General features: G+C 45.5%; 2 long non-coding RNA genes across 4 annotated transcripts; both read left to right on the forward strand.

Moving 5' to 3' along the window:
- The first annotated feature begins 1,059 nt into the window (after positions 1 to 1,059).
- LOC122457229 lies at positions 1,060 to 72,341 on the forward strand. Its single transcript, XR_006276689.1, has 5 exons — positions 1,060 to 1,519; positions 60,814 to 60,900; positions 66,031 to 66,101; positions 70,592 to 70,731; positions 71,927 to 72,341. It is a non-coding gene; the product is annotated as an uncharacterized LOC122457229 (long non-coding RNA).
- Positions 72,342 to 89,737: 17,396 nt separating this feature from the next.
- LOC122457228 lies at positions 89,738 to 116,716 on the forward strand. Of its 3 annotated transcripts, XR_006276686.1 has the most exons (4): positions 89,738 to 90,247; positions 101,558 to 101,741; positions 102,874 to 103,002; positions 115,634 to 116,716. It is a non-coding gene; the product is annotated as an uncharacterized LOC122457228 (long non-coding RNA). The 3 variants fall into 3 exon arrangements; XR_006276688.1 differs by lacking the exon at positions 101,558 to 101,741; XR_006276687.1 differs by lacking the exon at positions 101,558 to 101,741 and having other exon boundaries at positions 89,744 to 90,247; positions 102,871 to 103,002.
- Positions 116,717 to 144,179: the final 27,463 nt, after the last annotated feature.

The following is a 144,179-nucleotide window of genomic DNA, read 5'->3' on the forward strand; positions in this document are numbered from 1 at the left end:
CGGTTAATAGTTAGAGAACTGCTGCTGGAAAATTCAGTTTGCCCTTGGAACATTAGCCATAAGGTTTGAAAGCTTCTTGTCTTGGCTGTGGGTGATGCCTGCAACAGGGAGACTCTCAGAAAAGATTCATTTTCTGACCGTGAGAAGGTCACTCTGACTGTGTGCTATGACTACATTGAAATTTTAGTGTCCTCCATCAGTTCAGCCTTGTATTAGGTATAGGAAGGCTGGCCCAGAAAATGTTTTTCAGATCCACCTATGGGGCAAGGTGATGCTTTGGGGGCTCACAGAAGGAGCAGTCCCTGCACTCTCTCTAGAGACCCAGGAGGAACTGGGGGGAAAAGCATTGTCGAAGGCTTTTAGTACTGCATATCCCATGGCTTTATTACATTCCAGCACTTCAAAGGTGGCATCCAATTAAGGCTGACTTCTGTTGAATTTAATTTCATGGGAACAGACAGACAGGACTAGGCAATTGGTCCATCTACTCCAGCATCTCACCTCACAAGGCATGGTGCTTCAAAGGAAGGTGGAAATGTAACCACTCATAAGTGTACCTGGCCAAGGAAAAATTCCTGCCAGACCTGTTCAGACATTATCTTCAGCACGAGCTTGGATTAGCCCTCTCTTTTCCTTGCATCACTAAAAATGTTACTATTGATTGTAAAATTATGCAGCTTCTTTTTAAATCCAGCTACATTTAACTTTATGACCTCCAATGGATGCTAATTCCACAGGCTGCCAACATACTGGGTGAGGAAACATTGACTTCTATTTATTCTAGATTTACCTTTTATTAACTGCAATGAACGGGTCCTTGTTCTCTTACTTCAGTATAGCAAACTAGGGTCTGATCAGTTTTCATTCTACTCTTCATAATCTTAATTCTTCATATTGAATGCTTTCTAGCCCTTCTCCTTGCCAGGATAAATAATCCCAGTTTGTATATAGGTCCTATCATACTGTGTATTATGCAGGCTTAATTTTGTGCCAACAATTTTTGCACCTACAATGAATAATAGATGAAACTGGGAGTCCTTAGACATCCTACTACTGCATTGCACCAACAAATCAGGAGGTTAGTTGTCTAAGTGCTACGAGCCATGCCCTCGATTCATTGCAGCTGCTTTTATTTGTCAGTGGAAAATCATGCCCCTAAGTCTGAAGGCCTGTCTGAAAATCACCCCATTGTCTGCTTCTGCAGGTAAGCAAAGAAAGAGGGAGAGAGGGATGCACACGCAGATATCAACACACAGATTTCCAGCCTGAATTTGTATCACTTTTGGTTCTTCAAAGGTAAACAAATAGATTGGTGGTGTTTTTTTCCCCTCCTGCAGCTGCTGAGCTGGTGTGCGGTGTCTTTTGTAGAGAGAGTCCTTTTTAAAAGCTCTGGGAAGCAGTTCCAGCATTTTCTATAGGTGCAGACAGATAATTGAATGCTTTCAAAGAACACTGTGAGGCAGGAAAACTTCAATTTTGCAGCATCGCGTTCCCTGCATGGACTGAGCTTTGTGCCTTGGTGAGTTTTTTGTTTGTTGTTTTTTGTTTTTGTGTTTTGCCCTCCTTCGTTCCTCTAGACATTGAATTGCTCTCTGTGTTTTTGTGGTTTGTCTCTAACAAAGCAGGTTGGGTGGGAAAAGAGAAATTATTATTTAAAATCTGACCAAAGATTCTTATAATCTATCAATCAGTAGAGCAGGGACTATTTTTTATCTCATCTGAAATGAAGAAGAAGGAGCCTGTTCCGGGAAGTGATGATGGTCAGAAAGCCTTAACCCACACAGCAGCACAAAAGACAGCTCCAGGCAATTTGCTGGGTTTTGGTGGTTTTCTTTTGAATTTGTTGATTCACAGGCAGAACTAGAGTGATATTTTGGAAGCAGAGAGGGGATTTTCTTATCTCTTCAGTGCTTGCTGGCACAGCTATTAGATTTGTTTGGGTGTGAAGGGAAGAGCTTACTGCTGGCTGGAAATGAGCATCATGCAGGCCTGAAGTAGCCAGATATTCTCACATCGCTCTTTCAACGCGCTCCCAGCCTGGAGTTCCAGGAGATGGGGTAGGAGCAAGAGAAGGAGAGTGGATGTCTTTACTCTGACCATCCAAGGATCCAGATCCAGGATCTTCGCAGACACCTCTCACTCTGGCTCTGCCTCTTTAAATGTGGATGCTGCACATGCCCCAGTCAGTAGCAAGTGGTCCAGAAACCCAAGCTCCCCCAATGTCTGTGGGGTTCATGTTGGGACTGGCACAGGCTGAGGTACATGAATTATTCTGGGCATCTGTCAGGGTCGATGTGGCTCAGCTGACATATTTGACCAGACACCGTGTTGCTTTCGAGAACTCAGCCCACTCCTGTTGCTGCTGACGCCTCCAGCACTGTAGAAAATACAGATGGAAACAAATCTGTTAAATCCCATTTCACCAATCCCACTGCCAAATGTTTATTCCGCTGATTACAGACCGCATCCTCTAACCTACTCATGAAGGGCCTATGCCACGTGCCTTCCACTGCTTCAGTAGCGTGGTGTCCTGCAAAAGTCCAACAGGCTTCACCGTGGTAACAAAGGAACAATGATCTTGGGGTTAAAGCATCAGACTGGGATTCAGGAGGTCTAGGCTCAGTTCCCAGAACCACCCCCAATCCCCTGTGTGACTCAAAGTCATTTAAACCCTCTGTGCCTCAGCGCCCCCTCAGTAGAATGGGGATCAGAATTCTTTTCTGCCACTCTTCAACTCTGTCTGTTTGGATTGTAATCTCTTTGGGGCAGGCACGGTTATTTATCGTGTGAATACAGCACCAAACACAACGGGAACTGATCTCAGTGGGAGCCTCTAGGTGCTACCGTAATGCAAATCAATAATAATAAAATAACATTTCTTGCTCTGCAGCTCCGAACCTCACTCAGTGTCATTTCAGTATTCCTACTTACACCCCTTTGGTGCACCTCTAAATCTCCTCTCCTTGCTTGGCCTTTATTGCACCAGAGCACACCGAGACTAGGCCTCTGACAGAGCCTGGAACAAGGTCTGCCTGAGAATTCTGAGCTTTGTGTGCTGTCTCTAAGGCCCATCCTGCATATTGTTACTAGAGCTGCTCCGCAAAGTGGGCGTTTATCCTCTCACTGTATCACAGCATCACAAGAAGATGAGATATGTTCCTGTTTTTAGAACACAGCAGTGCAGGTAGGTATTTTTAGCATGCTAACATAATTTCCGTTTTAATACCTACTACGGCAGAAGAAGCAGCGGTGTGTCTGTTGGTGGGATGAAGAGCTATAGAAATGTTCAGGTGAGGGCTACCAGCAGACAGCCACACACAGGATATTTTAAGGATACAGTGATTGGATTTTAAAGTTAACCCACCTGGAAGTAGGCTAATTCCCTATTTTAGTTCCCCACCGTGTGTGTGGGGGGGAGGGGGGAGTGTGGAAAGGGGGAGCTCAGAAGTTTTAGTGGGTTCTTCACATTTTGCATTTCAGGGCGGGTGGTTATTCCGTACAGGCGCAATCCACGTAATTTATTTCTGGACCAAAGAAGAGACCAATTTAAGTCTTGTTTCTGTTGGAAGTGACATTGCTTATGCACAGCCACACGAGCTTCACAGGCTCTGTACCAACCCCTGGAACATCAGTGGGAGTTTTGCATTGAATGACATGATACAAAAATAAATTGTATTGTATTTAAATATTCCTAAAGTCATTTTAGTGCATTTAAGTCTTAATTCATCTTCTCTAAATCCCTTTTCACTACATTAATGTGATGTATTGATAGAAAAATGAATGATGTTACTAAAGAATCTTGCTGGCAATTTTAGTCATAAAATCTTTCCTCCCCCATTCCCTTTCTCCTTTCCTGTTCCGTCCCATCTGCTTTCTTAATCTTCTAAGACTATTCTTGGGTTCCTTGAAGAGGCTTCAAGATGTCTCCTAAATCTTTTCACTGCAGCTAATTTAATATACACCAATTTAAAGATGTAATGATGAAGAATCAGGTTTGGATTGGGGGAGTGAGGCCTGTTCAAGGAACGATCTTCTATTTAGACAGAAGGGTTGTACATCTATTAAGGGCTTCCAGGCACACACACACAGGTCCAAATGGAGCATGTTCCTCCCCCAGTCCCCCACCCTATCCTCTCTATTAAGAAATCTCAATCAGTTGATATCTGAATGCTGGATGCCACCCAACTTAAGAGTTTCATTGGCAGCAGGCCTCAAGTTTCTACCATTCAAGTCCTGAGCATCCCGGCTCTGAATTTATGCACAGCTTGATTTATCATTTCCAGTGTGCCAGCTAAGTCATATACATTAATCATCTCAACTTTTAAACCTTCTCCCTTAAATCATTTTTCACATTGGGAGCCATTTATTTTGCACACTGGAGGGCCCTTCTCTGTTTCACTGGAGATGCCATTGCAATCAGAGAAAGTATGATAAGCTGGGACAATTAGCGTTTTCCTCAAAAGGCTATGCCTCTTTTTGTTAAAGTAGATAAATAGGTAGCTGCAGAACTGTCCCTCCTGGATTGTTCAATTCCCCTCCAGTAATGGGGAACTTGGCAACAAGGTAAGATGGAAAAGCACAGAGAGAAGCTGCTTTTAACAAGAGCTGGGAGTCTGAACCAGAAAGCTCAGATCCAAAGACCTTCAAGCTAAGGGCAATTTAGAATTATGTCTAGACTGGCACAAATGCAGTGGGACTGCTCTGGATTTACATAGGCACATGACAGCACAAAATTAGACACCACTTGTATAAGTATTCTGATGGGTGCGTGTGCGTGCAAGGGAGAGAGGACTGGGAACAAGGATGTTAACAGCCAAAGCTGCCTAGTAGTTCCACTAAGCTGCTTTACGGCTGTGTTAACAATGGCTCTTCTCCCCCACCCAACCTCTTCATATCACGCTGCACATTTGGTTAGATTTGGATGGGAGCACTAGGCTGTTACTTCCCATATTCCGTAGGGCTCTGGTGGTGATGCCAGCCAGGTGGTGCCAACAGACAGATGCCTGTCCAGCTCTTTCGGAGGCTTATTTCCCACAGCAGGGCCAGTAGTCTATTACCAGCTGTGGAACGCATTGCAGAGATCTCTGTATTGCTGAGGTTCCATTCCATGCATTTTCACCACCACCACCACCCACATGTGAATTCCCTTTGAGGGGTGGATTGTTCTTTTCATAAGGGATATGTAAGGAAAACAAAAAGCAGGTGCCTGAAGAGGCTCCAACAGTGGCTAGTGCAAGATGTTTCAGAGGAAGATGTAAGAACTCTGCAGTAACAGATGTGGGATAATCCACCGCCATTAGGTCTCATCCTGGTCTCCTAATAGCTAGAGACTGGCTTAACCCCAGAAGCCAGTGTTTGTTATTACACTCTGCTGAGTAAGAGAATGAGCGACACATTCTCCTCTGCCTGACATGTTGTATTTCCCCAGTCAGGGGAGGTATGCATTTTGCTGTTGTGCCAAATTAGCTTTTCTATATTGCAGATTAGATCTGGCTAATTAGGTGAAGAAGAAGAATCAATTTTAAGGTCTGAAGCCTCCTGGTGTCTCTTTGTAACTAACTAGACCACTGCCTTTACCGAAATGTTCGCAAACCAAGAGCCCACAAGCAGGGAGGAGGGTGTGATTCAAAGCACACTTGATTTTGTGGTTCTAATCAGGTGTATTCTCTTGATCCTATCCGCTCAGGGCATTGTGTATTATCCATGCATCCTGGTGTGAAAGGAGCCGTTGACAGTAGAAACAGAAAAGGTCTGTCTGGTCCCATTAGCCTTGCCCCTGGGGACCAGAGTATGATTGTGCCTACAGTCCATTTTATGCTGCTTGGTCCTCTCTTGTTTTAAATGCTCCAAGCAATGGAAGTTCCTGTGAGCCTCGGTCATTGGCTCACTTTTGATGTGTGGAAGGCATGGACAGATGCTTCTGAAAGGTTGCTAAATGGACGAAGCCATGTGTCCCAGCAGACCACTCTCAGCCAGAGGGTCTTGTGGCGCTCAGGGGACAGAGCTCAGCAGCTAAATACCAGAGTATTGGGCTCAGTTGGGCCTGAACCCAGGAATTTGGTGCCCTTTCACTGCAAGGGATCAGTTTGTTCTGTCCATGGTAAACTTACCACATGTAGAAAGGGATATATGTCAGCTCAGGTGGCAATCTACCCAATGCCCAGGCACCCAGTGGAATTCAGAAGCAACACATGGAGCAGGGTGGTGGAATTACTGCCGTATATTGCTTTTGTACTATTATTCCCACATGTCCTATCTCCTGAAGGTGGTAATTCCTACCACGGGGCCAGGGTGGAGGCAACCCCCCCACCATCTTTTTGCCCTGAAAAGCTAGAGAAATTGCTGAAAATGGCAAAAAATCCACCCCACAAACAAAATGTTCATGAACACTCACAAGGCCAAACTGATGGCGCAAACAATGATCGTTAGTGCCAACCAAAATTCAGGCAGAGGATTGAACCCTGCTTCTGGGTTAAGCCAGTCTCTAGCTATTAGGAGACCAGGATGAGACCTAATGGCGGTGGATTATCCCACATCTGTTACTGCAGAGTTCTTACATCTTCCTCTGAAACATCTGGCATTGGCCACTGTCAGAGACTGGGCTAGATGGACCTTGGTTCTGATCCTGGCTGGCCATTTCTATGTTCCTATGATACTGGGTCACAGGACAGAACTCCAAGTGTAACTGAATTTCTTGGGGCAGGGCCCATGCCTGGAACAGGGACAAGCCCACTTCCAGGGTTTAGCAAGTAACAATAATTATTCTCATGGAATACAGGCCCAGCTGAGAAGACACTGTGTGCTGTATGTCTCTAAAGCCCTGTCGCCAACACAGCACCAAACGGCAGTCCGAGCACAATGGGATCAGTCTGTGTGGGCTGTCCACCTCTCCTGCAGTCACTCCGTTCCCCAGTCAGGTGACATGGAGGGATGGAGGTGCGCACACATTGTATGAGTAGAGGGGAGTGACCTAAGGAGAACCTCATGGTAACCTAAGGAGAAGCCAAAAGAATGGGAAGATTTCCTTGCTAAGGCATAATCCATTTCAGTTCATCACCTGCCAAAGTAACTGCATCTAAATGGAGACCTGGAGCATGCAGCTGCCTTTTCCACATCTTAAAGCATCTGAGGCCAAACTCACTGTCTCATTCCCTCTTCTGATCAAATCCCTCTTCAACTCCTGACCCCCACTTTCCCTCGCTATGGTTTCAACAGCCATCTCAGGAGTCTAGATCGATGAGAAATCCCAGCCTGGAAGGCTCAGTGGGTGCTACCTAGGGCTAGTCACACCCCTGACACAGGTTTCCCATATGCTGCTCTATAATAGAGTCTGAATCATCGCACTGCTGTGGTGAAAGCTTCCCATCCAATGCACACAAGTGCTCCTTAATGCTCCAAGGTATCTATGCACCCCATGTAAATGCAAGAGACATGGTTGTGCACAAATGTAAGCAATGTACAGATTCGTTTTGACAGCCTCTGAATTATGTTGTAGGAGGGCAAGAAAAGGGAACAAATCAACCTGGGTCTGGGTATCTTGCAATGTGTTGATTACTGTTTTAAAGGGCCAGCAGCTCCAAGACTTCCAGATTAAAAGGTGCATGTTAGCTGGAAAAGTGTGTATTGGTATGTTTGTAACAGGCTCTGCTCACTGTGCTGTGCTCTCACATACTGTGTTGGAACTGCAGGCTCAGAAACTGTGTGCACTGATCCTTGGCTGACATAAATGTAGCTTAAAAATAGAAAGTCAGATGAAAAGTACAAAGAGAAACTGTAGGCTGTGTGTGTGTGTGTGTGTGTTTAATATGAAATATTGAAGAGACAGCTCAGAATGGAGTTGCCAGTGCTTTGGGGGTTTGAGGAAGAACTAGAAGGGTGGATGTGCCACATTTTTATATTTATTTGGATAAGAGGGAGCTAATATAGCAGGGAGTTCTTGTGTTTCCAGTGTTGTGACAGGTGGGGAAGAGGGGGATTCTCTTTGCTGATGCATACTATAAAGCCAAAGTGGGATCCCCATAATCCCATCAACTCGAAATGACAGAAGGATTTCCCTATAACCTGTGACTTAAAATCTCCTGAATCCCCTCAAACATTATAGTCATTTTCTGGGATATTTAGCATCTATGTGCTAACCTCATGTTCGGTGTGTGTGTGTGTGCGCGTGCATGTGTGCATACATACATGAATCTGTGGGTGTGCATGTGTGTGTGAGTCATGTGTGATTGCTCCACATGAACAGTGCTGCCACAAGCAGTATTGTCCAGACCCATCTGGCCTGACAGGTCATGTAATTTATCTGTCAGGCCATGTGACTGCCGTTCCCCAGTGACCTGGATTTTCTAGAGACACCGTGGAGCAAAACCTCACACCCGCCAGGCATACATGATCACATTATCTTGCATGGCTTGGCCATCAGCAAACCTTGTAAGATTCAAAATGAGTCTCTGGAGCTCCAGGCCTTACCAGACCTCTTTGGCCTGGACACCTTGTACGAACAAGTCCCCTTGTGAGATTCCCAGGACCTCTTCCTCCCATACCAGCTACCTACCCTGCAAGAACAGCCTCCCTCCCAGCTGTGTCCCTCAAGGGCATGGGCCTCCAGCATCTTCACTGTACTCTCAGCCCATGGAAATAACATATCTTGCTGGTAGGACTGAGTCCACCGCTTGACCGGTTCCAGGAGCATCTGTGGCACACCCAGGGGCAGAGGCTTTGGCTCAGCAGTGCAGACCATTCTCCAGTGGGCCAGCCCTCGCTACATTGCACTGTGTCACACAGGCGTGTGAGATCCGATTCCATAGCCAGCATGCACCTGCCCCACTCCAGGTATCTCTTATGCAGTACGACAGAGCCAGGCTTTGTCAGAAGCCAGCTGCTGATGCACTGGTGGCTCATCTCTGAGAATCACTCTGTGCCTCAGACCTGCACAGCCCATTCAGTTCCAAGCAGTGAGCAGAATGAATTTTTCATTCCTTCATGTTCCACTTTTAATTCCTTAGGCGTTGGGGATGGCTAGCGTGAAAGGATTTACACGACCCACCACCTACACGACTTAGGCAAGTAAAATAAACATGGGCCTTGAATAATTGACAGGGGGTTTCAACAGAGGATGGGAAGCAGCCTGTGTGTAAAGACTCCAAGCTGCACAGAGGTCTCACCTGACTCCTTCCAGGGAAATACATGAGGATCCCGGGGGCTGGTGTTCTAGGAATTCTACAGAGTTTATCTGTCAGACTCTAACCTTTGCAAGCGCTGCAGTTTGGCCCAAACAGGAGGAATTTTAAAGGTTTATTTCATGGATCCCAGCACTGCAGAAGAAAGCACTTAAAATGGCTTCATCTCTCTGACATAAATCAGCGAGGGACACTTTAGCCTCCGAATTAATCTTTTATTTTTCCTGTTGTATGTTGCACTGTCCCCTCAGATGCTGGAGGGGCTGTTCCAGTACACTCAGCTTTCATGTTGATGGAGCCCCAGGAAGAATCCAGACCTTGTGTTATACAGTGCACACAGCAGGGCCCCAGAAGGATAGTGCTGCAGTCACTCATCTCACATGTGTTTGTGCACTCTCTCTCCCCCACTTATCCTGTATCTAGAAGGGTTGGGGATGAACTGGACCTTTAGTTGTGGATGGTAAGAAGGAGACCCACAAGCAAAGGATCCGCAGTGTACACCTGCTTGGATTTTGCTTGGTCCTGTTGCTGGAAGTGGGTCCTGGACCTTGAATTGCTATGCTCAATAATTCCTCCCCTTCCTTGATATTTGCAACCCCCAAATACTTGTAGATGGTTATCAGAGCTTCACTTAGTCAGCATTTATCCCATATCCCTAGATCTAATTCTAAAAATGTCCCTTTGTAAGCTAGCCCTTTAATACACCGCCCAGTTTCTGCCAGGCTATAGTACTGAAATGCCCCAAGGATTCTTGAGTGCCGACATGCCCAGGCACTGCAAGGTCAGGTTTAAGAAGCTGCTGCAGCTGAAAGTCAGCATCTGAGACTCAGTGTTATAGAATCCACACCACGTGGGAAGGTTTACATTTGTGCCTTATACCTGAAAGTACTTTGGCTACTTGGGAAGAGACAAATGTGGAAGGTCTACAACACCCTACCCACACCCCGGGCAGGTTGTTGCTTGAAAGAGAAGAAAGATCTTCCGCTTACTCACTGTTTAGGCTTTCTAATGCTTCAGCTGTCTACCTAGATTAGGGCTCAACAAGCTGAATTTCTGCTCCAGGTAATGCAGCTGCTCCTCGATGAATAAAATATGCCTTTTATTCTGCTGCACCCAGAACAGGAGCTCCAAAAATTATCTTGTTTCTTTTTCTTATTACCCACGTGCTTGTTTTTGACAAATTCTTACAAAGAGGAATAGTTCCTGTATCTCTTCTTGTAATAGTTCAACTGGTCTATATTGCTTTATTATTATTTATAATACAGTAGCACACAGAGCGTCTGATCAGGGCATGATACAAACAAATGTGAAGACGTAATCCCTTCCCTGCAGAGTTTACAATGGAGAAACAGGATTTTTCTAGCAGATTTCTGTTAATTTCTGTGTGTAGCAGGGTGGAAGGGTTGGGGGAAGCACCAGGAACTTTGTGAATCAGATCATGATATCTGCTAGAGATGCGATCATTTCTGTACCCTACCCCTAGCTGATTGACTAGAACCATTCGCAAGCTGATGAAAATGTGGTTACGGAGTTTCTGAAAGTTTGTAGGAACATTGGCCAGATTTGAGTTTGGGTCTGGATTACTTTATTTGGTCAGAAACTAAATGATGATTAGTATTTGTAAGGACAAATTTTTGGTGAGTTTTGGAAAAGTTTTTCCACCAAATGCATCCGATGAAGTGAGCTGTAGCTCACGAAAGCGTATGCTCAAATAAATTTGTTAGTCTCTAAGATGCCACAAGTTCTCCTATTCTTTTTGTGAATACAGACTAACACGGCTGCTACTCTGAAATCTGTCACAGGTGTGTGTGAGACTGTGCATATAAGCATGTGTGTCAGTGCACATGTGAGAATGTGTATCTCTGCGTGTGTTTGTTTTCCACTGGACATGGATACAGAATTGCAGGACATGATGCTCACATTGTAGTCTTAAAAACCTACTGATGACTCTTGGGAGAACTATGAAAAACATTTTACTAAGAGACAAATCTGCTGCTCAATTTCCTGTGTTTTTCTTCTCCCCTGTCTCTGTTTCTACAGAGATATTTGCATGAAAACAATCCTGTTTTCACCTGCTGTGGCTCCTTCCCCACCTGAACCCTTAATCCCCCTGCCTTTGAGCTCCAAGTGACCTGCTGCAATGTTCGAGAGGGTTCAGGCCTCAGGTTGGGGAAATAACCTGCAGTGGGAGCAAACACTTAAAAAAAAACCCACTCCCAAAGATGATGGCAAAATTGTTCCTAAATTGAATGTTTTTCCTATTTTTCCATGTGGTGTCTGCAGCACTTTAAGATTATCCTCTCCCGGGGGCTTCATAAGAGCTGTAAATACTCTGAATTGTTTTCAAGGCTAGCGCTATGAAAGTTCAGTTCTCAAGGAAATGTATATACTAATATGCATTGCCATCATTATTTGGGAGACCTAGGTGCAGATGCTTTTGTGTCTATGAAGAAAAGATTGCTGATTGCTAGTGTTTTGCTAAGTGTTAAATACATCCAGTCTTTGTAGTTCACAAGAAGTTTTTTTAAAGATGAACTCCAGTGGTGACTCCAATCCACTGAGTCCCAGCTCCAGGCTTTATTTAGAGACTGTGAATCAAATTTTCGCAAGTGCCTAAGTGACTTGAGAGCATCCGTCCCATTTTCAAAACTGACCTAAGAGCCTAAGTCTCACTGGAAGTTAATGGGAGCTAGGTGCCTGACCTGCTTAGGCACTTCTGATCCAATGGAGCAGATTCACAGCTGTTCACTGCCTGCCTATGCCATAGCTGGATTTGACCCTGTGGATAGGCTATTTAGGGGCAATACTCTGTACGCTGGAAAGGGAGAGTAGATACTCCTAAGAACAGCTATCCATGTGACTTCTCTTAATGAAGCAGAAGTTTTTTATTGTTGTTATATCTATTTATGAATTCGTATAGTGATAGAACGTAGGCAACTCAGCCCCATTGTGCTAGGCCCTGTACAGATTTGTAACAAAAAAGGCCGTCCTTGCCCTGATTTAATTCATTTGTTTATTTCTATGTCCATAGCAGCGTAACACCTCACAAATGCTAACGCATTAGGCCACACAACCCCATTGAAATGTAAAGTGATTATCCCCATCCTACAGATGAGGAACCAAAGCCACTAAAGGACTTGCTAAGGTTTCCCAGGGAGTGTGTGGCACAGCTGGGACAGAACCCAGGTCTCCTGACTCGGGCTTTTCCCTTATCCACAAGCCCACCTTCCCCTGAGTGTTCAGCAATGTATCATTTGAGCTACCTCCATTTCCTGGCATTGGAGCTCAGAAATGTTTCAGAAATCGGGGAAAGGTAATGGGAGCATTTACTGCCAGGCTGCATTTGCAATAGAGTTACTGAAGACTGGTTACTCAACCATGTGGAGTGAACAGCCGCACATGCACCCTCACCACCAGGTGTCAACACAGCTACCCAGTCGGCTGTCTCTGGGTGAATGTCGACACTTCAGTCAGAGGAGTAATTGCAGCATGTGTGAGTGTACCTGAGCTAGCTTGGATTGAGCTAGCTTGCTAAAAATAGCCATGAAGCTGTGATAGCAGGACAGGTGCTTGGAGCTGAGGCAAAATACTTGCAAATAAAGGTGAGACTAGGTGAAATCTGCATTTTTCTTTAGTTTTTGCACTGGTGACAGAGGAAAATTCCTTTAGTTTGCACACCCTGCTCTCCCCCTTGCCAAACCCCCCCACACACACTTTCCCCCCACCCACCCCCAGTGATGACATTTTCACTTTAAAAAGAGCCCATTTCTGCATGGGCATCAATCTGTTCTATGCACAAGGCTGCTGGACACTCCTTTTTCGATTCAGAGCAGCTGTTTTGTAGAAAATCAGTTGTCTGAGGGGAGGTGAACTTCCCCCAAATGAATCCAGCAAAAAGCTTTGAGAACAATATCCCACTAATTTTTCACAGCTCTAGAGGCAGAATGGCTGCATGCTGCACATTGCAGCCAACTGCCTTTTAAGTGCCCTGGCCATTAGGCAATAGCAGAGATGCACATTGTCTGCCGAGAACTGCCCTGGCTGTTTAGCTGCATATTTAGGAGTTTTAATCAATTTTAATGTGTTTTTTCTTTCTTCAGCCATATTTGGAAATTGGGTGAAACATCCCAGTGCTTTGCAATGAACACAGGTGACAAATGTGATCTCAAAAGCAGCTTTCTGTGTAGGAGGGCAGGCTCTGAAACACACACACACACACACACACAGGCTCAGCAGCACAGATTAAGTGCTAGCATGATTTTTGTGGGAGTAATATCAGGAGGCATCAGCCCCATACTGACTTGGAAATGGAAGTAGCTGAGCACTAGCAAACTCAGTACATGCGTTATAGCACATGGAATTTTTGTCTGTCTGCCATGCAGGCTGGGAAGAAATAGCAAATGCTCCCAAGCATCATCTTTGAACCTAATGCTTTTTTGTGGAGGAATAGAAGACACTAAATCCAAGCCACTAGCCGTGCTGCTGAAATCCAATGCTGGCCATCAGCAAGGAGTAGCCAAGACTTGAAGCATGGTGCTGAAGAAAATTCTGATTCTACTTAGACCTAGATATCTAAGTACTTATCTGGTGCCCATCACCATGGTACCTAAGCACCTCACCATCTTTACTGTATCTATTGTCAGAACACCCCGGTTTGGTCAGGCAGTGCTATTATCCCCACCTTATGCAAGGGGCACTGAGACACAGAGACTTGCCAAAGGTCACACCAGGATTACCTAGCATAGCAGGGATTGACTTCATGTCTCTTGAGGCCTACACTAGCACCCCATGTTTGCACTGATTTTCCTCTTAAGGTGCATTAGCATCTCTGAAGGGGGTGAGGGAAGTGAGCAGGACTAGAATCAGGAAACACCAGGAGATTTATGAGGCGGAGAGGGGAACCCTGGTTTCATAAACTTCCCAGTACTGGTTTTACAGATCCAGAAGCTGGGAGAGTTTGGGAAAGCTGAGCCGACCCTGAGCTCTGAAGTTTGTGGAGTTCATCCACCCCTGGTCTCTAGGTTTCTCAATCTGGCATCTTTTACTGGCACCAAATTCTTTTACACAAAGTAATAATGGCTAAAAACAGCCCTCCCACAAATCCCCTGTGGGTGGCTTCCTGACTTGGATTTTCCAGGGTTACCCAGCTTTTCTGGGGAGGAACTCCTGTTGCCCCACCAGAGGTTGCGGGATCTGAACAAGCCCTGAAATCCCTTTCTCTCTCTTGTCTGCTTTAATACCACATGCATCACCCCATGACTGTCAGTGACATTCTGGAACAGGCACAACATCATCCCATCTTGATGCAACGTTTATTCCTACAAACTCATCTGTTGGGTTGTGCTGCTGTGGCAACAGCTTGATGGAGAAATCCAGACTCCAGCGCCACTCTCAAACACAGTGCATGGCTGTGGATTTAAGACACACAGGGAGACATGGCAAGCTAAACGCAATTCATGTTAGAAATATACCCCGTGTAAAGCCCTTCATAGAATGTCATGGCTTGTGGTATCATTGTGGTCAGAAAGACATGCTGAGGGGAAATGTTTGTAATCTACCACCCTTTACGCTTGAGTGTCCTGGAAAGACAACTGAGAAATCCTAAAAGAAAGCAAGAGGAAAACCAGAGCTTTGGCGCGCTCGGCTTTCATTCTGGTGAACAACGAGGGGGAGAGGAGAAATGAGAAGCGGCGCTTTCCATTGGGAACACAATGCTGACAGACCCCACATAAACCTTTATCAGACTAAAATAACCGGATGTAAAGATCCGAGCTTTGCTATGCTGTCATATATGAGATGATTGCTTGTGAGAATTCTCCTATCTGGTGTGTGTGCATGTGCATGAGAGAGAGCTGGTGTGTGCGATTTCTTAACAGTTCTGGACCAAACCAAGTACGATGATCCCCACTGAATGCTGTGGAAGTTTGAGAGCCTGAGTCTCATTTATAACAAAGACCCCCAGGCTCTAGCCATGTAAATGAGTGTGAATAAGAATCAGGGCCTGAGACATGGGACCAGTGTGACTCCCACTGTCTTGGGAGAAGATCCAGAAGAGGCTTTCCGTACCGAGCTGGAACAGACTTCTGGTCCAGTCTGACACTTTACGAGGAACCCAGGGCTAGCAGGGCCTCCCTGGATTGAGATTAACCTGCTTTGCTTGGTATTTATTATTGTTTCACCTGCCTTCAGATGGGACCTGAAAGCACTTTGATAAATGAGCCCAGGGATTTGTCTGGCTTTGCTGTAACTCTTGCGAGTGCTTCTGCATCCTGGCAGAGGTCTAGCCTGGTCCTCCAGTGCAGGCAGGTTCATGGAGGGTGAAGTGCTCCCCAGCGCACAGAGACAGCACAGGGCCCAAGCACTCAAGTGGTGCATGAGTCAGTGCTAGCTGTCTGCAGAAAGATCCTGCTGACAGTGACGAGTTCCAAGGAAATTGCACCTTCAGGTTTAGGATGGATTTAGATGATGCATAGAGCTAGAGCTGCCCCTTGGCACTGGGATGAGGTTCCTCCATGACGGGACTAGTAAGGAGCAGCCATTTGCTAGCTTGACTGGAGCAAGAAAATCCCTGGAGATGTCTTGCAGTAACACTCATCAGTGAGTTGCATCAGATAGCTCAACACATCCTACGGCAACACGACACCAGGGAACTCGTCTCTTTCCACATCAGAGTCACAAAGGGCTGTGCCACACCTGCAGCTTTTCACCCTTGCATGTCAAGGGCTCCCAAGCAAGGCTGGGATGCATTCCAGAACTCGGACTGTCCCATCCCAGAGGGTTCCCTGGGACCAAGAGACAAGAGTAAGAAAGTCAAACAAAGCCAGCTTTTCTTCTGTCAGTTTGCGCTCCCAAGGCAAAGCATTAATATGCATTTCTCTGACGTGCTGTAAGTCACTTGTGTGAAGTGCTGCATCTAATTGATTTGAGATGCACCAGCCAAGCCTTGTGACTGTCTCTGCCATGCCTGTGTGTAATAAGTGCAACACGCTGGAAAGAGGGGAATTACTCTTGACACTGGGATTATTTCTCTGCCAAAGGCATCAATATTCTATTAAAGATGTGTGATAATATAACACTAATTATCAATTGAGGGCCCATTAAAGGGAGAATACAAACAGCAATTCGATCTCACCTTTCAAATTAAAAACCCACAACGATTTTCTGTTCCCTGTGCTTTATTTTTTTAATTTTTTGTCTCCTGCATAGTTCAGTAATCCAAATTGCAGGCAAACACCTCAGCAACATCATCTGTCTTCCCCCAGCATACTGGGGAAAAGGCTCCTCAGGACTGACCCATGCTAGGGGAAGCTTTCTCATCTCCACAAGCTGAGAACAGTGCAGGGAACATCATAGTCTGTTCTTATTTGCCTACTTGCCTCAGGGCAACATAATAAATTGCCTTGATTAAATTATTGAGACAAGCACAGGGTATGTGAGATGAATTGGTACTAAACCAGCCTCTCAAAGCCCTCAGTAACTATAAATCCAGCCAGCAGAAGGAGTGCAACTTATCTTTCCAGGGTGAAGCTGTGGTGTATTGAAAACTGGGTTAAAATGATAAGCTATCACTTTAAGAGTAAAAGGCTTCCTGGTCCTACTTGCAGGCTACGAGTCTCTGTAGGGAAGTATATGATATGGGTGCTCTGTGGTCAGTCTGTGAAAAGCCAGCCTAGAGCAAAGCAGCGTGAGTTGTGCCTTATTGCCTCGGGGAGCAGCCTGATTTGTCACTCTCTGGCTTTTGCTTCTTGTGTGTTAGGGTTTTGGATTTTAAGAAATAAGGTAATGTTACGTTCCAGCCTTCCAGCAAAAGTATTTGATGTTTTTATTGAAATTCCTCTGTTTGTTGTGAACATAAGAGAGGATAGGGCAGTTTTTGGCTACGAGTGAGCTGTAGGAAAGATCCATGTGAATTGGACAAAGGTATGAAAGGAAATGGGAAGCAGGGTAAGTCAAGAGAGTAGTTTGTCTAGCCACCAGCTGCCAGAGATTGTCATAATTGTCATAATCCCAAGGGCACCCTTTGGGATCAGGCCCCCATTGTGTTAAGCGCTGTACATCTACATAGGAAGAGGTAGTTACTGCACTGAAGAGCTTAGGTCCAAATGTGAGAAGTGAAGTAGGGTGAGGGTACCAATGATGGAAGCACATGGCTGCATAGGTGAACTGTATGTATGGGTTGCAAGTAAATTCTTTCCCCTGCCCTCAGTATAAATAACACTGCAATATCCAGAATCCCTGCTTGCCCCTTGCCTAGCCATTATTTGCAACGGATTGAAGCTTCCAGGCTCCGAGTCGGTAGCATGCCACCAGTGTCCCTCCAGCACTTCCAGACTCTCTAGCAGATGCCAATTTCTCCACAGAAAGGTCCAGCACAAGGCCAGGGCACCACTTACATCCTCAAAAAGGGCTTAGTTGGGAGCAAAATGGTGCGAGGCTTTGTGCCGGGCTGACCGTCACTCTGGAGAGCAGTTCTGCTGTCCATTCTCTCCACTTCTTATTTAAGCCTCTGTTTCTATTTATCTTAATTACTTCTAAGAGGCCTATCACTTGAGATCTAAGGTCCAGCATCGGAGTCCTGGTCTGTGTACATGCATGGGTTTAACTAAAGGTGTGTTTTATTTCAATCTGGCCAAACCAGTGTAAATCTTAAAGATTTAAGACTGTCCACACAGGGTCTGCACTGGTTTAGCTAATCCAAATAAAAAATTAAACTGGTGCAACTAGCTAGTTAAACGGGCACAACTTGCAATATAGACAAGGCCAAGGTGCTATTATCTAAGTGGTGGTGTCTAAGGTTATATCTACACCGCGCACTACACCTGGGCTTTGTCGCAGGTTTAACCCCAACCTCTCCTTCCTTCCACACACAAATCAGTTTGACTTCGGTCAGCAAACACTCAGGACGTGCGTCCTAGGAGTCTTCTGAGAGTTGGGCCCAAGCCCTGTCATTTTACAGTGTGGATGCAGGTCAGGCAGCAATCCCAAATCAGAAGCCCTGTGTAGTCCAGTACGGATGTGTGAGCATGGCTTTGAGACCCAGGGCCAGCCACTGTAAACCCAAGCTCACAATGCAGTGTGGCTGCTCAAGTAGAAACCAAGTCCACAAGCCTGGGTCCTACAGACCTGGGCTTAGTGAGCAATGTAGACATACCTAAGGATGCTTCCACTCCTTGCTTTTAAAAGGGCCTCTCTCTCTAGTGACTGGAAACATGCACAAAAGCTTTAAAGCCCCAGTAATTTTGCTGGCTTTTGCAGAGTCTCCTTTCCCACAGTTGTAGGGCTGCCGCAGCTTTGAGCACTGATTGTTCCCATGTCGAAGTCCCAACAGGGAGAGGTTCCTATCTACACTTGATGAGGAGAATGTTGTCTTGACCTCTCCAGAGGCGGTTTCCCTTTCTCCTTGGACAAAACCAGCTGCCTGGGTAGGAGAATGGGCCTCTGTCAAGTACTTTGCAGCTCTGAAGAAGAGCTGTTTTTTTTTTCTCTTTGAAGAAGACTTCATTTTTTGAGGGCAGGGACTAAGTAATATTAACATCACTAGAGGGACACCCCCCTTTCTCCCTGGAAGACCTTTCCAAAAATTTGGGGACAGCAGCTGATCTCCTGTCTACAAAAGGAGGATAATGAAACTAAATCCCCTTTAAACATCACAGGAGGCATCTCAAGGCAATGGGCTTTTTTCCAAGTGGAATGTTTTTCCCCTTGCCCTTGTAAAGCTGGTGGTTGTAGTTCTGCCAGCTAGTGTATTAAGCATCTCAGAGCAAGAGTCATTGACTTCCACAATTTCCTCCCTCCTTTCACCTCCAACAGCTCTGATCTCTCTGATCAACTTAGTGATGGTCTGTAGTGCTGAGCTAGCCTGCAAAGGTCAGGCTGAGATGAAATTCATTTTTACATCCCCTGTTTTGGAAGGGAAAAAAATGACCTGTGCCAGGGGAGAGCTGTTGCTTGGATTCAAACCATGCATTCCAAGAGCCCCCGTCTAAACAACCAGCATGTAATACAGAGTAGTTCATACCAGCTGTTTAACCTCTTCCTTGTCAAGGGGATTTACAACTCACTGTGCTCCAGGAACTGGATGGCGAAAATATTGTTAAGGCAGGAATAGGTGCACATCAACTTTTAGATTCTTTCAATGCTTCTGGATTCCAAGATGCATGCTGTATGCACACTCACCACAGCCCTGAAAACAAAATCTGGCCTCATGATCACACAACAAGTTCAGTAGAGAGTGTAAACACCTATTGCTATTGTGCTGGTCTAATTACCGGAGTGAGTGCTCCAAGGCCCCAGCCATGCTAGCTCCTCTGTGTGGGTGTAGCGCCTGGCACCTGAAGGCAGTCCCCATGTCCTCCCATGCAGAACATTTTGCAGGATCAGGGCCTAAAAGTAGAATCAAAATTGCTCCGCCCCTAATGCCAATACAAGGGCACACCTTACCACCTGTGACTGGGTGACATGCAAGCACACTGAATTTCCAGTACATATCTGCAAACATTCCTGGGATGGGGATGAATTCCAGAGACCTGGACTAGCCCAGGTACAGCACTGGCAGAGAGATGCTATTCTGGGAATTCCTCCTGAGCATTTGTTTTCTTGCATGCAGCAGCAATAGCCAGCTCTGCATTATTTTAAAGAGACAGAATATTCTTCTATCAGCTCTAGGAGCTATAGGTTGAAACCACAGAGAGAATCAGTCTCAACCTCCATATGATCAATTCTGTCAAAACATGATAATTTAATTCCTTATAAAAGCAAGGAAGGCACGTTTAAAATGCAGGATTCCTATAAATCAATCATCTCAGGTAAACTGTATTATTTAGGAGCTTTCTGACAGCAGACAAGCTGAAAACATTTTTAAACAATGCACACAAGATTCACAGTATCTCAGACTTTTTAAAATGGTGCTGAGGTTGTGTTTCAGGTTTATCCTACAGATTAATCACAATGGAGTGATTGTACCTAGAGACACACAAAAGAGGAAGAAGAATGCATCCGATGAAGTGAGCTGTAGCTCACGAAAGCTTATGCTCTAATAAATTTGTTAGTCTCTAAGGTGCCACAAGTACTCCTTTTCTTTTTGCGAATACAGACTAACACGGCTGCTACTATGAAACCTGTCATAAAAGAGGAAGGTGGCTCTGCAGAGGTTAACAAGTGCACACATGACTCATGCCTGAGATAATGCACCGCTGAAACTCCACACTAATAATCTGTGAAATTGACAAGGAAATCTGAGTGGGTAAAAAATTGAAGTAAATGATTCAATGGAACTCTGTCTCCTAAAGACTTAGGTGCTTTGAAAATAGGACTTAGGCTCCAAAGTCACTTAGGGTATATCTACATCGCAATGAAACACTTTTGGCTGGCCTGTGTCAGTTGACTTGGGTTTGCAGGGCTTGGGCTGCAAGGCTATCCAATTGCAATGTAGACACTTGGGCTGGAGCCCAGGTTCTGGGACCCTCCTGCCTCTTGAATGCAGAAAAGATTATCTTGCAAACTGATACATAAGAGACACACAGGTGCACTCATTTAGTGTCAGAGATGAATGATAGGGATATATATATAGATATAGATATTAAATGAAAATATAAACCATGGCATGTGGGTTCACTCACTCTGATACCTGGCTATAAAGGAGGAGTCATGGAGCAGGTGACTAGTCCGGACTTCTTGGTTCTGTTCATGAATCTGCCATTGATTTTCCGTGAGACCTTGGGTGAACTAGCTCAACTCTCTGAGACTTGGTTAACACACTGATCTAGTCATATTTACCTACATCGCAGGGATGCTGGGAGGCTTAGAACGATTTGAGATGTTTGCCTTAAACAAGTACAAGGTATATGGTAAAAGCACCAGCATGGAACAAGGTAGCAGCCTTAACTCTGACTTTCCCATCTTGATAATGCTGTGTGCTAAGCTTAATGCTAGCTCAAGTAGAAACCAAGTCCACAAGCCTGGGTCCTACAGACCTGGGCTTAGTGAGCAATGTAGACATACCTAAGGATGCTTCCACTCCTTGCTTTTAAAAGGGCCTCTCTCTCTAGTGACTGGAAACATGCACAAAAGCTTTAAAGCCCCAGTAATTTTGCTGGCTTTTGCAGAGTCTCCTTTCCCACAGTTGTAGGGCTGCCGCAGCTTTGAGCACTGATTGTTCCCATGTCGAAGTCCCAACAGGGAGAGGTTCCTATCTACACTTGATGAGGAGAATGTTGTCTTGACCTCTCCAGAGGCGGTTTCCCTTTCTCCTTGGACAAAACCAGCTGCCTGGGTAGGAGAATGGGCCTCTGTCAAGTACTTTGCAGCTCTGAAGAAGAGCTGTTTTTTTTTTCTCTTTGAAGAAGACTTCATTTTTTGAGGGCAGGGACTAAGTAATATTAACATCACTAGAGGGACACCCCCCTTTCTCCCTGGAAGACCTTTCCAAAAATTTGGGGACAGCAGCTGATCTCCTGTCTACAAAAGGAGGATAATGAAACTAAATCCCCTTTAAACATCACAGGAGGCATCTCAAGGCAATGGGCTTTTTTCCAAGTGGAATGTTTTTCCCCTTGCCCTTGTAAAGCTGGTGGTTGTAGTTCTGCCAGCTAGTGTATTAAGCATCTCAGAGCAAGAGTCATTGACTTCCACAATTTCCTCCCTCCTTTCACCTCCAACAGCTCTGATCTCTCTGATCAACTTAGTGATGGTCTGTAGTGCTGAGCTAGCCTGCAAAGGTCAGGCTGAGATGAAATTCATTTTTACATCCCCTGTTTTGGAAGGGAAAAAAATGACCTGTGCCAGGGGAGAGCTGTTGCTTGGATTCAAACCATGCATTCCAAGAGCCCCCGTCTAAACAACCAGCATGTAATACAGAGTAGTTCATACCAGCTGTTTAACCTCTTCCTTGTCAAGGGGATTTACAACTCACTGTGCTCCAGGAACTGGATGGCGAAAATATTGTTAAGGCAGGAATAGGTGCACATCAACTTTTAGATTCTTTCAATGCTTCTGGATTCCAAGATGCATGCTGTATGCACACTCACCACAGCCCTGAAAACAAAATCTGGCCTCATGATCACACAACAAGTTCAGTAGAGAGTGTAAACACCTATTGCTATTGTGCTGGTCTAATTACCGGAGTGAGTGCTCCAAGGCCCCAGCCATGCTAGCTCCTCTGTGTGGGTGTAGCGCCTGGCACCTGAAGGCAGTCCCCATGTCCTCCCATGCAGAACATTTTGCAGGATCAGGGCCTAAAAGTAGAATCAAAATTGCTCCGCCCCTAATGCCAATACAAGGGCACACCTTACCACCTGTGACTGGGTGACATGCAAGCACACTGAATTTCCAGTACATATCTGCAAACATTCCTGGGATGGGGATGAATTCCAGAGACCTGGACTAGCCCAGGTACAGCACTGGCAGAGAGATGCTATTCTGGGAATTCCTCCTGAGCATTTGTTTTCTTGCATGCAGCAGCAATAGCCAGCTCTGCATTATTTTAAAGAGACAGAATATTCTTCTATCAGCTCTAGGAGCTATAGGTTGAAACCACAGAGAGAATCAGTCTCAACCTCCATATGATCAATTCTGTCAAAACATGATAATTTAATTCCTTATAAAAGCAAGGAAGGCACGTTTAAAATGCAGGATTCCTATAAATCAATCATCTCAGGTAAACTGTATTATTTAGGAGCTTTCTGACAGCAGACAAGCTGAAAACATTTTTAAACAATGCACACAAGATTCACAGTATCTCAGACTTTTTAAAATGGTGCTGAGGTTGTGTTTCAGGTTTATCCTACAGATTAATCACAATGGAGTGATTGTACCTAGAGACACACAAAAGAGGAAGAAGAATGCATCCGATGAAGTGAGCTGTAGCTCACGAAAGCTTATGCTCTAATAAATTTGTTAGTCTCTAAGGTGCCACAAGTACTCCTTTTCTTTTTGCGAATACAGACTAACACGGCTGCTACTATGAAACCTGTCATAAAAGAGGAAGGTGGCTCTGCAGAGGTTAACAAGTGCACACATGACTCATGCCTGAGATAATGCACCGCTGAAACTCCACACTAATAATCTGTGAAATTGACAAGGAAATCTGAGTGGGTAAAAAATTGAAGTAAATGATTCAATGGAACTCTGTCTCCTAAAGACTTAGGTGCTTTGAAAATAGGACTTAGGCTCCAAAGTCACTTAGGGTATATCTACATCGCAATGAAACACTTTTGGCTGGCCTGTGTCAGTTGACTTGGGTTTGCAGGGCTTGGGCTGCAAGGCTATCCAATTGCAATGTAGACACTTGGGCTGGAGCCCAGGTTCTGGGACCCTCCTGCCTCTTGAATGCAGAAAAGATTATCTTGCAAACTGATACATAAGAGACACACAGGTGCACTCATTTAGTGTCAGAGATGAATGATAGGGATATATATATATAGATATAGATATTAAATGAAAATATAAACCATGGCATGTGGGTTCACTCACTCTGATACCTGGCTATAAAGGAGGAGTCATGGAGCAGGTGACTAGTCCGGACTTCTTGGTTCTGTTCATGAATCTGCCATTGATTTTCCGTGAGACCTTGGGTGAACTAGCTCAACTCTCTGAGACTTGGTTAACACACTGATCTAGTCATATTTACCTACATCGCAGGGATGCTGGGAGGCTTAGAACGATTTGAGATGTTTGCCTTAAACAAGTACAAGGTATATGGTAAAAGCACCAGCATGGAACAAGGTAGCAGCCTTAACTCTGACTTTCCCATCTTGATAATGCTGTGTGCTAAGCTTAATGCTAGCTGACGCCCAGGGCATGGGCTAAAGCCAATTGAAGACCATTGTGATATCCTCATTGAGTTTAATGGGCTTTGATTCAGAGTCTCAGACAACAAAATCAGATACCCAGAGACACTCATGAAATCACCAGCAACAAAGATTCTCAGGATAGATGTCTTGAGAATGTCAGACCTCACTCAGAAGGATGTCCTTCTAGGAGAAAAGCATGGTGCAGAGAGGGGATTTTTTTTAAATACCCCCCCCCGTTTAAAAGAAAAGACATATGACAATAGGCATGGATCAGTTGGGTTCTTTATTGGTTCTGAAGGTGCTTATATTTAAAACAATTTGTTACGGTCTCTGTGATTTACTGCTGCACTGGAAAATGGGGCTGAGTATTGATTCTTTGCCTTTTCTATTGCAAATGGGTGTCATGTTTTATGGTATGTCAGAATAATAGCAGCGGGCATTTTATCAATGTCAAATGTTAAAAATGATCAGCTATTGTGATGTAGGAGATTAAATATGAAAGCTTGATGGGTATATAAAAGCGAAATGGCAATAATAAAGGGATTTTTATGTGCAACTCGTTGCTCTCTTGAATCTACCTGGGGAGCTATTAGAACCAATTGTGCTGATCAGTGACATATCGCCATGGGTTAAAGGACTGGAAAGTGCTGGGTTTTATTCCCCAGGTGGTTGTATTTGTTGCTGAGCTGATGTGGGGGCTGAAAGTTCTAACTTGCCCTTCTCAGGGAGGACTGAATGATGATGCTTTTGATGGCTGAGCATGAGCCACACAGTGCTGACGTCTGGTGTTTCTGCAAAATCCAAACCCACCAGGGCACTGAGCGCACAAGATGCAAGGCTTGTGAATCTGCCAACAGGTGGGCCAGGCGCTGGAATGGACTTTCCCAATGGGAATATTCACCCATTCAGCAGCTAGTTTCACTGTGTGCACTTGTACATTACTACAGCCAAGAAGTTTCCTGGTGCACTGCCCTCACTGCTGAGTGGAGAAGGCCAGTAGGAGACATGCTGAGCTCATTTCATGTGTAACTCACTTATTTCATACTAGGGCGTCTGGCTGTGTGGAAACCGACCCAGACAATCCCAAGGGGAGAGGTGTTTGAAATCCAAACCAGCTTCTGACTTTTGCAGATGGATGCTATTTTCATAACAGGTTGAACCAGAACCCCAGATCCAAACCATGCCTAAAACTGGAGTGTTTGAAATGTGGATCTGCATGTTACAGCATGAGCACCTCTCTCTAAGATAAACAAACATGTTCTTGAAGCATTTAATAAATTGATTAGAAAATTTGTGTTTTAATAGTCAGTTAGGAGCCCAGCATATCAGGGGAAAAATGGAAAACAGCAGTAGCAGCACCAAAGATGCTGTCTGGCCAGCCGTTTGGAAATGAAGCTGAGATTTCACGTTTCAGCTGCTGAACTGGTTGAATTTTTTTCATTGAAAAACTTTTTGAGAAAATGTGGCTTTGTGATAAGACAAACATTTTTATAGAAAATATTGATTTTTAGTCAATTTTCTTGTTTCTCGGCAAAAAATCTGAAAACAAGTATTTTTGTTTTTGTTTTCCCCAATTAAAAACAATTAGTTTTTAGTTTTAATTTTGGAATTCAGGTTTTTTGTTAAAAGAGGGGTGTGTGTGTTTTTGTTTTTTTGTTTGTTTGTTACTAAAATGGTTATTGTGGAAAAGCTGAACACATTTCATGGGAAATTTTTAAAAAGTACAAACCAAATTATTTTTTCAAATTTCCTCTGAGACGTAATTAACTTTTTTCAGACACATCTGATCATCAGCCCCTAAGGAACCTCTTACAAACTGAACTGCTTCTGACAAGCTGCTTGGAGCTGGAAAAGAAGCTAACCTCCACATAAGGGAGTAAAGATAAAGCTTTCCCATAAAAGTATTTAAGTGTAAAGAATGTGCTGCTGCCCCTTTAAAGACAAAATACAAATACAGCAGCGCTTCCTGCAATCAAAATACAAAGCAGAGGGCTGGAGCATGGCTCATTGCAGCCAAGCTCCCAAGAAGAACATTCACAACCATGTTGTCAACACTGTTCACGGTGCCTGTGTGTTCTATTCCTTTCCCCTAGCTTGTGTCTGTCTTGGCTATTTAGATGGTCCACTCTTCAGGGCAAGGACAACCTGAGACTCCCTGTTGGTACAGCATCTAGCTTAATGGGGCCCCACTCTTCGTTCTTAAGTATTACCATAATACACCTCTTTAATAATAGTGTTTTCCTCTCAATTCCATCCCTCTTCCTAAAGAACCTCTCACTGCTCAGTTCATCCCCCAGTCCTACCCAGCACCATGCCTACTACAATGAGATGGAGGACTTAATTCACAAGAGGCGGTCCTGCAAATCCTTGCGTTCAGGGCAATCAGATGTGCAAAGGCATGGCTAACCCCTTTCCAGCCAACCATTGGACAGGATCTGTCTCTATAACCCCTCCCAATACTAGTGGTCCTCTGACCCCATCCCTCCCTTTAGAACGTCTTCAAGTTCAGCTGCAAAAAGAAAAGGAGTACTTGTGGCACCTTAGAGACTAAGAAATTTATTAGAGCATAAGCTTTCGTGAGCTAAGTGAGCTGTAGCTCCCGAAAGCTTATGCTCTAATAAATTTGTTAGTCTCTAAGGTGCCACAAGTACTCCTTTTCTTTTTGCGAATACAGACTAACACGGCTGCTACTCTGAAAAAAGTTCAGCTGCGTAACTTGGATACAAAAAGCAAAATTAAAGAGCAGCTGAATTAGAAGAGGTGGGGAATTGGGTGTTTGGGGAGTTATTACTTCCTGGACTGGGGAAAGTGCAGAATTTCGCCCAATGGAGAAATCAGACACTGAAACTGATTGGTTTGGGGTCTGGCACTGGTTTATGGACATAGGCATCCATCTAAACCTAACCTAAGAACAAGTGTCATGTGGATACTGCAGTATATACCACAGACCAGCAGCCACGCACAGCAGCTGTCAAGGGCAATGTTGGGGGAGGGGTGTAGATTTTTTAAATGCTGATTTCTGGCTGAGTGACAGGTCTCTGAGCTGGAAGTGAAGTGTGACTCCTGCCTTCTCAGCCCTGGAGTAGGATAAGAAAGGAACGTCACTGACACCAACATGTCTGCTGTAGACAGGAGATACTCCCAAAGGGCATCACTCTCAGCACCCAAGAGGGAATAGACTGCTTCTGCTGCTATTTGATCTACCCCTGGAGATTGAGGAACTCAACCTCCCACCAGTTCTCCCTGTGCTGAAAAGAAAAAAGAAACTTTTTAACTTGATCAGTAAAATGTTATTTCAGTTAGTAATTATTAATAATTACACAAATACTTTATTATGGAGTAACTAAAAAAAGAATATAGTTCTTGAAGTCTAGACTCTAAGTATTTTTTTAAAATTGTTGTAAACAAGAAAAAAATATGCAGGCGGGACAAATGTTCTCTTAATTACCCAAGGACTTCATTAGCTGGCACTAATTAAAGCATTTTTTGGAGTCTGACGAATGTCTAGAATTACTCTGTTCAGAAGTTAGCTTTGACTCTGGTAATTTATTTAAAACTAGAATGTACTGGAAAAAAACAAACCCTCAACTAATTTTATTTATGAAAGTTGATTACAATAATTAGTTATGTTACTAAGAGGAAGGCTCTGTTGAGGGTAATTTGTAAGAGAGGGATGGATTGGCTTAGGTCCAATACTAACTGGTTTGAACTTTGCTAACCCATTCCAGAACGATTGCCCCAAACTCAGGTCCACCCAATGTGAATCTTTTGTTGACCTTCAGAAAAGTTTATCAGATCCTTCTGTTCATTATTAATTCAGTTGCATCCTAACTCTTCTCTTCCATACTCCAGCCAGGAACAGAAGTATATGCACTATGAGAGGCTGTTCCGTACCATTACAGCTGGGAGCGAAATCTTCCTTTTTTCTCATGGAATTTTGCAGCCACTAGACATGTTTCTTTTTTTAAAAGAAACAAACTACCATCTTTTGGATGCTGCTGGGACTTAAACGTCTGAAACCCTCAAGATTTGTCCATCACCAAAAGAGGAAACTTAGTAAAAATACTACAGTATTATCCACTAATGGTTCAAAATGCAACAGGCCAGTCACAGCCCTGTGCCATCACCTAAACAGGGATAGAGGGGAGAATTTGCATCTCTCCTAATCGGGGACTGTGAGGGTCTTCCCAGCCAGGGCCCTTCCTAGCCCATCCACCTCTACTGCAGTGCAGACCACTGACTTGTTCCCTTTGCACAGGGATAGTGCAGAACTGGCAGAACCAGTCCTGTGCCTGAATGGAACCGTCTCCTTCTCTGGGTGTATTACACTTGCCCCATGTCTTGTGTAAAGGGCAATGAAGGATAGGGTCCAATAGCATCACTGCAGTTTTGGATCCATGCTTCTGGCATTGCAGGATTTATTTTTTTTTTTATAAGTGAACAGGTGTATTTGACTTCAGTAAAATAAACATCTCACTTTAAAAAAAATCTAATTCTTGGAGCAAACAGTACAGTCATAACAGGAGTGACTCAGTTTCTTAGTAAATGAAATTCAGTAATTACGGATGTGGATGTCCTTATAGCTCTTACATTGCTAAAAGTAGGTCTAAGTGTTTTGTTCAGCACAGTCCCACGCAGCAAAGACATTGCCCAATTAGTAACAAGCTACTCACTCAGAGGAGAAATATTTTGCACAGAAGAACAACACATTAATTTTGTTCCAGAGAATGGTTGCTCCCTTAAAGGGACACTGTGAAGAATTTTAGGCCTGCCATGGCTTTCCCGGCATACAAGGAAACAAGTGGGAGTGAATCAGCCATTGTTGCCACCTCTCCTGAGTTTAGCAGAAGTTTTGAAATATTTGTGTTCCGTAAAGCCCCAGCTTTGGGAATCAATTGATTGCATGAGGATGTCCGGTTTCATTTAAAAAAGAAATTAGTTTATAGTCAGCGTGGTTGCAGAGAAAAGCTTGAGAACATGAAGCAAGTACTCCCAAGGGTTCCAAAATCAGAAGGCAAAGAAAAGAATCCACAATATATTATTTTTAAAAGCTCATGATTTTTAAGCCTGTCTCCTGATTTTTGGGGCCTGACTCATGATTGTTGGATGCTGGAGGTTAGTGATACCAGTTTATATTTCATCTCTCCTATACGCTCACCCTTAGAAAATGTCGCAGAGACAAATGTGATCAAGGGACAGAGTAAACAGATAATACAGGCAAAGAGAAATGCAGAGGTGTACTGTATGGGGGAAAGAGACAAACTAAACTGAAGTCAGGGAAATGGCAAATGTAATTTGTTCATGTTAAAAGGATGGAGATGAGGTTGATATTTACGGGGAAGACAGAGAGGGTTATAGGAGTCTATACCAGAGCCAGAAATTGAACCCACAGCTTCCAACTCCCAAAGCGCAGTCTTAGCCACAAAATCATCTGTCCTCTCTACCTCCTGAGTCCATAGACGGTTTAAAAGACTAATACAAGAAAGCAATTTTGCCCTGGGTGTTGAAAGATCATGAGCCAGATTCAGCTTCGTTATGCCAGTGCAATCCCACTGTGTTAAAAGATGTCAGTCGTATAAATCAGATCAGAATTTGACCTGGTAAAATATTCAGAGCTTTTTGTGGAGATCTCTCTTTCCTCTCTTTATCTTTCTCTCTCTAAAAAAAATAAAAAAATAGAGGAATGTGCTGTGGACTGAGAAAGGCACTTTAAACCTCACTTGCTACAGAGGTTAACTGGGAAGCCTTGACAGCTATGCTAATACTCTGCTATTTAGATTGTCGAAAATGACATTGAAGGGTCTTGGTTAAAGATGTGGCTCATTGTTTGAGCAATTTAATGAGGTGTGACACATATACCGACCCTGTAGGAAGTATCATGGCTTTCTGAATGCTGCTGGTTGTGTTGGCCATTTGGTCTGACATCTGGTCTTACTACTAGTCGAACACTCAATAATGTCTTTGAGGGGCCAGTCACATCTCAAGCAAGCAAAAGAACATAAGAACAGCCATACTGGGTCAGACCAAAGGTCCATCTAGCCCAGTATCCTGTCCGCCGACAGTGGCCAATGTGAGGTGCCCCAGAGGAATGAATAGGGAATCATAAAGTGATCCATCCATGATGAGCCCTGTTATAGTCTTGGCCTTCACAACATCCTCTAGCAAGGCTGATTGTGCATTGGTTTAAACCTGCTGTGACCCCTAGTTCTTGTGTTAGGAGAAGGAGTAAATAACACGTCCTTGTTTACTTTCTCCACCACAGTCATGATTTCATAGACCTCTTACATAACCCCCCCAGTCATTTCTTTTCCAAGATGAAAAGTTCCAGTCTTATTAATCCCCCCTCACGTGGAAGCCGTTCCATACCCCTCATCATTTTGTTGCCCTTTTCTGAACCTATTCTAAGTCCAATATATCTTTTCTTTTTTGAGATGGGAGGACCACATCTGCACGCTGTATTCAAGATGTGGGCATACCACGGATTTATATAGGGGGCAATATGATATTTTCTATCTTATTAGCTATCCCTTTCCTAACGATTCCCAACATTCTGTTAGGTTTTTTGATGGCCGCTGCACATTGAGTGGATGTTTTCAGAGAACTGTCCACGATGACTCCAAGATCTCTTTCTTGAGTGGTAACAGCTAATGTAGACCCATCATTTTATAGGTATAGTTGGGATTATGTTTTCTAATGTGCATTACTTTGCATTTATCAACCTTGAATTTCATCTGCCACTTTGGTGCTCAGTCATCCAGTTTTTTGAAATCCTTTTGTAGTTCTTTGCAGTCTGCTTGGAACTTAACTATCTTGAGTAGTTTTGTATCATCTGCAAATTTTGCCACCTCACTGTTCACCCCTTTTTCCAGAGCATTTATGAATAGGACTGGGCCCAGTACAGATCCCGGGAGGACACCCCTATTTCTCCATAGGCGCTTCTGTGATTAAAAAGTGTGCATGGTCACAAAGGAGGTATGGAAAAAATGGTGCCTTCTAACACTCAGTAGAACTGGGAGGGAAGTGGTTTTCTCATTCCACAAGAATTTGAGATTAAAAAAAAATTTCTCATCCCAAATCAGGACCAATAATGGAAATCTTGAAAAACCAAAAATATGAAAAAATTCAGATTAGGTCAATCAAAAATTGTTGTTCTGATCATTTCAGAAAGTTTCAATATCTACCTTTTTATTTATATTTTTTAATATTTTTAGTACAAATTATCTTAAATTTCAAAACAAAGGGAATTTCGAAGCAAATTGGGATCTGGAATCTCAAAGTGAGAGAATAATTATGAAGTTCTATGTAGTCATTTTTACAATCACTTATGACTAGTAGCTTGATTCTCCATGCCCTAGACCTTGTGCCTCCATTCACACCTCTGCAAAGAAACTATAAAGCACGACCAAATCAGAACTCCCCACTTCCAATGGTGATAGTGTTTCATGCTTTCTTTGCACTGGTCTCAGTGATGACAAAGTGAAAGGCGGTGAGGAGGTAGGGCTGTCACTGCACTGTGATATGCTATATTGGGTTGTGGAAAGCATTTCAGTGGTCTGCCCCAGTGGGATGTCTAAGCTGGGCTGCTAGCGTTTATTGGATGGTGCCAGAGAGTATGACTTATTTCAGGGATGGGCAAACTACAGCCCGCAGGCTGGATCCGGCCCCTCAGGGCTTTTGATCTGGCCCATGGGATTGGCCCCCATGGTGCTGCAGGCTCTGCGCCGATTTCATAAGCAGCTGGCACCACGTCCCTATGGCCCGGGAGGGAGGGGGCAGAGGGCTCCATGTGTGCCCTTGCCTCCAGGCACCGCCCCCGGCAGCTCCCGTTGGCCGGGAACAGGGAACCGCGGCCAGTGGGAGTTTTGGAGGAGGTACCTGGAGGCATGGCAAGGGCAGCTTGCGAAGCCCTGTGGGCCCCCCCAGGGGCCGCACAGTGACATGGTGCCAGACGCTTCCTGGAGTGGTGTGGCATGGGGCCAGGGCAGGCAGGCAGGGAGCCTGCCCTGGCCCTGGTGTGCACCGCTGCCACCCTGGGGCCGCTTTAGGTAAGCGGTGCCAGGCCGGAGCCTGAACCCCTCCTGCACCCTGCCCCCCAACCCTCTGCCCTAAGTCCCCTGCTGCACCCTGCACCCCAACTCCCTGCCCTGAGCTCCCTCTTGCAATCTGCATCCCTCCTGCACCCCTGCCCTGAGCCCCCTCCTGCACTCTGCACCGCAACCCCCTTCTCTGAGCCCCCTCAACACTCCACACCCCTCCTCTGCCCCAATCCTTTGCCCTGAGCCCATTCCTGCACACCGCACCCCCTCCCACACTCCCTCCTGCACTCTAACCCCCTGCCCCAGCCCTGCATACAATTTCCCAACCCAGATGTGGCCCTCGGCTGAAAAAGTTTCCCCACCCCTGACTTATTGTCTTAAACGGAAGGGAGACAGGATTATTTTTCCTGAAGGAAAGTCCCACAATGCCACTCCCAGCCTGTACAGGAGATGCTGAGCTCACACACTGGCCTGAGACTGTCTCCCCTGTCACGAAGGAGTCTGGAATGGATTGAATGGACGATAGAAGGAAGGCAGAGAAAGGGGCCTAAAAAGGACCAGGTGCTGAGGAGCAAAGAAGAATGTGGCCCCAGAACAAATCACACTTGGGAGGTGCCGCATCCATATTAAGCAATGTTAAGTTTGGCCATCTCTAGTGTAAGGTCAGATCTTTCAGAGGTGCTGAACTCTGTCACTGAAGCCAATGGAAGCTGAGGATTCTGACAAAAATAGTGTGGGCTGAGCAAAGAGAGATTTCACTTCCTCTGTATCTTTGGTCCATGCACTCCTCAGAAAGGAGCTCACACAATGTCTGATTACCAGTCATTCTTCTTCCTCCCTTTATTCCCATTCCAGTAGAAACAGATTAGAGTGCCAGACTTCAGTGACAGGCACTTGAGACTTAAATGGCTTTGGACAAACAGATGTACTACCAGCTCCGCATTTAATATTTTAAAGTCAGAGGGAATGGCACAGCTTGTAGCATTTTGCTCAACTCGAACAACCTGTAATTTACAGGTTGCCAGGTTCTCAGCTTGGAGCCTGTATTTCTCTCTCCCTCTCTGGAGGCTACTTGAGGGAGGTACTCCGGCCTCTGGTGGCAATGAGTAACAGAGCACAGGGAGGATTTTGACAGCTGAGAGCAAAAGTCCTGGTCAGAAAGAAGGGCAAGGCTATTTTCGGAACTGTCCCTGGTGGTATGGGCATCCACTTCCCATCTCCCAGGGGTGTTGAGAACTCCCGCCCTAACTTCAGTGAAGTGCAAGGAATGGTCAATCAAGTTTTAAGTCAGGATTGGATTTATTTTTTTTTTAAAAAAGATCTGCTCTAGTTCAAACACAAATTATTTGAAGACGTTCTCTGGCCTGCATTACACAGGAAGTCACCTAGATAATGGCAGTAGTCCCTTCTGGCTTGGGAATCTATGAATCTGTGACTCTCTGGAGAGCTAAAGATAAGGCTAGGATTTTTGAAGAGTGCTTAGAGAACTAGGCACCCAACCTAAAGAGCCCTTTGATAATCGCCACCTTTGAAAACCCCTGGGGCCAGATTTTGACTTACCATGCACAACCCTATTCAATTCTATAGGGTTGGGCTGGGTATGCATAGGGCCTAAATGGGTCCTTTGCACCCCACAAACAGATTTGAATCTCTCTGCCTTTTACGGGACGATAGCAAAGGATGGGAGAATTTCAAAGGCGTTCTTCAAATCCTTCCTGCCCGTGCACAATCAGGCAACAGACCAGCATTCTAGGACTATAAGCTACCCATGTCAGGGGGCTCCCCGGCTGGTGCAGAACTGCGGGAGTAAATGGCTCAGTGGCAGCCTCCTCCCAGCCACTAGTGTAGGGGACATGGCTGGAGGTGTGAGGAGGGAGGAATGGCAGAAGCACAGCAAAACCCTTCTGTGTAGATTAAAGGAGCCCTGCTCTAATTGATGTCAGATGCTCCAGGGGCCCTCAGATGACCTGAGAAGACAGGTTTGAAACCACCTTTAACCCCTGTGATACTGAACCCCATATTCTTCATCATGATATCATAATATGATTATAGCATAATTATGATGCGTTTTGTGCAAAACGGGTCATGTGAGGTGTCAGTGGAAAAGTTATGATTTGCTGAACATGATTGTCCTATTTGTATGCATGTATCATTTTTGTATCTGAAGTTATGAATATGATTGTAAATGTTGTAAATGAATATGTTGGGGAAAACAATAGGCCTTAGGAGAAGCTTATCCCCCACCTGGTGAGCCTCCCTGAGAACGCTCCAGCCAGCATGTAAGTAATGGCTGCTATGACACCACAAGGTCATGTGACCAGACCACAAGACTCTGGACTCCATTTAGGGTGGTTTGTATTCTTCCACAAACTGGTTGGGGAACTGGTTTTGGAACAAAGGGTTCCCGCTGTATGCTGAAGCTATATAAGGCAGGGAGTGACATCATCTCTTGTTCTTCCGGCCCCATGCAAGAAAACTGCTGGAAACACCTGAAGAATAAAGATTGAACTGGGGGAAGTGCTGGATGCAGGCTAAAGGGGTTTCTAGCCTGTGTATTAAAAACCTGGGGATTCCAAGCTGCAAAGCAAGCGCAGCTTGGGCCTTGAATCTGCTTGTACCATCACTCAGGGTGAGAAACTACTAATTCATATCTATCTAGTATTTTAGGCTTAGTTTGCATTTTTGTTTATTTACTAGATAATCTGCTTTGATCTGTTTGCTATCACTTAATCTCTGTTTTTTGTAGTTAATAAACTTATTTTAAATTTTAATCTAAACCAATAGGTTTGGAGTGAAGTTCTTGGGAATCTTAGCTCAAGGGGCAGGGGCTGTTGCATTTCCTTTCCACATTGAGGGGAAGGTGAACTGGATAATCAATTCATACTGGTCAGGGTTTTGACCAGGGCAGGACGGTACAGCTCTGGGGTCCTAGGCTGGGAAGCTGGCAGTTATTTTGGCTGTAGCCTCTCTGTTGTTGGTTCATGTAATCAAGCCACTTAAGACCTAAAAGAAATGTGCACAAGGAGAAACTCGCTTTCCACCATCCATGTTTTAAGGGGGGGCAGTGAGCCAAAAGAGTTTGGGAGCCGCTAGTCGGGGGAGATGCTGCAGAGCTGATTCAGGATGTGAGTGAGGGGAGAGGCAGGGGGCCTGTAGGCAGAAGATCAAACCCACATGCAGAGGGGATGTTTCAAACCTTCAGCCCCATGCCCCCCTCAAAAACCAGTACCTAAGAGCGCCGAGTCCTGTGTCTTGCCCTCGCTGTTTAACTGGAATGCTCTGCTGTGACTGGGGAGTTCTCTTGGCACATCCAGGGCGTGATATGGCCCCCTGTTATTGCCCTGATGTCTCGCCAGGTGCTCGCTGTCAGTGCCTGCTGGTGGCTCAGGCAATCTCCTCATCCTTCATCCCTGCTGCAGGGAATGGGTGGCTTTGGTTTGGCAGAGTGGAGCCAGGGCCCAGCTCACTAGGATAATTACACAATAGCCAAGGATCTCAAAGTACTTTACACAAGGGGGGCAGCGCTACTGCGGCCCCTTGGAAAAATTGCTTGGGTGCAGGAGCCAGCACAAAAGGGGCTGGCTTCTCCTGTGCGGCCGCATCGTCCCTGCCATGAGTACTGCAAGCCGGCAGTCATGGAAGTCACCTGACTGGTACCCAAGCCCCTGTTTGCAGAGGGGGCAGAGAGGCTTGCCTGTGGTCACCTGGCTTTGCAGTGCTGGAAAACCAGCCCGGCCTGAGGTTTTGTCCTGTGGGCCCCTCGCACCCAAATCTCCCTTTTAAACCAACAGGTTCCTAAGCCCCTAGAACAGCCAAGTGTTCACTGACTCTTAGTATTACGGTAGCGCCTGTGGGGCCCGCTGGGCTCAGGTCCCTGTTGTGTTTGCAAACACAGAGTAAGACAGTGCAGGACTAGGTTCATGCAATCCGGGGCCCTAACGCATGGGCCATCCCTGCGCCATGGCCCCATCCCCACCTGAAGAGGCAGATGTCAGGAGCAGTGATTGGAGCGGGGGAGTCTGCTCCCCATCTTCCTCCTCCCCCCCAAGAGCATCAAAAAGGAATCGGTGCCCCTTGAGAGTACCCGGTCCTCTCTCTCCCCCTGCCTGGAGAGGCAGAGGCAGTAGCCAGGGCATATCTGCCTGCACCCATTGCTCTCTTCTCCTGCCATTTAGGGTATGTCACTTGATGCCTCCATTCTCTGCTCCTTGAAGTCTTTAAGCCACGATTTGAGGACTTCAATAGCTCAGACATAGGTGAGGTTTTTCGAAGGAGTGGGTGGGTGAGATTCTGTGGCCTGCGTTGTGCAGGAGGTCGGACTAGATGATCAGAATGGTCCCTTCTGACCTTAGTATCTATGAATCTATGAATCTATGTAGTAGCTGGTCAGAGTCTGCCTGTATCTGTAACTGGGTGCGTCCCTACCTGTGTGAATGCTGGTGGAAGTGTAGGACTGGGAGCAGGTCTGCAGCATGTCACAGCAGCACAGTGTGAGAGGGAGCCCAGGCTGGTGAGTCAGAGGGCTCAGTGGTACCCCAGTTCCAGGTGGCATCCTGGGGAAACTCGTCACACACCCCTTCCCTTTCTTTACTCAACTTGCTGCTGGAACCGAGATGAAGGGCTGATGTATTGACAAGAACTCACACAGCTATTATTTCTCTAATTTGTCCTGGGATCCTTAGATTCTATGGACTAAACTCTCTGGATGAAACTCCACTTAAGTCAAAAGAGCTGGGGCCATTTACATCAGCCGGTATTCTGGCTTTATCACAGTTCTTGATGAGGCTGAAGTGCAGAGAGGGGGAAGTAAACAAATGGCAAAGCAACCCGAGCAAAACACAGGAGATGCACACTGCTGGTGGAACATGGTTAAATGGAAGAACAGAAAATCAGAAGGGGAAAAAACACTTTATCTTGAAGCTTCTAATGGAGCATTGAAAAGAAGGGGGGGGTTGCTTTATTATTATTATTAAAAAGCTTTTAAATAAATAGCTGACAATGTCTCTTATTTGAGTAATTCTTTGCTAGCAATAAATGTGTCACTCTAAAGTGCTTTATTTAGAAGTAAAAAATGTATTTTTTGTAGAATGCTCTGCTTTACGTGAAGTCACAGGCTAGAAGCAAAATTCCTTCCTCTCTTCACACCCGTCACTGCTTGAGACAGTCATATATTCTTCTATAACTTGATCTTGGTTATAAAAATATATATATAAAAGAATAGAGAGACAGCTGGCTCTCCCACACATTTGACATTTCCCTTTCTGCCTGGTTTAACTTTTTTATGACTGCCTGGGTTGGCTTCATTGGAGAATTTCTCCCTTCAAATGAGTTTCATGTTTTATGTTAGAAATTTTCCTTTGGATAAACCTGGTAATTTTTCAAGTTAAAATGTGTACATTTTAAGTACTGAGGAAGTTTAAGGATCCCACTGATGGGCCCATAAATCTGAGTTTTTATTCACGCTGGAGTCTCTGCATCTACTTCCTTTAATAAAAAAAAAGAGAGAGAAAGAGACAGAACAAGAGCAAAGAAAGAAGCTGGCATATTTTTAACTTATTTTAAAGTAGGAAAAAACCCCACCGGTCAATTCTCTAAGTAATTTATTAGTATCTGCTCATTCTTCCAGCTCTTTATGTACTAATGTCAGTGTAACACTGTACTTGCGGTTCTTCAAGCATGTACTCGTTTAATAGAAAATAAAGCTGAGGCTGATTTGGTTTCATTGTTATTTACTACATAAAATCAGGCTCCGCTAAAGGAGTGAAATAAATGTTGCATGCCTGCACTCAGTTATGCATCCAAAACCCTCCCATTCGAAGCAGGTGGTGCTTCTGGAAATGACACCATCCCAGCACCAGCCACTGCGGGCTTCCAGATACTGTTACATCCTTTCCTGGAGGGATGTATCTGTACAGAAGTAGACTTGGGCTTGAGCCATCAAGTTTGGCACTGGATATGAATTCTCGTATTTTCCAAGCTCATGGGGTTTCCTCAGATTCTGCATCATGGTTTGGGCTTCACCCCGGAGATACACGTTTTAGAATTAAATGCTGATCAGAATCCAAAGGTTCCTAAAGTTCAAAAGAGGTCAGAAAAAAGTCTTAGTGGAACTGTTAAACTGGGATTTCTCAGCATCTTCCACTTTTACAGCTCACTTGTTTTCTAGGCCATGAAGCAGTAGCATCTCCCACCCAAAATGTCTTTCTGATACCCACCCCCACACCCCCTTCTCTCTCTGTTGAATTGTTATAACACAAGATCACGTAATGAATCAAAGCGGGAGCGGTCCTATTGTCTGGAAAGAAGAAGAAAAAATAAAAAAGCCAGGGACTTAAAAGACCAGTATTATTTTTCAAATAGAAGGGAAAAAAATCTAACATGGCTTATCGGAAGGAGAACAAGTACTGTGCAAATGTGTGGGTTTCTGAGTGGCGTGCAAGTTGTTTTGAATAGATGTATGACATTGTCAAAGAACCTGCCATTGTATTCCTGAAAGGCACTCGCAACATTGCATAGAAATCAGTCATTCATGTCACCCTGAGACTAGGAAAAGATGGCATAGATTATTTATTTATTTTAAAAAGGAAATGTCCCCAGAATAAAACCTTCAAAGCTAGATAAAGCTTATTTTTGAAGTCATCAGAAACTAATATCGATATAGTTGACAAAGAGAGAACAATTTCATCTTCCCCTTGTATTTGTTTGAATGGTCTTTGGTCTTCAATTACTGGAGTTATGAGCCCAGGCTCATTTGTTGGCATATTTTGGGAATCAGAGTCAAAACTGCTCTCAGTGAGTGCTACTGCTCTAGCTGAGTGAAAAGAAGAGGAGATGCTCAGTTAGGGAGTTAGAAAGAGGACCCCACTCCTCCCAAAGGTGGGTGAAATCCAGTGCACTCTCAGGCTTTACACCATGGAAACCCAGAGCAGAGCCCTTTGCAGGAGCTGGTAGCAGGTGTTTAGGATAGGGCCAACACTCAGTGGGGGCACTGCATGGATTTTTGGATCTGGCTTTGATGCAGGACAATCTCTTTCACTGACACTGCAAGGTTTTAGAAAGAGAACATCTAAAGAAGAATTCAATTACAGCAGTGTGTAATTTTCTGTTTGCAATGCCCTTATTGTATGTGTAATTGAATCAGAGTAAAAAGATCCTGCCAATTGCTGCAGGGCAGGGATAAAACTGTGGAGACAAACTGATGGAGCCTGACTTGAAAAGGCAGAGGAGGTGAGACCAGGTGTATGTGCAACACCAATTTCTGCCTCTGTCAAAGCATAGTGGTTAGAGCAAGGCTTTGGGAGCAAAAGTCCTAGATTTTCCACCTGGCCCAAGGAGGTATTCTAAGTCATTGGAGCAAGTGCCAGGGATTCTGGACTCTTGAGTTCCATCCCTGGCTTTGGAGGTAAGTTTGTGTTGTGGTTAGAGCAGAGGTTTGGGAGCCAGGATTTGTCCTGGGTCCTATTCCCAGGCTCTCCTACTGGACTCAGGTGACCTTTGGCAGGTCCCTTCTGTAATACGGCTGTGACAATGCTTGTCTATCTCACAGGTGCACTACTAGCAGAAGAGAGACTGCTAAGGTGCTTTGAGATGCTGTGTAAGTGCACTTTTTGTTTGTCTCCTTGCTTGGCTTAATGTAGGTCAGTGCATTGGCTTTCAACTCATGAATTCAAATGAATCACTGAGCCATGTAGTCTAATGTTTGCAGCCAGGGGCATGGAGTTAGGAGAACATTCACCATGTGCCCCCTACTCAGATCTCCCCTACTATTTAAAGCAGTGAGGTGGGATCCCAGGACTCCTGGGTTCTATTCCCAGCTCTGTCACTGCCTCGATGGGTGATCTTGTGCCGGTCAGTTCACCTGACTATGCCTCACTTTGTCCATTTGTAAATGAGGTCTAAGCAGTGCCTACCATATAGTTATCTTAAAGCTTATTAACCCAGGAATTTGATAAAGTGCTTTGGGAGCCTGGGCTAATGGTGGCAGAGAGGAGAGCAAAGAATTGTTCTCAAGTTACATGACTTTGCCACGAGGGACACAGGAGGGGAGAAGGGTGACTGGGGGCTCAGATCAGAACCTGAGCCATATCAGGAGCCTTGTATCCACTTGGAAAATATCATCTGTCCCTGCCTTCATACCAGCCAGGGCTGGTTAGTTCCCCAAAGTATCCACTATTGACTAGGTCTTGTCCCAGGTTATTTCAAGGCTTTGGTAGGCAATTCATCCCTGCACTGGCGCAAAGCCTGGCACAGGGACTAGGGTTTGCACCTTCCCTATGCTAGGGACCATGGGGACTGGATCAACCACTGGACAAAGTTAGAGCAACCTGAGAGCTGCCCTAACCAAACCCCGCTCACATAGCCTGTAACAGGGTGGACTAGACCCAGAGGTCCTCTGCTTTATGCCTCACGGTCCTGCCACACCCATCCTAGGAAAGAAGCAATGGAGCTAAGTCCTCCAAACAGCCTAGAGAGACTGTGCAGGAAAGCAGCCAATCAGTAGGTTCAGGCTCGTATAAAAGCAGCTGCAGTGCTGGAGCTATAGGAGTACAGATAGTGTGCCTGACTGGCCAAGGGAACTGTAGCACCCTAGGTAGCTCAGTGCTAGCAGGAAATGAGAGCTCCTGGCTTGCTGCTGGGCCTGAGCACAGAAGAGCCCTGAGGTAAGGGTGAAATATTGCTGAAGGCTGGGGCTATAGCACATGGCTGCTATTCTTAGGGTCCCTGGGGTGGGGCCTGGGTCTCTTCCCCCCAGGCCACTGCAGAAGTAGCCTGCAATTGGACAGTGATAAACCACCAGAAAGGGATCTGAACTGTTAAGAGGCCCAGCTGGGGTCAGAACAGACCAGAATGGGTGAAGAGTCTCCAGGGAGAAAGCCATGGGGGCACAATCCCAACCAGGGCCAGGAGTACTTAGTCCAACAAATGTTCAGAGTGCAAACTGCATAGGGCCCAATGTAAATAGCTGCAGAAGCATGCCCCCTTCTTCTCACACCATCCCCAAAGAGAGAGAAACCAAATAAACATATAATGGGGGGTGTGGGACGATGGACGGATGACAAAACAAGGATGCAGCAGCCTTGGACTCCCAAGTGCTTGTTAATAGCTGGAGAGCAGGGGAAAGGAAGTGTCTCAGACTGTCATCCTTCACTCTGATGAGCACTTAGAATGCCAGGACCCCTTTCAGCAGCTCCATACAAGCAATCAGCCCCTCGTGTCAGTCACTGCTGTTTGCTTGCCACCTCTCCATCTTATTATAGGGATGCATTTAAAGAAGGATATTCTATAATATAGAAACATCAGGGTGGGTGGAATGCTTCTGTCTAGGCCATTTAGGGAGTGTCAGCGTTGTCATAACACTGCTTTTCTGAGGAAACCCACCATACGGGGTTGAGCTTGCACTAGCTCTTACTTAGGCTGGCATGGGACGGAGTATGGTCTAGGGGACAGGGCACTGGATTAGTATTCTGAGCCTTGGGTTCTATTCCTGACTCTGCCATTGACTTGCAGTGCAAATTCCTCCTTTTCATTGTGACTGAGCTTCACCCTCTGTATATGGGCCTTATCTTTTCCTTGCTCCTAGAGTGATTGTCTTGGAAGCCAAAACCCTGCTGGGGCTGCTCTGCAAGAATAATTGGGGGATTTACCTTCCAAGTTCTGGGCTCTAGTATCTGCCAATCTGCGGGTGGATCTCTCCCTGCTCATGGGGCCTGTAGCATATCTTGAGAGAGCCACAGGGTTTGAGGGACAGATGGATGGCTTTCTAAAGGGGTGTATGTCCTGCTCCTGGCAGAATCAAGAAAACGCTTTCCAAAGGGGAGCCATGTTAAGGTTTTTTCTCCCATAGCTCCCTCCTGTGAGATTCCTTGAATGAGGGAGTGATCTGGGCCTCTGTGTTCCCTGGCAAGTCACCTACAGCAGCAGTGCTTAGTGGGAAAAAGTTTGGAAGATGTGGAGAGAGGCTAAGAGGCAGTTTGGTTTCCTGTGCAATAGGCATATTTGGGAGTTCAGAAATTGTCAGAGCTTTCTAACTTCCAGCTGTGTCTCCGGATTGTGTTTTTGGAGGGGATGCATACAGTGCATTTCCACGAGGGTTGGAATGAAATCAGAACATCGATACATTTCTTCTCTCACCCTCATGGCTCCTCAGTTTCCAAGATCCACATTTTGGAAAGTAGAGCAGTGAAGGTGAGGGTGGGAAGAGAGTTGCTAATTCTAGCCCCTTGATCAGGGTGGATAAAAATCAATCAAAATCCCCTTTTTTAATTTAAATACATTTCTCTTTTAAAATAAACTCATTTAAAACCACTTTTGAAATTATAACTAATATTAAGGCCTAAACTTACTATAATCTATTACCCTCATTTAAATTAAACAAAAAAAAGGTAAGCAACACATTTTTGCTGCTGAAGTTCTAAACAAAACCAGGCCACGGAATTGGTGGAAGTCCTTGTCTAAGCACCTGGAATCAGTTTGTTGAAGTACTAACCCAGCTTTTGATAATAGCTTCTTCTGCAGGTTGAGAGAATATTTTTCATTTCAGTTTATTCAGGTAGTTCAATGTAATGATTAGTTATTCAAAGTTAAGCAGCCAATTGGGAGTTAAAGCAGGAAAGCTTGCTTTCCTCTTCCCATCTATGAATAAAAATGAAGTGTGAAAGGATGAGCTCTACTCGTTCTAAAATCTTGAAGCACACGGAGACCAGTAAAAATCAGTTCAAATCACTAACTATGGATAATAGTTGTTTTAGAGAACATTTTGTATTTAAAACTCAGTTATTAAACTTTTTTTTATTTACCCAGCACATTTAAGGTACTTCTAGTTATGCATCTTTCATTGAATTTCAATTTTCATTTAGAGATTGACATAAATCACAAGTAAAAATTGTCTAGTAAATAAGTAATTAATCATTCATCATTTTCTAGGATAATACAAATATAAAAAAGAATATGAATAAATGCATATTAAGCTATATAATTGCTTACATTAATGTATATAGACATTGTAATCTCCTGATTAGCAAAAAGTCCTAAATTTAGTGGAAAGGCTATATTTAGTTGCAAATCTACATATTTTAAGGAGAATCAACTTTTCTTTTATGAAAATAACTAGAAAATACAATGCAAAACAAGATTAAAATTGATTATTTAAATCAAGTTTTCCTGCTTGTTTTAAACCATGATTAAAATTTGAGATATAAGAACTTAAGTTTCAATCAATCTTGCTCTTGATCCAATTCCCCAAAGACTCTGGGCTATCCCCAAGCCTGGCTTGCTTTTTGGAGGGAGCAGAGGCAGAGCATGGGGCTGAGTGAGTTTTTCTACACATGCCGATGTGGTGCACTCAGCTGTCTCTGAGATTCATAGCTGTCAGCAAATGAGAGCCAATTATTTGAACTTGGTTTAAAGGAAAAAAATATTGTGTCATCTGTTCAGAAAGAGCTTGGGAGTAGGCAGAATGGAGTTTAAGAGGCCAACAGATGGAGGACTGTGGAAATGACCGGCATGGAGGGGATGAACGAGCAGTAAAACATGAGAATTTGCAAACTTTTGTGGGTTTGGAGCTTCGCGGACTTCAGCTCAGCCTGCTTCCCAGCACCACAGCTTCATTAGCTCTGCTTATGCTTTATTATCATTTAAGGCATGTTAAGTACTAGTGAAAGATACTGGATTGACAGCCCCCAAGAGTGAGGCTGTCAACATGCTGCCCTACCAGCGCTGCTGTTACTGTTTTATTGGTGATAGCAACAACCCCTGAGATACAGGGATAAGCCTCAAAGGAGGGCGGGGGTTTGGTCTTCATGACGCGTCCAATCCAAGCTGGGTGACTAAAGTGTTTTCAACATTTTTTTTTAAAAAGGACACTTTTATGGTGACATTTTAAGATCACGAAATCATTCAAAAGACTTATTTGTTTTGTCATTTCTGACTCAACAGTGAACTTATTTCTTGGAGTGGAGAATATTTTTTAGTTGCGTAGGTTTGTCTACATGAGAAAGTTGCAGTTGAATCAATTTTTAAAACTGATATAGTTAAACCAGTGCCAAAGTGCGGCGGGAGGCTCTGACTTGTATATGAGTGGCTTATATTTTGGTTTAGTTAAACGTGTTCCTAATCAAAGTAAGCTAAAATAATCCACTTACACCAAAATAAGTGTCTGTGTGGCATTTTGCACCAATGTAACTATCAGTTTAAATACCCACCTTAAGTTATACCAGTGCAATGGTCTCATGTAAACAAGCCCCGGGTGTGTAAATGAGTTTATTGCAGAACACTAATCAAGTGTTGCCATTGTTCACTCTGAGCAAAGTAACCACTCTGACAGTTGCTGACTCTCTGGCTTTTTCACTCCAAACACTGTTTATTACAATGGACTCTAATTCCACTGGTCTGTTTGCTCCTGATAAACTCAAAGCAAATTCTGCTCAGTGCCACTAAGCGTCTTGAAGTAACATTTTGTAGTTTAATAAAATAAATATCTTAGTGAAATGGGACCGTCCAGATGTCCTGAAAGAAGATCCCAGGGCATCAAGACTGTCTTGGTAAAGCTGGGATATACTGCTACCTTATGTATGGCCAACAACGGGGCCAATTGTGCTAATGGTGTTTGACGTGGAGTTGTGCTGAACCACCCTTGTATTTCAAAAATTACCATCTGATTGTTCAGTGGCCTGGCTTTTGGTCACTACTGAGTCTGACTAGACCTGCATTTGATCAGGTGCCAGGCAGGTAGACCACTCTGGGTTGTCAATTTGCCCCATTATGGTTGATAATGATTCAAACTCCCCAATAGCACCATCCATGGGCTGGCTGGCTGGTGGTTTGAAATGAGATTGTGTTAGTGGCTCTGAAATAAAGGGAGTGGGGAAAGAGTACAGACAAACAAATGAGAAACCCACACTGCCTTAAATTCCTTATCCTTCTGTTACTCGGAGCATTTCCAGATGTGGCAGTGAGTTGCTAGGCTCTGAATCTATTACCTTGTTGGTGAGGTGGGTGCACAACTGACCTTCCAGGTCCTGAGAAAAGGGACAAATCCAGGAGGACTGTGGGGCAGTGTTTACCATGCAGGGCCATTGGGATTATTTGGTTGAGAAGATAATCAGACCACTTCAGTAAAATGATTAACATTCAGCAATGTCTGGCTGGACTTCGATGAGCCTGACTTCTGCTATTCTTTAAGGGTGTGTGAATGTGGGAGAAGGTGCAGAGGCAGCAAGAATCCTGACCCTAAATTGTGCAGGTAGACGGGTGGGATGGTGCAGCTGCAGGGGGATTGCTGGCGTGGGTGGGAACATGGGTGCATAGTAGCTGGAAGTCCAAGGCTAACCTGGGGGGAAACACGTGCCGTACTTCCAACAGGTAGCTAAAGATGCTTCTTTGCATCCCTATGGATGCCCTGCCTAGATCAGCAACTTGCAAGCAGAATGTCTCCGGAGACTGCAGCTCAGATGCCAGGCCTCATGTGCTGCACCTTCCACTCTATATCTGGTTCAAGTGCTTTTGGCCCCCTTTGTATCCATGGAGAGGCAGGAGAGCTTATGTCACACAGGGATCCCGGGGCTGATCCGCTGGGTGCACATGAAACAGATGTGTGACCATGTAGCTGAGCCAAAAGGCCACAGGGTTGGTGGGAACCAACAGGCAGTTTGTGAATGTGGGAAGCTCTTAACTGGGCCCTATGGCTCAAAGGAGAGGGAGACTGTTATTGGTCCCCTTCCTGTAGCCCCAGGCCCGCTGGGCAGGGCAGTGCCTGTTCATTCTGGCACTGTCCCACCGATTAACAAGTGGGGACAAACATTTGAATTTTGTGTGTGCCTCTACTTGACAGCTTCTTATTGAAAGCCCTGGGATGACAGGGTGCTGGAACTTTTCCCTCTCCTGCCTATTGTTTGACCTGCTCTTTCTAGTCTCTTGTCCATAATGACTAACCGCTATTCTTTCCTTTATAGCCTCTGCCTTTCCTCCTTCTCTTCCTCCTCGCTGCCTTTCAGCTGCTCATGAGTCATTCTGTGCTGCTTTGCCCGCCACCCACTTGCTTCACTGAGCTTAAAAAAGCTATTTCGAGCACATTCTGCAGGAGGATCACAGGCTGGGAAATCCAGCTGCAAAAGAGCCTCCCCTCGGACAAGAAATTCCTAGCCCTGGATTAAAACCCAAAGAACTAAAGCAGAGAGAAGCAGCAGGGTCTAGTGGAGCCTGCACTTGATTGGGACTCAGGATACTTGGAGTCTATTCCTGCCTCTGCTCTGACCTCCAGCAAGTTATTTTGCCTCTTTAGAGTCTTTGCAGACAAATGGTAGGAGGAGAAAGTTCGTCAGGGCAGGAACTGTCTCTTGCTATATGTCCGTGTAGCACCCAACTTAGTGGGGTCCTGATCTCTAGGCACGAGTACTACCATAATGTTACTAATAATTTCCAAAAGGGCCCACTGATTGCAGGTGTCTCTATTTTTAGGGGCCCAGCTGGAGACCCCTTGGGCCTGTTTTTTCAGAGATTCTGTAGCCCTGGTGACTTCATTGGGGGTGGTGGGTCCAGAGTCTAGTCTCTTTACATCCCCACGGTCTGTTTGTTAGGGCAATTGGAGTGATGTCCCAGGGATTTCAGGCATGTGCCTGGTTTATTACTGGTGGTTGCTGAGAGCTGTGTGTGCTGCCCTTGTCTCCCTTGCTGAAAGAAGCTACTGCATTCTCCTTAAACAGCACTGAAATTGTTTCATTTCATTCATGAGGAATCTGTTGCTATAGAAATTGAATCTTTGTTCCCCTTTTTCTGTCTGTAAAGGGATATAAGTTACACTTTAAGTTCAATTTATTCTTTGCTATGTATTCATTAAATTCTGGTTAGTTACTGCATTATTTAATGGAATTGATGGTGTAATTAAGCCATAGGCAGACATTAACAACCAGAACCGTCAGGGAGGTTTAGGATCTTTTACTAATATGTTCCTAGCATTATACAGCTTCTAATTTTATAACAATTACTCTAATGGGTTGGCTAGATCCACACACTTCAAGCATACTGAAAACACAAACCATCATGCTTGAGAAGTGCAGGGATAGGGATGCAGCTGAGGGCTTCATCACCCATGACTTCTGCTCCTTTGCTCTACTGTAAAATATCCCAGTGCAGATGACCTCTTGCTATAGACTAGGACTCTATCTCCTTTCTTTTGTTTTGCTTCATGTTCTAGGTCTGCCATGTTCAGATTACAAGCTCTCAGGGGCTCACTTTTTAATTCTAATTTTAAAAAAATCATTGAAATACCATGCAGCAATCACATCACTCTCTGCACTTTGTTGTTTATTATTAATAATGGCAGAGCCCAACAAGACATTAGAGTGAGCTGTCCTTAGAGAGCCTCAGGTGAAAAATAATGTAGCTAACGCGTTAATAATTGTTCAGGAATTATGCCTCGCTATTTGGGGACATCACTGTTGTCAAAGCCAGGAATAGAACTCAGGACTCCTGAGTGCCAGCAGCCCACTGCACTAACCACTAGTGATCACTAACAGTCCAGGGTGAAAGCCAGTCCTACCTCTCTAGTGAAATCAATGGCATCCTTCCCACAGCCATCCATGGATGTCCGATCAGGGCCTTGATCAAGTTGCCTTGTACCCAGTTTTCAGGGTGAGTGTGATTCCACACGGGAAGTGGTCCCAACCTCCCTGAGGCCAAATTGGGGAATTGGTGGTTCAGCCAGGATTAGAACTCGAGATCCTCCTCCAGGGAAACCACTGTCCAGACCTGATTTTTAGTCAGCGTTGTCTCGATAGGTGTGTAATCAGCCCTTTTGGCAGGGACAAGACGGGGCCTTAAAGGCAAGCCCCAGGACAGGCGGTCATCTACCTGAGTTCATGCTTAGGTTTCTTGAGGCTGTCCCCACTCTCACACATGCTGATTTTACACTGATTAACCTCAGTTGACTTACTCCTGACCTTATGTTGGTGTGTGATAAAGGGCTTCAACCCCCTTATGTTTCCGTAACCAAGTTGGGTTACATTCCTGTGATTGTAATGTGGGGATAACAATCTCCCCTTGCCATCCAAGGCTGCAGTGAGTAGACATCTGTTATGCCTTGCCAAGGACTTTGAGATCCTCGGACAGGAAGAAAGCCTTATTTTTGCTATAAGGGAATGTGCTCAGAGTACGCCATCACCTATGTATGCCGTCCCAGGGGCAATAATGTCACAGTGTGTCTAGGGCTTGATTCTCAGTGACACTGAAACCTGTCAGTGACACTATGCTCACTCTGGCAGCTTACAGGGGGCTGGGAGTGGGGATCACGCCCATGCAGAGGACCCCCCTATCTGGTTTAGTCTGCCACAAGGGCTCTCGACTCCCTGTTCCAAGCCCTGCATAGGGGGCAAACAATGTAAGTTAGAGCAGCCCTAACTTGCTAGGCATGGCCCTAAAATATGAGAACTGCAAAGATGGTTTAAAGCAACCTCAGTCCCCGACACTATGTCCTGTCCCACACCCAGCAATGGAGTCCCCAAGAATCAAGCCCATAATGTCTCCACTCTTAGTGGAGTGCGGTGTGGAGTAGGGTCTGCATGACACGCTGCAGGGAAAGGCAGGCTGTGTCCACACTCCAGTGTGTACACATGCGGCAGAGGGGAGACAACAGGATGCTACGCTGCTAAAAATAGCAGTGGAGGGGGCGTGTAGGGTGTGTCCCCTGGGGTTCTGGCGTGGCTGTACGCTACTTGCCTAAGCAGCACCTCGCTGTCTAGGCGGCTGTTTACACCTGTGCTGGCTGGGCATGCAGTGTCTGTACTCTACACGCTGCTGTAACGTAGGCCTTGCCCTAGGCTATGTCTACACTAGAGAGCTTACAGCGGCACGACTGGAGGGATGCAGCTGTGCCACTGTAAGGTCTCTCACTCTGGGCTGGTGGAAGAGAGCACTCCCATAGACATCCTTCATCCACCCTCAACCAGTGATGGGAGAAGCTCTCCCTTCATTTATGCCAGTGAAACTTATGTCGCTCGGGGGGGAGGGGGATATTCACACCCTTGAGCAACATCCGTTTTGCCGACATAAGTGGTGGTGTAGACACTGCTAGAGTTACGGCCATAATACGAATCATCCTGATTCGTTTTTAAATTCCCAAAGATCATAGCCCATACCCAAGCAGACCAGAAAACAAGCCCGCTCAGGCCTGCTCATCGCTGATCAGGACACGGCAGAGGATAAGCCAGGCAGGAGAGTTCGTGGGCCCATGCAATGGTCAGCACTGAAGGATGGGAATGGAGCTAGCCAATGCAGGACCATCATGGGTGTGCCCAAGGATCTTGCATTGTCGGGAGCTATGCAGCCATGGCACGGCTGGGGTTCTTTCATCCAGTTTGCCTAGTTACTATGGGCACTGTGCTGGAAGCTTAGGGGAATGTGGTGAAACTCTGATAAAAACTTCCCACTGAGGTCGTGTTGAGAGAGTGCTTCCTGGTGCCTTATCTGCCCAGGGATATCGGCAGCAAGGATCTTATCCAATTTTAATTACCAGGCCTATATTTGCACTAATTGGCTCTCTGAAGTAAAGTTACTTCCAATCTGTATATTATGGGTGCACAGCAGGAAGTGATTTGGAGCTGAGCAGGTTGTGTGTGATAGTCTGTCTAGGATCAGCTGTAACTACAAACAAAGAGCAGGGGATAGGGTGAGTGAGTGAAACAAACGTGTGTGTAATATGCACTGTGGTCAGAACTCGAGGGTGAATTCCTCCGACCCTACCCCTTGCCTAAGGGCATCTGCCATGGACTCCTTCTTGCACCTGATGCAAATACTTCAGTCAGTTGCAAATGTAGAACGTGGCCTGTGTTTCTGCTTTTGGGACTTCAGTAGAGTGGGGCACCAGGAGCAATAGTGTTACTGTGCACTCAGGAAGGGCCATGACTTAGGAAAGCAAAACAGAATAATTCTTAGATATGTCTGCAGGTCTGTGCTCAGAATCCACTCCAGCTCGGCACACAAATCCAGCTGTAGTCCTCCTCCACCCAGAGTGTGCAGCCTAATTCCACTGTACGTGGGCACAAAACTGTAATTCAGCTTCTGCCTTCAGTGGAGGAACAGACTGAGCTGTTCCTCCCAGGCCATGAATCTTACTGTTCTATACAAAAGCATGCCCATGTTGTTGGCTAATGCTCTTCACCTCTAAAAGCCCCCTGTGCATTGTAGGCAGGATTGTTTTATATCCCATCATGATAAAAAGTGCACAGCAATTAGGAAAAGTCCAGAGGAAAATATTGTCTCTGAATACTTACCAAGGTTTCACAACTGAGAAGTCGTGCTCTGATGCTTGAATGTACATTTGGACTCCGCTTTACTCTGTAATTAGCCCATATTTGTCTCTGACTTCAACTAATATTTAGCAGTTTGGAGCTTGGGACCCACATTACTTCAGCAAAGCAATAAAAAAAAATAGATAGGTAATTGAAATGCTGCTGGGTTCCTGTGGGACTCTAGTATGTTGCTTCACTCTGCTGAATGATAAAGATATGTTGCCCTGATCAGAGGCAGATAAGTAGGCTGGCTGATGAGGCTGAATCCCACAGGCAAGCCCTAATCTAGCACTCTGTTTGTTAACTATCAGTCTTTTTGTGATATTTGGTTTGCATAATGTGATAATATAATAATGTGATCATTCTTTAAGGGGAAATGAATCCAAATTAGGGGTAGTGGGGCGGAGGGTGGAGAAACAATGCAGTCAAATCTCTCTTTCTCCATGGCAGATTTTATCATAGGCTAAATGAGCCAATTCTCAAGGCATCATTTTGGGCCAATTTACTGCCCATTTTGGAATCCATTTAACTTGCACAGTGTGAAGCAATAACCAGCTTGTGGTCAAACTCTGTACCATACACAGGAGTGTGTGTATCCTTTATTTTCACTAGTTAATGCTGATATTACAGTGGATGCCTAAAGGTTTCTGTTGGGATTGTGTTAGGTGCTGGACATAGAACGGAAACAGCCCATGCCTCTGAGGCCCTACAATAGTCAAGACACGGATAGACAAAGGGTAGAAGATGTCTATGCATGTGTGGATATGTATGTACAGTAGCAGTCAGAGCCGCAGCAGGTATAAATGGTGCAGCTCCATAGAAGTTAATGGAGTTGCACTGCCGATGCAGTATATGAACTTAAGCCCTAGCCCCTGTGTTTGGAACAGAAACATACACTTTCCCTGAATTCAGAACACATCAACGAAACTTCATCAATGAACTTCCATCTGGGGTCATTATGTGCTTCCCATCTAAATGACCCCCGCAGATTCAAATTACAATGGCATAATAAATATAATGACAATATAATGCAATGTTGTGAGCTTCTGATGAGCTGCCACCTTCACCCAAGACTGGGTAAGATCATCTCTGTGTATTGTTTTATGTTTAGAAAACACTTTGGGGCACTTTGGCATGAGAAGTACTACATAAATATAGGCAATTGCTATTATATTCTATTCTAATCACATCACAAAATAACACAGTATCCTGGGGGGGAAAAACAAAACTGAAAATAATGCAGAGAAGAAGGTAAGTAAGAAATAGATTTTTTTTAAAAAAATCTAGTCTCTGTACTGATATCAGAGCTCCGAAGAAAATCAGAGAGCCAATCATGGTCCAGATTCTCACTAACCTCCTATCGCTGGGACATCCTCATCAAATTTTGGCTTGAAGGTTTCTTCACTCTGGTCAGTGTGGGCATGTTGCATTAATTAGATAGTTGATGTTACCTTTGCAAAAGGGCTTTTGTTTAGTTTTGTTTTTTCACATTTCTTACTCGGGCAAAACTCCGTCTGAAATCAATGGGTGGGAGTTTAGTCTGTGAGGGTTAAGGAACCAATCCTGCCAACACTTTGTTGGCTAATGTGTATGACATCGGTGGGACAGATTGGCAGTAGTAGGTAGGGTGCTATGCCTTGTATGCATTAGTTTTTTACTTTAGCTAAGGACTTCATGATTTGATCCATTGTTACTTAGAACATTTTTAATGTCAAGTGTTGAGTAGAGATGAGCCCCAAAAGGAAATCTAGCATCCAAACAAGTCCTCAAACTTTGGGAAAGTTTAAATCTACATCCACATCTTGAACCACTGTTTCTCAGGCCAGTCTCTGGCCTGCTAGGCCATCTAGTTTGTATCCTTCCGAGAGTAACTCCAGATGCTACTCTTATTATTATGCACAGTCCTTTCTTGAGTCTTACTAAACTAATTGCCAGAATAATATCCTGCACCAATGAGTTTCACAGGTTAATTATTTATTGTAATAAGTGTTTCCTTTTATTCATTTTAAATGTATTGCCTTTTCATTTTATCGACTGCTCACTTTTCCTTGCATTATGGAAAACGTTAAATATTATTGCTGCTAATGGGAACAAATTGAATTAGGCAGAGAAAATATGCCTAGAGGGAGAAATTCAGAAATTGGTCTGGAGTCCTTTGTTCATCCACCAAGCAGAAGTAACAGCTAAGCGGTAGCTTTCCCCACACACTATGTCCTGCCCACGTGGCTCAACCCTGACTTAGAGGGACTACTACTACCCTGACTTAGAAGGGTGACGGGGAAGTTGGCCTCCATTAAAAACCAAATTCTTCATCGCTCTCCTAAGATTAGTGGCAAGGAGGACAATCAGTGCCACTTGGGATACTAGTTTTATGACATAGAAACCTGTCCATTAGGCCAGTGTGTATTGAAGTCTGGGCTGTCCCCTTCTCTAGGGAAAGGGTGCTGGACAATTACCTGGGAGTCACAGAAAGGCCTCCATTGTTCTCTAGAGTTTTGTCGGTAATTAAAAAAAAAAGCATCTACCTGTTGTTGGAGTTAAAACAAACAAATAACAAAACAAAAAACCACCTTCATAATATAAAGCAAATTTAACGGATGCAGAAGTGTCTGCCTGGGTTTGCAGAAAGCCTGAAACAGTATCCCTGAGATGTGAATTGTCCCATTTGTTTCCAATGCTAATGATACTTTAAATGTCAGTATTGTGAACTGCATCACTGTTCACCAAAGCATGTAAGAAAGGAGGAGGATCCTAGTCTGAAGCTGTACGCCAGTGTTGAGATGTGAGCCAATAACAATACCTGGTGGGGTTGGAGGGGAGTGGGAAGGAAAAGAAAATTGCTTCCATTTTCCTGAAGTGTAGGCTCAGCTTTTGAAAGTCAGGGAAATTTTGCATTATGCAAACTCACTAACTCATCTCAGGCAAGCCACTGGACAGCTGTTAGAGGAACTACTTTTGAATGTTGTCAGCTTGGTTGGCTGGGCTAGATTTGAAAGTAGAGGGGGGAAAAGAAGACAGAGTCCAAGCACCAGTCTCCTGAACCATTCAATCCCTTGGTCTACTAAACATTCAATAGGCCAGCTCCTCAGCTGGTGTAAAATGGCATAGCTGCATGACCTTCAGGGGAGTGATGCCAATTTACTCCAATTGCCAATTTACTCCAATACTTGTCTCATTTCACTACAGTATGTTTCCAGTGGGACATGAATGGTTCCTGGTAAGGTTGGCTCAGGAACAACGGTGCTAGTTTAAAAGCAATCCTTAATTTCAACCCAGCTGGGAAGGTCTGAATGGTTTATTCGGAATCCCCTCCCTCGTTCTGACACATCATGCTTTTCTATCCTATACATGATAGCTCAATATTTCTATTTTGCCCACCGCCTCCTTCTCCCCCACTTCCCAGACTCCAGCAGCCTTTGGAAACTGACCTCTCTGTAACTGAACAAAAGCCCACAGTCACTGTGGGAAGGTTCCTTGGTGCCAAAGGGCCAGCCCTCCTCTTCCAAACTCCTCACCAGCATCATGTCAGCAGGGAACTAAGACAAGATGTACCTTCCTCACTTGTGGAAAAGTCCACATCCTTTTTGTGTGGCTGTGAGAGTGGAGGGGTTTCTTCTGATGGGCTCTTGCCTCACTCGAGCAGAGGTCCCCAGAATGACTCGGACGTTGTGGGGGGAATCTTTTCCATATTGTGAATCTTGGACAAAGCAGCAATAGCGAGTTCCCAATCTGCTTTGGACAGGGCTTCATTATACTGTTCACTGCCCAAAGCACCTTTCCCTATCAACCTCACTCAGGGTTTGTTTCATAGCTATCTCTCTCTCTATTTTATACCCTAGGTGAATGTGGGACTCTGATCATCTGGGATTTCAGTGGGCATTATGAGCTTTCAAACAACAGCGCATGCTTCTGATTCAAAAGTGGGTCATGTACAGTGGTGTGCTGGAGATGCTTTGATGTGTAAAGAAAGGGAAGGAGGATTGGGGAACTCGCTGCTTGCTGGTACTATTCAAATGCCAGTTAGCACCTGTCCAACTGAACTGATTTTACTAGTGCAGTGCTGGGAGTTTGACCTGACGCAGTAGCTGCTCTGTACTGATTCCCTGACTTCTTTCCATGTTACAGCAATTACTGGTGGCTGCACCACTGTGCAACTTGTGACTGAGGAACGACAGGCCGAACTGGGGGAAACAGGAAAAGAAGGGCCCAGAGTCAAGGCAGAGTGGCTGTGGCAGGAGAAAGTAGTCGAATGTGGTTTCTCCAGCTCAATCACTCTGTATTTTCTCTGGGCCTTTCTTTTCTTGTACCACCCAAGCCATGCCTGCCTTTCCTCTTATGGAAAGTCCGCTCTTATGACTCCAAAAAGCAGAATTCTACCTGCATTCCCCACCTTACTGGTGAGTGTAACAAACTCAGAAAAAAGAAGCCTATTAATAATAATTACCCAAAAAGAAAAAAAAACTTTCTATTTTTTTTAATGAGCTCAATAAAAAATAAGTTCCTTAATTAAAAAGCTTTTTACTTTGGAGATAGCAACAACACTTCAGAGAACTCCAGACGGCTCCAGCCATGAATGAAGATGAAATGAACAAACTTGTCAGATAGCTCCTTATAGGAGCATGAAAGAGAAACCTGAAAGTCAAAGGTCAAATGAAAGAGATCACTCAGATTCGAGGAACTATCAACAAGGCACTAATTGGACTGAAAGGAGGAGACAGAGGGAAAGAAACAAAGCAGGAAAACATCGTTGGGACAAGCAAAATTTAAAAACAAATGTTTGGGGAAGAAAAAGGACCAAGAATTGGTGCAGGAGATAAACAGATGGTGACCCTATTCGTGACTTGCAGGGTGGAAAGTTTTGGAATTTACGGGTGGACCAAGTCACACATTAGCCCCTCTCTGCTGATTCCTTGTGGAAATTGGTTCTGGGGATGGGCTCCCCATAGAAACTATTCAATAGGGGAAGGCCAGAGAGCGCAATACACATTCATATACACCTGTGCAAAGCAGGTATAAAGTTCTACCAAACCACAATGCTTGCATTCCATACCCCTTCACATAGGGGCAGTTAACAATACAGTGATGAATTTGGTCCAGGACATTCAGGACTCATTGTGATAAATATGTCAATTTCCTGCAACATCCTTGGAAAAAGTGTTGAATTAAGTTTGTGTGTTTGGAGTCAATTAAATGCAAAGGTTTTGTATTATTGTGGGTCGAGATGTGACTATTCTAGGGGGCAGAGGGGATGTGAATCCTGAACTTCAAAAGACTGTACTGAACAATGTGCCAGACTAGAATAGACTTTTGGAACAAACAGTGGCAAGTGGTTTGCCTGGGGAGGTGAATGCAAATTTCCCACCTCTGCTTATGCAAAACCCCAGCCTTTTGCAGGTAAGCCCCAGGAAGAGTACCATTGTCTGCTATTTATCAGATAGTGCTACTCTCCATAAATTTGAACTGTAATCTGTGGGGTTCCTGGAGTCAAAGGCCCCAAGTTGTATAAAAGAAAAACTGAGCTATTCATGGCTATTCTGGTTCTGAATCTGAGATAGTTGTGAACCTGTAACCAAGCGGAAAACTCAGAGCCTGAGACTGGATTTGGGAGTGACCTCTGGCAAGCTTTGTAGCATGCATGTAGGTTCTGTTGTTGCTTTTATGTGTTTTCTCTGTAATGCTTTTACCGTAAGAATAAATGTACTTGCTTTTACAGAGCTCTGTGGTAACCTACAACTGCAAGCAATTATAGATGTTCATCGCCTTCAGAGAGAAAGCAAAGCACAGATGCTGGCTTGTTTGAACAGTCTGGCTTGCTGGGCATATCCGTGTAGGCAAGGAATTGTGCAGCCTGAAAAAGCCTGGTCAGGAGGGAGACAGAGAGGTGGGTCTCCCAAAAAGAGGTGATGGCTGAGGAGCCTAGAGTGCAGGCCCTTGGTGAACCACAGAGGGGGGAAATACAGATACAGTTGCCCTGAACTGTGACAATTATTCTGGCTGTTTTTGCTACTGGAGAGACCTCCACGGCTTGGACAAGGATGTTTATCAAGTAATCAGCACTAGGACTATACCGGGCCTGAGGCAATTCTCCTTTCAAGGAGAATCTCAGAGGCTTGTGATGTGAGGTCAGACTAAACAAAAAAACAGGGGACTGTTCTTGGAAATGTGTGAAGCTCCCCTTTGTGGTTGGTTAGCAGGATTTGCCTATGGAGAAAGAGCTCAGGAGGCTTCATTTCCGTGCCCTCTTCTTGCAGGGTCTTAATGCAGAGGCTGCTGCACTCAATGTAAAGCAAATCATATGGTGCAAGAGTGTGTGTGTTTCTCTCCTATGGCAGAGAGTTGAGCCAACCTGGCTAGTTGCAAGGTGTTTTTGGTCATTTAGCTCACTCACGGTAACTATCTGCAGCCCAGGAGGTAGAGAGAAGGGGAGTAAGACAAACCCAGTCCTAGGAAGGGATAGTAGAGAGAGCTAATGAGATGTGGAGAGGGGAGAAAGGTGCCCTGTGGCTGCCCTCTGCTTTGTGCAGCCCATGGGGACTACTGGTGCCAGAGCTGGTCTCCCTTTTGTGCAGCCCTCCACTGAGCCTCATGTTATGACTGTGACTCATGGTGGGCAGCCCTTGTGGTGAGGCAGATGCAGACCAATAGCCACCAGGGATAGCTGAAGGCATGGCTGAGTGAGGCACAATCCAAGGGGCTAAGCCCCAGCCAGCCAAGTGCATAGAGGCCACTTTTAATTTGCCAGCAGCAAGACATGTGAGTCGATCCATTGGGGCTGGTCCAATGCTCCCATTGACTTCAACGGGCCATGGAGTGGGCTCCTAGCTAGCAATGTGAGTGTTTGTCTGGGGGGAGTTAAGTTAGTCCCTTGCTCTAAAACAATAAAGCTTTTAAAAATAAGCCATCTGCATGGAGCATATTGCACTGGAGCATTTCCTATTTCCGGTTCATAACCATTCACTTAAAGCTTTATCACCAAGTAGACAAGAATCTATCACTCCTATTGCTTTTTCTGAATGGGCCATAGGCTGCAGCAGCAGGCAAAATAACCTTTGTAAATTATGATGATTGGGGTCCCCCCCCACTCAACCCTGTGTTGGGGCGGGTTTTCTTTTTGCTTTTGCTACCATCTGGCAAAAACCCAGCCCAAAACAGAAATAATTTACATTGAGGCCAGTCAACATGCTTCACATTTGGCTACTCATCTGCTAGATTAATGGAATGTGGGATCCTGGTTGTGACAACACTCTGTTTGGTATATTTACACTTGCTATCCCTCCAGATCTACCTCTCTCAGCTTTCCCTCTGGGGAAGCCAAGAGCGAGGCCGTATTCAAGTGATGGTCAATGATTAGCCTTCTCCCAGTGCTATTTCCCTTATTTATAATCCCTGCCCTCCTCTCCCATCTCTGGGAGCACTTTATTATGAGCCATGGAGAAGCACAAAGCACTCCTTGAACTCCTTAGATCAGCGCTGGTCTTCCTGAGATGAACAACGTAAACAACAGAGTGACAGGTAGCCAGCTGCTGTTGCTCACTGCGGCCTGAGCTCTCCATCTGGTCTGTGGCTACTTCATTGTAAATCACTGTGCCATGCAGGGAACTAGTTTAGCCAGGCCTCCTATTTATTTTATTGCACAGTGCCATAAATCTGCATCATCTTTTATCAGGTGTTGTGTTTGAAATACACCTCTTCCAGGTCAGTAGAAGATCTAATTCCCAGCCTTGTTTCATGTACACTCTGGGAATCAAGGAAAGAAGGCATAAGGTGGTCTGGCCCTTTAATGCAGGAAGGAACTGGGTTTTGTGACTCCACCTACTTTCAGAGAAGCCCCCCAGACAGAAACTAGAAAACAGCAAGACACTGTGGAGATCATGAGACTAACAAAGTTAACCCTTTGCATAACTCCCAGGGAAGTCAGTGGAGGGAAGAACTGGCCCCAAGATATCTCAAAGACATGTTGAAAATCCCTGTTTCATTAAGCTCCTTTTGTCAGCAGAATGTGTACACACTTGGTGCTCTAGCATTGACAGTGAGAGCAGTGCACTGTAGGTAGCTATCCCACTATGCTACTTGCCACCTTCTAAAGCTAGGAGTTGTGGGAAGGCAGAATGGATCTTTTTGTTTGTTTGTTTGTTTTATTTTTTGTGTGTCTGTGTGCATTCTCTCCCCTCTTATAGGAGCTTGGCAGACAGCTGAAACCCAAATTCACATTTGTGATTAGGACTGTTTGTTTAGCTAGTCATAGCACATCAGAGCAGGGCATGTGCCAGATGATCGGGTGATGGGAAGCTGCTAATAACTGGAGCTGGCCAGAAAATGTTTCGAAATTTTGAAGAAAAAATACAAAAAAAGTTGGAAAATGTTCCCCACAAAATTATTTGATTTTTTTCAGCAAGGCCTGATGATAACCCATGTTGTTCCTTAGAAGTCGGATCACCTGGTGAAGATTGGCATACCTGAGTCAACAGACTTATTTCAGCTGAGAATCCAGCCCGAAAACTTTACCTTTTTATTCATTTAATGAGCTAAAAGTAATAACAAGGGTTGGAGACCTTAGATTCTGGCCAAGAAGTGAACTAGATCTTTATAGCATTTTCCTGTATTCCTGACTAGCAGTGGGGAAGACCTATGCAAAGCTTGGCTCTTCATAACATAAACATTCCTCCTCACTCCCTACAAGCAGGCTATACTGCTGTAGCCACAGGATGTATGTGGCTGTTGGAGACTTACCTTCCCCCCATCAAGTCCTCTCTTGAATTCTGCCCAAGTCCTAGCCAATTTTTGAGACAAACAACAAACACAATGAGACTTGATGTGTTTTTCCTCACCCCTCCCTCTGACTCCTCCTGTTTATCAAATGAACTCCTTCAAGAAATGAACGGTTCCTTTGTGTGACAACAAACACAGATATTTCACAGGCACTCCCATGGGACGGCGCTCAGCAGCATGCACACGCACGGCTTTCATGTTTCCAAGTGTATTTAATGTGCGGGGCCCTTTGCAGCTCAAGGACGGCATTTCAAGTTGGGTAAAAAGACTGAAGGAAAATTTTGATTGCTGAAAGAAACAGATTCTTAACAGACTTGATTGATAAAACATCACACTTGGGCCGATTAAAGCAGGCAGCTCAGAAGTTTTTGCAAAGAAAGGAACAATTGATTTTGGTGTCATACTTCCATTAGATCCCCAGAATAAGACTGCTGAAGCTTTAAATATTTATGAAGGTGAAAACTGGTTGGAAGCTCCAGAGGCATGAGAGTGCAAAGCCTTGGGACCTGCAGACAGGGGTGGTGTTGGCTGCTGGTTAGAAATGAGGTCCACGGGTGCTGCTCTACTGGGCAGAGAAGGAAACGGCGCACATCTTTAGCACAAAGAGTTGTGTAATGTTTGGTTAATGAGGGCATGGTTGGGGCAAATAGGGTGCCATTTCCTCATCTCCTTGCAAGTTATCTTGGATGCAGTTAGTTCATCGAGGAGTATTACGCTGGGAATGTGTGGGACTGTTGACTATTTACCAGATAGGGCTACTCTCCATACATCCACACTGGATCTGTGGGGTTTTTATGAAGAATTGCACATCTTCCTCCTTGGCACACCACAGAGGTCCCTGTAGAGAAGTGACCTGCACCTGCTGACAGAATCTGTAATGCAAACACCTACATTTGCCCTTGATCGTTAATTAAGCCTCACCACATTCCTATAAGGGCTTGATCCTCTGAGCTCCCACTGGGAGTGGCCATTGGGAGTTGATAGATCCTTGTGGCATTCCTCCATATTCCTTCCTCAGCATGGGGAACTCATTGCAATAGGACATCTTTTCAGTCCCTTCCAAGAGCACCTCAATGGATCAATTTGCTAGAGGGATGTAATGAGGCTTAATTAACTATGGCCAAATTGTGAACCTCTTACTCAAATTACTGAGCAGTTATTCCTATGCATTGGCTATTTGCAGCGTAAAGTACTATTCCGTGCGAGTAAGGGCATTGGAATTTGGCCTTGTATATAAGTACAAAGTATATCCTGTAGCATAATAAAAGGCAGGTTGAAAGTCCCTGTTTCACTGATTTTTGTGTGTGTGTGAGAGCGAATATTTTCTTGTCAGGCACTATAGCTTAGCTGATATACACACATACCCATTGTACAATACCTTAAAGTATCTATGCAAATTGGATCTTAATAGCATTCAGATAAATGGTTTAAGGAAGAAAAGGGATACAATAGTGTGTCATAGAGTTAATGTTATTGGCTCTACCTTCCAAACTGGCTCAGAGAAATTAGCAGGAAGGAAGGAAGGATCAGACAAAATAATAAACCTGCTTACCTGCTCATTAATTTAATCTTTTCTCTTTCTCTCTCTCCCTTTCTCATAGCTTTTGTGGTTTCTATAACTGTGGAATAATGACAGAATTGCAAAGTCCTAGATGAAAGGGAGACTAGGTCTGGAAGCACAAAGATAAAAGAAGAGTTTTTAGGATTTGTCTTGGATTATTATTAATATTATTATTTTTATTATTATTATTTTATCTTTCAGGTTTGTGATGGTTATTCCCTGCTTTTCTCACAGCTATTCTTCTGGGTGTACTTATAGAGCACAGAAGCAGAGCATAGAGGCTCTTGGGTAAGTTCCCTGCATTTCTCTGAGGACATTATTGAAAATACTGATTATCAATGGAGCAGGCTGCAGGAACCTTATATACCTCTAAAAATGAACTTTCTTTTAGCTGTTTTTGTAACAGAGATGGGTCCAGACATGCCCCCTCCCTCAGATCCAAAAACCTTGAAGTAGTTCAGATTCAAATCCAAACTTTGTAGTTTTTGGCCTAGCTCTCATTTCTATACAGCTGAAAGGAGGATTACATATCCACAGCTGGGTAGTTTATTTTAATAGGATGTCTCTTTCTGTGGTCTGTTGCTTGTTGAAAAATGGTTACCCTAGTCCTGGACAGGTGACCAAAAGGAGTATTCCAAAGCATACACCCATGTCAAGTTAGTTTTCTCGTGTTGAGGCCGGGGATGGGAGCTAGTGAGATTGATTCTCCTGTTGTTTGCTCAGCAGTTTGTTCTGTGTCTATGCACATTTATCCATTGTGCAGGCAGAACCTTTCCTTTAGTGTAGCCTGGGCATCTCTGAGTTGTAGTTATGTACATTTCTGGAAATTGGAGATGTAGTGAATAGCCATTTGCAGAGTGTCAGACAAGGGGGAGGTGAAAAAGGGAAAAGCAATTTCTAAATCACTCTGGGCCACATTCTACCTCCTCACTCATGTTGCTATCTACCTTACTCCGTGATCTGCCCATTGAGTTCACTGGGAAAGTGAAGGTATGGCTCCGTGTGTGTAAGAGTGGAAGAAACTGGGTCTAGCTGTGTGGACAAAAATAAAAATAAAAAAAGAAAGCCCTTATCAATGGTGTAGTCTTTCCCTGGCGGATGTTCTGTATCTAGCTGGAACTATAGAGCTATGTTTTCGGTAAAGTGAGGATTATCTCAAGAACAGCTTTTCCCATTGGATTTGGCTCTCCCAGTCCTGTCTGGAAGCAAAACCAAAACCAAAGGCTTGGCTCAGATTTGGGGAGGAGGGAAAGAAAGAAAATTCCCCTTTGCTCTGCACATCAGTACACGACCCTGCCAAAGCAGAATTGTAGCCTTTTACACACATCTTGCACAGGGTAATGACAACAAGGTGCAGGGCAATGGGGAATCAGACCCAGGAATTGTTTTAGCACTTATTGTGGACTTTTCACAAAACCAGCAGGGGAAAAAAGAGACCCCAGAGAAAGCTCCTCATAAGTTTTGTGCATGTGCAGCCCTGATTCCCAGTGAACTGGGGATGGCTCAGACAATGCCCGTCTGCAATCTAGATCTCCCTGACGTGATCATCAGGCACTTCCTTGTTGGCTGGCTGCTCTTTCATGCAGGGGAGACCTGAAGCATCAAATCAATGAAGCTTTCAGATGGAGAGAAAGCTGAGCCAGGCTCGGAATATGATTTATAATTTCACTGAGTGTCTGAAGCCTTGTGGTTGGGTTTCGTATTGTAATGGCCTCTCGGCAAGTAGTATCCAATTAGGTGACCCCCTGGGTCCCTCTACTGATTTTTTTTGAAGGGAAGGGGGTGACTTTTTCCATTACTCTTTCAGTAGCCGTGCCATCTAGGCTGGGATGAGGGACCCCTTGTGAGAGCAGTGACCTCACACGGTGTCACGGGGACCACTTAGGAAGCTCCAGGATCTTGGGGAGGGAGGGGCGGGGGGCGTGGATAATTTGTTGTCTGGTAGAGACGGCTGCGGTAAGTGAAGCCAGAAGAAAAAAATATCAGATACTACAGCACACAGCTGTTACATTCCCAGTGGCCGGGTTTGCAGCCTACTTCTCCAGTCTGTGACAAGCAAGGCAGCCCGATTCAATGGGGAGAGGAGAGAGAAGGCAGACCCAGCTAGAACTACAGCCATGCTCCTTTGAACCAGAAATCACATAGGAACATATTGGGTAAGGCTCCAGTGGTTCCCAAACTTGTTCCATCACTTGTGCAGGGAAAGCCCCGGCGCAGGCTGAGGGACTTACTGGCCGCTGCTTCTAGCAGATCCCATTGGCCAGGAGCGGTGAACCGCGGCCACTGGGAGCCGCGATCGGTCGAACCTGAGGATGCAGCAGGTAAACAAACCAGCCCGGCCCACCAGGGGTTTTCCCTGCACAACCGGAGGAAAAAGTTTGGGAATCACTGGGGTAAGCCATGAGATGCCAGCAGGGAAGGGGTTAATATAACTACTGTTTCTATAATATTACAGTAACGCTTGGTGCCCCAGCTGATCCCCATTGCATTAAGGGCTGGACACACACCTAATGAGAGCTAGTCCCTGCCCCAAAGAACTTACACTCCACCTCGGCCTTGCCTTACTCCAAGAGACTTGCCCAAGGTCCCACAGGTGGCTCTGTAATGCCAGCAACAGGTCAAACTTGTTGCTCTGTGCTCCTGCCCTCCAGGCAAGAATGGAATGGGAAGGGCAGCCAACCAGCTCTTCCACTCTGGAGGCAGCCTTGCCAGAGCAGCACCCTGTAGAGATGACTGGGAAGCACCATGGCTAGAAGCCAGCAGGAGCGTGTAGTAATCTTGTATAAGGTGAATTCTCAGCTATAAGGCATACCCCCGTTATTAGGCCAGAAGATGGATCTTCCTTCCTGTGTATTGCGGACATACATGCACACTATACACTGTATACTAAAATAGACCATTCATTGGATTTATGCAAACTGTATTGAGCACTTGGGATAATTATTGATTTTCTCTGAATTTCAGCACAAATTCTACACTCTCTCTTACGGTGCAACATGAACTGTATGCTTCACTCATTGGCCATAACGGTCTAGAATGGCTAACTAACCAAAACTGCAGGCTTCACTCACCCATCCTGACAGGTTCCCCTGTAACTGGCCCGTGAAATTCCACAGCTGATCTGTGACTGGAGCAATGCTGCAGTTTCATCTCTCCCTTGTGTGATACATCTTTTGAAATGAATCCAGTAATAAAAGGTTCATTTTTCAAGTGCTTCTACCTCCCACCTCTCATTAAACAAAGGGGGGCGAGAGGGAAGAACCAAAGACGATAGACCAACTGTGCTGATTAATTGAAGAACTCTAACTAATGCCCTTTATGTTTTACATAATAATATAAAGCTTTATTCAGAGACAACAGCCTTCTACATCAAAGATTCCTCTCTCTCATTCTGAACTTTTGAGCCCTTCTCCATGTAATTAATGCAGAAAGATCTAAATAAAGTTGCATAGAGCAGTCTGCCGATAATATATTGAACTGTGAAGCAGGGCTCGCTCCGCTCTGCAAGCAGAATCACAAAAGCTGCTTTGCTTGATATTCCTTGCCTGCAAGGTCCCATTCCACTATTGTTAGATTGTGTGTGTATATGTGTAAAAGGAGAAATTGCTTGAGCTGCCACAGTGACTGGAGGTTTCAATGCTCTTTATCCCACAGAGCTGGCGTAGTTGGCGAGGAAGAGAGGTCTGAGAAGGAAGTAGTGTAATTGATTCTGGAATATCAAAGCCATGCCGGGAAAGCTTGCATCAGGCACTGCACAAATACTCTGGGACAGACTCTGATGCCCTTCCTCACACCAAGTATCATCTTGCTCAGTGAGCCTTCCCGTGGAAATCCGTGGGATTAATTGCAGAGTAATGTGCACTGCCATGTGATTAAGGGCAGCAGAATGTAAACCGTTGTTATGAGTTAACTGGCTTTGCCATGAGCCCAATCTATGGGGTAGCGAGTTGCTCTGCTGCTCCAGGAGCATAGCAGGGAACGAATCTGCTGCTTCAAGAGTGATGTGCCCTGTGTCCTCCCTATGCTTGGCACAGAATACATCCCCTGTGCGCCAGCTCACCTGCGGTTCCTGGTGTGTTGGAGAGAAGCCAAGGCTCCTCCCACTCCTGGCTCCTGCCTGCCCACTCTCCTCCACCTGCAGGGGATTGGGAGTCTTTCCACTGACTTCTAGGGACTCAGATCAGGTCCCATACCCCAGGCCCCATCTAAGCCCCCTGTGTATGGGATTTTTGCTTGTGTTCTCCATCACAACTGGTCTTTTTGCAAAAGCCTGAAAATATTTTTTCCTCTCTAGTTTCCACTTGGCAATTAAATGATGATGATTTGCTTCCACCCCTTGTTTTCCAATGAAGCATGAATCAGCATGGAGGAGTAAAAGAGGGGAGTCCATCTGGGATGGCACTGTCTAGGAGAGACAATGGGATGTGAGAGGATGCTGTCAACAAGGAAGGGAACTTGCAGGCTTAGTAATTGCAGCCTGTGCTGGCCCCATCATGCAGCTGCGACCCCGTGCGTCCTGGTATAGCAGAGAGTAGCCGTAAGCCGAAAAGCAAGAGAAATGGTCTGATGTTCTGAGGACTGATTCTACTGCAATGCAGAGAGGGGTCTGAACCAGAACACCAGGTCTGAGCACTGCTAAAGGCTTGGCGAGGCCAAATGTGGTTGGGGGGGGGGGAGAGTTTGGATTTGGATCCAAAGCTTTGCCGTGGAGAGATCGCCTCCCTCTCTGGGATGTTAAATCTGGCTTCTAAAACCAGGAGTCTGCCACCCACTCACTGTTTTGAGCCTGGGAAAGCCACACACACTCAGCTAACCCACCTGAGGACATGAGAAAGAGGAGCAGATGCTGTGTCAAAGCAGAACTATGCTGAGGAAGCTAGTTATGATTAAGAACGTCCTCCTTCTCCTTTATAGTTCATACGTGTCTTAGTTTTAGGGAGGCCAGTTAGCCTTCGCTGCACGTCAGATTGTGGCTTTGATGAATAAGGAAGCAGTAAAATTCACTCTGTTGTTCAGGCCTTTGCATCCCATGTATGGTATGTACTACCTAGTGCCTGAGGGGTTCCATTCCTTCGTACTGTACAGAGCTTCTACTCCATACTTTACTGCAGGATAAGCTGTACCATTTCTGTTCTTAGATCTCTGCAAAATGCTAATTGTGTGCCTGGCCTCTCCAAGATAAGAAGGGAAAACCTCCCCTCATTAGCACTGCAGTCTGTGGGTGAAGGAAATCAAATGTTTGTTGTAGAAGGAATGCACTTACTGTAAATTCCAACATGTGCTGTGGAAAAATGCCAGCTAAATGGGACTTCAGAAGCACAGGGTGTTTAAATAATAATGAATACCCACTGCTGTTTATTACAGAGTAGAAATGTAATGAAAGACAAAGCTGCAGTTGCATTTCATCTTTCCTTACAGGACACATTGCATCAGGCCTGCAGTTAAAAAGCTGAAAGAAAAAATCTGAGTGACACAGGAACATGATAGCGGTAAGTCTGAGCATTTTATAGAGCACTTGATGAACATTAATTCATTCAGCTTCCCAGTATCCCTGTGAGCTGGGTAACTATTTTCCTCATTTCACTAATGAGGAAACTGAGGCACTGAGAGAGGAGGAGACTTTCCCAAGGTCACCCATCAGGTCAGTATGAGATCGAGCATTGAGGCTCAGGAGTCTGTATTACACCATGACTACAGCCAAGCTCTGAGAGGATCCCAGGAGGAGAAAAGTCAAGGCATCTGCAGGTCAAGCTCCAAGTCCACAGGCAGAATTGTGTGGGGAGACCACAAATTCATGCCTCATGTAATGCCCTTGACTTCAGTAGAATGCAATAGAAATGAATTTGGCCTTAAATGTGTTCCTGAGATGGACACTAAAATTTCCCCCAATTTTGTATGTGTCTGTCTTTAGGCATATAGCCATCCATTCACATGCAGTATGCAATAAATCACTGGACTGTGGTCAGGTTGCTAAAGGTATCAGCACCCATTTAAAGAAACAGGCCTATTAAAGGAGTTACAATTGGGGACACTTATCTGCTTCAGCAGGTTTCTACTGCCTTTCCCTCCTCGTATAATTCAGGATACTTTTCTCCTCAGACTGAATGCTGCCTGGACAGTGCTAGTGTAACCCCACACCTCCTTGGGTGTGGTGTTCAGTCCCATCTAATGGCACCAAGACCACACTGAGAGAGAGAAAACGATCTGCTCTACAGCCTTAGCCGATAGGCAGGCTTTTAGCCCCTGTGGTAAAGGCTCATGCGCTGAGCTGCAAAGGTTCCCAGTTTGATCCCGCCTACTGATGACCAGGGTCTGTGGGCGTTACACTAGCCTTTTTACCTTCCTAGGGACACAGGTGCTATTCTACAGTTCTTTGCAGGTGCAAATGCCTGGCTCTGGTACACATTGCTGAGAGTCTGAATTTTTATTTGATGCTTTTCTTGTAATGTGTTGTGGAAGCTGAAACAGATGCCTGCCTCTCTCCAGCAGCCTGAGCGTGGCACAAAGTGTCAACCTAGTCAAAGATTTGCAGCCAGCTAGGAGAGGTTCTCCAAGACTTCTGGGTCTCCAATGGTCACTTGTGGTAGTCCCAATGATCTAATATATTCGATCCTAATTAGGACTAATTACCAGTTAACCCAGAGAAGGGACATACCCAAAGTTCCCAGCAGTTCAGTACATTTGCTACTGAATCGGCTCCACTACAGCCAATTAAAAGGCAAGAGCTATAGGCTGCGCTGGCCCCTCTGCAAACTTGCACTGAGTTTCTGTGCTTTAGAAGGAAGGACCTTGTGTAACAGAGCAAGCAAAGTGCTGACACTCGCAGCCTGAGGTCTGTGCCATTCCATTCAAAGCCTCCCTTGCGGATGCCATCCTAAAGGAAAGTCTGCTTCACTTGTGATTTTATTTTGATTATTTTTTTCCTCCCTTCTGGTTCAGCTTCATCTCTAAATGTCATTCTCTCTCTCTCTCTCTCTTATTTTTCACCTTTGAAGAGACCTTTTCCTTTCCCTCCGCTCTCTTGAGCGGCCTCTTTCCGCAAATGTTTTTTCTGCATATAACACTGACCTTTCTCTCATCTCCATAGGACAAAGGCAGCTTGGCACTTTCCTAATGGGAATTGGCTCAAAAAGTTCCAATAATTGTTCCATCCTGAGTGTTTAACTGCAGAGTCTCATTCAGCTTCCATTGCTGCAGATGCCCTTTCCCCTCTCTTTGCTATTCTCCTACGACTTGGACAGGCTGAAAACAGATTGTGAAGAAGAGCCCCAATTAACCCTCCTTGATCAGAACCTCTCTTTCTTTCTTACTGGGCCCGTTCAGTTTATTATTGTTTCCACCCTATTGCTTGGGAATCCTTCAGCCAGAAAACCCCTCCGGTGCGGCAATCTTGGCTTTGCTATTCCTGTTCCTACGCTGAGATGCCCACTGCATGCTAAAAATTGTGAGGGGCTGAGATGCTCCCCACACCATCTTCTTTGCTTTCCCCATGGTGCTTTGCAGTCACCCCGACCCAACTTTGAATTTGGGGCAGGAATTGTGTCGTGCTTGAATGCCACACGTGCATACAACTTTAACACTTAAGTGGCCCCTTCACTGTAGTAGTTGAGCACTTCACAATTGTGAATGGGTTCATCCTTCGAACAGGATCTGATTAGCAATCCTCTTTTACAAATGGGGAATCAAGGCACCCCAAGGTTAAGTGAGTTGCTAACGGTCACATGAGAAGACCATGGCAATAGTGGGATTTGAACCTGCATCTCCCATGCCCATGCCCCATGCTCTTTTGTCTTCCTGGCTGTTCCACTGATGCCCTGCCAATGCAGGAGAATGGAGAAATTCACCAGAACTGACCCTTTCTCACAAATAGTTTTGGTTTTGACTAATCAGCATTTTGCGATGGAAAAATACTTCATCAAAAATTTCCTGGCCAGCTCTGCTGAAAACTGTCTCTCCCACAGCCCTAGACGCACAAAACTAGGGACATTCAGCTAAAATTGTCCATTGGCACTCATCTGCCAGGCTAGAACGTAAGGGGAAAGGTGTAGTGTGAAACTAGTAGCATCTACACCACGCAGGCCCTTACAAATCCCAGACATGACCTGGGAGCTAGTGACATATAAAGTGTACAAGGGCTACTCTGCTCTGAGAGGTGCACCATTAGTTATGTGGAGAGCTGCAATCTGTGTCTACCAGTTTCTGAGTGATCTTTGATTGTCTCTCACACCTTGCAATAATCTGAGCTAAAGGGATAAATACACCAAGGTGCCGTAGCCAAGAAGAATGGTTGCAAATTCCTGGCCAGCCTCAGCTTCTCGACCTCCTTGCTTCTCCTCCCCTCATCTCTTCCCCCAGTCAAGCAGCATTACCCACGTTATCTGAATTGAGTTTCACCCTAGTACCAGATTGACAGTAGCAGTCCCAAGAGAGTGTTCCTTTTTATTCACTCTATACAAGAGAGAGAAAGAGTGTTGGGCGCCTAACCAGGTTTAAAGGATTTAAACGTGTTTGGACAGAGCTGTGTGAATAATATTCATTTGGACTGGCATGTGCACACACTGACTTAGGGAAAATAACATTTTCTCACTGCTCCAATGAGGATATAGCATCCTGTGGAGACACAGGCTGCCTAGCTTTGAGAAACAAATATTGTTTCTTTGCACATGGGAGCCCACTGTGGATGCAGCCACATCCTTTGCTTCTTAAGACTGCTTTACAGCGAACGTTCAATACCCATCTCTTCTCCCCTTTCCAGAGAAGTGGGGCCCAGTTGCTTTGTATTTAGCATTTGACAGAGCTGTACAAGAGGGCTGGGTTGCTTTCTTGCTCTCTGGGTAGATGAACATACACACATCTGAACTCAACCATGCACAGCTCTGGCTCCCAAGACCCTATAGAAACTCAAGCCCTATCTATACTGGGTTTTTTTGCACTGAGTTAGCTACAGCAATGCAACCCCCCACTGTAGATATGGTGCACAATGTAAGATATCACTTGGATGTGTGTGACTTACTCCAGTATATTAGGGTGAGTTGCACCACTTCAAACCCATTTTGCCCTGGTGCTGCATGTCTACATTAGAAGTTTGCGCTGGTGTAGTGACATTCATGTGGATACACCAATGCAAATTCACCATGTCTAGACAATCCCTTACGTCCACTTATTCAAGAATCAACTGCTGCTAACCTGCAAAGATGTGTATAACATAGCTGGACCTAACCAACAGCTGTTCTTTCCGGCTCCAGGCCATCAATCACTGCTGACTGTCTGACCTCCTCGGTCAATAATATGGGCTTCACCTTAATTTCTGAGGAGGGCTTTCTTGCCTGTTGGAAGCTGAAAAATACCACTTTGCAAGCACAGGTAGGGCTAATGATAGATGGCAGCCTTGCAGATATGCCAGAGACTTTGACCTAACTGTCAAATCAAGTGAGTCATCCAAAGAGCAAAGGTCTGTTACTCCCATTGCTGAGTCAAGCTCTGAATTTCTGATCCTAGCTGGAATGACTCTCGGAGCAGGTCCTGGGAGAAGAACTGAAATTAGATTTCTCTGTCCATGTGGAATGGACCCTCGGGCATCTCACAGAGGGGGCCAGTGGAATCTGAACTGGATTTCTCAGCCCATCTGGAATGGATTCTGGGTAAAGCCAATGGAAGGAAGAAATCTAAACTGGAGTTCTGCAGCAGCCTTAGTTCCCCTGATTTTTTATTTCTTTGCTAAACCTGAATAAAATGACAGCCCAGCAGAAGTAGTCTTCGCACATTTACTTTGATGTGCAATAACCTAATTACCATAATAGGTTCATCCCTCCCCCCCCCCCCGTGTTGAATCACGTAGACCATTCACACAAATTGATATAGCGCCTCTCTGATTAATTCAATTTACTTTCTTAAAAGACCTAAGAATAGTAGTATTGCTTCAGGTTCAGAAAGAGGCTTTTCTAGCCCCATTTAACAAGTTTATTCACTCTTTTTTCAGATATTCATTTCAACTCTTTGAAGACATGGCTGGACCTGAAAGAGGCGTTCCGCGGAAAGATAGCTTATTTGGGCCTTGGCCTTGCACTCCCTTGTGGGTGCACAGCAGGGAGTTCCAGCTTGTTGCAGTTCAGTAGGAAGGTGAGTGAAAGCTACACACAGGTGAAATCAGGGTACTTGCTAGGCATGACTCTGCACTGAACACTGCAATCTCAGGAAGGGTTAGATTCTGATCTCGCATGCACCAGTTTCAATCTGGATTAGGCCTACTGACATCATTAGCCTTATCTAGTAGGTCCAAATTTGGGTTAGCATTAAATCAGGCTGCCCTGCACTCCTTGTCCTGCTGGTCTCTGTTTGTGTTATCCTGGAGGGCTGAGCATACAAGCCTAACTCTATGCAGGATCAAATCCTTAATGCACAGAAACAGTAAGTGAAAAAATTGCTGGGTACCACCATCATACTCTGAAAACCCGAGCGGTAAGCAGCATTCCTCTTCAAGTGCCAATCACCGAATGCATTGGCAGCACTCTGTGCCTCGGGAAGGTGCAGGCTTCCATCTCCATGAGAAGGGGGACTCATAGCTACAAACCTGGCACATTTTGCATGCAAATGCATTGAATGCTTACCCAGGAACAACCCTTTTATTGGATGTATTTCTGTAAGTGAGAAGTATTAGACTGACATCCTTGGAAACTGGACTTGTATTTAACTACAGAGCAGGCTCAGCATAGGGAATTGCAGAGAAAACATCCCCCTCCCTGCTAATCTGCCCCATTCCTGACCTTATGAGATCACCTTTAGTGGCAAGGGAGTACTCACCACCCAAGACCAATAAGATCTTCACCCTTCTGCTTGGATTGCCATTAAGGGCACAGCTTTCTGGGGCTCTTACAGTCTCACCCCACTGGCCTAAAACCCATTTTCAGCAGAATGGCCATCACTGGCAGTGGGCAGCCAGGGACCATAGCGATTGTGCAATAAGGGGCTGATCCAACATGCCTCAGAGCCAAGGGGAAGCTTCCCATTAGCTTCCAAGGACTTCGCGTTAGGCTCTAACAGTGGTTTCTCAAATCTCTTTCACCATTCGTGGCAAGAGAGACTCATTGCCATGCTGAGAACGACGTGCTGAGAAAAATGGGAGCAGCCCACTGCCCTTGTGTGCTAGTCTTCTCTCTCCCAGCTACCTGTTGAGCTTATTAGATTTGTAACCATACATGTGAGTGCGATGGGGCCTTGGGGAATCACTGATGTTTGACAAGGTGACACACATGCCCAGAAAATCTTTACATACTCACTCTTTCTCTCTTCTCCCCCCCCTTTCCTTTTTTTAAAGTAATCTCTAGCTAATGAAGTCAGACCTGCTGGACCATTTTACATGGCTCCTGGAGCTTTTCCGTTGACTTGGTCCTGTGAAGATCCAGTCTCTTACCATGGATTAACTCTGTAGCTCTGGCAGCGCAGCTGTGGGAATTGGCAAAGATTTGAGCAATGCATGCTGCTGTCCAAGGTGGTTTTGGCTGGGGCTCCAGGAGACAGGTAGGTGGAGGATGTTTGGCACTGGACCCATCTGAAGATGAGCAAGCTGAGGATTGAATGAGCAGTGATGAAACAAGCAGAACACATCTCGGGGTGCAAAATGTGCAGGGTTATCTGAGGTTGCCTGAACTTCTCCCTTCTTCCAGTTCCTAGTAAAAAGAGCCCACGTTATCAAAATTACCACCACAGTAAGCGGCAGTGACACTAGCAGGACAATGGGAAATTGGAAGGAAGACGTAGGGTAGGCAAGACCCATATCTCCTATGTGGCAGCTGAGTATCAGCTCTGTTCAAACTGATGCCCCTGCCCCAATGACCTGTCTCGAACATGGTACAGATGTGGAGAGTTAGAGTGCCTTCCTCATTTGTACTCTCATGGCACTTGCTAAGAAGAGCTAATGTGAAGCTGCTCCTTCTCCCTTCGCTGGCTGGGAGAGGGTTTGCCACGCATACCTTGTTTAGGTACTCTGTTCAGGACCAGCTCTGCAGAAGGGGCCATCAAGTCTGTTTGCTGCTTTACCCAGGCTATCGTAATGCTGTGTCTCAGCAGGGGACTGTAAATGACTTTATAGTTGTTGTTCCTTAAATTGGACACCCCTTTGGAGCTTATATAATATGAGATGAAACAGCCTGCAGGAGGCTGCAGTCAAGTGGAACTGTGATGGAGGTTTTTTTTTCCCCTTTCCCAGAAGAAACACTCCATAAATTTACTCCTCCTCTACATGTCCCCTTCTCTGTTACAATTTCTAGCAGAGCTACACCTGGCAGTGCCAAGGGTGAATTTAGGCATAATCACCAAGCAAACTGAGCTGCCTGAACCCTGTACGGATGAATGAATTTTGCATGCTAGAATTTGGAAATACAGATTTGACAGCAAGCCCTAAAGAGGAATGGGAAAGCAGAATGTGTGTTTCAGTTTCTCACTCTATTTCCTACTCAAGCACGGTTTTCAAGGAAATGCTATTACCAGTAAAGTAGAAATATCATTTCATGTCATTTGGCTTCACGGAGCTCATATAACCATGTGAGTGCTGAAGAGGAGAGGGAGAGGTTTTTGGAAGAGGGCATGGGTGTGGCTTGTGATTGGAGATGCTTTGAAAGTACAGGAAAGAAAGTGAAATAGCCAGGAGTATGGGGAGGGGAAAAGATGGTTTCAGGGCTTAAGGTTATAAGACAGAGGCCTAGACTGGGAGAAGTGAAAGAGAAGTGGAGGACTGGAGGAGAGAGAGCATTCTGGAGAGGAGAAGCCTGCCAGAAAGTGTATGTGTGTGGTGGGGAGAGGAGACTGGAGTAGAGAAAGGGAAATGGAGTAGAGAGACTGCTTTAGTGCTTGGAGGATAGTGATCCAGAGTTGGGATAAGACATTTGGAGAGGAGAAATAGTTGAGAAAAGTGGAGTTTCTAAGGAGTCAGGAAGCCAAGTGTCTGAGAGAGCCCTGGTGTTTTGGAGCATTCTGAGCTATTTAGATCCACTGACTGACTCATTGATTGATTTTTAGTTTACCCAAAATCTCCAAGTCTTTGGGGGGGGAATCTTTTTAGAGTTTAAAAGTTTTACCTGTGTTAGAGAAAACCTCTGACTTTTCAGAAACCTTCCTAAAATCTCGAGTGACTGCACTGGGGAAGCAAATGCATAGAAGGCAAAAGATGCTGCCCACATCCTCGGACCCCAACCACTAAGAATATGCCCTAAAAACAGAGTGGGCAAAAAAAATTAGAGCTCTGGGCTAGTAACAATAGTAGTGCACCTTCTTTGTGAAAGCTAGTGCCAGAGGCTTTTCCTGGGGTGTGTTTCAGGACCTTGGATAGCAGGAAGTCCAGGAATGGTGCAAGAGGAAGCAAACCAATTGCTACAAAGCTTTCTCTGCAGGAAATTTGGGACAGTTTGTGAGCTCTTTGGGACAGGACTGTCTCTTTGTTCTGTATTTGTATAGTGCCGACACCTAGCACCATGGGGTCCTGGTCCATGGCGTAGGGTCCTGGGCACTATTACTGCAACACACACACACACACACACACACACACACACACACACTCAAAATGAAAGGTGAAATTTTGGCTCCATTGAGGTCAATGACAAATCTCTTATCGACTTCAATGGGCCAGGATTTCAGTCCGCATGTGTGTGTATCCATCTGTACATGTATATATTTATTGACACACTAATCTGTGCACACACATTGGAGAGACAGCTTGTATTCTGTTTCTTCCAACCCATCAGAAAGGAGCATATTAACCGTAACACAGCAAAGACATTTCGCAGCATCGTTTCCAATTCCAGACAACTCACAGGAAGCTGAGCAGAGGGAAAGCTCTGAATTGCATGTGATCACAGTCATTCTGTTTGCCTTTTTCCATAGCAGATCTGATGATTTAAATTAGGTCTCGATTCGTGTTTAAATTATAGTTTACTGTTCTGTGCCCCGCTCAGAAGTGAATTACCTTAAGCAGAAGTATTAATAACACAGTTATAATTAAGCTTCATTACTGTAGGCAGTTTGCTGAAACAAATTGCTTCTTCATTATTATTATGGCACCTTTGGTAAAAAGACATTTCCCCAGAATGCGACCTTGATGCTTTATATAGCAAAAGCCAAGATATGATAGAGATGTAAGGATGAATTAGCATCTTTTGCCTTCTATATTAAGCTCATTAAAAGGAAAGCAACTCAAGTCAAAATCAAGCAGGTTTGATGGAAATTTTAATCTGTGCAAAATGGATAATGAATAGGTTTAAACTTTCGCTGCCATTTTTATAATGGTGCTTTATTTATATTATGTTAAGAATACAAATAAATAAATAACAGAAGTGGAATATTTACAAGAATCCAGCTGGCTCAAGATCCCAAATTGGTTTCAGGGTTGCGTTGTAGCTGGGGTTAAGTATGATGGGGTATTGCTCAGAGCTCTAGACTATCTGGGATGCAGAAGTGGGGGCAGAGGAAAGGGGCACTTTCTGACTATAGCGTATCTATTACACTTGATTCTCTGTTTTATTTAAATCACTTGGCTTGAGTCTGCGTGAGAGTATCCTGCATGAAGCTGGGAGACAGTGTCAGCCCAATCAGGCTTCAAACAGACTGGTTTGTTTTAGGGTTGGAAAAGGACCGTGAGTTGCCCACTCCAACCCTTACACAAGTGCTGGGGTTCTTCCTCCCAGATTCTTTGTGCATTAAATACAACCTTTTTGGGAAATGTCTCTAGGGATGGGGCCTCCTTGACTTCCAGCAGGAGGCTGCCCCTTGCCTGACTGGCATCATTTCCAGAAATTCTGTCCTGTTTAGTTTAGCATGGTTATAATACTATCGTGCATCCCTTTCATCAAAGGCTCACAACCATTAGGCTTCATAACCCAGATGTCCTTTCCTCTACCCAGTTTCATAGAGTTACAGCACAGGTCATTCAGTTCCACCCAGATACCCCTTTGCGATGCTCAGTGACCTTAGTAAGACCAAAGCATTTCATTTTTCAGGACACTAAACCACTGTGTGCCACAGGTAGAGAACAGGAGAGACTGAGGTGCCCCCACTGCACACGACTGATGAGGTAAGATCCCAGCAGGTGATCCATGCCTCTTGCTGTGGAGGAAGTCAAAAAAATAAATAAACCCAAGCTCCCTGCCAATCCAACCTGAGGGAAAATTCCTTCCCATCCCCAGATCTGGCCATCATCTTGACCCTGAGCGTGTGGGCACACCAACCAGGCATATAAGAAAGAGGAATGTCTGTACCACCTCAGAGCACTGGTCCGCCCTAGCCAGTATCGCCAGTTGTGGCCAATCTCTGATGCTTCAGACGAAGGCCCCCCTCCAAAAAAAGGCCAATTCTGCAAAAGAGGGGGAAAAGTCCTTCCTGACCCCTATAGCCAAGTGGCTAATACCTGGAACCATGAGATTTTTATAGTCATTGTCTTCTCTAATCACTAGACCACACTCCCTCTTCCTGGCTGTGTTCCCAAACACACCTGAACTATTCCTTCCTTTCCTTATTTTGAGGCCTCTCTGCCGAATGTGCTTGCTTAGATGGTCAGCCTGAGAGCAGTGGGACTGAGTCTGTGTCCAGGAAAGGATAGTCATGACTTCGATCGTAAGTTCTCTGAAGACAGAATACTTTTGTCCTGTCATGCATGTGCAGCCGTAGCACCATGGAGCCCCAAATCCCCGATGGAGGCCCCTAGCTACTACTGCGCTAGAAATAATAATAAAATGAAATATCTGCTCACACATTTTAAATTAAGCCATTAAAATCAGTGAGTGTTTAATTTCTGCTCTGTAAATACTCAGCAACTGAAAGGAAATAGCTGAAAATAAATAGATATTTACAGGCAAGGAGGATAAAACTAGATGAGTTTTAAAATAAGCCAAATTAAAGGGGCAGGGAAAGAGGACTGGGAGTGGAAGACTCTTCAGTTGGTGGGAATGTAACAGGCCTCAGAACGTTTCTAGAACCCACTTACTAGCATGGTGGTCACAAACCTGGAGGGTTTCCCTCAGCTTTACTCACCCTGGCCTGCCCCATGAGGTAACTTCACTAAATAAGGCTGGGAAAAAACCTTTAAAGAAAACAGCCTCTTTACCGTGGAACTGTAAGTACAGTGCTTCACACACCCTCTTTAGGAGGAACAACCCTGCTGGCTACTCTAACCTCTCCTTTTATATGGCTCACACTAGCTGGTGGTCTATTGCCAGTGAAATGTAATTAGCCTTCTGTTATCACCACTAACATTATCATCTGTGCCCCTAGCTAATCCCTTGTCCACTTCACATGCTCTCAACGTAGCTCATCACAGGGGACAATAGGGAAGCATTTAACCCTTCACCCACCAACCTTTACAACTGGTGTCCCACCCCGATACTAGGCTGCCCTACAGCAACAGGCAACATGCTGACCAGTTAGCGCACCTACAGCATGGGAGTCAGGATTCTTGAGTTATACACGGGCATCTTCCACTAATCCTCAGGGGTTCCTCTCTCTGTACTGTAACTTCCCGTACCCCATGCCCCATAAAATGGAGATAATAACAGCGACCCATCTTCCAGGGTGGTTCTGAGGATTAATGAGTGTTTGCAAAGGGCTTGGAGATCCTGGGGTGGAAGATGCTCTGGCAACATCAACCCTAAGCATTAGTATAAAGTCTGTCTTTAGCATAATTAAATCCCCAGAGGGATTGTTTGAATGTAACACTGGTATTTAATTATCTAAGGTAGCTGGTTTCTGGCATGGGCTACGGGGATCAATGAAGCAATGGCTACATGTTTTCTCCTGCCTTTGCACATCTCTCTCCACAACTCATAAATAATGCATCTGAATGATAAATGTACCACTGGAAGAATTGGTTATGATCATGGCATTCATGCCCTGGGTTAAAGATAGGGATGATGGCAGGTATGAGGAGAGTAAAAGTGACCCCTTTCATACAGGTTATGGCAGTCTTTCTTGTTTTGGACCAGACCTTTGGGGTATGCTTACCCCACCCTTACCCCTACTGTGACTCTCCCAGCTGGGGCAGATGATGAAATCTGGGCAGATGGATCAGGTATTGAGGAGAGCTGCAGCCAATCGTGATCTTTTATACAATACCTGGTGGATGTTTGGCTTCTGGTTGGTGAGGTCTCTGGTTGAGAGCTTTGATCTTATTTTTCTTTCTCATACCTTGGTTCTGCAACCAGTCACACAAACACACATCATACATGTGCTCTGTGTGTGATATATCCCTTCTGCATTCCACGCAGTCACACACATGTCATATGTCAAACAACTGCAGCACTGAAAAGAAAAGCTCTCGTCTCTATGCTGGGCTTGTAGAATTCTTCTAAGCAAGCGTCTTCCCATCACACAACTGTTAAAGGTCTCCTGCTGCCACATTAACCCCCTGTTAAGATGCACGCACATGTATCTGTTTTAACGCAAGACTGTAGCCATTAGCCATCAATACTGCAGCCTGGCACATACCTGAGCCCCATATAATCACACCTGCATGAGCAGATTTTCATCCTGACAGCTGCTGAGTACATGCTGGCTTCAGGCACCCAGACAGTGCTCCAGGTAAAACCACACAAAGCTGAGGTTCAAATTTTAACAACCCTTCAATTGCTTATCATTTCCCTTCCATATAACTCCTAGCAGCTCTCTGTGAATGTCTGTTAGCATGCAATTAAACTAGCTTCTCAAAAGGTTACTGATAAAAATGTTTCTCTTCATTGTAAAACTGGGCATTTATCGGGTCTCTTGCTAACTTTTAGCATGGCAGAGTTTAACTCTTTATGTGCAAAAGGCTGGTGAGCATATATTTGTGTGTGCGCACCTATGCCAGAAATGAGGCAGCTTTATATTACAAATAAACAGTAAAAAATGGCCCATTAGGCTATCCAAATAGCAGGATCATGGATATTCTGTCACCATAAAGTGTCCAAGTCCATCAGAAAGAGCCTGTCTTTCCTGGATTGCTCCCTGTATTCCTGTATCAGCTGATTGGCTGTTTATTTAACCTGATGTGTTACATAACCCAGCTCTGTGTCTCTTCAGTACATACCAATTATTATTTAAACCACAGTAGCCAGTTAACAGTCTAAATATGAGCACTTCACTGATCTTTTCAGAACTTTGGAATGGCGCATTATCCTCTATTTTGGGGCACACTTGATAGAATCTCTTTTCTACTTGGCATCTCTTCTAGGAAGCCAAGCCCTCTCTGGGATCCTGGACCAGTGGCCAAGCAGACTAGCATCCTGATGCCTGAGGAGGCTGAAGGCTCTGAGGAGTTACTGGAAAGGATGCTACCCGACTGCCAAGCGGCAAGATGGATCCCGGTGTCAACAGAGCAACGACGGCAGAGTTGGGTAGGAAGTAGTCATTTGCACTGCTGGCAAGTGAGACAGCATGTATGTGTTTCCTTGCTGACCCAGGAGCGGGACCACCTTCCACTAACAGGGCCCTGGGCTGGGACCTGGTGGAGTACGGTGGGCCTGGGTCCTCCTACTGTCTGCTGCCACCCCACTGCAGGGATATGGAGGTGGAGCTGGCAGTAGCCATGGTACTAGATGTAGTAAAAAAGGGCATGTGGAGGAGGGCGTGAAGATGATGGTAAGAGAGGCAAAGGGGAAGATTTTTAGCTAGCCCCCCCTCACTTTTTCCAAAATGGTCAGAATGGCCAGGCTGAGTTTAAGGGAACCCCTTCCCCCAGTCAGATATGGGGAATGCGTTCTTGAGTCATAACAAGTTCTAGAGGCTGGATACAAAATAAGTACCCACAAGAAACTGGTTGTTTGGGAAAATAATACTTACCACTCACACAGCAATTTATGCCTTTGAAGCTGATGATGAAGATGATGATAAGAGAGGCAAAGGGGAAGATTTTTAGCTAGCCCCCCCTCACTTTTTCCAAAATGGTCAGAATGGCCAGGCTGAGTTTAAGGGAACCCCTTCCCCCAGTCAGATATGGGGAATGCGTTCTTGAGTCATAACAAGTTCTAGAGGCTGGATACAAAATAAGTACCCACAAGAAACTGGTTGTTTGGGAAAATAATACTTACCACTCACACAGCAATTTATGCCTTTGAAGCACTAGACAAATATTCATATTCTCAGAACACCCCACAAGGCAGCTGCTATTATTTATCAGCAGAGGGGGAAACTGACACACGGAGCAGTTATGGCCCAAACTGTTTGGAGAAGGGTGCCTACCGTTAGGCACCTAAATGCATAATTAAGCATTTAATAAGTGGCCTGATTTTCAGAGGTGCTGATCACCTACAGCTCCCAGTGATTTTCAAGATATAGAGGATGGAACACTGGCCCCGCTGAACTCAGTGGCAAAATTCCTGTTGACTTCAATGGGTTTAGGATTTCACCCAGTGCCGAGGGGGCTATCTTTATAGGATGCAGTTTTGCATATTTTGGTTGATATGACTAGTGCTCTTAGATGCCTTCCCCTTATGTGTTCTCTAAAAAACCATGAGGATGACAACTGCCCACCCTGAGGGACAATCCAGTTCCATTTCTTGTCCTCTTCCCCATCACAGGTGACCAGGAGTGTCTATTCCTTGCCTGATACATGAGTGACGAAATTGGTGGTTTCAGAGTAGCAGCCGTGTTAGTCTGTATTTGCAAAAAGAAAAGGAGTACTTGGGGCACTTTAGAGACCAACAAATTTATTTGAGCATTAGCTTTCATGAGTGAGCTGTAGCTCACAAAAGCTTATGCTCAAATAAATGTTAGTCTCTAAGGTGCCTCAAGTACTCCTTTTCTTTTTGAGAAATTGGTGGTGACATTCACAGAGGGAATCCCAGATTTGAGATCCTGCAGCCCACCCATGGATCCCACTCCTAGGATCAAGGGATTCTAGCCCCAGCCCTGAGAACAATGAATATTTTGCCTGCCGCTGCTCTGGCTGTCCAAGCTCAGGCTGATCAGCAGTCAGCACCATGGCCTTATTATGAAGTCCAAGTGACAGAAATAGAGGGAGACGGAGATGATGAAGATGAGGAAAGGACTAGAATGGCTTTTTCTGCCTAGCTGCCAGCCCCTTCTCTGCGAGTGCCACTGAAATAGCAAAGAACAATTTAAGTTTCTTTGTCTCCCTTATCAGTGTGAGCAGCCAATGTGCTATGGCAACTACAATCTTGAAAGTTGGGTGTGAGGGGAGGGGGCTATCCAGCTGTGGGGAATGAATTGCTGGCATTCTCAAGGGGCCAGTCCAAGTAAGCCCACCTGCTAGAACAAGATAAAGTGCCTGGTTGCTCAGGCTCCATGCGAATCTGGCATCACTGTGGCATCTTGCTGTGTGGGAGAAATATCTCCAGCCAAGACAAAGGGATTGCGATGGCAGAAGAAGTAGTCAGTGCCAAATTTTACCCCTCTAATTCAATGCTGGGGCTGAATCTTAGTGCTCCTCAAAATAAGGGAGCGAGAGCCTTTGGGTCATGCCAGGGTAGGCTTCTCGTGCTCCTATCAATCCCAATCCCACACCTTCCCTGCCACTAGAGTTCAGTCCTGATAGGCAAACCCCTTCTTCAATAGTCTAGTCCTAGCTCCCCTGCCAGTTCTGCCACAGCACCTCAGTCCTACCACACAACCGTCATCGGTACAACACACCTCCACGCAAGTGACAGATGGGGGCCGGTAAAGTCGTGTTACCTAGTTATGAATTGAAGTGCAAAGCCAACTCTCCCAGAGCGAGAAGTGTTACCCTCCTCCATCCTAAATTCCCCCAGCGATTCTATTTTCACAGCTTCCCCCATGGCTCCGAATCCAATGGTGACAGCAAGTGCTTGGCAACCTCAAATACCTGCCAGTACTCCCATGTGAGGCATGGGGAGTGTCTGGCCAAGTTGCCCATTCAGATGGGAATGAGCAGGATAAACCCTGATGGAGGCTTTCACCTAACAGTGGACTGTCCTAAACTGCTGTGTGGTGTTGCTGTTTGGGTATTTGATGGTGAGAGTCTTACAGTTATACAGCACCTTTCATCCCAAATCATTCAACAGACAAACTCACCAGAGGGGTCACTTCACCCTCCGCTGAAATGCAACAAATGAAACACAGCAGCTGTTTAGTAGCACTGCACAACACTTGAAGGAAGTGAAGAGGAATACTTAACATAAAACATTGGATCCATACTTAATAATAAAAGTACTGAGCGCTATTACAGAGCGTGGGCTCAGCCACAAAGAGAATAGCAGTATCATTCTTCAGTTTGTGGACTGAGGTACAGACCAGTGACTGCCTCAGATCACAGGGAGTTAGCAGTAGAACCCAGACATCCTGCCGCTAAAGTCCCACGCTCTGCCCCTGTTTTATCCCTTCCAGTATGAGTCCAGTGGCGAAGTTCTGCAGATTTCAATGGGAGTTAGGTGGCTCAGTACCTTAGAGGATCTGGGCCTCTGGGCCTGTTTCCCCATCTGCCCACAGGGAGAATAATCCTTCCTTTCTCTCCCCTGCCCACCTTTTCTCTCTTGTTTATGGAGCCTGTAAACTCTTAAGTTTGTGCAACAGCTCCTAGCACCGTGCGGCCCTGATCTCAGCTAAGGTCACTAGACACTACTATAATGCAAATCAATAATAATGCCATTTCAGCAGCGGATGCACTGATTCCTATCTTCCGCTCATTAAAAGCACTAGGACCCCCTTCAGGATGAAAGGTAAGATATTCTTGTTATTGTTTTGTTTAAGACCCTGGCTTTAAAGCTCCTATCTTGTAGTGGTCTCCACACTTGCTCCCCACATAGTGGACAAATAATTTGCATAACTTAATTAAATTTAAGTAATCTACCTTGAAGCCTGCCTCTAAATGATGCTGTGTACATGGTCTTAAAGCAAATCAGTGCAAAATGATGAAAGCCTATTTCAGTTAAGCAAATTATGAGGCGGCAGGTGACGTCCTCAGTATAATAATTCCCTGTGAATTATTTATATGGAATCTGCAATTACATTGAGCAAAACAGTGTTGTGTGCATAAAGCACACTTAATTAGCCAACCACCTGTTATGAATTCAGGCACAGCCAATAGTGGGATCCCTTATAAATGATCCTGCTGCAGTAGTAGTAGGTTATTGACATGGTGAGGGAAAGGGGGAGATGGGTCAGGAATAATTGAGGGACACATCCCCTGGGTAAAACGGAGCAGTGGAAAGGAATTGCCCAACTTCCATGGCTACTCAGCTGAAACTAAGAAACAAGCGATTTCAGAGGCAAGTTTGGCCAAGCTCAGTGCTAGCTCCATTGACAACATGCTCTCATCTTTCTTCACCCTACCCCTTATCCCTGTCACTCCACCCATACCAGGCTCCAAGTATGTGTGTGTTGCACTCTGATTTCTGGGACCTTTTCTATGCATCTGCAGACACCAAGAATCTGTCAGTTTGTCATCCCTCTGAATTCTTATTTTGGCACCCATCATGAAAGCATCCAAATCCCATCTCTGACTTAGTCCATCACCAGTCCCACTTGACATGCACCTTTTCCAAAAGGCCTGTTGATCCCCATCCCTCCCTACAGGGAAGTGCTAACAAAGCTAGGGGGTGGAAGTCCTAACAGACACCCAAACTAGTTCCAAATAGAACTAACGGACTTAACAAGAAGTGAGCAAGACTTTGCCAGACATTACACTACTGTTTGTTATACCCTAGGCCTCCATGCTTCCATTCATACATTGTGTACCTAGGCTGCAAGCACCTCAAGCTGCGATTCCTGTTGTCCTACCTGTCCACTGGTTAACACAGCTGTGGGAGATGTCCATGAGAAATCAACAGCAAGGTAGGGAGACAGCTGCCATTTTAGCTCATCTTCCTCCTGTGCTAGGATGAAGTTTAGAGACAACACTAAAAACAGCCTGGATTGAGCTGCATGAGGAGGCTGCAGGAAAGGAAATGGGGTTGGGTCATGATGGGCTTGCATTCATTCTGTTAGGTCAGCAAATGACCAGGGATGTGGTATGTATAAGCCATCTGGGACCTCAGAGCACTGAAAATTTAGATAGGTCCACCAATGGCTATTAGCCAGGATGGGCAGGGATGGTGTCCCTAGCCTCTGTTTGCCAGAAGCTGGAAATGGATCACTTAATGATAACCTGTTCTGTTCATTCCCTCTGGGGCACCTGGCATTGGTCACTGTCAGAACACCCAGCCCCCGCTGCCACTCCTGGGTCCCCTCCCGTTGCCCTGAGCTCTCTTCTGTGGCCTCAGACCCCAGGCCCACCCTGCTCCTTGCCTCTTGACCATGGCGGCTGGAAAGCAGCAGCTTCTGGTTCAGCCCCGGCCCAAATTAAGCACTAATAGCACCCCCCTGACTATGGTGTCCTGAGCACTTGACTACCTGTAGGGCCAGACTTGCTTGCTAACACATTTCTCTGCCATGCAAACAGGGGGGACAGAGCTCTGATCACAGAGCGGCGCTAGCCAGCTCTGCAATCCTGACCTGCAACCTCCTACTGCTATACCACTCCTGGGCTTCTCCTATGCAGAAATCACCTGTCGAGCACACCATGTAGTACTTTTATGTGTTGCAGAAATGTCCTGTTTGACCTCAGCGGAGACCTTTCACTCATTTTGCACATGCTGTAATGACAGATTCAAGCCCCCTCTTCAGAAAATGGAAAAAACTCTCCCCTTCAAGTTCATTAGCCCAAAGTGGGGCAGACGTTGTCTGGGGGAAAAAAGCAGAAGTTAGTTGTTGAGTGAGTGGCCTACAGGAGCATGTGCTCTTTCCCCATCAGATATTGGGCCATTTTTGAATGTTTAATAGGAAAGAAATGAGGGTAAATCTTTAAAGGAGAAAAACAATGTACAAATGTATGAGAATATTAAAGGCAACAATTAACTTTATTGGAAACCTTATATTCTCCAGCCTCATTAGAACTGCCAACACGATCTATTATTAGTATTACTATGCAGATAATGTAATAAAGAGGGTATTTAAAGTAGATAGTTTTGGATTGAAATAAAATAGTTTTCCTTTATAAAAAGTTAGATCATACCAGAGGCATTAAGCAAGTGTTTGATCACCCCAACATGCAGAGGGGGAAGGGTCTGCACCCCTTCCTTTGAAAATGTTTTCTGGCAAAAACAGATCATCAACTTCAGGATAACAAATAATGCACTGCACTCACGGAGCATCTCATGGAGCTTTGGAGAAGCTCAGAACACTTTGCAGCCATTAATGAATGAATACTCCGCTCCCGGCGTTCATATTAACCTAGACTTCACCATTGCGGGAAACTGAAGTGCAGAGAAGTGAGTACCACACGGTGCATCAATTGCAGAGCAAGAGAGAGAACCCAGGAGCCCTGACTCCTATGACGTCTCCCATTTTGAAACGAGGACCTGCTTGGGCATGCTTCTATCTGCATCATTCCCTGTAACAGCTCTCAGCTCTACCAACCATCCCACCAGTGCACTGACTGCACACACCACTAACCCCAGCAAGGGGGCTAACCAGTATGTGTGTCTGTGCTCACCACACAGCTCTAAGAGGGTGAAAAACCACAGTTGGGTTCCATATGAGTGTGTTTCCTAGCACTACACCAACTCACAAGGCCACCTACATATGTGCACTGCTGTTCTCTCAGGTTCTGGTGGCTTGTGCAATAGAAGGCAGTCGTATGAGGCCCTTAGGGGTCCCAAACTATTTAAAGGGATAATACCCAATCCCTGTACACTGCCCACTGGTTTCACAGTTAGGGGTTCACACGCCACTCCTGGTAGATAGAGAACTAAGCTGTGAGGATAAGCCCAGGGGATTGGACTGGAGCTGGGTCCATCAGTGGATCCCTCTGTTTTTGATGAGCCACACCATGAAGCTGCTGGACTCCTACCTTTAAACTTTAGTGCAGCTGCCCTTTCCCTGTTCCTCACTGGGACACCAGAGGGGCACAGCATTTCTATGAGGGAGTGGGGGCAGGGGGGCTATGCTGAGAAAAGCTGCTGAAAGTGCACCGGCCAAACCGAAGAAAGATCAGGGTTCGGTTTTTTGAAAATCCCCATGAGAAGCTGAGCAGGGCAGTTCTCACGCTTTGGTTAGCTCACAGGATGATTTGTCCAGCTGTGACTGTAGGTACCATCTAGGGTCCTCCACTGTGATGACTGGCTAACACGGTAGAGGAATTCCTCACAATGGGAAGTCCATGGCATGAGGCTCCAGTACCATGTGTTACCACGGTTATTGGAACACAGATGGCGAGGCAACCCCCTCCACCCTGCAAGCACACCCAGCAGCAACAGCAGCTGTTCCTGCAGGGTCAGAGAAACCAACGGTTGCATGCTAGTGCTCAGATTCCTTGGTATGGGCACCTGAGAAATACCTGAGACAGCTGGTCAGATAGATAGTAACAGGTGCTCACCCACACAGACACCCTGTGCCCATAGACACACACCATTAAGAATGCCACAGCAAGGGCTGTTTCTGTAATTCACTGCTCCTGTTCATAGGTCATTTTGCTCCTGCTGTCATTATTGATCAATTGCCAAACATGGCAGCCCTGAGAGGTTTGGGACCTGGCCATGCCAGGCTGATAACCTGCTCTGCCATATCTGTTCGGTGCATTTGCTTGGGCCCCACAGAGACAGCTGCCACTGCCTGACCAACGGCAGTTGGCTCTTCCTGTTCAGTCATTCCTGGGCCCCGCCAATGGAGGGCGCTACTCAGAGGGTCAGCACCAACTCGCCACCACCATACAGAGCTAGGGCAAGTGGATGGAGACGGATGGCTGCAGGAGGGCAAGCGCACAGGACACATGGAGAGGATACAGCCTAGTATGATGGCACCAGGACACACAGTTAGGGACAGCAGGAGGAGCAATGGCATTATCAAAGCAGAAAGCATCAAGAGTGTTATGTCCTGGAGATAGTGCACACTAGCCAACTCCCCTCACTGCAGTGACTGAGTGGAGAGAAAAGGAGTACTTGTGGCACCTTAGAGACTAACAAATTTATTAGAGCATAAGCTTTCATGAGCTACAGCTCACTTCATCGGATGCAGTAGCTCACGAAAGCTTATGCTCTAATAAATTTGTTAGTCTCTAAGGTGCCACAAGTACTCCTTTTCTTTTTGCGAATACAGACTAACACGGCTGCTACTCTGAAACCTGTCATTATGAGTGGAGAGAGAGAGAGAGAGAGAGAGAATGTGTGTATATATGTTTGCACATGGATGTAAACACAGACTGCTGCCAGACATCTTATAGCACATAAGTGGGGAAACAATTTGCATAACTTAATTAAAATTTTACAGTAATCTTCAACTAGTCAGGTTCTAACAAACAAACACAGAATCCTCTGCCTTAAACCCCAAAGGTTAATTAGCCTCTCATAGGTGTCTGCCACCTCAAGGAAAGCAAATTTCAGAAAAGCAATAGCTGATTTGCCTCGTTTTTTGACTGATTGAATAAAGTAAATCAACAGCTGATTAAACAGGGCCATGAAAACCAAACTAGGCCTAGGAATCTAACTTGGAATGGACACTATCTCCAGTTGCTAGGCCAGAGATTTGCTCCTGCTCTTTGTACTAATCACTGTTCACTCACATTGAATAGGCTAGCCATGCTGCCAAATGTGCTAGGTGAAGACAGGCTAGAGAGCATCATAGGAATTGCCATCCTGTACAAGACCATTGTCCATAATCCAGGGCCCTCTTACCAACAATGCCAGCACCAGCTGCTTCAGAGAAAGGTGCAAGAAACCCTGCAGTTATGGGATAACCTGCCCCCACCGACAACTTCTTTGTGGCCCTCAAAAGCTAAAGCCTGGATGAAGTCCTGAAGCCTAAAAATAGATACTAGAACTGGTCAGAAAATGAATTCCCCCCTCCCCTCCCAGAAAATTTTGACTCTTCACCAAAAAACCAAAACCAGAACATTATTGGCCAAAAATGCTGAAAATTTTTGCCAAAAGGTTTTTGGATGTTTGGGGCAAAATGAAAAACTTGAGGAAAGCAGGCATTCCCCCAAAATAGTTGTTTAATCAAAAATCCTATTGTCCATAGGAAAAAAAGTTCCAATGAAAATTTCCTACCGTCCCTGCTAATGACCTCATGCTAACAGTGCAACTCTGCTTTGCATTGGGAAAGAAATCTTTCTTTGCATCATCAAATTGTATATGGTCTGATTTCTATTTTATTTGATGTGAGACACTTCCATTTCTTGTTCTTGTCATTTACTCTTGCCCATGAGTTAGAATCTCTATCCTTTCATGCTCCCGCTTCCATTTAACCAAATTACATCTGGGCAGTAGGTGGGCATGGGAGAGGAACAAGCATTTAAGGCGTCAACAAAAATATAGGTTACATTTGGTGACAAAAAATTCCTGCGTAAAAATATCAGGGCTCATTTTCCTCCCACCTCCTCTCCTGAGTTTTGCTCTAAATCACAGCTTTGAATATGAATCTACAAACACAAAATGGAACTCAACTGCAGCATTAAGTCAGTGGAGTTACCCCCTTGTAAAACTGGCATAAATAAGAAGAGATTCAGGCCCTTTCCCTCCTCTAAGGCCATGCAGAAGACTGTTCTGTGGGAGTAGCAAGTGCCACAGCCTAGCAGCTTAGGCACAGAAAGGGGACTTAAGAGGCTATGTGGGCTGGTTGGGAATGAACAGACCTGCTCTTGAAATCCGTAAGCCGTTTGTGAACAGTGGTTTTTCAGCCAGCGTTGGGCTTCTCGGCATCGCTGTGCGGAGCGAAGTGGTGTTCAGGGACTTGGAACATGGACTCTTATCATAAAAAGAAGACGTGTTTAATTTGGGGGTTTAAATTTTAAATAACTCTACCAGAGGAGAGCAGCTCCTGGGTTGCTCTCAGCTCTCGACCTTGCACTCAGCCGCTCCATTCAAATTCCATTTCTGCAAGAGCCCCCCAGTGAATGGGATTCAAATACCATTTAAATTAATTTCTCTCATTCCTCTGAATGTCTCTCTGCTGCAGAACACAGGGCAGGACAGCTCTGCCATGGTCCCTGTCTTCCCATATGGATGGTGTGTGATGTCCTCTGTTCTATTCTCTAGAGGTTTTTATACCATGCTCCTCACTGTAATGTCTCAGCATCTGTTGGACATAGGACTCCACATAGAATCACAGAAATGTTGGGCTGGAAGGGACCGCGAGAATTCATCTAGTCCAGCTCCTGGTGCTGAGACAGGACCAAGTAAACCTAGACTGTCCCTGGCATGTGTTTGTCTAGGCTGTTCTAATAGGAGGAATATAAAAACTTCCCCATCACTGTATGTTTTAGAGATGGAAACATTGGCACAGAAGTATCGCTTTATACATCTCAGCTGAAATTTTTAAAACCTCATATCAGATTTCAAGATAACAAACCCCCAAGCATTCAAAAATCACATCAGACCCCCAAAACTGAGATTTTCTTAGAAATAAGGAGATTTTTCATAACTTAATTTTTTTTTTAATTTCCTGCCTGGTTTTGAGCTTTTAGTGTGCAGATTTTCCAAAATTTCTCCACCATCTTAAGGCTGGAAACTTTTTAATGTGTGGGTGAGAGATGTGAATGCAGTGGACCCAACTTTCTCAGCGACTGAGCCACAATTGCTGGGCTCTCTTCCATCAGGGATTCAAATGGCCATGAACCTCACTACCTCATCTCTTTTTTAATGTGATGTCTGATTTGTAAAGCACTCAGATACCCAGAAGAACAACAAGATAGAAATACCCAAAGAGATGCATTCTATTTTCTATTTCTTGAGTGATGCTAAAGCAGCTATATTGCAGAGCATATTTGGATAAATCTTGGTGATCTAAATGGCAATTTAGGGCCCAATTCTTCCAGCCTTTCTTACCTTTCATCTTAATTTGTGGAGTAAAAGGGTGGCAGTATCAGAAACTCAGAAAATGTAATACTTCTGATTGACTAGTTCAGGTCAGAAGTCCAGTTGGACTCTAAGGTACCAGCAAATAGAATTTTGTCTCTATTATAGCTGTTATTTCTTTTCTTCCCCTTGAGTTTATGTAATGGGGAGTGCTCCCCACACTGGCCCTGCAAAACCTGAATTGAGCCAGGTGGGCCCAATCAACTAATTAGGCTGCAAACAGGGGAACTTTAGGCTGGAGGCAGCTAATTAGAGAGAAGCTCACCTGTGCAGGAACAGGCCAAGTCTATAAAGCCAGGTAGCAGGCTACAGGAATGCATGTAGTAGTCACTCCCTAGAAAGAGGGAGGAGTGTTTGGGGGCCCTAGGGAGAGTCTGCAGTCACCCCTTGGGTGGAGGATTCTTGCGACTGGCACACCCAGAGGGAGAAAGGGAACCACAGTGTAGGAAGCAGTCTGGGGAAGGGATAGAGAGAGGAAGCCCAGAACTGGGACACTGAGGGTCCCTGGACTGGAACCTGGAGAAGAGAGGAGGCCTGAGTTCCCTTACTAGCCACCAAGGAACTGAGGCAGTGAATAGGATGACTGCCTAGGACTGCTGAGGGACTGTACCCCAGAAGGGGGAACACTGAGCCAAGTGGAGTACCCCAGAGGATTAAGTCACAACAGAGATGCTGAGGGTCCTGGAGTGAGCAAGAGCTGCAGCCCTGAGAGAGAGAGAGAGAGAGAGGAAAAACTGTGTGCAAACTGTGGAAGGGGTATCTAACTCAAGAGCTAATCCCCAGAGTGACCAAGAGCAGGCGCCAGACCAGCGGTGAGTGGAGCACCCTGTGAGAGTTTGCCACTAGATCCCCTTGTACAAAGGACTGTGTAAAACTCATGTCACACAGGGGTGTGAATATTTCACCCCACAAGCACCATAAATTACACCAACATAAGCGCTTTTGTGCACGGCGCTCTGTCAGCGGGAGAGCTTCTCCTGCCCACATAGCTTAAGCCACTCGCGGGGGGGGGGTTTCCTTATGCTAACAGGAGAGCTCTCTCCCATCATCAGAGAGTGTTTTCACCACACGCGCTGCAGGGGTGCAGCTGTACCAGCACCAATGCATTGCTGCGGACATACAGACATGGCCTAGGAGAGATGAGTCCAAAGACTTGAAAGCAATGCTAGTAATGAATAACTACTCAGCTCCCATTGGGTGACCATGATCAGGGAGCTAATATTGCACTAGGGTCTCCTTTGGGAGTAATGGCCCAGGCTGGGTGAAAGGGAAGGGGTGTTTTTCAGTATGATGTATTGAGGACTGTCTGGAGAACCAGTAGCCATAGCTGAGGTCTGTCTGCCCCTCCTCTTATTCTTGCGTTCCTGCACTTAAAACTTGAGGGGCTTCTGTGCAATCTCAAGAGCTCTTTGTTCTCTGTTTGGCCTGGGGAGGCTATGAAGAGGGGTATTCCAGTGCCAGGACTTCATTTCCAAGGCAGTGGCAGAAATGCTGACACACTCAATAGCCCTTGAATGGAAAGTGGGCTACTCTGAATGAATTCTGATGGCTTACGCTATACTAGATTGTAAAGTCTTTGCGTCAGGGATAGTCTTTCTGCTAGGGGTGTGTGTGTGTGTGTGTGTGTGTTGCCTGGTGTCATGGGGTCCTGAGCCCATTTAGGGCTCCTAGATGCTACCATATTACAAATGAAAAGAAAAATGCAGGCACAGAAGGATTGCCTTGCTGAAAAGTCCAGTGGTCCATCCAGTCTTGCCTCTTGTTACGTAGTGAGTAAAGCTCTGAGACGCTGAACTCTGGCTACCTGGCACTCCTTTCATATGGCCGGGCATCTGTAAGGCTCGGAGGATCTGATGGGACACTGAACTCAGATCTATGCAATTATCTGTGGAGAGCTTGGCTTTGCTGATAATTTGTTAGCTCCACACATATCCTTACTAATTATAAATCTCAACCGTGATTTGCATTTTTATGAAATGCTTGTGCTGGAAGTCTTTATTAAAAGAAACACCCATTCATATTAATTCAGTCTAATCTTGGTTGTTTGGGGTTCCATAAGAAAGTACTTTTGTAAAGCTACAAACCTAACATCTAGAACTCTCCAGTTTTCCTCCCCAGCAAACCTCTGCATTAAGTGTTGCGTTCATCTGTGAAGATGGTATATCATCCTTTTATAATAGAATCTAATGAAGTCAGAGTCCTCCACTATCCCAGCATCTTCAGCCTGGATGCTTTCCTAGTCTGAATGCCCTGGGTCAAATTCATCCCTGAAGTAACTTCATTGCAGGAGGATGGACTTGATCTACAGCTTTGCAGGGAGAAAAATCAATGGAGTTGCACCAGAGGTGAATTTGATCCAATGATTGTTGGTTGTTCAGATTGTAGGGCCAGGTGTTTTCCAAAGGTGGAGAGCATCACAATCCCTGCCCCAAACAGCTGGCAGTGTACAGATGATAGAGAGCCTGCTTTTCCACCATGTTGCACTAGATTTATGCAGGTGCAATTCCACGGACTCCAAGTGGGTTGCAGAGACACACAGCAGAGAAGAATCAGGCCCTAGAGAGTCTATTTTCTTTTCCTTTTGACACATTTTTTTGAGTCTGTTAACGATGCACTGGAGAGGATCAGGAGCAGAGCCAGGCAAGGGACAGGGATTTTGTGCAAACCCACGAGGGAATATCAATACAGATCCCAGTTTGCCAGGGGCTTGTGCAAACATCTGGTAATCAGACTTTGGGGAGTTCAGGTCAAACTTTTGCGTATCTGTCCATAGGGATATCAGTTAGCAGGAATTTTCCTCAGAACTTTTGGGGGGGTGAGCCCTGAGGGCATACATTGGCAGCAGGCTCTTTTATTCAGTGGTGTCAGTCTGTGGTGATTCAAGCTGTCGGGGCATTCACACAAACCTTGTTTCCGGTGTTGGTTTGCAGCCCCCGAGATTTACTGTCATCACTGGTTTAATATAGCTTAAAAAAATAATTGAAACCAAGGAAAAGTTTGGGATCAACACCCCTGAGCAGAACCATCGATCTGTCCAGGCTTACATGAGTCAGATTCATGGAAAGATGCACGAACTGCTACACAATCAGCCTGAGAACTGGGTTTATGAAGAAACGTGGGAGTTGCTTTGCTATCATAGCATTTACACTATGCAACTAATCAAAGATCACTCCAGTTACCCCTAATGCTTCCCTTGCATTGGCCATGGAAGCTCCTGAAGGAAAGCTGAATGTGCAGAATGGATTGGGCTACTTGAAACCTTCTGTTCCAATGGTTGAATAGGACTCGTCCTCTTCTCATTTGAACAGGTTTATTATTTAATGCATGACGGTAGCACCTAGAGCCCCCAAACAAGATCAGGGCCTTATTGTGCTGGGTGCTGTACAAACACATACTAAAACAGTCCCTGCCCCATTAAAAAAAAAAACAAGCTGACCTATTGTCCACATTGTGCCAATGGGGAATTGAGGCACTGAGGTAAAATGACTTACCCCCATATCACTCAGGGAATCTGAGAAGGATGCAGTATGGTCTAGTGGCTAGGACACTCAGATTCAGAAGACCTAGATACCATATTGGGCTCAGCAACTGACCTGCTGTGTAACCATGCACAATTCCCCTCCCCTCACTATGCCTCTTCTCCCCCTGCACTCTATTTAGATTGCAAGCTTTTTGGGGTGGAGATTGTCTCCAATTATGTGTTCATACAGCACCTAGCCCAATGGGTCTCCAATCTCAGTTATTACTGTAATGGAAATAAAATAATAATTATTAATAAATAACGAGCAGAACAGGGATCGGAACCCTGATATCCAGAGTCCCAGTTCAGGGCCTTAACCCCACTCCCAAAAAACACACTTTTAGCCTTGTGTTGAGGATGAGAATCAGACAAGTTAGCTGAATCAGACTGGAGACCACCAAGTCAGTTTCTTAGCTTAAGACAAATATAGTCCCCTAGCAAAGGAGAGTGTGTTTCTTTCTTGACAGTGCTCAGTGAGAGTCACAGAAAATGTCTCTTCCCTTTAACAGGGACTCTTCTTTAATTGGACTCTTCCTAGATGAGGCTCAAAGCCAATAATTTAATCAGCAATTTGTCTCTCATTTGAAATGCCTTTGTCTGGAGTCAGGGAAAAAAAGATTAGCATTTCCTCCCTGAAATATGGCTGCCGGATGCAAGGGAATAGAGAACGCAAATAGGCAAAGCAAAGTTAAGCTTTCTGTATAGAGCTGGAGGCTTAGCGGTGCAGATTACAACAGCAGGTGATGAGCAACTTTAGCCTCCACTGTGTAGGCTGTGAAAAATCCTGTTACACTCCAAAAGCATTTTAGCTACAGCTCTGAGTTTCAGAAAGGATTGATCTGAAATCTGAAGGGCTGGCGACAACTGGAGACCAAAAGTTATTTAGCTTTAGGCCAGGAGGAGACTCAGTAGGGCCAAAAAGCTGTTGAATTCCAAGAGCAAGCTTGAGTTCGGAGCCTGCCTTCTTTATCGCTGTCACCTGGGGGAACTTCTGATCTGCCTTGGAACTTGGCAGATAAATTGTTTGCAGCTGTATTGCAGGTCCACATAGTGCAGCATTAGGTGCATCACCAATGTTGATAATAGATGCCTGTGAAGTTTCTGTTCATTAGCAACAGATAATGAATTAACCAATTAGCTAATATTACATTTCTTAGGCCAGATCCTGTTGACTTAAATGGAGCTGTACCAATTTTAACTTTCTGAAGAGCTTGGATGAAATTCTGGCCTGACTGAAGTAAATGGCACAGGTCCCACTGAATTAAATGGAGCCAGAATTTTGCTGCTTGTTTTTAAGAGCTGGTCTGCATGTAAAACCAACACCAGTTTAAATGAAATCAGGTATTGGACCAATTTAGTGAAACCAATGGAAGTCTATATGTAGGCACACTTAAATCATTTTGAAAGAGGATTATGTGGATTTAGCTTCATTTGGTGAATTACCAGTGTAGACATGGCCTTAGGGAAAATACCCCCCAAAACAGTTATTGAATCAAAAAAAGGTTGTGTTGTAAAACAGCTGTAGATGGGAAGGGACACAACTGTCCAAAATTGAGAACTTCAGCACCCAACTCTGTAATTTTGACAGACACCTGTGCCAACTGGTTTTGATGGAAAGAGTGATCAGAAAGGCCAGAATCTGGTAGCTGCTAAACTGAACACAGGATTAATCCCATACTCTTACTATGTGTTTGGACAGCACCTACCACCTTGGGGCCCTGATCCTTATGGGGATATGCACACTATCATAACATTACTTATTATACTAGGAAAGAATCTCTGAAGTCTGTGTCCACTTATTTCACTCCTAGCAAGGAACTAACTCACTCCAAGGCTCCGAACTTTGTCTGCTCAGGAGCTGGGAAATCCTTTAGTTGTACTGGCAGCTTGTAGTTTAGGGAAAAATACCACATTTATTCTACTTTAAGGTGGCTACCTGCCTCCAGAGAGGATATTAAACACCTGATGCTAGTTCATGAAGGGGCAACAGTTATTCCTTCATGGAATTCCAAGTCTCTTGATACAACATGAAAGGAAAAAAGTATTTCCAGCCTGTGGCTGACATCCCTGGAGCTTGTCCCAGTCAGCAGTTAAACCTGTACGCCCCGTTTGTGCAGATATGAAGGGAATTTACTCTTTCTTGAAGAAAAACCAAACAGAAATGGAGAATCCCCTGATTTGCTTTCTTAGCAGTCTCCACTAAACACAGACCTAGCAATATCGCCCAACTCCGAGGCAGGCCCCCCATCTCTGAAGCATGGCCACATCCCTTCTGCAGGAGTCAGTGGGGTGTTTTCACTGCAAGGGGCATCAGGAGAGAACAGTGTCCCAAAGAGAGGCTATCAGAGACTTCAGGGATGTCTGGTAGAAGCTGGCCCAGGTTTGGAACATTCAGTCCGTCACTGAGCACTGGCTGCTTGCTTCAAAGCTTCAACAACAAATCAGCAGTCAGAGTGCTGAAGCTGCGGGCTAATGAAGCCCAGCTGTGTCAGTTCAGAACCCTGCAAAACTCAGGCATAAAAGGACAGGTTAGAAACTTCCAAGCTCTCGGAAGTGCCCTTTCTGCTGTAGGATCCTGTGGGGGGAGAGAGAGTGCACGGGGATATCCTTCAGTTCTAGAGACCTGCAGCATAATGCCAGAGGAGAGCCTATTGCCCTGCAGTAACATGTGTTGCGACCTGCTGCAAGTGCATGCTGCACTCTGATGGAGATAAAACTGAAATGCACCAGCACAGTGCAGGGAGACAGAGCATCAGGATTCAGTTCAATATTGATGTGCGGCAGTGCAACACAACGTGGCAAGGCAATCTAGTGTAATGCACAGGGTTCAGGTATCTGCTTTTAGGATGTTCAGGGCAGTCAGTCAATAGTAAGTGTGATATAAATGCTTAATAGATGAAAGATCCAGTGGTACCTGGTACTGTACTTTTGGCAATTCAGCAGCATATAGACATCCCTGAAATATTCAGAGGCACAAACAGATGAGTACCTGGGATGTGCAGCAGCAAGCAGCTCAGGAGTGTCTCTTTAAAGACCCAAGTGGTGTCTCCAGTAGAAGGCTGAGTCGAACACCACAAGAGAGGCCTGTCTGTTCCTACTGCACTCTAATAGCTTTTCTCTTTTTATGTTAAAATCCTTTCCTAATGTTTAAGATGCTAATTCCCTTCCCTTCTTCCTTCCCTCCCCCATCTGAAGGAGACAGGAGGGAATAAGAGTTTAAGGACAAGGGCTCTGGATCCATTCTGTTTTACTCCCCTGGCATCGCATTTAATTTTGGGTTTATCATCATTATTGAGGGCTTATTTTTATTAACTGTATGGTAATGATGCTGGCGTGGTGTGGTCCCAGAGCCTTTGGCTTTGGCTGAAAGAGGAGTTGACATTTCCAGGCACCAAACTGTGCAGAGACTAGATGCAAGCGGAGGAGCATGGTGAGAGCAGCTGCTCCCTCTAGCTCAGCTGAGTCAGGAGCCCACTGTACATCCAGTTGTAGGGAGAAATAAGCTGCTTTGTTAAATGTAGGGAAATTTCTAATAAGAATAAAAAGGAATAGACAGTGCAGAAGAGGCCTTCCCGTAGGAGATGAGAAAACAGAGATGGATCTGCTGGATAAAATACATTGCTGGTGCCATATAAATATGTAGTGTGTCCAAAAAACTTCCCCCATCTTAAAAGAGCATTCGGGTTTCAAAGTCAAGCACTCAGAAGTTAGGAAATGCCAGAATTAAGGTTGCCCATTCCTAATTTGCCCCTCTTGTGTGTATGCATCATGATAGAATCTTTAATTACCTGATCATACATGCCAGAGAGAGAGAGGCCTTTACCCGGGTAACTATCGGCTCCAGGGCTATACAGAAGGCTCAAAGGTGTCTGAAAACACCATAGTGATGCTTTGTACTGCCCCAACGCCCCTTCCTGTGGAGGCTTTGCAACAGAAGTCCATAGGACTTTACGTAGCAAGCTTGGCAGCAGCAGTCACCCCTAGTCTCTCAAGTGAATTTTGGTTGAATTTGTTGCACTATGGACCCCCGATCCAGATTTTAATGTGAATTCATTATTAGGGTTACCCAAAAGGGGGCGGGGTGAATTCTCCACTTGGCAGGTACAGCCAGGGAGCTATTCCCATCTCTGGGGACATGCATTAGAGCCTTGCTAATTCACATATCACTGATCCACAAGCCCAGTTATACTCCCCAAAGACACCTGTCCCTGCTCTCAGCCCTCTTCTCAGCTGAGATTTCATAGTAGGGGCTGTGATGAGTTTTCAATTACAGTACTTACAAGCTCTTCCATAGAACACTCACTAGTGTATGATAAAGTATCATCACTTACAAGTCAACTGCTCTTGCTTAAGTTAATGAACAATATCAGAGGAAGCAGCAATACTGAGTTTTATCTTTATACTTGCTCACCAATTCACAAATGACTTGAGCCAGAAACCCATTAAAGACAATGGAAAGTGTCCCACTGACTTTGGTGTGCTTTGAATCGGGTCCCAATTTTGCAAATTGCAATGGCTCTCCTAGCAGATAGTGTGAATTCGTGGTGGTTCTATGGTTAGTTATATACTAGGAAGGGACCAAAACTTCTACCCTAACCCTTTTGGATCTCAGCACGTGATGGGAGTTGGATCTGAATTCCCAGAGCAAAATCCATCCGAAGTGAGTTTGTTTCATACTGGTTTAAAAATCAGAGAAGGCTTAACTGAGAATTTGTTCCCTCAGAATTTGAGGCCAAGGTGGTGGAAGTCTCATGAGAAGAGCTAGCCTTTTGAGATTTCCACAATTCAAAATGGTGGAGACATGTTTGGCTTGAGAGATTGCTGCAGTTTGGTGTTGACAAATGCAAGAGAGAAAATGAGTTCAGATTTTTGCTTTGAACCTGAATCCTAAACTAGATCTGAGCATTGGAGCCCAGAGGAGCTAATTAGAGCTAGTTGGGAGTTTTTCACCAAAACCTTTTATTGTAAAATATTGATCCATCAAAATGAGAATTTTGTAGGAAAGCGTTGGTTTTGACAAATTTGATTAAAACTTTTGAAAAGTTTAAAAATTGTAAATTTTGTTTCAACATAAAACAAAAAAATTGATTTTTCCAGTTCAAAATTTTCTAAAATTAACCAAATGATGGCAAACAAATGTTAATAAAGACCAGTTGAAATGAAATGCATTGACTGACCCAAACAGATTTTTTCAGATTTTTGAAAATTTGAGATTTAGACTTTGTCCTGATTAAAAATGAGAAATTTTGATCTCAAGAATGTTCATGGGATGGGAAAACCATTTTCCACCTAGCTCTGAAGCTAATGTGTACTGTCAAGTCATGCCCTGGGAAAGAGTGAAGGGGATTCTCTTGTACAGAAGATTCTTAGTGTCGGAGGGCTGGTCCACACTAGGAAGTGGGGTCGACCTAGCTACATCACCATGGGGTATGAAAAATTCACACCCCCAAGAGACTAAGCCCAGTTTAGACAGCGCTAGGTTGATGAAAAAATTCTTCTGTCAACCTAGGTACAGCCTCTCAAAGAAATGGATTTACTACAGTGGTGGAAGAACATGTGAACATATGCATCAAGTCCCCACTCAGCTGAAGGGCTGAGGACATAGGGGAATTATTCTGAAACAAAGCATAAAAGACTCTGGCAAAAACATCTCTCTCCTCCTCTTGAGCTGCCCTTTGAAATGGATTTCCCTCACGGTGGCATTTCTCATTTTGACTGTTCGTCTCCCAGGACCATCTGGAATTAATATTCTGTGTTCCTGGTGCCTGCTGCTGTCTAGCTACCTTTTAATTGAGGGGCGCATCTGACGAAGCCTTAAATCACTGCTGATAGAGTGAACAATGGAACTTGAAACATCCGTATCTCATCCTGGGAGCTGGCAGCTTGTTTCATTGCAGGTGTCTAGGGCAGAGGAGGGAGAAATGGGTGAGCTATGCATTCAGCTACTGGTATCCAGATTCAAATTTGAGCCCCCTGGCAGAATGACCTGTTCCTTCCATCTTGTGCCAGGCCTGGCAGAAGTTCCCTTGTAGATCAGAGGATGCTGAACATGTCAGATGAGCCACCTCTGTTGTTTTAAGTGAATTTTATGCTGGTAAAAGGTGCCAGGATAACAACCTGAGGGATTGGTGTCTTGTATCCATAGAACAGGTACCACATGGGAGGATGAACTGTGTTGGCTTTCCACACACGCTGCTGCCTGCCGGTGGGTCCAGCTGCTCACTTGGAAGCATCTCCTCTACTAATTCATTCTCAGTGGTCCACTTAATTCTTGGCCTCTGCTGAGAACAGCCAACAAGGCTGCCAGTGGTGTGGACACTTGGAATGAGGTGTGCCAAACTCCTGTCACTTGGGCCACCAAATATCCATTCCTGTGTTGTACTGGGAATAAAGTTCAAGCACCAATATTTTTGCATTGTCCCTTGGTCTGGAGGAGGCAGAAGAGGCCTAGAAGGGAGAAGCGGGGCAGGGTTGGTTGTTTTGGGAGGAGGGATGAAGGCGGAAGAGAACGAAAAGCAGCACAGCCAAGATGTAAAGGTCCTTGGCAGCAAAGCAGTGCCAGGACTTGGTTGCAATCAATATAAAGAGGATTCCTCAGCGAGGCCATTTGACACAGACAGACCCTGCAGTCGTGTCTGGCTCTGGAGCTCCCAGACTGACTAATGCAGCCTGTGCTGCCCAATGTCACCACGCAGGGTCTCTACGTGCTGGCATAGGACAAGCAGCCAGGAAACAGACTGCTGCCTATATGGCCTAAGGATTCAGATAAGCTTTTTTTTTTTTTAGGGTGTGGGGGAGCCAAACTTTTGCAGGTTTAGCCATAGTGAACCGTGGCTCTGTCAGGTTTGTCCTTCACTAGAAATTAGCGACAACTTTCCAAAGTTTTCCTCCACCATCTGCCCTGGTTTTAGTTGAAATGCAACTAAAGAGAGCAACTTTGCTCCAGCAATCAAGCTGGTAATCTTGTTGGCATTTAATCTTGTCCACATTACGTAGCGCAGCTGTGCCTGTCCTGCCCATCTGATGCACCCCGCTACAGAGGCAGAATCGTGGCTTCCTCATGGAAGGGGAGGGGGAGGGAATTGAGGTTGACTTGGAGATGATAGTGAACCACAGGAGCTTAAAATAAGCATCAGCTAATTCCAGCAAAAACAAACCTGCACTGGGAACAGATTTCCCCAGACCACAGCCCCACTTTCAAGTGCCTTGGAATTCTAAATGTGCCTCTGAGAGCATCGACTCCTTTTAGAGTCTCTCACTTGCTTTGCTGTTTCCTAGCAGGCAAATGAGGTCTGAAGTTTGAAACAATGTTTTTTCATCAATACTCAAGCCAATACTAATAAAGACTCTGTATACTGATCACTTACAGCCCTGTCCTCATGATCTTGGGGCTGCTGGTACCTTGGCAGCTCAGAAGGGGCAAGGTTAGGCATATCAGGGTAGGCTTTGACTGGATGCCCCAGGCGTTTTTTCTGCAGCCTGGCTGGGGGTATGAAGCAGAGAGGTGAAGGGATTTTCTGTGGGTACAAAAAGGGGAGGTTTTTCTTCCCTGAAACATCCTGATGCAAAGGAGACCAGCCTGGCTGCCCGTGGAACGTGATCCAAGATTTGTATCCCAGCAATCAGAGCTGCCTGTTCTCCTCCAGTCCCCCCAACTGGTATTGTTAAACTTTGGTAATCCATCTTCCAGTGCAAGTATTGCCAATCTCACACCTATAAAAGTCAAGAGATTGTCTTAACAAACGTTTGTTGTTTTTAACTACAATGTGGGGTTTGTGATTTGCCTTTTGCTTCCTGAGCTTTTGTGTTTAAGAGGTTTTTTCCCCCACAACCAGAAGGGTTATAAACTTACTTTTTACTTTAAATGACAGTTGAAATTCTGACAGGATAGCATGATGCCTGGAGCTGGTCTTTAACAAAAGCCCCAGATTTTGAGAGACTTGTGATAAATCACAAGCGTCGGCAATGCTGACTAATGATTTCATGCCACCTACAGCCTTCCCCCAGTAGATCGTGCTTGCTAAAGAGATGCTGCCACTCTGCCGGCTTGAGCCTGGGCTGAGAGTCTGGACACTGGTCCTAGCTCAGCTGTGTCACTGACCTGATGTGTGACCTTGAGCAAATCACTTCCCGTCTTTGGGCTCCAGTTAGGGTTGGCCAAGGGGCCCATCTCAGTAAAGTGCTTTGAGATTTACTGCTGAAAAAGCCGTGCCAAAGCAGAGTCTGCTCTTAGGCCTTGTTTATACTTGCAGCTAGTCCCCATCTCCACAGCTGTTGGCGCAAGCTGCGAGGGTGCAAACCAGGCCTTTCTTTCATGATGTACGGCACAAGGAACAGGGCGGCCCTTTGTCCCTCTGCAGCAGCCAACACCTGTAATGAGGCTCATGAATCTGGAGCTGTGCTAAGGTCCCAGTCCATTGGGTTAAGAGGCATCAGGTTTGTTCTCTGTACAAGTGTCATGACATTTGCCTGCACTTGTGGCTTGCAGCTGTGAGGATGCACCGATGACTGAAAAATAGGGGCTTTGGGCCATTGGCCTCCTTTGGTTAGGATCACAGTGTGTTATCTCAGGCAAACTAACCCATCTTCCCTTTTCTCCCAGGCAGGGGGACCTGACAGATTCCGCTCATTAAAAGGAGAGAACAGCCCCACCTCTACCCCCACCACATCACAGGTAGCTCCCAGTAAAACAGTCTATCTGCTACAGCATGGCAATCCCCTTCAGACAGATCTCCTTCGCCCACAACACCCTTCCTCCCTCTCCCTCCTTTGCATGCCACATAGAGGTAGACATTGATAATTAATCAATCTTGCAGAGGGGAATAGAGTAGTCTGTCAAATGTTAAGGCATCAGAGGCACTGGTTGAATTGATCATGGTGGGAGCTGAACAGCCAGTGCTAATTAACATATTGTTCTCTAGACACTGCTCTCCTGCAGCACAGGGGACAAGGCACACAAACCTGAGCATTCAGGTTCTGATCTACAACGTTGTAAGCCCGCTCCAGTGGCCAAGCTACCTTGGCCTCTGGGCTGTGACAGGAGAGAGATCCTGGGGAGGTGCAGTCTCAGAGTTCAGCTGGAGGGCAGCACTTTCCCATGGTAATGTGATTTGAGGGAGAAAGTAAATGAAGTTTTGATGGGCTTGAAATGGTCCCAGAAAATGGCCAGGCCCATCCTTGCCCCAGGAAGGAACTTCATGTACTCTGACACCTTGTGCCACTCCAGTCACACGGCTATTGCTTCCAGTGGGGGAGTGAGGGATATGGAGTTGAAATGGCCTGAATTTACTGTAGGATCATCTCAGTCTACTGAGAGATTGGCCAACAGGGAAACAAACACTGGTATTGCTCAGCTCAGCCCCAAAATGGCTAACTCAGAGCACCTGCCCGTAGAAACCCAGAGATTTATTCCTGCCCCAAAACGAAGAACCCCATCTCCATCCACAATGCCTTAGTGTATTACAGCACCATTGCTAGCAAAGTCCTGGCTTTAAAAGAGAAGGGCATTTCCAGGGAAATACGCTGCCAGTCAGCTTAACCATACAGGGTTTACAGTTTCCCCAGTGATACTCAGTGATGTCACATCACTGCAGTTGTGATATGTATGGCACTGTGACCTCCAGCCAAGGATCTCAGTACACTTCAGCATGCATTATATCCTCCTTATTTGCGTTACCATAGTACCTAGGTTTCAGAGTAGCAGCCGTGTTAGTCTGTATCTGTAAAAAGAAAAGGATAACTTGTGGCATCTTAGAGACTAACAAATTTATTAGAGCTAGTCTCTAAGGTGCCACAAGTACTCCTTTTCATAGTACCTAAATGTCCTAGTCATGGGCCAGGAGCACACTGAGTTAAATAATTAAAACCCACACAGTCCTTTGCCATGTAGGTGAATATCATTTTCTCTGTTTATAGAAGATCCAGCTGAGACGCCCTATGGTGAAGGGACTCGCCCAAAGCAACACAGGTGAGTGAGGAACAGAACCAAGAATTGAACCCAGGAGTCCTGCTCTAACTAAGACAACCCTGACACTTAAGGTGCTGCAGGTAATTTCACAAAAATGCACATTATGTTGTTTCTGCATTTCACAGAATACTAGAGCTTGGCTGAAATGTTTCTACTGAAAAAATGCCCACCTATCAAAACCTTTTTTTCCCCCAGGGAAACCATTGGGGGAGCATTACTATATTATATATGTATTTGTATTTTATCTTTCAACAGGAAATTCCAAAATGAAATGGAAAATGTCAGTTTTTGAATTAAACCAAAAACATTTCCTGTTTTGAACAGACATGAAACAAAAATGTTTTTCACTTAGCTTAGAAATCTCTCATGAAAAATCCAAACATTTGAATAAGAAGCTTCAAATGAACAAAATGTTCAGAATTCTCTGTGGGGGAGGAAAGTTTTGTTTGTTTTACCAGCTCTACAAAATACATCTTTCTTCCCAGCTCTGTCTCCTATGTATAGAGCAGGTTAATGTGTAGATGTAGTAGAGACCCTGTGAGCCACACAAAACTGTATTCCTAGGCTCAGATGAGCTGCAGAGTCAGGACAAGCGTCCAAGCAGTTTATCAGTTCACACAGCTAATAAGCAGCAGGGAGGCAGAACCCAGGATCTTTGGTTTTAACATTCCAGCTGCCAAACAGCTGCCCAAGGTCTGTCCCCTGCAGAGCGAAGATGCTGTGCATGTTACCATGCAGATGTGTAAAATAATTGAGTCATCTGGAAGCAATTTAGAGCTGGGAGCAGGAGTGAAATATGCTCCTACCCCAATGGGGAGGGGAATCTCCAGATGGATTTTTGGATGCATATAAATATTAGAGGAAAAGCAAGTGCAGAGGCCTCTTTCGCTTATGTTTGTAACTCTCTTGTGCCTAGCTAGTACGATCGATGACTGGGGTTTTATAAATAGCACAGACACAAAGACAGGCAGGGGAACCTTCCTCTTGTTGCAGTCTAGTTTGTTTTTGTTGGTTTTTTCCCCTCCTTTTGCTCTAGATTATGAATTGTTTGATATGGAATTTCAAATGATCACTTAAGGATCTAATTAGCCCATAACAGCACCAACTAAGCAACCTGGGTGTAGTGTGGGTTTAAGTGGTTAGTGCTTCTCTCACTTTTTAATTGGTGTTTAATTAAAAGAATAAAAAAGAAAAGCAGCTTTGTCTGGGCCATTTGGGTTTAAATATTAAACAGCACATTTCTTCTTGGGACAGGAGTGGCCTAGGTTTGGGGTCCTCTAGGGAGAAGCTAAAAGAAGTCTCCCTGATCACTCTAGTCCATATAGAAATGTTCCCTCACTCTACAGCAGTACTAGGGGTGTGTGTATGGGGAGAACTGTGTGTGCATGTGTGTTCATCTTTAGGTGTGTAGGCAGATATGTATTGTGTGTTCACGTGATCTGACAGCAATGGGCTTTTCTGCTCCTCATACAATGCACTGCAGAAACTCAGCCTTGCAGCCAGTGGCACATCATTCGCCTTTCTTCAAGCTCAGTGAGGCGCAGATGTTGTTCAAACTAGGGAAAATGTCAGCTCCCAGGAGGAGCACAGGGTTAACTTACAGTGAGCCTATTGCTGCTTGCATGCATTTACATACGCTCTTTTGGACAGCCTTCAGCGGTCTCCCACCTGCTTCCCTTTCCCTCTCCTCCACTTAGTCTGGTTCCCCTCTCTCCTTCATGACCCTGCCTTTCTCCCCTTTTACTCCTGTTACGTTTTGTGCACACACCCCCGTGTGCACGGAGCAGGCATTTTCTCAGTGGTTTTTGATTTACATGAAGTAAAACAACAAAAACAACGAGAGTAAACAGCTTCCTGAGCTAGACTTACACCGTGCTCTCTCTGCAATAACACGGGGCTCAATGCTGGGTGGAATTCTCTGGCCTTAAGCCCTATGATGATTAACTGGTACGGCATTGGGTCTGCCTCCCAAAAAGGCAGCTGACCTGCAGATAGGGAGAGACCTTGCAAAAATGCAATAGCGCCAAAACAAACTGTTGGATTGCAATAAACACTCAAACCCCACGGTTTTGTGCTCTGGTCCCTTCTCCCCCAGACTCTGTACCAGCCCTGCAAGGAAATCCATGAAAGCAGCTGCATCCTTGTGGGATGCCCATTACTGCCAGAACAAATCTTCAAAAATACTGAGGGTTTAAAAAAAAAAAATTTTCTTTGCCTTCTTGTTTCTGAGCTTCAGGGTCACAATTTCAAGCTTTTCTCTGCAAGCATGAGGACTGTTATTCTTATTCCTTGTATTTCTATAGTGCATAGGTGCCAGAGTCATGGATCAGGACCCCATTGGGCTAGGTGCTGTACAAACATACACCAAAGCTGACAAACATCTGGTTTTGCAAAACGAAAGCTTTTGTAAAATTAAAAAGCTTCATGTGTAATCCCTTATGGGCACAAGCTGGGGATTTGTGGAAAACATCATGTGTTGAGAGCTGGCAATGCTGGATGTCTCCAGAAGCGCTGAAAGAAAAGTGGCCTTGTCTTTGGAGTATATCCCTATTTGCAGTTGATTTTCCGAGGCTGGAGCAATCGGCATGAGGTACACAGCAATGTCTGCCTGTCTCCTAATTCTGGGTAGGCTTCTCCCAACTTCATGAGTATTATCCAGCACCACAAGCAATGGGCCATCCTGCAGCAAACAGCTTGGTGACTAGCCTTGCTCCCCTTCGGATGCCAACAGGAGCTCTCACTCACTGCACTCTCCTTCCATGGGTATGTTTTCCAGTGGAGACCATAACGCAGCAAAGCCCTCCTTCACTTTCCCCTTGGGGGGCAGTCTTTGTGCCTGCAATGTGGCCTGAGCAGGGATGCAATGAGTGGGAGGGGGAATCCATTAACAAAGTATCCAATCATTCCTGCTCTGATTTATTAGAGTCACTAATGTCTGAAACTTGTCTAGTGTTCTTGCTTCCTTGGCCTCTTGGCAAAGGCTGGCAGGCTAAGTTATAACGGCATCAGGAAGGCTATTACATCTGTGCCACTGCTCAGGCATCCAACAGTAACTGAAGACCAGGCAGTCCCGAGCAGCTTTTGAACCAGTGATGGTTTTCAAAGTAATTTTCTGCACAAGTGTAATTACAATAGGGGAAGGAGGCATGGCTTCTCTTCCTACCTTTCTGAAACCCCCATGTGAGGTCATCCTGGCTAGAGATTATTGGTTTGAGGGCTATTCCTACACCCTCTGCATCTCTCTTCTGACTTGTGGAAAGTATAGCCCTGATTGTCCTGGAAAAAAATCAGACTGCACCTGCTGGAAGCACCTGAGTACGAGGGGCAAAAAACCTCCCGTTGTCAGCTACAGCATATTGCAGATAATTGAACCCTACCAGTGGGGTCTCAATGAGTGATTCCATCCATAGTCCTCGCTCTTAGTTCTGTGGAAATGAACATGGCATACATTCTGGCACAACTCCTGTAGCAAGAAATCTTAAGTAGTAATTCAACATTTCTGCACCATCAGGGGAAGAGGTAGGATATTTAAATCTTGTCTAGCAAGCCAGGGGGCAGAGCACTAGTAATGGTGGTTCTGAGCATGGGTCTCTCCACTCTCCCCTTTTCCAACCTGGCCGCTGTTAAAAATAAATAAATGGATACACCTGGAAAAGTTAATGGCCACAAGTTTAACTTTCCCCTGCCTCGTTAGAATTTGGGGCGACTTGGTGCACAACATACAAAATGTGCATGCCTATGAATACCAAGCATGTTACTAGGTTAAAGTAAATTTAAAGTAACATTTGAAAGTTGAAAGATGAAAGCAGATCACAGGCCAAAGATCCAACGCTCTAGAACCACTTCTAAGCCTTTTACTACTAGAGATTATTAGCATTTTAAAGTGAAGAGCATTAGTGAGGGGGATACAGAGAAGGGAAAGTTGGAAGGAATTTCTGTTGCAGAGATGAAAAATCTGAAAGCAATGACCAAGGATAAGGAGGAATAAAAAGCATCTGGCTTATGAAGCCACAAAAAAGGGGGGTGCATCTCTGGGGGGGGGACCATCAATTTATTTTTTAGATCCTGGATAAATATTTTAGTGGGTCGAACTGCTGGGTTTATTTTGTGTTCTCAACAAAATTGTTAAGGTGGTTTAGTCCAGCAGGTGGTTTGTGAAGCATGTGGGCAAAGGCTCAGTCTCGCTCAGGTTTCTCCCTGCTGCTGTAGTAAGTGGGAGGGAGGGTGCCTCTCATAGGACCCAGCCGCTGCAGGCACCTTCCTCCCCCCACATCTTGCTGACTGGCTGGTTGGCACTTCTGTCCCAAGGGGTGAATGTGAGGAACTGATGGGAGAGAAGGGTGCTGGATAAGGTGACCCCCTGCTGCCCTGTGAATTCATCTCTTCTCTCTTTCCTCCCCCCGCCCCCACTCTGGTCTCTCTGCATCCTGTCTCTTTAGAAGGGGTGGGGTGGGCTGGACTTGACAGAATGGAAAGGAGACCAGCAAAATGTTAAGGGTGTGGGTGGGATACCATCTAGGATCTCAAGCAGCAGAAAAATAATTTGAACTGACCAAAGAAGAGAAGGAGGGGGGAGCCCTCTCAAATTCAACTTGGTGTGCTGTGAACTGTGTGTTTTCTGTGTTTCCTGCCGCCGCCTCAGTCTGAACTGGTTTCCTCCAGCGTGGCAGATCTTAACAGACCATTTGTAAACCCGCAGTGTTAGCGCAGTCGGTGCGTGCTCACGACGAGCAGCATAGCTGCAAAGCTCACGTGTGGAACAAGAACTGGACTATTCAGGCTAATCTCCAGGAAAAAAAAAATGAGTCAGGGCAGACGTGCTCTCGCTGGATTCTGGGCTACTTATGTAGCCCTTTCTCCGAGACCTGGCCCTAAGGGGAGTCTGGCTGCATGGAGACTGGAGCGCTCTGCCTTTGTTTGAAGGAGTATGGTTTGCAGACACTTGTGTGCCCTCAAAATTAGTTACAGGGGCAAATCTACGACTGTGTGCTGCAGGTGATTTGATTTACCCCTACAGTCCAGTAGCAGGAAGAGATACAGAGGCTCAGCTCTGCTCTCATAAATCACAAGTATTCAGTATCCTGAGTGCAATGAGCAGTTCCTCATAAACTAACGCTTATTTCACATCTGAAAAAACACCAACACAATTTGCAGCTTTGTCAGCCACAGAAGAGAGAGCAAGGATTAAATGAATCACAGAACCCAAATTCTCCTTTTTTGCATAGGATGGGTCCCTCTGGATTAATGGATGACTTATTTTGGGGAAGTTTGTCCAAAAGAGGCAGTGTGGCTTAGTGCATAGGACTCTAGATTGGGATTCAGAAAACCTGGATACTATTGCTGGTTCTGCTATGTATACTCACACTAGCTGGGTGACCACTAATGCGGGGATATGCACCCAAGCTGGAATCACACCCCAGCTCATCTGGTAGAGGTAGTCTAAGAGGGCACACTTCACAAATGTGCACAAGTCACCCCTGCTGGTTTGTGCATTGTGAACAGGCATTTGCTATTTACTGTTCATTCATAAGACTCCCCTTTGCTTTCTGTAGCTGCAGAGATGGGCCTGAGCCACAAAGCTCTGATTCAAACCTCAACTTTTGGGTGTGGGGGACCCAGGGCATCAGTTTGGGCTCCTATCTGTATTATACCTTACAACCCCATGTTTGTTGCAGGCTGCACACCCAATGGGATGCGTCTGTCTCTGGGATGGAAGATGTCCATGCACAGCACTGACCTTTCTCCAGGTTGAGGGTGTGACTGACCAGCTGCCATTGAGCACACTAACACACATGCCCTTCCTCTTTTCTCCCCATAAGCTCTGTCTGCCAAGCTCCCAGCACTCAGGCGCACAGAGATGGGGGCAATTTTTTTGAAGCTATTTTAAACCTCCTAGGAGGAGCCTTCCCCTTCTGTTTGCATGCAGAGCTACTATTTTGTTGTTATAAAAAGAGGAGGAGAATAAACTCCTCTCCTTATCCACTAGGAACAGGACAAGAAGCAATGGGCTGAAATTGCACTAAGGGAGGTTTAGGTTGGACATCAGGAAAAACTCCCTATCAGGACAGTTTAAGCACAGCAACAAATTACCTAGGGAAGTTGTGGAACCTCCATCACTGGAGGTTTTTAGAACAGGTTTGACAAACGCTTGTCAGGGATGGTCTAGACAATATTTAATTCTGCCCCAGCACAGGGTGGGCGGACTGGACTAGATGATCCATCGAGGTCCCTTCCAGTCCTAAATTTCTATGGTTCCATTTAGTAAATAAATGAAAGAAAGTGGCAGAAAAAGCCCTTCCGTGTAGTTTCACATGACTTTTGACTTGATTGAGGGAGAGGGGAATGCACACAGCTGAGCCAGGAGGAAAACAAACAGCCAGAAGGCAGCAGCCGTGCCAATAAAACATTGATGTTTTCTAATAATGATGTTTAATATCAAAATACGTATTTATAGCCTTTCATCCGTAGCTGGAACTTCTTCAGTTGGCCAATTAAAGTCCTTGGAGTTATAGCCAGCATGCAAATATAACATGCATGAGGACAAAAGGAGAGTGAGACATTGAGAGATGCAATTTTGTCCATGTTTTCAAGAGTGGCTGCTGACAGATAGACAGACCAAGTGGTTCAAAAGTAACCAGTCATTTTGGGTGACTTTGTTTTAGGGTGCAATGTACGATATGTTGGTCTGACTTTCAGAGGTGCTGAGCTCCAACTACTTCTGCTGAAGTCCAGGAGAGCTGCAAGTGCTTGGCAAATTTTAAATTGGGGTCCAAATAATGTCACAAGAAGTTGTGTAAATGAAAAGACCCAAAATCACCAGGCATATTGGAAAAATCTCTCTCTCCCTCCATTCCCATCTGTGTATCTGCTCGCCCACAGGGGCAGGTGGCCAGAGAAGGAAAGACTCTCTGTACTTGGTTTAAAGAGAATTCAGTCAGCGTGGGGCCTCTCCTAATAGTCTGCGGGACTGTTTGTCCTCTGCTTGCTGTAATTTCACTCTGTCCCTCCCTCGTGCTGTGTCTGACGCCTCATTTCTGAATCTGATTTCACCCCACCCTTAAATTTGCTCTGCAAGCTGCCACCCTGGCGTGACAAGTTTGATCTTTAATTTGTTTTTATGAGGCTGTGAATTACTTCCCGGGTGCATGAAGAGTGGATCATGGTATGGCAACTGCCCCCTCCAAAATCAGCACCAAGCAGCCCGTCACTGCACCACCAGCAAAGCCTGGGGCCAGCAGCTTGGGGCTGCTCCACCCCAGAACCTCTCCCAACCTTCCCCCTGCTGAGCAGAGATGGTGACATTTATGCGAGTTCTCCCTGAACCGCCCATTCCTCCCCGAACACACACGCTCCCTCCCTCTGTCCTGTGACTTTTCAGCAGCAAACATCCACCTCCCTCCGCTCAATCCCAGCTGTTTTTAACCTGGGAGCTTGCTTCACTTTGAGCCAGCCTGTTCTGCATGGTGGTTGCTAAATCTCTCTCCCATCTCTATCACTTCCAACCCAATGCCAGACCAGAGATGGAGGGGTCCTTTACCACGGGGGAGGGAATGAAACAAGGCAACTTGGTCTAATTCCTGGCAAGATTTATGATTTGAGTTGCTTGCTGCGACTTCCGAGAGTTAACTTGTACGTTGGCCTCACCTAGGGTCAGGGGGAACCAGTTCAGTACTAGTTTTCTGACTGCCTTTTGAATGGTTTCTGTTTCCACTGTGCATGGAGTCTCAGGCTACCTGGCTGATGGATACAGCCCCTTGTGTAATTTTCCCATTCAGAGTGGGGGCAGGACTCTTCAGTTCTGATTCTGGCTGGTCTCTTGACTATTTCTATAATCCTGATTCAAGCATAGTTATGGTCCAGAGAAGTGACTCTGTGAAAATGTAGCCTTGTTACTCAACAGTGCTGCTCCCTGCTGTCTTCCAAATCAGAGCTGCTGGCTTCTCATTCGTATTTAACTCTGATACCGTGCTAGTGTCTAGAGGTTTCAACCAGGGTGGTATCCCCTCATGGCAGGTGCTGTACAAACGTAAAGTAAATGGGTCTTTACACATAGAAGATGGAAGTAGTAATGACTTATCAGCAGGGAAGAGCCTCTTATTCTTATTAAACATCAAAATGGTCAGAGGCCTTGGTCAAAACAGGGAGCCCATTGTACTAGGCTCTGGGCAAATGCATATCAAGACACCGTCCCTTGTCTGAAGAGAATTGCTATCTAAAAATAAAAGCGATATACAAAGGCTGACGGGATACAATCAATCAAATACAGATCTTAGTAGGCAGAGACATTTGCAATTTTCCTCAAAAGTATTCTAAGGAAAGCAAGTGTCAACATGCCTCATACGCCCCTCTTCCTAACCTTTCTTCCACTGCTAATTGCAGGTAAGTAAGCTGGATTCTATTCTGGCTTGCACAGCACCATCAGACCGGTGCACTGATTTTCAGTACAGGGTCTTTATTACTAGTGATGATGCCCAAAAGAGCCCAGTCCAACTCTCCTCTTCCAGGGGCACTGGCTATTGGAAGAGAAAATTATTTTTACTTGCAAACTGAGTACATTTGATCCATAGTCAGTAAAAAAAAAAAAAAATTTCAGAGTTGCTTTTCAAAGCATAATTACCTTTTAATCTTTAAACTTCTAAATGTGTTCAGTCTAAGGAGTCTAATAGGCCTAGAGGGCATTTAAATTGGTTTGGCTTACACTGTATCCCACCACTTTAGACTATCTGGTGACTATCACTCACTTACCACCATGCAGCTTGTACCCCATAGTGTGGTTCTCACCTGCTCTATGCAAAGTGCAGGAAAATGGGTGTAAAATGCTACAGAATCAGAACTCTCCACTCACTTGCACTAGTGCACCCCATGTGCTAATTATTAAATGAAGATAAGAATAATAATGCAGAAATACAAGAGACCTATAGGCCTAGACTTGTAAGAGGTAGCTTAAGCAGTTAGCCTAAGTATGAGGCCAAACAGCTGAGTAGGACGAAAGTTGCTGAACTGGCTTGGCACAAGTAAGTAAACTAAAAATGACCTTAAGTCATAAGATTTTGTTTTGCTTGTTTTGTAGTTATCACAAGTGTTGAAATTGAGCATCAAGTGCTGACAGGTAACCACAAGAAGGTAGTTTGTATCAGCTTTAGGGTATTTTTGGAGGACAACATCAGCAGATGTTTAACTGCAGGTAGTTATGGTAACTAATTGACATATGCTAATGAGTTAATATATTGAATAGGCTAAGGACATGCCCAGCTGAACAGTAATTTGGGTACCACTGGGGCCTGATCTAGGGATGAGAACCTACCAAATTTCAGAGTGTTAATTGGGAATTCTAAATAATCAAAGTAATTAATACTGAACCAATAGATCAGGCAACACTAGCATCTCATAGCCACACTTCTCAGTTGTGAAGGACATGGGGAGTCAAACCAGCTCTTATGCATCCCCATCCCCTCGGAAACTGACCTACAGAGGTTAAGTGAAGGTAAGTGAATCCAGACATTAAGATGTCAGAAGAGAAGAATGTACCTAGAAAAAGGGTATATCAATATAAGGGATGTCAATAACTCCCTCCCTGGGTATTGTGGGACTGTTTAATTAATGTGGTAAAAGCTCTCTGAGATCCCCAGATGCAAGATGTTTCTCTACATGTATTATTTTTGTTACCTGGTGTCATCAGACGCCACCAATGTGGTGCTCTGCTCTGTTCAATGATACCAGTCGGCTGTGTGCGTGTGAGTTCTCCCTGTGTGCTATCCTAGTTCTGCACAGATAGCTGGCTCAGCAGATCTTGAGCAAACTGCCCAATGCCCACAGGCTCTAAGAAGGTACAAAGGTACCCAGCGAGGTTTATTGTCAAATGAAAGTCTCTAGTTCCCCAGATTAGATGTCTACAGTTCTGCTAATACATATGTGCTCCCTGACAATGGACTGGCTCAGTCAGTGGCGGGAGTGGCCACTGCTCCCTAGGCCAGACAAAGACGTCCACTCAGGGATAGGTTTTAGAATAGCAGCCATGTTAGTCTGTATTCGCAAAAAGAAAAGGAGTATTTGTGGCACCTTAGAGACTAACAAATTTGAGCATAAGCTTTCGTGAGCTACAGCTCACTTCATCAGATGAATTCAGTGGAAAATACAGTGGGGAGATTTATATACACAGAGAACATGAAACAATGGGTGTTACCGTACACACTGTAACAAGAGTGATCACTTAAGGTGAGCTATTACTAGCAGGAGAGCCAGGGGGAAAAAACCTTTTGTAGTGATAATCCAGGTGGGCCATTACCCTCTGATCCTACTGAGGGTTACCAAAAGAACCTACACCATTTGCTCAAGAAACTCCCTGAAAAAGCACAAAAACAAATCCGCACAGACACACCCCTGGAACCCCGACCTGGGGTATTCTATCTGCTACCCAAGATCCATAAACCTGGAAATCCTGGATGCCCCATCATCTCAGGCATTGGCACCCTGACAGCAGGATTGTCTGGCTATGTAGACTCCCTCCTCAGGCCCTATGCTACCAGCACTCCCAGCTATCTTCGAGACACCACTGACTTCCTGAGGAAATTACAATCCATCGGTGATCTTCCTGAAAACACCATCCTGGCTACTATGGATGTAGAAGCCTCTACACCAACATTCCACACAAAGATGGACTACAAGCCGTCAGGAACAGTATCCCCGATACTGTCATGGCTAACCTGGTGGCTGAACTTTGACTTTGTCCTCACCCATAACTATTTCACATTTGGTGACAATATATACCTTCAAATCAGCGGCACTGCCATCGGTACCCGCATGGCCCCACAGCATGCCAACATTTTTATGGCTGACTTAGAACAACGCTTCCTCAGCTCTCGTCCCCTAATTCCCCTACTCTACTTGCGCTACATTGATGACATCTTCATCATCTGGACCTACGGAAAAGAAGCCCTTGAGGAATTCCACCATTATTTCAACAATTTCCATCCCACCATCAACCTCAGCCTGGACCAGTCCACACAAGAGATCCACTTCCTGGACACTACGGTGCTAATAAACGATGGTCACAAACACCACCCTATACTGGAAACGTACTGACCGCTATACTTACCTACATGCTTCCAGCTTTCATCCAGACCACACCACACGATCCATTGTCTACAGCCAAGCTCTACGATATAACCGCATTTGCTCCAGTCCCTCAGACAGAGGCAAACACCTACAAGATCTCTATCAAGCATTCTTACAACTACAATACCCACCTGCTGAAGTGAAGAAACAGATTGACAGAGCCAGAAGAGTACCCAGAAGTCACCTACTATAGGACAGCCCCATCAAAGAAAATAACAGAATACCACTAGCCGTCACCTTCAGCCCCCAACTAAAACCTCTCCAATGCATCATCAAGGATCTACAACCTATCCTGAAGGACGACCCATCACTCTCACAGATCTTGGGAGACAGGCCAGTCCTTGCTTACAGACAGCCCCCCTACCTGAAGCAAATACTCACCAGCAACCACACACCACACAACAGAACCACTAACCCAGGAACCTATCCTTGCAACAAAGTCCGTTGCCAACTCTGTCCACATATCTATTCAGGGGACACCATCATAGGGCCTAATCACATCAGCCACACTATCAGAGGCTCCTTCACCTGCGCATCTACCAATGTGATATATGCCATCATGTGCCAGCAATGCCCCTCTGCCAAACCAGACAGTCTCTACGTAAAAGAATAAATGGACACAAATCAGACGTCAAGAATTATAACATTCAAAAACCAGTTGGAGAAAACTTCAATCTCTCTGGTCACTCAATTACAGACCTAAAAATTGCAATTCTTCAACAAAAAAACTTCAAAAACAGACTCCAAGGAGAGACTGCTGAATTGGAATTAATTTGCAAACTGGATACAATTAACTTAGGCTTGAATAGAGACCGGGAGTGGATGTGTCATTACACAAAGTAAAACTATTTCCCCATGTTTATTCCCCACCCCCCCCCACTGTTCCTCAGACATTCTTGTCAACTGCTGGAAATGGCCCACCTTGATCATCACTACAAAAGGTTCCCGTCCCCATCCCCGTCCCCCTGCTCTCCTGCTGGTAATAGCTCACCTTAAGTGATCACTCTGGTTACAGTGTGTGTGGTAACACCCATTGTTTCATGTTCTCTATGTATATAAATCTCCCCACTGTATTTTCCACTGAATGCATTCGATGAAGTGGGCTGTAGCCCATGAAAGCTTATGCTCAAATAAATTTGTTAGTCTCTAAGGTGCCACACATACTCCTTTGCTCAAAGATACATTCTCATGCACAGGTACAAATAGGTTACACATCACTCCTGATGCATTGAGGTACAGCCCCTCTATGCATTAGGGTGCTGCCTCTCCCCTGGTACAGGTTGGTTCAAAACAACAAGTCTATCCATCATATTGTCCTTTTGACCCTGTCTTTAGGATGGGTCTGCCTGTTCCTTGTTATCTCTGTGGGATGTGTTCATACCAGGATGTTCTGGTGCCATCCTGGCACATGCTTATCTTATTAGTGCTTATATGTGTATACGTGCTTTTAGCAGCTGCCTTTTTTGCCAACTTCTGTGAGCCTCTCCCTCTGGCTCATAGCATAACTTTTGCTTTATGTTAGCAAGGTCTTGACCATTACTTTACTTCAGGCTGCAGGCCTCATACCAGCCTCTTATACAAGGGTTTATGTTTCAGGGACTCATCTTACTACACCTGGATACCAGGATGAGAGCTATCAAGGTAAATTATGAGATGACCCCAAAATAAAAAGTAGGCCCCAAGGTTTGGTTTGCACCAAGAGAAAAAAAGGAAACATGAGAACCTGCCCTTTTGCAAATTGCATCTCTAAGCAGAAACTTCGGAAGCGGGGAACCTTGGTGCACAAGAGAGGGCTCACAACTAGTATCAAGAGGATTGAAATAAACACAACTGTCTGTGCAGCCATGTGGAAGGCAGTCTAACCCACGGATGCTGTGTGGCGGGGGAAACAAGACTTTGAAAAGCAGAAACTATTTTCCTTTCAACCAGCAATTGAAAGAGCCCTGGGTGCCTATTGGAGCTGGATGTGGCGCATTTCTGGAGCAGAAAAAAACCCTCACAAAACCAAAATGTAAGAAAAACAAGCACAGAAAACCCCAGTGAAATCTCAGGTGAGACACGTTTGGGAAGTTGCCTATCGCTGCCAGTCACTGGCACATGAGCACAGGTGACATCACCAAGGTTCCAGGCACTCCAGTCAACAGGAAACATAGGTACTTTGTGCCTCGTGGTCATAATAAAGCTGGCTGATTATTTAGCCCACACATTACACCTGCCTAGACCTGGGATAATCCACTTGCCAGCTTCATTGCTGATGGTACCGGTTTGAGGACTGGGATAGCAGGAAGTGCTGCAGGTCAGGAGTCAGGTACACTGGCAAAGCTGTGCATGGCGAGCTCAAAGACTACAGTAATGGGAGCTGACTGAAGTGCATTGGATGAACTGTTTATGGGATCACAATTTGATGCTGCAAGATAGGAGAGAAAAGTATTGCCAGGGATATGTAAAGGCCCTGGCTGGAATAGCAGAAGTGTTGAGAGTCAGGTAAGATAGAGCAAATCCCACACTTCATCCAGTGCATGAAGTCCTGCACTAAGCAAACAAGTCGTGCTTTTTATTCCCTTCACCCCCAACTTGCATGGTCCGCCATCACCACTAGCTGCACTATCTCAGCTGACAGTCTATGGGGCTGCAATTTCAAACTGATTTTTTTTAAATAAACAAAGAGAAGAAAGTGAATGCCATACCTGTTAAATGCAGCCTTGGCTGTAATAAACGCTGAAGTTGACTATTCCCGGAGGGACTTGCTAATGTAGGAGATTGATTCACTGCAGTGTAACCCCCCAAGGCCTTTACACAGAGCTCTGACTAAACTTCCTATAAAATCAATCCAGCCTTTTCACCACTTTTGACAGGGTGTTCTAATATTAATCCACTCTCCTTGTCAGTCAGCTCTGCTAACAAAGGCTTTAATGAGCTTTAACCACGCATAATAAACTCTAGATGGAGGATTCCTGGACCCCTTTGGAAAATACCATCCTGGCCACAGGTAAAAGGCAGGCATCGCTGTTTTAGAAAAATAAATGCCAACAGCTGCCAAGCCCAGAGGAGGTGAGGTGGGGGGGTTGAGTGATGAATTGAGTCCCCTCTCTCTCAAGAAATGTGTATGTAAAGGAGGTAGGTTCTTTCCCTGGCTAAAAATGACCCAGATTTAATGGCCCGGGGGCTGCCACTTGCTGGAGCCACTGAAGTGAAAGGCAAAGGCTAGCAGGCAAGTCAGCCTGAGGAGCACAGGCACTGTGATCCAGGCTGCAGGTAGCCTCGGCCTTTGTGGGAAAATGGCGTTTTGCTGTGTGAAAAATGTCAGGCAGGTGAATCCTGCGATTAAGCCACGCACAAAATACTATACTGCACGCCCTTTCTCCTAGCTCATTTCTGCAGCTTGGCCTCTCGCTCACCGCTAACTCTGCCCCACTGCAGCTGGAAAAGGAACTGTCTGCTGGGGTTTGTTCACACTGTAATTAGGAAAGCCCTGAGCTCCCTGTATGCGGGTCAGGCAAGCTCAGAAGACACTGCAGGGGAAGCACAGTGATGTGATTCCTCTCCAGAGCCACAGGGCCCTTGAATCACTATCAGGGAATCTGACAAACAAAGGGAGAAAGGGAAGAGATGGAGGGAGCTGGGCTCAGGCACTGAGGTGCGTTGGCAGAGCTGTGGGGGTGGGGTCTCAGACCTGCAATAGCAGGGGGTGCTGGAGGTCAGAACTGATTTGCATTGTGTAGGTGACAGAGACGCACAATGGGAGTAACAGGAGGTGTCTTCCAACAGGCTGAGGAACACAGGCACAGCTGGGGGAGGGAAGTTTGCTCACCTTCCACCGGTTATAGGCCTGACTTGAACCAAGTGCATTTACATGGAGCTGCTCTCTAGCCCAATATGGGTTCAGGTAACCAGCACATTTCATGCATTCCAGGTAGCCTGCGTTCCCTATGGAATCCATACAGGCTCCGAGCTACTGGAGGAGGTGGTGGCTTTTGTTTTATCTGAGAGCAAGGATAGCATCCAAGGTCTGCCCCATCACAGACATCCCTGCCCCTTCCCCAGATGTTCTCACTGCCACCTCTGGTGACCAGGGCCTCGCTCCTTGCCTAGTTCTTCCTCTGAGAAGGCTGCAGACAGACCACAGCAGCTGGTGGGGCAGACTCTGCTCTGGATTCATTTATTAAGAAACAGGCCATGCCAAGACTGGGTGGCTTAGAGGCTGGTGGTGGGAGAGACGGGGAAGCTAAGACCAGGCAAAATCAGCCCTATTTTCCTGCATTTGCATGCAGGGAGCATATCTAGGCCTGCATGCACACAGGAACAGACACTGCAGTGCTGCCTTGGCAGAGTGCAACCAGCTGGCATCACACTAACAGCTGGAGTTTTACTGCCCTCCTCACATTTATGCTCAGATTACTACTGCAGAAGGAACTTATTAAATCTTCTCTTCCTGCTTGGCCCAGGAGATAAGTCCGGCAAGATGGATGCCTGACTATTGGCTGGAGGGAAGGACAATGGTCCTAGTGCACCTCCCCAGTTTTGTTACCTGCACCAGCCGGAGGCCCTCTGCTGCCTCATAGCCCATTGAGGGAGTCACACTGAGCTCCCGAGTGTACCCACCCCCAGTTAGCACAACTCTCCTTATTACCCTGTTGGTCACACTACTCAGGATTGCCCTCTTGACATCATGTGCTCCATCCACCGTTTGCTGTATCCACTAGTTGCCTCTCACTTTGTACTGCTAATGTAAGCAGTGTGGGGCATGGACTGTCTGTTAATTGTGTGTGTGCACACACACACACACACACACACACACACACACACAGAGTAACAGGGTGCTATTGCTAATACTACATCATAATTTAAGAGCCAATGGTCAAAGTCCTTAGCTCAGACATTACTTAGGTCACTGGGAATTTTGATGAGTAGAAACCTCAGAGGCCCCTTTGCATCTAACCTTCATTGTGCATCTCCAAATTTACCTACGTTTCCTTCTGCACATGCTTCACACACAATGTTCCCCAATAACCAGTTTGGCTTTGAGTTTTCTTAACTCAAAACTCATTGGCCTGCCCCCTCCTCCCAAAACCCAGCACAGGCATTCTCCCTCACTGGGTAATTTGCGTGAGCCTAATTTCAAGGTGTTGGAATGCAGCTGTTTTTGTTGCTGGATGTGTTTCAAAGAGAATTAAATTATGGTTGGACTCTTTCAGCTCCAGGAGAGGCAATTTTATGTTTTCTTCTTTCATCCTACAAACTCAGATAGCTGGCAGGACTTTGTTCACATTTCTCTCTCTCTCTCTCTCACACACACACACACACACACACACACACACACCCCTATGCTAACAGCAACAATTTCCCCTCGCCCCCCAAAAAATCATCTCTGGGCCAAGAGCAAAACCTGGATCATTTTGTTCCAAGGGGTAAAGTTTTATTTTTAAGGCAGCCTGTGAAAATAGGGGGTTGCAGTGGAGATGCCTTTGTGATGTTAACTACAGCAGGGCAGTGCTGGCAGCATGCACATATACATATGTTACAGACATCGTATAATTTTGATGCTGCACATATAATCTATCAGGAAAATGTGACTGCAGCGTGTCAGTTCCCTATATTTTCCCCTGAATACCCTTTTAAAAGTTGTCATTTCTCCTGACAGGCTGGCGAGTGGCTTTCTTTGAGAGATGTTCAATGTCTCCCAGTAGCTTAAGTGCCATGTGCAGCCGTGACATGTTGCAGCTGCAGTAATGATGCATTTTTTATTGAGTAAGCGAGTTAATGGGCATGTACAACACACACAACTTGTCAGCACCGTTAGCTGCTGCCGCTGCCTGGGGCTGAAGTAAATTGCCCAAGCTTTCCCGTGCTCTCATTCTAGGTCTCCCCCAAAAAGCTTTTCTGGTTTTTTGATTTTCAGAAATGGGCTGCTGAGGAGGCTTCAACCGCAGGGGGCCTCCGCCTTTGCTGACTCAGCTGTTTTCCTTGGTGCACCTACACCTGGTGCATTAGCAGGAACGGGGAGAGAAGGAACCACCACATGGAGTGCTGTGGCTCCTTATTGCTAGCAACCACATTAGCCTCCCCTGGCTTGCAGAACGGCATTACTCTGTATCCCTCTCCCAGGTGCCAATCTGCAGTGCTCGTTCTATCATCTGGGAATGGAATCCCCGAGAGCACCCTCTCCGGTAAAGAGGAACAATCCATTCCCGCAGCCATACTGAGGGTATTTTAATGGGGAATTTGGTTTCTTCCTTTTGGGCTAGGTGCGTTATATAGTAGTACCTTCCATGAGTGCTCCATCCAGGCCAGGACTCAGGGAGACCCTGTGTGGTGATGGGCTGTGGTTAGCTAATCCAGAAGCTAGAGGGACAAAGAATCAAAGGGCCTGTCTGTGACAAGCAGCCTGAATCTTGCAGCTATCTCACTGTAACTAGAGCAGGTGAAAAAAAACAAACCCTCTTTTGGAGAATCAAAAACTAACTAATTAAAACCAAGTCCTGACTCATCTCCCTTCTCCCAAGAACATGACAGCCTGTTAGCCTTACTGCTTCCCTCCCAGTTAGTGGCCACCTCTCTTGCAGGGCTAGCCTATATTCTACAAAGGAGGGTGCGGACAAATGGAAACCCAGGGAGAATTAGGATACAACCTGCAGTTTGCATCCTCTGTATTATAAAGTTGGGACTTGTCAAGTGTCCAGGCCCCAGGGTATGATGCTCCATGTGTACCATGTGTGTGATTTTGCAATGCCCACAGATTGATTAATTTATACATTTTGATCTTCCTTTCAATTGCCCCATCTTTCTCTGTAACCTTTCGGCAGGGATTTTCTGAAACACTCAGCATTAGCCTCTCTTCTGCCATTGAGGTCATTGGGGGTTTATCATTCACTTGCCACATTAATGGGAGCATACTATGGCCAATGCTGAGTGCTTTGGAAAACCTCATACTTTCTCTCCCCAGGCTGCATCTCTATTTTGAAGACAAGCATGACAGAAGTCAATATTTATGGAGCTTTAGTGAGGCCCTGATGAGATTGACCTGACTGGATTGTCATGAGAAGAGGTGCAAAAATTGCTAGAAAGAGAAGGGTGGAAGCAGAGGTGTTAGTTCTAAAAATCTCATGAAAAGACAGACTATGGGGGCATCTAAGTCTGTTGAGAAGGCAAAGCCATTCCTGCCCAAATTGGAGGCGGCATTGGAGTGTGTTGAGCCCTTCAAATATTGGGTAGCATGACTACAAGAGATGTTACAACAGTTAGCTAGAACTGGACTTGTGACTGCTGGTCTAGCAACACCAGCCACATTTGGAGAAGCAAAACTATACCTGTGAATGTAAAATGAAATTGCTGCAGTCTCTTGTTTTCAGTATCTTGCTACATGCATGAGAGACCTGGACATTAAGGAAACAGGATATTGAGGCTTCTGCCTTTGAACTGAAATGTTACAGGTGGTTGCTGCATGTGAGCTATATCTACCACACAATTAATGAGGAAGTAGTCAGCCAGATTTACCGCCTAACCAGACTGATACCTGATAGTGTCAAGACGATCAGACGAAGAAAACTTGAGTTTGTGGGAGATGTGAGTTGATGAGCAGAATGAAGATTGCTGAGGCAAGTCTTGCAGAGACTGATGCCAAGTGCCAGGGGCAGAGGGCACCCGCAGCATATGTGGTTCAGGTGGCAGTGTGATGCGCTTCTTAAGATGGTGTAAAGACGGAAATGTGGAAGATGATAGCAGGCCAACGACTCCTGTGTGCTGTGTTTACGGTTCATTGTGATGCGACTTGCCTTGCACTATGAGAATAATAAATAAAATAGTAAGGGCGCTTCGGTTGCTGGTAATTTGCTTGCCCAGCCCTTAGCCAAAGTTGGAGCATCGCCCCGCCTTTCTGCAGTGAATATTCAGTGTGCAGCAGATGTTTCTGTTTACCCATAAAAACAGGTGAACACATTCAAGTCAGAAGAGAAACACTACCTCCTTTGTTCTTGAGTTGGCATGTCCCTAACCCTGGAAGAAGGTGGAGTTACCTCACGATGCCAGTCTGTCAGTCTAAGAAACTCTCCTCTGAAGTTTTCCTTCCTTAAATTTTTGTGAGGGGATACTACTCCAGTCAAAATGTGACTTGTGAGCAGGCTCCTTCCCTCAGTTACACTGATAAAGCACTGGACTTGCTCTGCATACATACCAGGATAACTGACCACAGAATTTGGCTCTGCACTTTGAAGTCCTACGATTCATGTTATTATCTGGACAGATCTGGGTCCAGATTCTCAGCTAGCGGAGATTGGCAAAGCACCTTTGAATTATGCAGAGCTGAGGAGATGGCCCTTTATTTTTCAGTATACAGTAGAACAGAATTTAAAAAAGTAGACCTGGAAATCAGAGGAGGGAACACACAGGAATCATCTGAATTGGTCTAACAACCTGCAGGATCCATTCTTTGTGCTTAATTACATGGGAACTGGAACTGCAAATATTTACTCAAAATTAATATCATGTAGTCATTAACAGGAAGTTCCTGGGCCATTTCTTAAGGATCACCTTAATATTGTCTGCCTGGAAAGAAGGTCCTGAGTGGGCATTACAATAGCTGAAATGTTCAAAATAAATCTAATGGTTTGCTTTACTTTTCCCCTCAGCAGAGCTCTTAATTATGCATCTTGCAAATGTGCTTGGAAAATGGATTAGATGCACCAGCTGTTTACTACCATGGCAGAGCCTTTTCCAAAGCATTTGTAGTGGCTCCCAAGTATTATATCCACAGTCCCTGCTCTCGCAGTGCAAGCATGTGATCAGGAAGGGACCCGCTTTGGTTCAGTGTGAAGATTAGCATGGGTTTTGTAGACCAGATGAAAGGTCTTTTGCTTGAATCAGTCACAGCTGTCTGCTCAGAAATAAGGACTAGGGACAATTTATGCAAGGTTTACTTTACTTTGTTGGTATGATGTACTTAACTCTAGGGTACAGATGTGGGAACCTGCATGAAAGACCCCCTAAGCTTATTTTTACCAGCTTAGGTTAAAACTTCTCCAAGGCACAAATTCCCTTCTTGCCTTGGGATCACTGCCACCACCAAGTGATTTAAAAAACAATCAGGGAAAGGACCACTTGGCGTTCTATTTTCCCCAAAAAATACTCCCCAAAGCCTATACACCCTTATCCTGGGGAGGCTTGAGAATATCCTAACCAACTGGTTACAAAATGATCAAAGACCCAAACCCCTGGGTCTTGGAACAATGGAAAAAATCAGTCAGATTCTTAAAAAGAAGGATTTTATTTAAAGAGAAAAAGGTAAAAGAATCACCTCTGTAAACTTAGGCTGGTAGTTAACCTTACAGAGTAGCAGAAAATTCAAAGAGCACAGAGGAACCTCCTCTAGCCTTAATTTCAAAATTACAGCAAAACAGAAATAAACCTCCCTCTAACAAAGGGAAAATTCACAAGTTGAGAAAACAAAAAGTAAATGAATACACCTTGCCTGGCTGTTACTTACAAGTTTGAAATACGAGAGACTTGTTCAGGGAGATTTGGAGAACATGGATTGATGTCCGGTCCCTCTTAGTCCCTAGAGCGAATGGCCACAGAAAACAAAGAACCCAAAACAAAACCTCCCCCCCCACCCCAGATTTGAAAGTATCTTTTGTCCCCATTGGTTCCTTTGGTCAGGTGCCAACGAGGTTACTTGAGCTTCTTAACCCCTTACAGGTAAGGAAGAATTTAGGCTTCCCCTATGGTTATGACAGTTGTTTTGCAGGAGGATGGTGGGAGAGAATACAGGAGCATTTAAGAAACAAAACACACAGAGGAATTTATCTCAGAAGCAATAGCTGACATGAGATGTGGCAGGGCAAGGGAGAGCAACCAGGCTGGGGATTTTGCAACATGCATAGACAGGAAGGAAAACAGTAAAAAACCAGAGTGTTGGCATAGCAGCAGAACATGGCATGCTTTCCCTCTTTCCCAATGCACAGAGTGTACTATAATAATTATAACTATAGTTAATGCACCTTTCCTCCTTACTCTCTAACCTAGTCTGGTTCCCTCCCCCCACAGTTACAAGACCCTGCAGAAGACTGGAGCACCTTCAGTACCCCAATGGGAGAGAGCCTGCTCATCTGAACCTCATGCAGCTACAATTAACTGTACAAGGGATGTACTAAACTGTACTAAAATTTCCTGGGAGGAAATGACAATAATCCAAGCTCATAGTGCAGATCAGGGGCAGGGGTGGATTTTCAAAGGCACAAAGTGGAGTAGGGTCCCTACCTGCCCTTTGTGCCTTGGGAAAACATGTGGCTATTATGGGCTGCTCCAGGAACACTAGCTTTTATTTTTTGTAATTTCAAAACATTTATCTCTGAGTCTGTGTGGCAGTGTATGCACACTCCATCTCCTGGCAGGAGACCACAGTTTCAGTCTACCAGACTGTCTTGGGCATCACCATGATGAGGTCCAATGGTGAGAGCCCCTACCAGAACCCTCAGGTACAGGGCATCATGACCTAGCAGCTAGATCCAGGGGCCACCACCAGATGGGGGGGCAGTCAGGGTAGGGGGACCCAGGCCCACCTGACTCCACTGGGTCCCAACCTAGTGCCTTAACAATGGCAGAGTGATCCACCACTGGGTCAGTAGGGAATCCAACCTCAACATGCTAGCCTTAGATGGGTGGGTGACAGCACTCACTCACCCTCCCTCCCTGGGTCACTTCCTACCAGGCTCCTGACGCTGCAATCCACAGGGCAACAGGCCTTCAGTACAGGTCACAGGATCTCCAGCTCCTGTACTACAATCTCCACCACATGTCCTTCCTTCTTGGTAGTCAAACCAGATTGAGCTGAGCTGCTCTCCTTTTATACTAGCACAGCATTTGGCGCATGCCCAGCACAGTCTGAGGGGTGGGGCTTTCTCGGCCCATAGTGGGGGATTAACCCTTTCCTGCCTAGTGCAGGGTATGCACACCCTGTCACAGCCTGTAACCTGCAAAGATCAAAATCGAGCCAACAATCAGAGGCCTGGATGCAGTGAGATGGGACAGCAATACTTCACTTTCATAATCCAGACAGTACAAATAGCTGTTGAAATCAGAGCTATTAGTAAAGATATGATGAGTATACACCAAGCATGACCTCTCCCTTAGAGCAGCTGGTGCTTTAAATGCACCTAGCTTTAGGTAACTATTAGTATGGATAGAAATGGGAAGATTTTGAGGGGGGGCTAGGATGCAATTCTCTAATCAAAAACTCTGAGGGAGGGCTGAGGTTATTGGTACTAATGGATAACTGAGTATTGAGGAAAGTGGGTGGATGCTGTATTTTATGGGAATTGAACAGACACGAGCTAACTGGAGGGTCTGGATGCAGGTCCACAAAGGGAGACTGATGAGGTGATATCCCTCTTTTTGACTGATGTGTAAAGTCAGTCTGATAGGCTTTTCTAAAAAAAATTTGTATGGTGTTTTCTAATCTGCTATACAGATCTCCTGACCTGTAAGAATCGCTACACTGAGCAGCAAAGAGTCCTGTGGCACCTTATAGACTAACAGACGTATTGGAGCATGAGCTTTCATGGGTGAATACCCACTTTGTCGGATACATGGGATAGATTGAGCAGAGGGCTCAGCTAATCCAACCCAAGTGAAATTGACTGGAAACAGACAAGCACTATGTGATAATGGCATCATAAGCCAAGGAAGTGAAATCCAAGGAACATACAAATTAAAGGATTTTTGTAATAGGTACCGAACAGAAATGCTACTTGAACAGTTGGGAGAAAAGGTCTCTAAATAGTCCCCCATGTTGCAGTTTGCTGCTTCTCCAAGGAGATTGCCACCGAAACCAGACTTTATTTTTAAGTTAAAACACTGAAAAGAGGGATTTCCTGAGGGCACGAGGGGAACTTTCAGGCCCTCCAGCTCAGTCATCAAGAAGCAAAAGAATCTCTTTTCTTGCAAGTCACTTTGGAAAAGGAGATGAGAGGGAAAGAAGTGGGATGGAGCTGATAAATCTATAACATTTTGCTTTGAGGAAAAGCCCCCTTTCAGCTGATTGCCTCCTTGTTTTGGTCAAAACGTGAGATGGGGGTAGAGGTTAGATATAAAGAATAACATGTTAAACATGCAGCTGTAGCCTGCTGAACCAATGATGGTGATCTGGACCTTGTTTCTTATTGTCATTCCCAGCTATCCAGAAACACACTATGTTTTAACGATGGATGAATAAATGCACTAAATATAACTGTACTCAACAAGGGGCCGTAAGGTGTGATTTACCTAACATTTTGCCACTGTCCTTGCTGCTGGGTCTCAGAAAGCCTGGCTTGGCATATGATGAACTGAGTTACAAGCAACCTGTAAAGACATGCCAGCTCCAACCTTGCCCTACCGCTGCCCCATTTTGGCTGGGCACGGAAGACAGGATCTAAAAACCTCTGCTCATTAGCCAGATTTAAAAAGGGGTCTTATAAATGAATTAAGGTAATACATCAGCTAGAAAAAATTCATCACTAAGCACATGTTAAGCACCTATCTGGTGGTCATCACGAGGGTGTTTGCAGATGCAGGAAGTGGGGCAGTTATTCTGTATCATGTAATGTTCAAATGTGGGGCATCCAATCTGGAAAAATCATAAAATCACTAAAAGGGCCATAACTCTAAGAAACAGTCTAATTTTCACCGCAATCAGCAGAAATTTTCTAAATACAATTGATAATGCAACTATGTAATCAAAATAGTGCTGTTTTGGAAAGTGTAGGAAATATTTAGCCCCAGGCCCCATAGCATATGTTTTGTGCATTTTCCCATCCTTGTTTGTCTTCGGGTAAGACAGAAGTCTGTAGTCACAGGACAGTATGAGTTTGTTTGAACCATGTAATACATCAAAATATCCGTCACTATTTGTAGAATGGACTGATTGGAGAAGTTTTTCTGCTATTTTATATTTTATGAATATTGGCTATTGTGCAATTATTCCTGCACTGGCAACTGATGTTAATACAGCATACACCAGGATGAAATATTTTCAAGATATGTTACACTCTCTGGGCCAAGACTGGACTTATGTCATGTATGATGAAGCAATTTATTACAAAGCACAGTTGAGGAATCAAACTGAATTTGACAATGACCCCTTTGAGATGGGAGGCATGCATCGTACAGTGAATTTCTTGGGTGACATAGGCAGTGTGATACAGGAAAGTGGGTTTGAAGACCTCCTTATAGAAGCCAACATCTGTTGTGCTTCAGTCATCTGCCATGCTCTAAGAGGGAAAGCACATACCGCTGGAGTTAGAATCCACAACCCTATGAATGAGGCAATGAATTGCTTGAAGTGGAGGGCACTCGGCAGTTCCATGAACAGTCATGTTCTCCCAGAAAATGAGAAGAGACGCATCTTGGAGAAAGCTTGACCTTGCATGGAAGCATTTGAAGAAGTGGACAAGGCACACAGAGAAAAGAGCATGGAAGCACAGAATGTTCTGGCAGACGTCATGAACAGAACAGAACCCAATCACTCCACCAGCTCATGGACACTTAGGTTACCCAAGGGAAAAACTGTTGAGATAAATTTCTGCTCTGGAAAAACTATGTAATGGATGTTGCCCAACTCCTAATGGATACACTGCAGCAAACAGAGATGATAACAAGTTCATGTAGTTTGAGACACTGGCAGAGATGATTGCACTTGAATTGCAGTGTGGTCATGTGAATTATGTTAGATGGGTTGTGTTTAAAACGCAGCAGAAGCCAAACTTCAGGAGGAGGAGAAGCCAGATATATATTATGCCCAAGTTGATAGGGTGCAGTATACCAGACTGCCAGACCCTTTCGTGATGTATGGCATGACATGGCCATAGAGCAATTTCTCAACAAGGACTGTGGGAAGCATCAGCATCTTTGCACAAACGATAAGGCTCTGACCAAATATTACCTGACTGCACATTTTATGTTGTTTGCAGTGTGATTGAGGCCATGTAACAGGATATAACAGGTGGGTGTGGTAATATCTTTTATTGAACCAACTTCTCAGGGTGAAAGAGAGAGACGCTTTCGAGCTACACATCTTATTGATGTGTCTGTGGTATGAACTGAGCATGCCCACTTTCAACAACCCTTCTCCTCTGGTCTCAGGGCGATAGGATTGTGGCAGTCTCTTCTCAGCTCCCTTACAGTGACAGTGCTCTTTGCCAGTAATATGGACCAAGTATACCCTGTCTCGGCTCCCCTCTGTCTCAGCACTGTGCACCAGACCCACAAAGGGGTATAGCTGTGGCAATCTCACCATTGGCCTGGCTTCTAGATGCCTAGAAAATAATTGGAACAACAATGAGATTCCCAATGCCTGAGTTAGGGGCTTGGGCTCTGTCTTGAAGGAAGGGGCAGAGACAGGTACCAAAGAATGGCATACATAAAAACAAGAATGATAGGCACGGAAGTGCCTAAGCTAGCCACTGGGAGATGCTGAGAAGAGGGGTGGAGCTAAGCCCTGACCCTTTTCGGCAGCTTGGGACCTAGATCTACTTGCATCTGCAGCCAGGAACCCCTCCTGGAGTAAGGTGACTTAGGTGCATGAACCATTGCATGTGAGATAGATATGTATCTGCCTAAGACCCCACAAAACAGATGTGAGGGGGGGGGGGGGAAGGAGGCACAGGTCTTGTGTGTAGCTTTTAGTGAGGGACCTTGCTGCAAATCCCCTTTGTGCCTGTGCTAAGAAGAGATTTGGAGAGGTGGCAAATGCAGCCTTGGTGGGTGTTCCCCAATCTTTGGGGTTCTGCAATGTATGGGCGGGGGTTGCCTCCCTCTTGCCTGTGGAAGCTATTCCACTTTAGTTAAATGGTTGTTGGGCCTCAGGCTGACACAGTTCTCTCTGTAGGCTGATGGTTCTCCTCCCATTTCCTCTTGCTGAGAAGGGAGTTGAGCACTTATCTCTCAACCAAAGGGCCTCTCTGAGGCCTATCCATGGAATCAGAGAGGGAGCCACAGCCGTTAACTGGGCTCGGGGCCCTTCAATTAAAGTGTAACAGCTTCAACTGAGGGTGCTCCCGTTGCTGTAGCCCAGGACCCAAGGATTAGGGCACTCACCCAGGTCGTAGGTGAGCCCTTGGCAAATCCCATGGGCTCATCAGGCAGCGGGGAGAGTTAAGAACGTGAATGGCCATAATGCATCAGACCCACGGCCCAGCTAGCCCACTCTCCTGCCTTCCCACAGCGGCCAACGCCGGCTGCTTCCAAGGCAGTGAACAGAAGAGGGCAACTCTCAAGCCATCCGTCCCGTCGCCCCCCCGCCCCCAGCAGCTGGCAGTCAGCGGGCGAAGGACGCCCGGACCACGGGACTGCGTCCCTGACCGTCTTGGCTAATAGCCACGGATGGATCCATTCGCCACAAACTTTCTCGGTCTTTCTTTTCGAACCCACTTACAGGTTTGGCCCACCCCACCTCCACTGGCAACGAGTTCCACAGGCTGACCGTGCGCTGCGGGGCGAAGTCCTGCCTTTGGTTGAAGAGGGCTCTGCGTTCTCTCCAGCGTGAGCCCCACTACTGAAGGAAAGGACCGCCTGAGGAGGCTTGCTCGTTGTAGCTTGTCGGGGCTGGGCCACTTCCATTAAGTGGCCACTGGCCAGCCTTGCCGCACGAATCCCTCTGTAGTCCAGTGGTTTGGGCACTTACCCAGCATGTGGGTGATGCCGGTTCGACTCCTCCCCCAGCTTGCTGAGGAAGGACTTAACCCGCCATCTCCCTGCTCGCAAGTGAAGATCCAGCTTCTGGACTAAGAGGGATTCTCCTGGGGCGCTTGGGCCCCCGTGCCTTTTTTTTCCTGCTGAAGCTGGTCCACTGACATGACATATTCATGGGGCCAGCAGCCCACCCAGCAGCCCGCTGTAGTCTGGTGGGTGTGGTGTGCGCCCTGCAGGTGGGAGGCTGCGGGTTCAAAGCCCCTTTCTTCTTGTTGAGAAGGGATCTGAACTTTCATCTCCTGCCTCTCAGGCAAATGGCCTAAGTGCTGGGCTCGGAAGCTTTCCCATGTGGGGGCTCGCTCCGTCTTTTCTCTTGCAGGGGGGGCCACGTTCGGTTACATGTTCATCGGGGCAAAGGCAGCCCAAGCAGCCCTGGGTAGTCTAGTGGTTTGGCAAGCTGCCCAGCAGGTGGGAGCTTGGGGTTCAAATCCCCTGCCTTCCTTTTCTTTCTTTCTTCTTCTTGAAGAGAAGGGGCTTGAGCCTTGATGACTTATCTCGCAACTGAAAGGCCTAAGTGCCTGGCCAGTGGGATGTGGGGGATCCCTCGGTCTCTTCTGTTGAAGGCGGGCCGCTTTCAGTAACTATTCCACGAGCATCGGGAAGACCGCCCGCCGGGACTCCCTCTGTAGTCCTGTGGTTGGGCTCCGGGCCCCAGAAGCAGTGAGCCGCTGGTTCAAATCCCCTTTCTCTCTCTTTCTTGAGATCAAGGCTTGGGACCTTAACCTCTTGCCCCGCCAGGGTTCCACTTTCATTATATATTAACCGGGGCAAAGGCTGCTCTCCAAGCCCTCTACGGTACGGGGGTTAAGGTGTTCACCTGCCACGTGCGTGCTCCCGGTTCAACTCCCCTGGGGGCCGATTCCCCCGGGAGGGGCGCCTCAATCTCTTACCGCTCAAGCCTTCCATTTTATCTATATATTAACCGGGGCAAGGGCAGCTTGCCAAGCCCTCTATGGTACGGGGGTTAAGGTGTTCACCTGCCACGTGCGTGCTCCCGGTTCAACTCCCCTGGGGGCCGATTCCCCCGGGAGGGGCGCCTCAATCTCTTACCGCTCAAGCCTTCCATTTTATCTATATATTAACCGGGGCAAGGGCAGCTTGCCAAGCCCTCTACGGTACGGGGGTTAAGGTGTTCACCTGCCACGTGCGTGCCGCCGGTTCAACTCCCCTGGGGGCCGATTCCCCCGGGAGGGGCGCCTCAATCTCTTACTGCTCAAGCCTTCCATTTTAACTATATATTAACCGGAGCGAGCTAAGCTCTCACATCCCTCTACGGTACGGGGGTTAGGGTGCTTGCTTGGATTGCGGCTGACCCTGGTTCGCATCCCCGCTCCGCGGGACAGGAGGGCCTCTGGTGGGTGAGAGGAGGCCCCTCCTAGCTAAGCAAGAGGCCCGGCGCAGGCCCTCTTGCTCTTTTTATTAAAGAGGAAATGCTGCTCTACAGTAAAACCCCCCTCTCACTCTTGTCCACCGTGATCAGGATACACGCCCAGGTTGTGGCAGACCCCAGGGCACTCCCCTGCTCTTTCGAGGGGTGTGAACTGGGGGCCGCCACCTCCTGGGGAGAGTCACTGGCGAGCGATCCCTGTCCGAATCCCCTCTCCGTCCCAAGAAGACAACGGCCTCTTAAGAAAGAGAGGGGCTTTGGACAAGGATGGCCCACCCTAAAGGACGGTCGCCTAGGAGGCAGGAAATCCCTGTGCAAATCCCTGCTGAACAGACAGCTGGGGGATTTGAACCAGGATCTCCTACAACCCAGGCGAGTATCCGAACCACTGGACTAGAGAGTGAGGGTAGGTGGGAGGCCGGCCCAGAGCCCATTTAACTAAAGTGGAACAGCTTCAAGAGGCAAGAAGGAAGCGGGCAAGGCCCTCGCTATTACAGAAAGGTCCAGGGACACACACACCAGGGGAGATTCAAACCGGGATCTCACGCACCCCAGGCACACAGCATGACCATCAGCCCACAGAGGGTATTGTGTCAGGGTGAGGCCCCAAATACCATTTAATTAAAGCGGAACAGCTTTGAAAGGCAAAAAGACAGAGACCCCCAACGTTTATACCAGAAAGATGGGGAGATTCAAACCCATGTTTCTCCCACCTCAGCCACACAGTATAACCATCAGCCTATGGAGGGAACTGTGCCAGCCTGAGGCCCAACAACCATTTAATTAAAGTGGAACAGCTTCCTCAGGCAAGAGGGAGGCAGCCCCCCCCCCCCCAGTGCAGAACCCAAAAACACAGGGAACACCCACCAGGCCTGCATTAGATACTCATCTCAAGCCCTTCTTAGCATCAGCAGAGGGAGGGACGCGGGGTGGAAAATCGAACACACAGCACCCACATCCTACATGTACGGCCGGACCACTGGACCAGGGAAGGAGGGATGGCTGTGGCTTTGTCCAAACAATAGTTAATTAATATGGAACACCTTCTACGGTGAAAAGCAAGGGACCTGCCCATGATTAGGGCATTCACCCAGTTGGTAGGTGAGCCCTTTGCAAATCCCTTGTGCTGGGCACACACTCCAACCACTGGACCATCCAATTTTGCACAGTCAAAGTCATTGCTACTTGAGCTAAAAGTTCCATTATAGATCAAGTAGCAATAACTTTGACTTTGCAAAATGTCACTCTATTCTAGCCAAATTAACTGGTAATGCTTGCATTAGTGTAAAATCCTCCATCAAACCATGAAGGCTGTCATTAAAAACACTCAAGGCCAAAAAATACAGGGGGTGAGGAAGGAAGAACCCTGCAAGGTAACAATCAGAGAGAATGATTTTCCAATGATTTGCTTCTCGCATCATCCTTTGTACCTGGGCAAAGTGCGTGCAACCCACTGCCCACTTTGCCCAGGAGTAAAAGACAACATGTGAGGGGAAAGGAAGTGGGGAATCTGGCCCAAATGCATCAAGCTGGAGAACTGAATGTCAGATCTGCGCAAAAATTTCCCTGTTACTATAGACCCTGCACCTTGTTGCTACAGCCTTGCACACAGCTTCAGTAAATAAAACACAGTCCCTTTGTGCAAGACAGGTGGGATCAGGACTGCACATGGCTTCACATTGCTCTGGAAATTCCTCAGCTCCAGGCAGACCCATGGAATTCACACTGGCCTTTTTTTAACACCAGGCAGCACAGAGTCCAGCTCTACCTCTTCCTCTCCACTCACACAGCCATGCTCAGATCCCTTGCAGTCTTTCCCTCTTCTTGCTGTGTAGGCAGGAGGTCAGCAAGCTGCATACATTAACATTTCTTTAATTCTATCAGTGCTTCTGAAATACACTGAGTCACAACTCAATGGGTTTCAAACCGGGTGAACTGTCAGGCTTATTCAGAAATGCCATTTCTAGTTTGCTTCCTTAATGGGAGGAGTGTCTGGGCCATTCTGGATGTCAGCAGTGGCTGTGGCTCACTCCATTTTCTGGAACCATTGCAGATCTGCTCCATGCACTTTTTCTGTGCCCAGCACTCACACCAACTTAGGAGAATTTCTCTGGACATGCAAATAGGTTTCATCATAATAGACTGGCACACGAGCCTTTCTAGCTAATATTAATTCTACCTGGTCTCCAGCTAATTGGTGCAGAGTTCAAACTATCTGCTGCTTCCAAGGTGCATTTTCAGTAGCCACTGCCCTACAGGGTGAAGGGACATTGGTTAAAGACCAGGGCTGGATGAGACTTTGGATAAAGTTATACAATCCCTCTGTGGTGGAGGGTAGCTTTTTTTCTAAGCTGTTCACTCTGCTTAACTCTGTGGTATCTCCACACTCATCTTCCCCATCTGCAGAGTAGATACAATACCTAATAGGGCTGTATGAGGCTGCAATAATGGTTGTTAGAGCACTAGAGGATCTCCAAATGGATGAGAAGAACAAAGTGCCATTGATACAGTCCTGGAGACTTCACTTTCCAGCTGCTTTTCAGGGAAGAATTTGATGCAATGGATGCTAAGTTTCCAAGATTGCTTTATTAACAAAGCAAAACAGAAACTCTACTGGGTCCCAATCCAAAGTAAACATCAATCATTAGGCAAACAGCACACACACACCCCTCCCCAAAGCAGCACTGTGATGTTTTCAAGGCTTAAAATCATTTGGAAGGATGATGTTACAAACAGATGTTTGTAGCATGGGGCCTGGCCCAGTGCCTATTGCAGCCAGTGGAAAGACTCCCATTGATTTCAAAGGGCACTGGATCTGGGCTACAGTCCACAGTCCTTTACTTGAGTGGGAGGTCTAGAGTTGGGGTGGTGACAACCACTCACTAGAGGCTGTATTACCCCACTCTGGGAGCTCATTCAAGACCAGCTACTGAACCGTGCCCAGCAGTCTAAGCATTTATTATGGTTTATCTGTTATAGGCTTGTAACACCTAGGAGCCCCAGTCCTGGAGCAGGCCCCCCCTTGTGCTAGGCACTGGACAAACACAGAAGAAAAAGATGGTCCCTGCCCACCAGTCTATCTTGGGGCATGGGGAGGGAGGCAGGGTTGTCAGCCTGGGCCCTCATGAGAAGATCCTAACTGACTCTTCCCACAGCAACCGAGCAAGGAACACCAGCTGCAGAAACCTAATTGTGAAATTAAAATAGGAAAATCAGGGGATGGGTATTTTTTGTGCCTGGGTGTTAATGATCACATGCTATGCCAGTTCTTTCATGGCTAAAAGCTTCCCTATTTCTCTTCCACAAGGGGGAATTGAGATCCTGGTTGCGTTTTCCCAAACACACAAATTCTGTCATTGCTGGAATGCTGTCTTAGTTTCCGGGCTTTTTGGTTTTTTATTTTAATTCAGGCAGATCAGTATGGGGGAGTTGTCTATTAATAGGTGTTCCAGGAAGCTTAAGCAACTCAAGCAGAAGAAAACCTAGAAGAAACTAAAGAGGCTCTGATGGAAGAATGTGCTGAAATCAAATGGGGCTTAATTAGGAGAACATGACTTTCCTGTTAATGCTCCCCATCCACATGACACAGGCAAAGAGGGAGAAAAAAACTGCCAAAGAGCTTATTTGTTTTGCAATTACAGATGAAATAAAAAATTACTTGGTCTAATTAGACCTCTTTTAGTAAGAGAACCATGCAAAATAAACTCCATTTCATTATCAATTCCAACACAATTCTCTCTTGCGTTTTATATGTTTAAGTGAAAATGTGGAGGGTCAATTTGCTATGTAAATTTCCACAAATTTGGCTAAACTAAAACGATTAACCTAATGTGTATGCAAATTATCTAAATTGATGACTTCTCTTGGTAACTTTAAAGAGAGGGAGGGGGTTGTGGAAATTATTCCAATTGTGACAATTCTCTAAAGCATTTCTTTGCACAATAAAGAAATTATAACTTGACAAATTAAAGAGAATATAATGAAATCAGATTAATTAATGCCAAGACCAATTAGCACATGCAAAGAGAGAGAGATTTAGGGAATCAAGATTTGCTATTAGATGATTCCAAGAACACATCAGCCTTCACAAAGATAGCTATGTATATATATTTCCATTACGCAGACAATTAGAAAACTCCTTGCTTACATTTCATTTGCTTTTGGAATGCACAAAAAAGCCAAATGCTGTAACATGGAGCAAATCTGGAATGAAAAGTAATTTTCCCCATAGAAACATGGATGGAATCCTCATCCTTCAACTGCTGAGGCAGCTGCCTGGCTGTGGCACAGCTATTGTGAGGGAATCCGAGCATGAGAGAAGTACACGCCGTCTGCTGCTTCCCTGCATATGTGCAAGTTTGGTCCAGTGGATCTAGAACATAGATTGATTCATTAGCTCACCTACATTTGCCGATAGCCCATGGTGAACCATAGATAGTTGGCACCTGCACTCTTCTGGGCTGCAAAATCCTACTGCTTAGGGTCTGCTGCCTTTGCCCCCCTGTATAGATGACACAGTTTGTTAAACTATTGTTGTGCTTTTTAAGCCTCCCCACAAAATGTGGTCCACAAGCAATTGCTCTGCCACTGATCCATCCAGCCCAGTGTCCCATCTCTGGCAATACTCACTACCCAAAGTGGAGGAAGATGAAAAGAAAAACACATTGAGTTTGCCCAGCTATTTGATATTATACCATGGTGCAGTGGAGGTGTCTTCCTGCCCCCTAAGAGTTTATATTTTTAAGCATGAGGATCTATGATCCTTGCAATTTTTATCAGAGCTAAGGTCAGTATTCTTATGCCTCTGGGTTTCTAGCCCTTTATGGGAACTTGCTAAGACATTTGCCCTAATAACATCCTGCTGCAGCTAGTTCCACAAGTTCATTATTCAAAGCATACACAAACATTTATCCCAATAAACTTTCCTAAGAAATGCAATTGAAAGTTGTATTTTTATCACCTGTTTCTGGTGATAACAGAAGCATTACAACACAATGAGAGACTGAAGTGGAGGGGTACTATTAGTTAAACACAGAAATACCAGTAAAGGAACCAAAGGACAAGTCTTTGTTGCCTTGCACCTTGTGAAATTATTTACACTAGTGCAACGTGCCCTGCATGGGTACATGGCAATGGAGAATGAGGTGCAAAGCTTGATTCTGTATAAATCAGGAGAAAATGCACTGAAGCCAGTAGATTTACACTGCTGTAAAACTGGGGTGAGTGCGATTATAATCAGATGCCAGAAGTAAACATCAGGAATATATATCCAGTACTATCCCCATTCCTTCCTGGCTCCCTTAATGCACTTCTCTGTGTCTGAATTGAGCTCCATTAGTTCTTCCTCTGTTCTTCTGATATCACGTTAGATGAGGGGCCCCGTATGGGCATGTTTTGCTGCAGCCTCAGAAGCAGAGACTCTAGATTTCCAAGCTGGGCTTTATCTCCATAGCCATGGATTGAATTGTTACAGCCCACAACGTTCTCTTATATTTCATGACATGCCAATCCCGGGCTTGCGCTCTCCCGAGGGGACGTGGCACTGTGCAGCAGCTTTGATGGACTCTGAAGTGAGCTGTGTTTGGTCTCTCCACATGGAAGAAGGGCAGCAACAGTTGCAGGGTCTAGCTGGGGTGGAGAGGCTGGTGTGGAGAAAAAACTGGGGCAAGATGCAAAGGCCTTTGCCCAACAAGGGGGAGCAACTCAAATAAACAACACTTCTCTAACTTGCAACACAGCCACCCTCGAAATAGCATCAGCCAGGGGGCAGGGAAGACAAACATCTGTCCCTGAGCAACAACGTTACTGTGTGCGGTGTTGGGAGCACTTTGGGTTGACAGACTGACTTATGTCTGTGGCAAGGTACAGAGGGGTAAAGCATGGCTGAATTTAAGGAGAAAAAGCATTTTTACAAGGTAGAAATAAAGGCCCTGGTCCAGCAAAGCATTGCACATGTATTTAAGTACATGAATGATTCCATTAAAGTCCTTAGGATTGCTCCTGTGTCTAAAGATGAACACGAGCTTCAGAGCTTTGCGAGATTGGGGCCAAACTGGACAAACCCCCTTCATCCTGTACTCCAGGGATCTGACTTTCACTGTCTCTCTGCAACTGCTGCATACCCCAGGTCTCTCTTGGAGAACATTAATTACTTTCACACTGACAGCGATGACTAAAATGTCTCTCGACCACCACTAGAAAATGCACATGATGCAATGAAAATAATTACCAGCAACACTGCATGTAATATCCTTCTTGTGTCACCTCTCTCTTGTTGGTAATAAAGCTACATAACAAATTAACTGTAAGGGAGGGCCCGTTTATTTACCTTGTAATTAGACTGTGCTGGGAAATGCTTAATATAAAATGTCACAGGGAAGGGCATAAATTACTGATTGTCAAATATAACATGGTCTCAGCACAGCACGCCGGCTCCTTCCCGTGTAGCCGTGCGGGCTGCAGTGCAATACTTTCTGATTCTCTTGGAGATGGGCTATAGCATTCACCTTTCCAGGGGTGAATGGGACTTTGGTGACTCCCCTTCAACAGCCAGCGGTGTCATGATGCCTGGTCTATTCATGTTAGATTCTCATTTGGCCTCCATTACCGTAGTGCCTGAGCCCCTCATAATCCAGACTGTATTTAGTGTCACAGCCCCCTGGGGAGGCAGGGAGCAGCTATTATTCCCATTGCACAGACTGCAAACCGAGGCTCAGAGACACAGAGTGACTTGATCTAGGTCATGCCGGGAGTCTGTGACAGAGCAGCAAATTGAAACCAGGCCTCTTAAGTCCCAAGCTATTACGCTAACCCCAGGGCCTTCCTTCCTCTCTAATTCTGTTGGGCAGGGAGACAGACGCTCACAATGTGAGGCTTGGCTTCCAGTCACCCAGTGGCTCATAGTTGCTCCTTCACAGCTCCCAGCCTCTTCCTGGGTGAGTAAGGGATGGTGACAACAGCCAGCTGCTGCCATCTCCTGCCACACCCTCAACAGGCCAGTCTGCTGTTGCAAGGTATAACACTGTTGCATCAGCTGCAGGCCTGAGGTGTGTTGCAGCCCTGGACAGAATGCCTCTGGGAGGAGAAGGGGTGTGAGTCCCAATGGAAGACACATTAGATTTGAATGACTTGCCAACACAGTAGCTCCTGCAACTGTAGTTGAGCCAAAACATAAGATGCACAAGTATTGTTCTTGGGTTTAATCTGTGGAACTGGCAGCCACTGGATATTGTTGAAGCAAATAGCTTGGAAGGATTCTAAAGAACCAGAAGCTTTTATATGTATGAAAGCAGCCTTAGGTGACGTTAAAAACACAATCCTTAGGTCCCCTCTTTACACTCTCTGCACCCGTAACACAACATCACATGAATGGGTCCCAGTCCTGCCATGTCCTGTGGGGGATGGTTTGTGGGGGGTTCTGTTTTGGTTTGTTTACTCTCAGAACTGTGTAACTGTCCTCACTTGGCACTTGCTTGGGAAGTGTGGCCCAGTGGTCATGTCTGCAACCCGTGGCTGGCAGGGGGGTTGTTGGTAGAGAGCCTGGGCCCTCCCACTCCACCAGGCTCTGGTCTAGGGCCCTTTCGGCTACCAGTATTCAAAATCTGGGCACACCATGGATTTACATAGTGGCATTATGATATTTTGTCTTATTTTCTATCCCTTCCCTAATAGTTCCTAATATACTGTTAGACTTTTGGACCACTGCTGAACACTGAATGGAAATTTTCAGAAAACTATCTACAGTGGCTCCAAGATCTCTTTCTTGTGTGGTACCACCTAATTTAGATCCCATCATTATATTTGTGTAGTTGGAATGATTTTTTCCAATGTTCATTATTATGCACTTATCAACATTGACTTTCATCTGGCATTTGTTGTCCAGTTTTGGGAGATCCTTCTGTACTCCTCTGCCCTGGACTTAACTATCTTGGATAATTTTATATCATCTGCAAACTTTGCCACTTCACTGTTCACCCTATTTTCCAGATCATTGATTAATATGTTAAACAGTACAGATCCTAGTACAGATCCTTGGAGGACCCTGCTGTTCACCTCTCACAACTATTAAAATTGACCATTTATTTCTACACTTTGTTTCCTGTCTTTCAACCAGTTGCTGATCCATCAGAGAACCTTCTTTCTTATCCCATGGCTATTTTATTTCCTTAAGAGCCTTTGGTGAGAGATCTTCTCAAAGACTTTCTCAAAATCCAAGTGCACTATATTGACTGGATCACCCTTGTCCACATGCTTGTTGACTCCTGCAAAGAATTCTCATAGATTGGTGAGGCATGGTTTCCCTTCACAAATTCCATGCTGATTCTTCCCCAACAACTCATGTTTGTGTGACTGATAGCTCTGTCCTTTACTATAGTTTCTACGAATTTGCCTTATACTGAAGTTAGGCTCATTGGCTGGTAATTGCCAGGATCTCCTTTGGAGCCCTTTTTAAAAATCAGTGTTACATTTAGCTATCTTCCAGTCATCTGGTACAGAGTTGCTTCTTGTCTTAGGAACTTGCAAGTTTGGTCAGGTAAATTCCAGACACCACTAGCTGCTTGTGACTGTGGGCAGCAAAGAAGGGAGAAGAGAAGACCTTTATTGTGCATGGTGACCAGATACCACAGTAATGGGCGCAAGATCAGCTAAAATTCAATTGCATGGAAAAGGCATTCCTTTGAAGCATGAGGTTGCAGGCTGCAGGATACCAGACTGGCTGAACTTATGGTCTGCTCAAGCCTGAAAAGTCCAAACTTCCAAATAATTGAGTCTCTTTAGAGGACTGACAACTAGGTCAGTACTGTATGATGAAGTGCACTCAGAGACGGGAATTTTCTAAAGGCATTATCTGAGCTGTTAAGATATTTGAACCATTGAATGAGCGTTATTGTAGGCATTATGTTACCATTCTGCTAAAGTTCACGTCTCCGATGCATTACCTCACTCTCGCCATTCAGAGGGGGGAGAAAAAAAGGTCACTTATAAAAAAAGAAAGAAAGAAATAGGGGAAAAAAGGCTATACCCTGCTTGCTGCCGGATGGGAAATGCTCTTTATGAAGTGGCAAGTAACCTTCAATCAGAGAGTGCAGGCAGGCTGATCTCTCTGCACCCAGCTACAGAGAATTCAGACTCTGGCTCCAGCCCAGCTAATGGGATCTGAGCAGGAAATAAAGCAGGGAGTTTTATAAAGGTTTACGACTTTGAAGCAGAAGATGGAGAGCAGGAGTCTGAATGAGTCAGGCAATATTCTCACTGCTGACTCTGGGGTCTTGCTGTTCTCGTTCTCTGGTTGCCTCACGCACCAGTAAACAATTGGAAAAGGCTTCCTGATACTTGCTGGACTCACAGACACTGATGGGTCCTTCGCACCTTCTCTTAGCACATCTGAATGGAGTTGGAGAATTGGTTGTTTGTGAAACTAAGAAACTGAGGGAGTGTCAATGGTGCAAAGCAGCAGATTGCCTGCCACCCACCTCCAGCTCTCCCAGTGTCCCTCAAGTACAGACCCGAATCCCAGTGCTATACCAGTCCTGGTTTTGCCCTGCCTCGCTCTGCCAACTGGGAGCGGGTAATGGGTATCTGATGCTTCTGGAAAGGGCACACTCTAGGCACTGACATTGCCTCATCAGACTATGCTCATGCAGCAAAGTCAGGCCCAAGAAGTACCAGTTTCAAAGTGGTGCCTCCAGAAGCCAGACAGGGACAACGGAGGCCTTGAGTGGCAGATGTTACGGTTGGCAACAGACCAGCACCTTCTGGCGATTTCCTGACTCCCGCCCTCATGTGCATCCTGAAGGGCCGTTCGCTCACCAATGGCCACAGCCCAGTGCCATGCAGAGACCTGCTCCTCACTTCCCTGCCAATATGGGTCTGGATAGTTTCTGGCTTGAGTTCCATGCTGAGTGGCTCAGAGCACAAGTCTCATGCCTTATGGAGAAGGAGCAGAATGATTCATACAGAAGCTTCAGGAAGGATGTAGAAAGCAGGGGACATGTGAGGAGTCAAGCACCACACACAAACACGCACATGCACGCACACACACACACGTGTGTGTGTGACTATATAACATATATACACACACATACATATATGGAATTGCATGGCTCTGGTGGCTTTCAAGGAAAGGTTTGCCCTCCTCCCTCTCTTCCCCCAAAACATAGCAGAGCCTGCAGAGTTGCAAAATGAAACCTTTTGCTTCATTTATTTCACTGTGATTGACTCCATACAGTGTATCCCAGTTTACTGGTACCTTGATAGCAAAGGAGGTTCTTTCCATCTCACTGGCATTATGCATGAGCTAAGATACAAAATGAGCAAACTGCTGGTTGGATTAAACACCCTGAAGAGGCTTTCTTTCTTTCTTTCTTTCTTTCTTTCTTTCTTTCTTTCTTTCTTTCATTTTTCTCCTCTTCATTTTTTGGCACAGTTCATCATCCACCTACACAGCAGCAGCAAAGTGCTTTGTCTTCCAATCAACAGGATAATTCATCCTCTCTCTCCTCCCCCAGTCTGCAGCACTATTTGTTAAACTGTAAGACACTAAAGAAGGGGGGGGGAAATGATGTGCTTTTTCAACTTTGCCTCTCGAATGCCTTCGTTAATTGAACTCATCAGCTAAAATCATTTGTGGAGGAGATGTTGGGGGGGGGGAATAGAAGGAACCGATCATATGCAGGGGAAATAACTCAGATGTGAAAATACTTCAGACTAGGAGATTGCACTATTTATTCACACAACTGTCCTGCTGTGCTTCTGAAATACAGTGATTTAATGAGATGCTGCAAAGACATTTGTTATTAAGAAATTCTGTCTTTGGTTATTCTCTTCTGTATGATTAGGACAGAGCCAGGCAGAAGTTCTGACTTGGTGCATTATTAAAGATTTACAGGTTTGCTTCCCCCCTTCTTGCTCCTGTCTCAGAAGATTTTTTTTTGAAACTTTTTGAAACCAAAATTAAATCTTGTACAAGCTGAAGGGGGCTTGTTTAATGCAGATGCTGAGCAAGCGTTAAGAAGAAATGAGAAAGGCATATTCGCGTTAGACGTTCCTCCTCTCTGCCTTGGCTCTGTGATGAGTAGGGTTGGGTAGCTCCAGTCCACCTAGAGCCAAGAAGGAGACACCACAGCTAGAGGCTGAAAGAGGTTCAAAGATAAACATTCAGTTCTTGCCTCCACCAAAGCACTGAGCTCTGGCCATCCACTGGGGGGTGGCAACAGCAAAGCCATCCACCTGAGCTGCCCTGGCTAAGCCCCTCTCCCCATCTGTGCCACTGTGCAGTCACTTGGCAAGCCACTGCAGCATTTAGAGCTCTCAATCCCAGCTCTCTTCTTCCCCTAATTCCACCTTACAAATGTTGTGTCATTATTATTGTCATACAGCAGCATCCAAAGACCCCAACCAGGATCAAGGCTTCATGTGCCAGTCGCTGCACAAACACACAATGAGACACAGCCCCCTTACACTCTAGATGGAAAAGAGAGACAAAGGGTAGGAGGAGAAACAGAGGTGCAGAGAGGGGAAGTGATTTGCACAAGGTCATAGAACAAGTCCATGGGAGAGCTGGCTCCTACTCCTATGCTCTGTCCATTGGACCACACTCCTCTCTATCATAAAAGCCAGAACTTTGCCTCTTCACGGGACTGGATAAGTATTAAGTATTACAACCCCTGGAAGGCAGGGAGCTATGATCCTCATTGGGTAGCTAGGTGAGCTAGGACACACAGAGGATAAATAACTTGACCAAGGCCACAGAAGAAGTCAGTGGCAGAGTCAGGGTTGGTGCTCAAGGGTTTCTGGCTCTGAGTCCCACGCACAGACCCGTAACATGATGCTCCTATGCAAATACTTTTAGCTCATGGTTACCTTGAATATGCCCACCCTGCATAAACCAAAGAGGGAGTACTAGTCTGCTAAGACACACTGCTTTCACTGGGGATGTTTGTGCCATTCTTTACACTCTGGTGTTTGGCAATCTCAGAGTGATTTGGGAACAGGGCAAAGTCATTATCAGTACCACATCAAAAACATTAATAAATTTGTTAGTCTCTAAGGTGCCACAAGTACTCCTTTTCTTTTTGCGAAGACAGACTAACACGGCTGCTACTCTGAAACCTATCAAAAACATTGTTCTCTTCCTCCTTCATCTGTCTGAGATATGATCAATTAGCTCCCAATAATTGAGTGTCAAGTCTGCCCTCAGGCCTGGTCTCCCAGGCGAGTAATTCAGACCTGGCACCAGCTCACATTGTCTTGTAGCCGTTGGGAGAAACTCGTGGGTGACTTGGAATTTCAGCAACAGTGTGAGTCTTCTATCATCTGGCAGGGACTCTGCAAACCCGGCCCCATCTCCGGTGTGCCAGATGCACTACAGAGAAGGAGAATGGTCAGGCTAGTCCATTAATACTATGGGAGGGGACAAGACGGTGTGGGAGGTATTTATACTATTGGCTCAGACACATGCATGTGTACACACATTCACTGCATACATGCACACCCTTCTTGTTTCCCATTGCCCTCCCCAGGCCTCAGCCCTGGCTTTCAGGGCGCAAGTCAGACTCTCACTGTACGTGAACATAGGTAAATCAGCAGAATTTGGTTCTCACCTTAAGTGTAACAAGGCTGTCAACACAAAATCATCATTTGGATACAGTGGGATCTGTGATGCTACAGAAATGTCCTTGTGTAAGAAGACAGAGAGGGACTGCACTATCCCAGACTTCACTGAGTGACATTGTTAAACATGGACCTTGTTTATTGTTAAACATGGTATTGTTAAACATGGACCTTTCCATGGTGATTACTGTGGTTTATTAAGATCTTATGATATAAGTAGAATTTTCCAAGTTCTGAGCTCATCCCTGGGTGCCCTGTGGGGGTTTTATCATAGCGGACTTCCCATGTCTGACAATCACGACAGATCCCCATTTGACTATTAATCCACAAGGCCATCTCTGATTCTCCCATTCAGTTCCTCATTGTGGACTAGAGATGGTCAGAAAAGTTGTGTAGAAAAAAAAATTTCCACGAGAAAATGCT

The sequence above is a fragment of the Dermochelys coriacea genome, chromosome 22, assembly GCF_009764565.3.
Source record: "Dermochelys coriacea isolate rDerCor1 chromosome 22, rDerCor1.pri.v4, whole genome shotgun sequence".
Lineage (NCBI taxonomy): Eukaryota > Metazoa > Chordata > Testudines > Dermochelyidae > Dermochelys > Dermochelys coriacea.